We start from the raw sequence: 132,147 nt of genomic DNA on the forward strand, positions 1-132,147 counted from the left end.
TTTATTATAGCACATTTAAAACCTTCTCACAATCCCAGTAACTCTGCATACGTAACAAAACATTGAGGAAGGATAAATCCCAGCCACCTGCATCAGCCAGCTGCATCAGCCAGCTTGTATGATCTCATAGGATAAATCTTGCTGTTGCTATCAAACCTCTTATGCCTCTATAAAATTCTGTTTCAAGACACCAAGGGAACAAGAAAACTACTTACATTGCAAAGGAGAAGGGCCAACAAGCTGTTGGGTAATATTTCCCTAGTTCTTTGACCATGTGTGAACATAAACTTTGAGAAATAGGGGAATCATCATTCAACTCGTAACACAAAGTATTCCTTACCATGATTCATATATCCGGTAATGATGAAACCTCACATATTGGCTTGTCCCCACAGTCTACGGAGAGTGGGTACAATAAAAGTGCTACCTTTGATTTTGGAATAATAGTTGTTATCATTACAAATAATATGAATTTTTTTGCCAAAACTTGACTTGGATCCGAATCAGCCCTGACCCATACTCAAAGTTTTTGGATTAGGTCTAGGTTATACATGGACCTGACCTGACCCGAATGATCCATTGAGTCAAAAATTATTGTCGTGGATCTGAACCGATCTTCTATTGGGTTAGGTCGGATCCAAAATTAGATTCCAAATAAGGAACTGAGTTGGATTGGAATCACTCATGACCTACTTCGATCCGACCCATTTGCACCCCCTATAAATAATACTATTAGATAAAAATAGAATAATAATCAACATTACATAAAATTTCTCTAATTATTACTTTTTATATAATAATATTTTAATTTAAATTTTGTTGGACAATTTTGTCTCTATCTTGGTGCATTAATTTTATATTTTTATATGTGCAACAGTTTTGATTTTCATTTATGCATGCATTTTTTTTACCAATATATGGGCACTAATTTGACTGTTTAAATTATTTGACCATTCATGTTTACTGATTAAATAAAATATAAACAAATTAGTTTGAAAGTTTATAATATTATTTGTAAAAATAAAAATAAAAATTAGTTTTAAATTGTTCTTGATATTGTTATTTTTATCCTGATAAGCATGCCGAATCTCCCATTTGAAAGTTTGTCGTTCGTGGGGTAATTGGGACCCAACAGAATGTCATTAATGTGTTACCCATCAGTTATAACGGCCATTTCGTAAATTCCTGGCGACATGAGAGCTCCGGGCAGGACCGGTGACGCCGGTCATATGGGTCTCAATTCTTGGTTCCTTTTTCGGTGGACTTGGCAGCGACGCAGCTAGGTAGCCAAGAAATATAATAAGCGGCCCTCCTGGGGCAGGAGCGAGGTGGACAAACGGAGGCGGAGAAGGAAACCCAAGCCCAATTCTCTTCCCGGTCTCCGATTCCCGGCCTTGTTCATCCCCCACTCCTCGAGGAGGGCGAATCCATCTCCCTCTCGTCCTTAAACCCTAGCCCGAATCCTCTCCCCTCCCATCCCCCTCTCGAGTACCTCTATCCTCCCCTCTTCGAGCTTCGGATCTCCTCCATTGCCGCCGGATTTGGCCGCTCCGGTTGATCCGATGGCGCGGCAGGAGCAGCACTGACATGGGGCTCGAATCTTCTGGCGGGATTCGGCGACTGGATCGGACGGGGGGCATCGGTGCGGCGGCGATCGGCGGTCGGTTGCTTTGATCGGACCTCGTGGCGCGGCGATCGGATGGTGGTGGGTGGCTGATCGGGCGGCAACAGGGCGATGGAGGAGGGTGAGAGTAGCAAGGAGGATGGATCTCGTGCGGGAGAGTCGGACGGGGCCGCGTCGGCCGATTCCGGCAGCTCGTCATCGCGGATGCCGAGTGGAGAGGCTTTCCGTCCTTATGTGTCTCCGCCGCAGTCTTCTACCGGGGCATCGGTGAAACCCGGCACGCTACGGATCATCGTGAGGAAACCTGTACGTTTTCCATTCCCGTCACATTAGCCTTCCGAGCTTTGATATTTATGGAAAAAAAGAAAGAATCTGTTGTGCATCCTGCTTCATATTTGGTAATGCATTCCTGCGGATTTTCGGAATTGATCTTCATCTGCTTGTAACTGAAGACAGAATTTCGCATCGAAAATTGATTTTGGCCAGTGAAAGGTCTATTATTTTCTTGAATTGGCTAAAAAGAGAAGCGGAAGAAAAGACTTATGCATGCGTTGGCTGCAAGGTCTTTTCATATGTTTTTAGGAGTAGGAATGAACGACCCTATCATTTGACTGATGTCAATGCCAGAAGACTGTGCTAGTGATGCATTCTTGGTTTCTGGTCTGCCAGAGCGAGAGATAGTGGAGGAGGTAAGTGGCGCCCTTTGGATTTTTCGAGCTCTGTTTGATACCCTGAAAGTCTAACAGACTAGAATGATGAATTTTCCTATCACTAGAGGATTATTCAGGCTATGGGACAGATCTGTAGAATTGCTTGTAGAATACTAATGAGAACCAATAGGAACATACTTAACACTAGCTAATCACCCCTCCAACCAAAAAGAAAACACACACACAGACAAACACACGTCAAAAAAAGGTTTACCCTTCCTATAAACCGTTACAGATATAATCCTGTTCTATATTCTGCATGACTAATATGCATTGCAAGCATGATACTCGAAAGCTACAATTAATTGGTTCGTTGTGGGATCATTCTTCTCCATTCATTTCTGTGGGAGGGCAGGTCATCTATTAAAAATAAGAACTCCATATATTCTTTTGTATCATCACAAATCAAGCGATCTTAAGCCAACAACTTGTACCTTTTATTGCATCTATGTTGGCCTTTATCGAACATTTTGAATCAAGTGTTATCCACTCTTAATGCGAATTCCAAAAAGTTTCCTGGACTCCTTTTTATTAACCTCTTACTTCCGATTTCAACCACAAATCTGCCTCTGTGACCTCATCTGTACCACATTCCTCCTTTATATATGCATTTAAACTGTTAACAATTTTAAGCGTTCTATATACATACCTTGATTGTTGTCTTATATTATTTACCTGTCACTATCATGTATCTTTCTATCGCAACAATCTGTCAGGATCTTTCCAATACATCTAGCATATTTTCCGGAGAAATCTTCATCTTTTCCCTATTCTTCTGCTGTATAGAACTAAATCATAGGAAGGTCTTAAAAGTAGGCATGTTGAGATTTTGGCGCCCAACAACTATGGTTAGCTCTCTGTTCCAGTTAACTTTACTTCAGCTATGCATATATTATAATCTATTTTAATGGCCAGAACACATTTACTGTATTTAGCACCCATGGACACAAAAAGACACATGAATTGGAAAAATATTATAGATACTCTTAAGAGTGAGAGGTCATTTGGTGCAAGGCCTCCTTGATCAACCTCTTAATTAGAGGACACACTTTAGGCCTGTTAACCTATTATGGTTATTGCTTTCAATTGCTCTATAGTGACAGGTAGGTTTTCTTACCCCCCTTACTATTAGGAAGCATTGAAGCAACTTATTTGATAAATGAAACTTGAATTTGATAGCTACGTACATATATACCTGCGCTACATACACATATACTGTTGCTAAGCGGATCCTATATTGAATAGTTCTAAGTTTCTTTTTTGGCTTGTAAAGTTCTAAATAGAAGATAGAAAATACGCATCAATGAGTATGCAAGAAATGTAGAATCTCCTACACTCAATCCTAGTGATTATCATCCATATATGCAAATTTAATTAGGTTAAAACCTGCACAATCCGGGGAAACTGATTTGATTATAGTTTTAACTTAAAGTTCTTTATATCTGAAAATAAACTTATATAAAAGGAGATTAAACCACAACTAATGTCCATGAACAATATAGGGTGAATCTCCCCCTTCCCCCTTCATTGCATGGAGATTCTTCAAGTCCTGATGGACCATGTCTACGATGGAACCCTGAATTGTCTATAGGCAATACAGTTAACAACAAACCGGTTTGAGTGTGCAGAGCATTAAGATTATTCATTACTTCACTATTATGTATGATTTATGATTATATAAGACATAATTAAATATATTTAATCCAATGATGGATGCTATCTCTTTTGAATATAAAGGAGGTGCAGTTGGGAAGGATAAAGGCATGCTTTCCCTCTTAGCAATTGGAAGTAAGGTGCATGAGGAGACCTCAAGTTCATGGCACCATCGTTCACGGTTGAGATTGGGACTGAGTCATAAATTGTAGAGGTAGTTAAATCGTATAGGATTGTAAATTGGATAATAGATTGTAAGCTTTCTTCCTTTTTCCTTAATTTTTTTTTAAGATATAGAGGAATACAAAAATTGAAAAGAGAGTCAACTATGGAGTAGACAAATGGAGAATAAAAAGCCACCCACCATTAGAAATATAGTTCACACCATCTTAAGCCCATATATACATAGGCAGAGCTAGAATTTAACCCTAGGTGTGCCAAGAAAAACCTTAGATCAATGGAGGCTGTGCCACACTATACAAATCATAGATTCAAGTGCTCTAGTGCACCTAAGAACTGCCCTTATTGCTCATACAAACCTTGAAATGGTAACTAGGAAACCATTGAAGTGGTCAAAGATGAAAATAGAGGAATAGAATTGCAATTTCACATGCTTCAATGAATAGGAATTCAATGAAGAGTGAGATTTTTGGCATCGATAAAACTATGAAGGCATGCACAACAAGGGGCTCAGCGTTGTTGCCATTATTGCGCATACAATTTCAAGCATTTTAAAGTTGGTTCACCTATATAGGTAGAAAATGAAAGCTGATTTTTGGTGTCTATCATGAGATGATTGATATACACATCTATGAAATGAAAAAGGGAAAAAACTTGTTTGAAATGTGGAAGCGAAAATGAAGAAAGGTTATAAGAAAATAAATTTATGACACTTATAAGGTTGGTTGATGATACAGAATGGCTCTGGCACATCTAGACTACTTTGTCCATAGGTCATGGAGATTTAAAATCAAGAGAAAAAAGGATGATTGTGCACAGATGTTGATGAGTTAGAGAAAATGGGATCTATTGCTAGGAGCCCATTCTTCCATAGCAAATTAAGTTAAAATTTTTAATGCATGAAGAGCAATTTTGAGTTTACGGGGGCCACATTGTATGTGGACTCTCGGTTTAGGGGGGCTGTATCGAGGGAGAAAGAATTACAATGGGTTCCAAGATGGTTAAGCGAGTAGGGTTAAGAAGGAAATTTAAGCTTTAGGGGTGCCATGGCCTCTCTGAGCCTTTACTTGGCTCTACCCTTGCATATATATCTATATTGCATGCCCCCATAACTGGTTATTCAAGATTTTTATACATTGCCTCTTAACTCAATTATTTTGGATTGTTTTAGAATAAAACAAGGATACAATTTTAAAATATGGTTGTAAAAATGCAAAATGCCTCTTACTTTGAATTGCATGAACTCCAAATGATGGGCTAGTTAGTTTTATTGCTTGAGATTTATTAGTGATTGATAATTTTAAAAGCCATAGGATGAGTGAGTCTTGGAGCAACTTGTGCAAAATTAAAGTTGCTCCACAACTTGGGAGTCACGAGTTCGAAACACGGAAACAACCTTTCCATATGTGGGAGTAAGGTTGCATGCAATGGGCTGCCCTTTTTAAGTTTAAAAGCCATAGGATCAAATAATTATTGGAAAATGGACTTCTTCGTGGTTTAACTTTGACATGTACATGACATTTTCAAGTTTTGAATCTTATGATCCAATTCCCTACAAAAATCTTTTGTACCAAGGAACCATATAATTCATAATACAGTTCTAGATCTCATGGTCGTAATTGATCTCGATCCAAGGATGAGATTTGGTTCGTTTAAGGCCATTCTGATCCAGATTGTAGGATCTTTTCCATGAATTACAAGATTTTAACAACGATAGATGACACAACAATAGTGCTACCGCCTAGTGGTGATGCAATCGACACCCCTCTTTTCATCTATTTCATTGATCGTCACCAATTTGCTTGCCGTTGCCATCTAGCTGTTGCTCACTGATGAGGAGACCCTTGTTCTCTGCGTTTGTCTTCTTCCAGCCTGCTCCTGGGGCCATTGCTCACCAATAAGAAGACTACCCTCCCTTCATCCCTCCTCTCTTCCGTTTGCTCTCTTCAGCTCCTCTATCTTTCCAGTGACGCTACTATATCAGTGCCCTCCAGTGAGGAGACCGCCTCTCCCTCTTGCTTCCTCTTCCGCCTCTTCCTCTTCTTTTTTTTCCTCATTTGATTAGATCTAAGGTCTACTGAACCGGTACCGGGATCCGTGCCAGTCGGCTACTGGTTTGGTATGAGGTGAACCGTCCCATTTAATGGATCACGATTTAAGCCTTTTAAAAAGGTGGGGAGGCCTGAACCGGTTCAGGACGGGGCGAACCGAGCGGTTCAGGACGGTGCGAACCGCACGGTTCAGGGAGAATTTCGAAATTTAGGGCCGAACTGATCCGGTTCCTCATCGATTCGGTTTGGTATAGGGTGAACCGGGCGGTTCACCCCGGTTCGGCATACCTTGATCAGATCATATCAGATCAATTTGTCACATTAGACATCTGATTTTTAACAGATTGGTTCGAGTTGTTAATTAATGGATTAGATCAGGTCATATTTGTTAATTAACTGATCAGACTTTGATCAGTTCTGATTGATTTGAATCCGAGCTATTCATAGGTCTAGTTGTTATAACTGTCCCTGCATAATAATTTATCGTCGCAGAAAGGAAATATTTAATGCTGTAACCTAACTAGAAGTCTGTGAAAGGTTATAATATCAAAAATTGGGAAAATGTACAAGCTTTTATATTCAAATTGGAGGTTATGTTGCTTCTTTTATTCAGTAAAATAAATAATCAGTGAAGCCATTGAATGATTGAAGTTTACATTAACAGCTTGCTTCACTTGGAAGAAAAAAATACATGGACAGTGTCACCTATCTGTCGCTTTATTACTAAAAGTAGTGACAGAGGGGAAATTAGGTTGATTTAAGCCAAGTATAATTCCTCTTCTCCAGAACTTTTATTAACTTCTTGTATCAAGAATTGGAACAAACTGTGTCATCAATACACGAAAACATATAAAAGGGTGTTTCTAATTATAATCTAGCAATGTACTGCTGGAACAAGTGACCAGTCAGCGAGAGCCTTTTTCTTTGTTTAAGAATAAGAAAATTTTGTGTACCATGTATATAGTCTTTACCTTTGCATACGTAACTTATCTTTCTCTCTTCAATCTGCAAAGATTAAATGCTTTTCAGAAAGTACCTGCATCTGTTAAATCTGATAACAATTGATTTTCCATGTCCCCTGGAAACTAAATGCCTAAAGCAAGCTCATCTTTACATTCATCGTCCAGATGTTCTGTCCTTAGAAGTTAATTAAGGCTGTCCAAAGGTATTCTTAGATGATCCTAATGATTTTTTCCCTCCTGTGCCAAGAAAGTTTATAGTGATTTTCTATTACTTGGAATTTTTACCTTTCTCTCTACGGTTTCAGCATTACTGTCTTTTGGCTTTACATTTTATTTTCCTTTTTTACTGCTTTTTTTATAATTTAGAAAATCACTAAATAACTCAAAGTTCTCTTTTGTAGCTGCATCTCCTTTTATTGTTCTTGACAGTGATGTAGAAATTAATAAAATCAGAAAATAACAAGCGTTATAAAATTAAATGAAGCATAAGAAAGGCACTGCAGCAGGATCATATTCTATCGAATATGAAAAGTTTATTTATCCAACCACAGTTATTGTAGATTGAGGATATCTATTTCTAAATTCAATTACTAAGGATATGTTTGGCATGATCTGTGAAAGTTGTGTTTAGTAACCTCATGTGTTCTTAAAATTGTAACCTGTGATAAGTGCATGGTCATGTGAGTGCCGAGTTTCAATAAAGTTGTTTGCCTGACTATGTGGCTTTCTCATGATTGTGCACTCAGCAACTTTGCCTAAATTATTTATACATTATTCTTGTTAGATCCATCTTTTATAAAGTAGAACTGGAAGTATGGTTATCGGTTATTTGATGGAGCTCGACAAGGTTATTTTGTCTCAGATAATCTAGCTTTTCATCTTGACATGTGATGTAGCTGCGTTCAGATTAAGGCCACACAATGTAAATCTGTAGGCTTTTTTTTGTGTGGATCAGATCTGATTTGATCTGAATTCTGTATCAATCCTTGAACTTGTTTAATCAATATTGCTGCAAAAAGCTGCAAATCTTTTCACCAATCTGCTGTTTAAAGAAAGAAGCAGTTGATTCATATCGAAATTCAGTTGATTCAGATCTAAATTCAGATCTGAAACAATGGTGATCTGCTGATTAACAGCACGGAGCTTTAGTACAGAAACAGAGTAAATTAGCTAGGGAGATGACATAGGAGAAGAGAGAATAGGGGAAGAATAGAAAAAGAACAAAAAAGGGAAAAAGTGTAGCCTGCGACCTTTTCTTCAATAAACCTTTCACATAATTTTTTTTTTGAATAATCCTCTTCTCCACTGTAGACCCTTTTGTATAGATTCAAAAGACCACCTTCCCTAGCCCTACTAGGAGTTCCTAATATAGAAATAAAATTAAGACAACAGACAACCAAAACTAATTAATTAAAGACCCAAAATAACCCTCATATCCTTGGATACCGTCCATGCAATTACTGTTCATGGTATTGTAACATGCATGGTACCTTTTCTTCAATAAACTTTTCACGTAAAAAAAAAAAAAGAATAATCCTCTTCCCTGCCGTAGACTCTTTTGTGTAGTCTTAAAAACCGCCTTTCCTAAGTCCTAACCCTACTAGGACTCCCTAATGTAGAAATAAAACTAAGACAACAGCCAACCAAAACTAATTAATTAAAGATCCAAAATAACCTTCATATCCTTGGATATTGTCCATTCAATTACTGTTCATGGTACTGTGGTATGCATAGTATCTGTGAACAATACATCAATTTTTCTTAATCCAAGATCGGCAGAACTGGCCCAAACCGTACCGGCAGTGGACCGGGATGGTTTCGGCCTTCAAATTGAGAAATCGGTGAAGGAGGGGGAGAAGGAGAAGAAAAGAGAAAAATATAGAGAGAGGAGGGGGGAGGAAGAGGGAGGAAGAGAGAGGGAGGGTGGCGGACGGTCGGTGGAGAGCCGGGAAGGGGTGGAGGAGGGGCTCCGCCTCCTGGTTTTCCTATTTCTTTTGAAAAAGGGATCCTGGAGGGGGGCCTTTTTTAATTTCGATGAATTTAAGTAAAATCAGCAAGGGGGTTGCTGATGACTTAAATAATTCGAAATAAAAAAGAGGCCCCCTCTCGGACCCCTATTTTGAACGAAATAGGAGAATCGGAGGGTGGAGCCCCTCCTTTACCCCTTTGTGCCCCTCCCCGGCCCTCTGCGACCGTCCGTCTCTCTCCCTCTCTTTTTTTTCTCTCTCCAGTTCTCCCTATTCCCCGCCCCCTCTGCCGTGTCGGGCTGCACTCCGCTGACCTTCTCCCTTCTTCTCTCCCTCCCTATATCTCTTTCTTCCTCTCTCCCGTTCGCCCTCACCCCCTCTCTGCTATGATGGTATGGGCCCGACACGGCGGCGTACTGTACTGTGCCGTTGGGTAACAACCGGTACAGGCCCTGGTACTAGCACAACAATCCTTGTCTTGACCCCTAAAGAAATTAACTAAAAAATGCTGAAAACAATGACTAATGAATGGAGATAAAATAGATGTCGATGGATCATTATGGAACAATTTGAATATTATTTCCTTCCTACATTTGAACAACATAATTAGTGTTTGTTGGATTGAAATTTTCAAAGAATATGAATTTATGAACTGACTGGCAATTTTACTTTTGCAGCTGGTGGCAAGGCTAACCAAAGACATACTTGAAACTTTCCAAATATGTAACCCAAATTTTAAATATTCAGAGGCACTGAACCCAAAGCGATTCCTTACCAATCCATCGGTTGGAGTAAAGAATGATGGCCATGATAATGCAGCGTCGAATCTTATCTTATATGTGAATTTTGTGTTGGTCAATATGGTGTCAAATCAAAGGTTTGGTTCCAAAACTGAATTAACATTTTGTTACATGCTTTTACTCCTTAACTTCAGAGTTCACATGTAGAGTGCTTGCTGCTTATGCTTACATCTCATCTTCATTTTCATTTTTTTTCAATTGGAAAATTTGTTTTCTGGCTTGTACTGGAGGAAATGTTGGTGATGTCCATAGGCAAGATGATCATAGAATGCTAGTTATTGGATGTGGGTATAGAAAGGTCTAATGTTTTAAATAGTCTAAGAAACTTAAATAATGGAGTATCTTGCATAATTAAGAACAACAAGAAGGAAGAAAACAAGCTGTTAAAAGAACATTTAGGTACCATATATGATGGCTTTGGAAGAGGGAATAGGAGACATCTTATGAGTTAGGGAGAATGATGAAGGGTACTGTCACTTGTATTACAGATGAGATATTGGAGGATATTTGTGAAAATGCGGAGACTAAAACCAATAGAACTACCATCAGAATTCTGTTGAAGCATGATTTTGCTTGATTTAGGAAAAAGTCCTGCTTCATGGGGAACCGTGTTTCATGCGGATTTAGGTGTTTTCTAGTGATACAGAGATGCTAGATTCAAATGCAAAAGATTTTTTAGTGCATATCACTCAATTATTAGACAAATTAAAGCCTTAATGATGAGTTTCAGAAATTGGTTAACGATTCTGAAGGGTTATTTTATTATTACACTTTTTTCCGAGCAAAACGGCTGGAGGTAGTAAGATGAAGCATGCAAGATGGTAAATTGTGCCAAGTATTGTTCTTTGATAACTGCATAATGCTGATTTTGTTGAAATTGGTAACACACCCCTTACAAATTTTGAGTATTTGGGGTCTAACATTGTTGTGAATTTGTTGATATACGTGCTAGTAATTTGGATCAAATTTCAACTTCGCTCCTGATTTTAATGAGTATCAACTTAAAACCAAAAATGATTTTCTTAATCATACTCATATCAACAACCAGGTGTTTGTATAGTGGATATGTGACCGAACATGAGAAGCTATGGCTGACAACTGAAAACCTTCGAAAGATGCTTCCATTGCATGCATGTTTCTTAGGCTCTTGAATCTTTTTGCTAAGCCTTCTAAGGAGAATCACATTTCTTTTGTGTGTATTTGTGTGTGTCAGCTTTTTTCTTGAGAGTTCATCTAATTCATATGAACAATTCGGAAAGGCATACTTCTAATAATACTGTCACAAAGATCAGACGATTATGGAATGCAGAACCCAAATCAAAGTTCATGACTGGCAATATGTTAGTGAGCTTCTGATTTGATGTTTTATCTGCTAATATTGATATAGGTATTAGGGTCAAGGTTGGTAACTAAATTCAAGCCCGCTATTCCAGTGGATTAGAGTTTGTTGAGTTCGTTGTTGAGAAAGATTACCCTTGCCCAAGGTTCGCCATCTTGGTGCTGGATGCTATACGGGTGCCATGCTAGTATAGTGTCTGTATCCCAGTACAGGAGTTGGTTTGGCATATTGTGACTTGGTACACCCCCCGTACTGAGTCTCGGTTCGGTACAAGTATGGTACGATGCATCTAGTATAGGCGTATGCACCGGTGTAGTGAACCTTGCCCATGCTGATTGGAGTCTGCTTTTTTCTTTTATTTAAAGTGATACTAAAGAAGGTGCATTTTAAGGAAAATTGGATATGTTAGTTCTGACGTTAGATAAAGTTTAGAAAAACATGGTCATAAAAATTTGTAAATTTATAGGGGAAGTCAGTAGCAGGAATGTTAAATTCTTGAATTTGATACCTACTTTCATTCAGTTGTTTTTGCATAGAGGGTATAAACTCTTTTTTTGTAATATATATTTCTTACCCCCAAAAAATCAGACTGCATGCATCATATCCTTTTCTAATTTTGTTTTCTTGCTTGGATTTGTCTTTTCATCTCCTCTTCTTTTACTTGTTCATAAGCTATGTTCATCATGTACTATCTCTGTCTGCCACTTTTCAAGTACTTAATAGTTTATTTTTGGTACTGATATGCTGATCTTGGTACCTGCAAATTATTTATAGCATTCTCTTCTTATCTACATAGCATTTTGCCTATATTTGGTATAATTGTCTTCCTTGTTATTTCTTTTTGGAATATAGTGAGAAGTTATTGTCATTTCAGTAGTTTTCAAATGGTAACTTGTCTTTGATTTTAGTAAAATCTCAATAACTTATGTTGATGACATGAAACTCTCATGTCACATGTGCACAATCCATGTTAAGTTGCAATATCGCATTGTACATATAGAACTGTTGTGTGCTTTTGAACAGGCGATCGACAAATTGAAGTTGAAAAAACAGGCGCTATGACCTAAGTGGAATGTCACAAGGTGTATATTTAATTTTAGATTAGCTTGAACTGCACGCCCAAGGATTAAAGTGAAAATAATGTGTTATACCTGAGGTCAAGGCTTGTCCCAGAAACATACCATGATGCATAATGTTTAAACTTGAAATGGACAAATGCCAGAAGATTCACTACATTATCTACTAAAGTACTAATTTGCAACCACCAAGCAAAGATATGTTAGGAAGATATTTTTGCTTCTAGATTACTATCAACTACTTTCTTGTGGCAAGTGGACATGTTTTGGTGATTCGAATATAAATTTTTAAGTTCTCTAAAGCAATGTAGCCATCACAATTTATATTAAAGATGCAGATATGAATCAAGGTATCCTAAACATGTGCATCACACTATTTTAAGAATTCTTACTCACAAACTGACATGAATTCGCATGATACCAGGAACAAAAGGACAATAAAAAGAGGAGCTGAAATTCGAAAATAAGAAATATAAGAAACCAAATAATCAATTAGAGTTTCATATATTTTGTTTTAGAAAGAGTAATATACATGCATCGATGATATATGGGCTTTAAGTTGAAGGCATGTGTTTTGTCATGTATCAATCTGCACCACAATGCATGGCTCCAAATATTGCACTATGGCCTAATATTATGTGATACAAGGCTGTAATTACACACCCCTCGGATCATTCTGAATTTTCACCAATATGGTGACTGGTGAGAGATGCATGCTGTCATATGGGTCATGCTTTATTTCTTGGTTGTTTCTCTTCATCCTTAATTTAATGATTTATATTTCTGCCCCTTCTCTAATGAAATCTTTTTTCTTTCCTACTCACGAATAAGCAGCATTCTTATTCTAAACCTGTTTCTTTGACTATATTGATAAATACCATTTTTTAAGGAACACTTGCTAAAACAATAAAACCGATTTCATTTATGGCATATATCCAAACCTGGTTTATAAAGCTTTTATTATTTTTTCTCAAATATTACTTTATTTTTTAGTAGCCGGAATCTTCTATCTAGTTACCACCCCCACTCTGGAATCTTCCTAGAATCTTGAACTTGCACCTGCTTCTTAATGGCTTCTTTGCTATAAGTATTTCTAAAATTTTGGCTTCCCTGCACCTGCACCAGTTCCGATTTTGGCAAATAAAGGTTTTATCGATGTTCTTTCTTACTTTATAATTTGGCAGTCCATGGTAATTGGTGTAAATTTGTATCTCACCTTTACTCTTATAGATTTGTTGTTGTAATGATTCCCCAACCATTTGGCAGTCGCAGGTTTCATTGATCTTATTAGATAAGCAAGTTATCTACATACACCCAATTCCTCCCATAATTTCTTGACCTTAACTTTGTTTCATCCTGCTCTCATTCGTTTCCTTGATGTATCATTTTAAAGGCTATCTTTGCCTTATTTTCTTGAAAAACACTTGCCAACTCATCTTTTTGACCATGCTCCTTTTATATAGCTTGTACTCAACAACTTATATAAATAATACATTCATATTTTATGGATCTTATCCTCGTGCATATTTCTGTTTTATTTATGTTTTTTTTCTCCTAGTGTCTACATATAAAAGTACTAGCTTATGTTGATGGTCAGGGAGTTCCCTTGGTATGGGCAACAAACTCAAGTATCATATCCTTTTTTCCAATCAACAAACCTGTATTTATCATGCATTCTCTTATGTAGTATACTACTCCATATATGATTGTTTAAATCACCACTTCTAGGTATCCTTCGTCCCTCTTGAATTCCTTGTGCTAGCCCCTTCATCTTGGCCAGTAATTGTTTATCTATTCTTTCCTCCATTTTTTCTTGTGGTATGCGAAGCATAACTTCCTTAATATTTTCCTCCTCTAACCCACATAATGGCTGTCAGTCTTCTGGATAAGTGATAGCCTGAAATCTATCAAGTTGAGTAAAAGAGAGATCGATTTCTAAAGTATCTGACTGCATATGATTGATTTATTGTTGCAGATCTTGTTGCACATTCAGATTGCAATAGACTTGTAAGAGGTGCTTCGGTTCTTTGTTTAACAAATCAGGTTTAGTAAATGAGAGCTGATTTTACCTCTTCTACTCTTTTTGACTAAATTTTCTGGGGCATAGATTTTGGGAATGACAAAAGTAGGAGCAGCCTAGTAAAACATTTCCCCTAGTTGGCCAGGGATACGTCAGTAAAACATGTTAAAGCTGTCATAATAGTTTCTATAGTGCAAATTTAGTAGAATTTTAGTACATCTATACCAATTTCACTGTAAAGGATTGAGGATTTAGCAAAGATTGAATCTTTTTATTATTTTCAAATTTGTAGGTATATTGTCAAAGATCTCCTTGGCCAAGGCACTTTTGGACAAGTAGCGAAGTGCTGGGTTTGTCAAAACAACAGTTATGTTGCTGTTAAAATTATCAAAAACGACCCTGCTTATTATCAGCAAGCATCGGTTGAGATCTCTCTTTTGCATGTGGTAATTAACATTTGGTGCTCAGATTTGCTCGTGCAGAATATGCTCACAAAATTAGTTTTATGATGCTGATTATGTTTTGATTACCTTGCAGCTGAATCGGAAGTTCGACCCTGATGATAAACATCATATTGTCCGCATCCTTGATTATTTTGTCTATCAGCGCCATTTATGCATCACGTTTGAATTGCTTGGCCCAAACCTGTAAGCTAGCTGTCAAATGTTTTGCTTGTACTAAATAACTTTCTTCTTCATTCAATAATGAATTAAGTTTATTTTAAATAAACTCTGATTTTTATGCCTGTGTCAAAATTCTTGCTTTGTAGGTTTGAGCTAATTAAAATGAACAACTACAAAGGGTTGTCATTGAACATTGTCCAAATGTTCTCAAGACAGGTAAGACATGCATCTGGATAGCGCACAGACTTTTTCCACTGTGATGCCCATTTGGCTTGTTTTACCTGATCCTACATATTATCTGTCATGTTCCTAGATCTTGCATGCATTAATTGTCATGAAAGATGCTGGAATAATACATTGTGATTTGAAACCAGAAAATATACTCATATCTACAAGGTGAGATGCTTATTATTAGCACCTTGATTATATTTTCTGGAATTCTTTTCTTTTTTTTCTTCTGTTCATTAAACTTTACCTTGGCATCTTGAATTTCACAGTGTGAAGCCACCAGAAATAAAAATTATTGATTTTGGATCAGCATGTATGGAGGGTCAGACAATTTACTCGTACATTCAGGTCTCCGTATCCTTTCTCACATCCGTGTTTGACTTACATTTGATTAATGTGTTTTACAATATTGTTCAGTGCATGCTGTAAGTTCACATTTGTTGGTTCTTATCTTGGAAGTTTTGGTCCCTTCTTATTGCAGAGCCGTTACTACAGATCTCCAGAGGTTCTTCTTGGCTATCCGTATCCTTTTTGACATCATAGAATTTTCACTTATAGTTCTAAATTTTTTAGGGAAGTTGCTATCATACTTCTTCCATTATATGTTTATTCTTCGTGACAAAATCTGAGCCTCATTTGCTTGTTAAGATGCTGATGTCAGATCAGGGGTTTGGGCCTGACCTTATCTGCCATGTTAATTTTTGGTGCAAGTTTTTTGTTTGGGCAGTATGATTAGCTCATTCTATGCTGATTTCAGAAACATCTCTTCAATTTTAACTTTGTTCATTATGGAATATCATATAAGTACGGACTTTTGGCAGCCACATCATATGATTATCTTGTGTTTTGATGCTTAACCTTTTCATCAGATATAACACTTCTATTGATATGTGGTCTTTTGGGTGTATTGTTGCTGAGTTGTTCTTAGGGTTGCCTTTATTTCCTGCATCCTCGGAATTTGATCTTCTTAAACGAATGATCGAGACACTTGGGTATATCTTCTTCTCTGCACTTGAACTTGAGTTTCTATATATGCAAAGCAGTAGCATTTAACAGTGTTAAATGTGTGGTTCATTTCTAAACAATGATGAATTTGAACATAATGTTGAAAACCATTGTTCTTTATTGTACAGAGTATACAATGCTGATGATGGAGACTTGAGCTAACTCACTGAATTGGACATGTTTTTTCATTTTATTTGTGGCTTGTGTTTGGACAAACCATTGATGACCACTACAACTTAAATAGGCTGGGTAACAGTTGCACCTGGACAACCTAGTGGATTATTGTAGGGATTTCGGCCAAGATTGTAACTAAAACATATTAGTACCTTGAGGACAAATTTGTATTATTTCCAAAGTCTGCTAAATTTTTCTAAAGATTCTGGTTATTACAAGAATTAGACTCTAATGGTTATGCATTATCTTTAGTCCTGAGTCAAATTGGTCAGATCTGGGTTCAGGTATGAGACTCAAATAGTGATATTTTAGTTACGATGAGCAGTTATTGGGCATGCAAATTCAACAGGTTAAGTGCGTGTTACCAAAATCTGATCAACTAGGAGGTATGAGGAAATTTTAGGATGCCTTGTTCTTGTTTTTTTGGGTATGAAATCTGAATCTATTTAGTTAAGTTTAGATGGGGGCGTTTAGGTTATTTCTCATTTTCTTTTTTTCCCCTCCATATCAGAGATGAAAATTTGGGAGGTTCTTACATCTTTGTTAAAATGTGTTTATGATTAATAATTTAAATCTTTGTTAAGAAATGATTCTAGTAGGAAAGATCAATTCTTATTTTGATTGGGAGTTATATTTTTAGTAGATTTCATGTTGACTAAAAAACTGAACTTGCTTGATTATGCAAAGTCAACATTTCTATTGTTGCACTCATTCTCCTCTTTCTCCTTCACCAATTTTCAAACAACTAATTTCTTATCATTCTCTCCCTTTGCCTTTTCTAGGATATTGTCTGAGAATTTTTCCCTCCTTTTTGGCAGAAAGCTTATTTTAGGAGATTCTGAAAACCTTCTGTTTTGTTTCTTATTCTACATATTTCCGATTCTTGTGCTTTGTTCTTTATTGGATCCAAGAAACTAGGATTTAGATAACACCGAATGTCAATTTGTAGGTTGATTGTATAATACCCCATATTTATTAGGAGGGCTGCTAGACCTGCACTTGGCCAAAATTGTAGATCGCGAACAAATCCCTTCTAATGTTGGGCCAATATTTGATTCATGTGAGGCTTATGGCTTATGTAGGGGAATATTGTGGATCATTCGACATGTAGGCAATCTCCACCCATGCAGACATGTAGTTTTTTCTATTCTCAATCTTCTTGCTTTGGTTTGTGGATCTAAGATAAGCAACATTTTCCTAGAGTTTCTGTCAGCAATAAAAGCGAATTGACCTTAGGTGCAATCCTTTGTTGTTTTTCTTTTAAATCGTAATTCTCTCTACATGGTTCTTTATATGATCCAACAAAACATTTCAATTGAAACATTTTGAGTATTTCATTTGCCAAAAGCAAGCTTAAACATAGTTAAATACTTCGTTTGGCCTCATATATGCTTGTTTGAAGCAAAACCACATATCTAACTTACATGGTTATTTTTGTAAAACCAAGGTATATACTTTCAAATCCATGCTATATGACATATTGATTATAATTTGATAGGTTTCATAGTGGACATCAATGATTCCAGTTCTATTTACTAATGGATTCTTAGTATGCTACAGGTGTTCTAAATTTATGTTAGCAATCAAGATATCAATTTTGCAGTTTCATATAAATTCCTCATGGTCAATTTCTACCGTGCTAAATTATCATGATGTTAAGATTTTGGGTGTCGGCATATGTCATTTTGTGCCAATTGTTACATTTTGGCTTTGGTAGTACGCTAGCATGGCACCTGGCAATTCTTTAGTTGTAATTTTTGATTAAATCACATTTTTAATTTTTTAATTTATTTTTTAAATAATATTTTTGTTTAGCATGGCATGTGCAATGCCATGCTTTGCCACTAGCCATCATGCCTTATGTGAGTGGCACTTGAATCCTGGCAAAATATTTGCCACTATATACTTAAGGATTCGTTTGGTTTGCGGGAAGAATTTTACTTTTTTTTTTGGGTAAAAACGGCTACCCATGTCATATAACTCTAACGTGAGTACATCCTACCAAATCACGGAAAAGTAAGGAATACAAAGGATAGGGAACATCTGAAGCAAACGTCCAAAGAAAATCCCCGAAATGCCGGGCGACATAGGAGGCGACCCAGTCTGCTGCCCTGTTAGCCTCCCTAAACGTGTATGCTGTCCGAAAGCCGCTCAACATCTGAGCCATCCTACGAATCTCCCGGATAAGGGGATGACCATCACCAAATCTATCCACCCCTCGGATTCAATCAATCACCATGGAGGAGTCTCCCTCGAGGTACATCCGCTCGACACCAAGTACCAGCCTCGCATAGGATATATCCTTCCAGGCTGCCCGCAGCTCAGCCCCCACTACCGTAAGTCCAGGCGTACGCCGACCTCCTGCTGCTATCATCCTACTAAGATGGTCCCTGATCACAAAATCAACTCCAATCACACCATCCACTGACCTACTACCGTCGAAGTTAACTTTGAGATAGCCAAGGGGTGGGGGTACCCAAGAAACAAGGGCAAACCGGGGCGCTGAAACAACGTGAAGAGTATTCCAGATGTCCCTAGCCATCCTAGAAGAAAACACATCGGCAGCCACCATAACCTCCCTCGCATGTGTCACTGTTCTATCCACCACCATCCTCGGTGACATCCTCCTCCCCTCAAACAGATCGGCGTTCTTGTCCAACCAAATGTAGTAGGACAAGTATGCCATCAGAATCCTTGCCTCCGCAGACCAAGGACTCCGCATGGAATCTCTCAACATGCGAGTCAGGTCATGCACCGAAGTCACCGCGTCGGAAAGTGGGATCGGTGACTTCCTCCATATCTCTCAGGCTCTAGGGCACTGCACAAAAACATGCTCGATGGTCTCCTCAACATCTGCACAAGCCTCACAACACTGAGAGATCCGCATACCACGTCGAACTAACAAACTTCTGGTCGGAAGGCAGCCCCAAGCCACCTTCCAGATGAAGAGCGCCACACGGGGATGAATCCGCAGCCTCCATATCTAGCCACCATCAATCTGCCGATCTGGCTCCGTACTGAACAGGGCGTGAAGATCTCTCGCTCGCACCCGCGACCGTCCCGTCGGCGTCCAAACTAGCATGTCAGACTCCCCCCCGATAGGAACCGGTAGAGTCGAAACCAACTCTGCCAACTACTCCCCAAAAGTCTTCCGAATCAGCTCCTCCCTCCACCTACCCCCCTCTGAGTCCAGTAGATCGCTCACCCTACAGCCTGCTAATCTCGCCGAATCCACCATGGTGGGCATCCGACACATCGGCTGCTCGGTCACCCAACTGTCCTCCAGCACATCGATAGATCGTCCATCACCAATGGCCCATCTGATCTCCGGGAGCACCACCACAGCTCTGGCGCAGATCTTCCTCCAAACCAGAGAGTGGTGACACCCAGCTCGTACACCAGGTGCCAAGGCTCCATACTTGGCCCTCATCAACGAGGACCACATACTCTCTGGCTCCAACACAAATCTAACTGCATGTCTGGCCACTAGGGCCTTCCGTCTCGCCACCAGGGACTGCACCCCCAGCCCTCCAGACCCAGTCGACTGACACACAACCTTCCAAGCCACCAGATGGATGCCACCTCTACCACTACGCCTCCCCCAGATGAAACTCTTGAAGAGCTGCTCAAGGGACCTCAAGACCGCCACTGGGATGATGGCATTAGAGAGAAGGTAGATAGGGATCGAAGTAAGCACTGATCGAACAAGAGTAATCCTACCCATCATAGAAAGTATATGCACCTGCCATCCCTCCAATCTGCGTCTGATGCTAAGCTCGAGAGCAGTACAGTCCCTATTCCGTAGCCGCTGGCCGAAAATGGGGATCCCCAAGTATGTCATAGTACCCTCCTCTTCCATCCCCAGAATCTCCAGTATAGAGTGCCTCACCGCCAAACTGGTCCTCGGGCTGAAACTAATAGCTGACTTGGTCAAATTGATCCGCTGTCCCGACACTGCACAATAATCTTGAAGAATCCGACCTATAACCCGGGCCGCCTACCGAGATGACCTGGCTAGAAGCAAACAATCATCAGCAAAAAGCAAGTGAGAAATTGGGGGGCCTCCGCCACCGGTCTATAGGCCTCCAACTCCTGAGTGGGCATCGCCTACCTCAGGGATCTAGACAATGCATCCGCACTGGAATTTTACTTCACTGGAATGTTTTTTCTGAGAAGATGATGCCTGGGTATATGATATATGAGAAAGTAAATTTTACATGTCTGGTTGATCATGGAAAAGTAGCATAGGAAATACATTTTCCAAAGTAACTTATATTTGGTTGAGCACAAGATATGCCGTCTCGATATCGACCCCTGTATCAGTCCCTTCCTATCACTGTGTTGGTACACTTGGTACGAAAGCCGGTTCGGTGTACCGAGGGTCGGTACACGTCCCGTATCGTGCACCGATACCAAATAGAATGGTATGGTACATCCTGTACCGTCCTGTTCGGTACACTATGACGTACCATGGTTGAGCATCTATTTTTTTAGAAAAATTGTGTAAAATACATGTTATGCCCTTAATAAAGGGATTACAAGAAAAAACATCACATGCGTAATTTTTAGAATTAGATACTTGTAACACCAAGGTCTGAAGGTTTTGAAGGTTCAACACCAAAACGACCGGCATTTGTTCATAGTTTAATGGAAGAGATGTCAACAGTATCAAAAGAAGGAGAACGTTGAGACATAGATGTCTCTACCGGTGCTTCATTGCCTAGGATTTTTAGTATATTGACGGTTTAAATCCATATAAAGAAGTTGTCTAACTACTAAAATTACCGCAATTCATAATATATTTTTAATTGCTATTTTTTAATATTTAAAAATAGCTATTAAAAATATTTATTGGGTTGAGTTTTTAGAATTTTAACAATTTTTAATAGTTAGACAACTTCTTTATGTTGCGGTAATTTTTAATAGTTATTAATATAATTTTATATTAAAATTATCACAATTTCTTTATATTATGGTAATTTTTAATAGTTTAAGATTAGCGATTAAAAATACCTATAAAGATCATGATGGCTTAAGGGCATTTCTGGAAAAATAGTTTTCACAATTTTCAACCTGTGGGAAAGTGGCTTTTTCATGCTCCACATGGATTTTTCTTTCCCATAAAATATAGAAAATTTATTCCTATGGAATAGCTATTTTTCCATCTCTCTCATTTAAGGTCCGCCGTACCGGTACCGGTCGGCGTACCGGTGGCGGCCCGGACCGGTACGAAACCGGTCCCGTACCGGCCGGTACGGACCGGTACGGCAGACCATGCTCTCATTTGAAATCTCCAACTAAACATAAGACATTTCTTCATTTGCCTATTGATCACACTTTCTCCCCTCCTTTTCTGCGAACCAAACGAGTTCTAAATGGAAAGGTTACGTGCATATGTCTAACATTTATACATGATATTACCTGTATCTTTTCTTGACCTTTTTGCCTTGTTTTAGCCCCATTGAGATGAAAATGAAGCAAAATGGTCTAAATGTTTGACGTGAGACAAAATGGTCGCAGAAATCAATATGTCATACCTTGTTTCAAGTGTGATCTTGATGGAGGAAGGTCAGTGTGCTTATATTCAAAGCTTGGAAGCAAGTTCCGCCGTACTGGTATCGGTCGGCATACCGGTTGCAGCCCGAACCGGTACGTACCTGTCTCATATCGGTTCTCTAACGATAAGCTACCGGTACCGAATTCCACGTTGATCCGATACCGGTTCCCAGCCGGACCGGTACGGCAGACCATGCTTGGAAGTTTGCTTACAGGAAACTAGCTAGAAGTGCATCAAAGACGGATAAAGTAGTTAAGAAAGGATGGAGAGGGATGATTGGTGAATTAGTAAATACATTGAGCATATGGAATGTGGTGGACATCATGGCATTGTATGCATCTAGGCTCTCATATTGGATGCAATGGCAACCAATAACAATTTCTAGGTATCCTTGAGATTCTTAACCATGATCAGGCATTATCTTCCATTTTTATGGTTCCTCGTGAGCGTTATGTAAAACTCTTAAACCCCATCTTTGTTTTCTTTGCCTACTTAAGCAACCACGAAAGCATTTAGGCGTTAATAGTTTTGAATTAAATGGCCCATCCTTGATTTTGGAATTGTTAAATCTTTTACAACAAATTAATAATTCAAAACCAAAGTTGGACCACCCAAGCTGAAGATTCACATAGTTGATTTCCATATGGTCCAAAAACCAAAAATCATGTGCTTTGCTGGTCTTGAACATAGGCATCAAGGTTCGCCGTCTCAAAACTAGACCCCATACCAGTACCATCCTATCACAATATCGGTACTCGGTATGGTACGAGATGGCGTGGTATACTGAGTGTCGTACGGTAGGAGATTTCATACCAGTTCGGTATGATACGTCTGGTACAATACGATATTGATCGGTATGGCAAACCTTACTAGGCATCAATTGGGCGCAAGAATGGACAGTTTTAAAAACATCATACCATGTTTTGCTATAATCATCAAAACTTATTGTATTCTATTCTAACGATGTTTTAGGATGTGTAGATCATGATTAATGAGGTAGATTTTGAGTTTTTGTGCTCCATCATGTGTTTATGCACACTAGTGCAAATAATATTGTTCATACTTCATACTATTACCCACTTAATTCTGGGTTCGAGATGTCTGAAACTATGATTTTTGTGTTTTATTCATTTTTGATGGTGTGAATCAAAACCAATGGTGTGGATATTTTCATTTTGGATTATCCACAATTGATTTTAAAATTTTTGTTAAATCTTTTACCAATGATTTAACATTTGGTGTGTAGGGTACCCACACTCACATATATGCATATCTATATTTCATTGACATGTTATTTATGTCGATAATTTGAAAAGGAATTTTATGATATGTGACTGAAGGAAGGCCACATTGATGATTTGGGGCCTATCCCCTGAAAAATGAAACTCAATTGATAGGTATACTGACTATGCAGCAGTGGTTTACTACTTGAGCATGGGAGAATCATTTAGTCTCCCCCCCTTCCCTTCCTTCCTCTCTCTCTCTCTCACACACACACACACACACATACACATACACAAAGTTTTGGTGGTAATCATTGTAAACTACTTTATCATGTTCTGAGTTTTGTGTCAGTGTCATCATGATGATTGCTTGGTAGTGTTTCTCATACCTTCAAAACTCTGCAGTGGACAACCTCCTGATGATCTACTTAGGGATGCAAAAAACACAAGCAAGTTCTTTAAGCGTGTTGGGAGTATTCATAGGTTGGAGGATGATAAAGCCTGCAAAGGAGTTACCAGTGCTTACCGTGCTTTAACTGAAGAGGAATATGAAGCAGTGAGTTTTGAGATTGTTCTGTTAAGTATATTTTTGCAGTGCATCCCTTTATTTGTCTAATTTCAACATTTTGGTTGATGGATGTTATTCAGAGGGAATCAGAAAGACCAAAACTGGGTAAACGCTATTTTAATTGTGCAAAGCTTGAGGAGATCATTGCAAATTATCCATACAGAATGAACTCACCTGAAGAAATCAAGAAAGGTTAGTCTGCTACTTTTGTTTGATTCTGTTTATAAGCATATCATAACATATGGTACTCTGAATGTCTATTAGTATTTGCTTCACTATGCCTACTTATTATCATGATCTTTTTACAGAAAATTTGACCCGCTTAGCATTGGTTGATTTCTTGAGAGGCCTTGTTGAGTTTGATCCAGGGAAACGGTGGTCACCTGTACAGGTTGCAACACTTAAATAGTTATTTTCAGTAGCATAAAGAGTTAGATTTACATGTCTACTCTAATTTATTGAGCATTATCATAGTTTGAAATACTGTTTCTCAGGCTTCGCATCATCCGTTTCTCACTGGCAAACCCTTTACATGTCCTTATGAGCCTCCGCCAGAGACCCCGCGAATTGTAAGTGCACCCTAACAATATTTTTGGTTTTATTGTTTGCTCTTTTATCTTGCCACATTTGATGGATCAGCAATTTGTAGACTGAATATATGTAGAACACTTGATTCTGTGCATGATAATGCTATTTTATGTGCTTTCCATCGTCTCCACTTCTGTTCCCATTATCTAGTGATGCATTCAAGAAGTGTAGGTTCTTTAGCAATTAAAACACGAGCCATCGCTAGAATACTTTATTGGATAAATCAGATGCCATCGCTAAATTCACTGTATTTTCAGCCCGTCCTTCATACTGTTACCGTGGATCACAACCCAGGAGGCGGTCATTGGCTAGCTGCTGGTCTCTCTCCTCAGGTTGGTCTGCAACCTTTCTGTGATTTGTGAAGTTTTACGGAGCACCATAACCTTTAGAATATCTTTCTGCTAGAGTTCATGATCAGAATACGGGCATGTCTTTTTTATCTGTGTGTTTTTTGTTTTCTTTGCTAGCTGGGTATTTGTTGTGGGATTTAAAATTATTTGACCTTTGTAGGTTGCAAATTCAAACAGATGTCTTCTGCAGAATAGCCCTCATTTTCAGAATGTGCCTTTCTCATATGGCAGTAGTTATGGCAGCTTGGGAAGCCATGGTAGCTATAATGATAATGCTGCTGTTGGAAGTAGCTATGGAAGCTATGCTGATGTGAATAATATGCACACATATTATTCACCAGTTGGTCCATGTGGTGTCAACATACATGCACAAATCGGGGGATCATTTCTTGGATCCAGTCCAGATGCTAGGCGTATACCTCAACTGTCTCATGGAAATGGATTTGGTCCAAGTCCTGTAAGTTTGGGACCAATGTCTCTGGGAGCCAGTCCCACACAATTTACTCCTCCAAGCTCCCAAATGCAGATTTCAACTGCTTCTCCTGGAAAGTATGGTACCACTTCTCCTGCAAGAAGTGTACATATTCCTTCACGGGGCAAAGCAGCAGCTGTTGGCCATTACAACAGAAGAAGAAATTGGGGATATTCAACTGTGTGTGCGCAATCCTATGAAAGTGCATCTCAGCATGGACCAGGACATCATGGCGATGGCATCAGTTGGAGTCACCCTGATACCTATTCTGGAGGACATGGTGGATCTCCTCGAAGTGCACTTTTGGCTTCCAATCATGCTAATTGGAGGCAACAGAGGGGTGTTGGGACTGGCCTATCTTCAGGCCCCTCTTCTACCAATCACCAGCCTTCTGCAGCATCCCATGCTCATAATTCCAACACAGTCTCCTTACGTTCCTCAGAGGTTTTGTTTGATAAGCCTGAATGCAATTCATCAGTACCTGATCCTGCAGATTGGGACCCCAATTATAGGTAAAATGGGAGCCCCTTAATCTTTCTGATTCTGGCAAGTTGTACTGCAGTTTGCAATGCTACTGTCTTCTGATTTTTGTGCTAAGCCTTATGAATAGAAATTGACAAGTTATGCTTTTTTAACATTTAGAGTTTTAGACAAATTTCAGATACGTTTTTTCCTTTAGAAATTATTAGCGTGCAGTGCTGTTAATCTATTTTTTTCATTTGATCTTAAAAATGTTGATATATCTGTATCTTGCATGGTGAATAGTTCATTATTGCTTGTCTTGCATGCTTCATTGGTTTTATCATTTATAGAACTATCATATTTCTGTGGTTCTAAAATACTGTTTGGTCACTATGTCTTGATAAGGTCACATGACTACTCATTTTTTTTCAATTATTTTTTTTTGTTAATTACTTTTGAACGATAGTTTTATTGACATGCTGAATTTGAATGGCCAGAACTGTAAATGGCAGAGCTTTTTATAGTTTTAAATGAACTTGTCGGTTATCATATGTCTTAATGTTGCAAATTTAGTAATTATAGTTATCTTTTTGCGTAATTAATTTTAATTACCTTCAAAAAGTGCATTCCTGATATTACTCTAGGGAATTGGATTTTTTTTAGTATTTCTTTTTTTTATTTCAATGCTGATTAACAAATTGTTTTCTTGTTGAGATGCCCATCTATATTTACCTGGTTTTTTACAATTCATTTGGGCAGTATCATATTTGTTTTGTTGTTCATATTCTTAATCATTTCTTCTTTCAGTGATGAATCTCTTTTGCAAGAGGATAATTCAGACTCCCTAGCTTTTGAATTTAATGGTATCCACCTTAGGAATACAATGGACACCATGAATGTAACCAGTGCAGTTGGCAGATTTGGTCACAGCCGAAAGCTGGCTCATATGAATTTTATATCGACAAATCATAGGTATGTAGCATCTTAAGGACCAGCATTGAGGAAGATATGGTTTTAAAATTTATATTATGCCTTAATTGCTCTCATCTCAGTGGCTGGTAAAGAAAATTTTTGGTTGGCTGATACTTGTTCATCATTTTTCCAATTCAGGAAGTCTCAAATGCTTTTCTGCATCTTTTCTGTGCATATTTTCTGCTACAGCATGTTGAATGTTAGATTTACTTCTGGAACTGGATGGATATTCTGCATCAGATCATTTGATATTCAACTATCAATACATCATAATAAAGTAGTGCAAACTATGATTTTGGCCTGTTATTTTTAATTGTCATAAGGCCAGTGCTTGCTTGTACATCACGTAAGCATCTAATATAACTAGTTTATATGTTGTTTTAGATAATTGTTGACATTGTAAATCTATTTTCTCTCTGCATGTGGAAGTTGGTACACTGTAGAGGACATTAGTTAGAAGATGTTGTCCTAGGGCTTAACCAAATGTGAAAAAATGAGAAGGAACTAGCTAAAGACCAGTATGATGCATGGAACATGCAATAGTACATGATTAATGATATCAAAATAATAATTAGGAACTAAATTAAAAACTAGCCTGAATGATTACTATTATGATAATTTCATGCTCGATTTATATGATCACGAACTTATATTCATAAGAGCGTCTTTATATGTCTTATGCTAATCTACTATATGATAAAAATTCCCTAAGAAATGGCATGTTTTGTCATGCCCAAGATCTGAACTTTTTTGAATCTCAAGATGTGATCATCATAGCTGATAAAAATATTATTAATATCTAACATCCTTGAAAGAAACTATAAAAAATAGCAATTCTACAACTGTATTTTTATTTCAAATTTTTTAATAAAAATATATTTAAAACCTTGGCCACATAAATCCTCCATGCTCCATAGATGAAGCCATATGAAATCCTTGAGATCTATATATACTACTTGGCCAAGGGTCCACATAAATCCTCATTGATAATTCAAATGAGGCCACATATGCCACCTAGCTAGAGGCTGAAGAAATCCTCATCAGTAATTTGAATGAGGCTGATAAACCACCTTGCTAGGGATCTACATATGTCTCACTCTGGTTATATTTTCAATTTATAAAGTTCATAAATGCCTGACATAGCACTTATAAGATTTATGATGGTAATAAGTCAATGTTGGGTTCAAAACAGGCTAATATTTCATTTCATAACACGTGTTCACATTTCAAAATACCATTTCGAAATCTCATATACATTTGGAATTTCCATATTAAAACCAAAACAGAGCATACAACGAAAATAATACCAAATTTGCAGAGAAGGAATAAGCCGTAAGTGCTTCCATAACTTTTAGATTTTGAAATTCTGAAAGAACTTCAAAGTTGAAGCCAGTTGAAGAATCCAAAATATCGAAAGAAACAGTTAATATTGAAGTTTAAAACATTGAAACAATATATAAGCTTCAAATGGCACCTAGCTTACAAAACAAAAAGGGAACCCTAATCTTTGAAAACTGACTAGGTTTTTGTAGTTTTATAACATTATTTAGTTTGAAATCAATTTTTTCAATAAGGTAACCTAGGATTTGAAAACATGAAGCAAGTCATAGATTTTGGAAAAGATCATGTAGCTTAGAATTTTGAAAACCATTTACGGGTTCAGAAAATAAATCAAATCTAAGTTCAAAAGCACGGACAAAGGTACTTACCTTACGCTGCAAAACAAATATCATCCTATATCTTCTTGTTGTTACTGCTGCTGATGCTGCTGCCTTGCTACCCTTCCTTTTCTTTCCCTTTGCTTAGCTGATCCGCCTTTCCTTTATTTATAGGCAAGGTAGGTCGGCCACAAGAGAGTCCCTTAGGTTAGTTCACCTACGGAGGTTGGATGCCTGAGTAGATGGGCCCCACATCATGTCGGTAGCAAGTAGGAGAATCAAATCTTTTATTTAAGGAGGCCTGATATAGGTGACTCAGCAATCAGATTGAGATATGGATAGATAGAGACTTATTTAGATGTAATACTGTTGAAGTAAATGTGCCATTTACTTAAGATATTACATGTAAATAAGGAAGTAACCCTATTTGGATTCAGTAAGAATAAAAGTTGATTTCCAACTTTAGTTCAAGATCTCAATTTTTGTCGAGTCAAATTTTCAACTTTTGAATGCTAAGGTATTTCTCAAATTTTGATGTTTCATAAATCCCATTTTACCTAAACATTACGAAGATTGAAATGTCCAGATAGAAAAGTCTTATAAATTAGTTTCCAATGCATGTGATCTAAGAAAAATTCTTGACAGAACTTAACACATTCCAAAGACTAGTTCACTTCAAGGGTTGGATACTCATATAGATGTATATGTATAATTCTAGTTGTTGGGTCGGTTTACATGTTTAATGAATGGGGCTAAACCACAAACTTCTTTGCATAATACCCATTGACATGTAGTGCAAATACTGAATATATGACTAACAAGTAATAACCCTATGTAAAAATTTTAGATTTATATTTTAAACAATCATTTGTACTATACCTTTTATTTTTAGCGGTGATTTTGCTTCTTGTACAAAATACACCAGTTAACACAAATCTCGTTATTGTTGGAACTTGTGTATCATCATGTCCTCTTTCTAGCATGTAAAGTGCATGTTAATTTAAGCCAAACAGTAGATTTGAAACTTTAAATTATACACATATATTTCTAAAATTGTCTTTCATCCATTTGGTTCTCTTTGATTATCATTTTTCTTACATGTAGAAGAACGTATAACTGTGAAAGTAAATTAACTATCTCTCACTCTCTTAATATACAATATATAGGTTTAAAGAATTTCATAACATGCATACTTAAAGCATGTAAGTTTTTTCTAATAATAATTCAGTAATTACGACACATTCATATTTATTTTGAGAGTTAAACTTTCACATATGGGGATCCTGTCGTTGTTTTCTTGTATCTTCTTCTAGGTTTTTCCTTTCCTTTTCTTTTCTTTTTCCCCAGGGGGAGAGGGGTGTGTGGCGGTCAAATTCTCTTTTTCCAGCCCATTATGTGGGTCTTACCATTTTGTAGAATATGGACTAAATTTTCTAATTATTTTTTCTAGAAAATTGTTGTTTGCATCTCATATAGTTATTTAAGCAAGGAGTATAGAATAAACAATTACCAAAACAAGATGATTCATTATCTATAAATAACTTAATTCTTGTATGTTGACTGAAGCACATGAAAGAATCATGTAACTTAAAAGTTACACATATAATTTTTGAGAAACTCAGTGGGAATCCCACCACTTGAAGCTGAGACTGCTCACATGTAGAGGGGATGCCAAGGGGCTGAGCAAAGTCCAATTGGCCAAAAGCTACAGATATATGGCAAGCCAGAAAGTGCATCATCTCTCAAGTGCAACATCCCGATTATGGTTCCCCTGTCTGAAGCAGTCTGTAGATCGGGACTACCATAGACCCACTACTAAAAACCTATGACCTCAAAGGATGCCCTTTCGTCAACGTGAGCATTGTCTGTCTTTCCATCAGTTCCATTCCCACTACCATAATGCAATAGATTCACATAAATTATGTTGGAAAAAAAAAATCAAATGTAAGATTGAGTTTCATTTCCTCTTACATTCTTCTGAGAGAAGAAAAATAGCTGCCCATAGAAATTCAAAGAATATTGGGATATAAGTTAAAAATAGAATATCTATAAATATAATGTACATACCTTGATTTGGTGGTCTATTTTGTTTGTGTCCTGAGCTGCTCGTCTTTATTGATGCTTCCAAAGAAATCATGGATTCTGGTTATATGCTAAATGCTTATATTGTGTTTCTTAGCATGAGGCTGCCCAGTTTCAAAAGGATGGGTATAAGAGGGAAAAGGCTTGGGAACGTATCGTCCTGGAAAGATATTGTGGGGAAAGTAATAAAGAAACATTTAAGGACAAAGGATCAACTTAACCATAGAAGAGAAGACAAACCTGTGACAGCTATGTTTACATCAAGATAAATAGGAGCGAGTCCATAGTAGAGATGACCTGCAGTTTACGGGGAAAAAAATAAAAATACAGGAATGATAAAAAGAAAGAAAGAAATCCTTACTACAGGATAAAAGAAGTATATTAGGCTTGTGGACGGTGAAGAAGAGAGGGGTTGGGCTTCTGGAGATCTATATCATTTCTCAATTCTCATGCAGTGAGAGTGAGGAATCAGGAGAACTTTTTTAAAATACTTTTTGGTGGGGGTGATTAGGAAAGTTACTAAAGGAGGAGAAAGTCTCGCATGCACCAAGTTTTAATGTAGTAGTGGAGAGAGGGCAAGGAAGAGAGGGGGCTGAAATTTGGAATCCTTTTTCTTTTTCCTTACAAGAGTGGAAATGGAGTTGTTAAGAGAGGTAAAGTGTCGCATGGGCTGAACCCTTGAGTCATTACTAATGGGTTAGAATGGACCATCTTTGGTGTTGGATAAAAAATGTACTAGCTCCTCATCCATTGGACAAATATCTTTTTTTTTTTGACAGGGATCAGATGCTTACAAGACCAGAGAGAGAACCCTGATAGGACAGAGCAGTGAGGGGCCCTTTTTCAGGTCTGTGTCCAATCTCCTTATACATAGTGAAAATGGTTATTTGTCATGGGGGTTGAATGGCTGCAAGGAAATGGAGAGAATCTAGACAGGATAAGAGTAGGAGGATGCATGTGTAATGTCAAGTTAGAGTCATTGTTCATGCATGGGGAAATGGGTGGATTATAGAAGTAGAAGAGATGAATTGGGGGTGAATATAGAGAGAGTGTGAAGAGAATGGGAGGGACACTTGGGTGTTGAACAAGAGTCCTCACTCCTTGTATGTCAGAAAAAGGTGGCTCGGAGAGATGAACTAGTATCCTGGATGCCAGGAAAAGTGAAATGCAACAAGTTAAACTTTTACTGGATATACTGGAATATCTTACTTCTTTAGATGTCTCTCCCACCAAGGTAGCCTTTGTATATTTGATGATGAATCCATGATACTGAATCTGCTGACAACCATAGTAGACAGTAAACTGTTTGTCCTAAAAGGTGAAATTCAACAAAATAGACTTAACCTTCACCGGAGATGCAAGAATGTCTCTTTTATTTTCAGATGTCACCCTCGTACCAAGATGACCTTAGTATATTTGACAAAAAAAGCTTGTAATTGACTGTTCCGACAATTATAGAAGACTGTAAAATATTCATCTTTATTTCACACTAGCATATAACTGTATAATTTTTTTTCGTATGTGCATTATTATTTCATGTCGATGGAGCAAAAGTCAATACTGATTGGTTATACCCATGGTTATGATCTTGAATAATTCACCATCTCTGCTGAAGTATGGTAATTAAATTGTGTTTTATGAATTCTTGTAAAGTTAAACCGGATTGTCTTGTGTTGATGCTGTAGGCTATATTCTAATTCTAGTCTTTTTTGACTCTCAAGAAAATCTAATTCATTTTCCTTTTCCCTTTTTGCCTGTTTGATTACAGAACAGATGGACCGTTTCAGGCATATTCACTTGGTGAGAATAGTCACACTTCTACCCATGATATGCATGTTGGCTATGGCCGTTTGTCCCATTTTTCACAAAACATTCCCAGCCGCTTTGGACAGCAATCAGTTCATCAGTTCAGTCATATGAACTCTACTTTTATTCATGGTGAAAGAAATCATCAGAATGATCAGCCAACTCGTTCAAACTACAGTATGGAAGGTTCTTATTCTTCTACCAATGCTTTGTTCACCAATGGCATGCCCTGGGGTAACTTACATAGCCAAATCATTTTGCTTAATTCTCGTGACATTCTTTTAAATTAAATTTCTTATTATTATATTAGTTCCTTTAAGAAATATTTTTAGCTTTTATTATGGCGCAATTACGTGAATTTCAGTGTTGCTCTGGAGCAGTAGTGTGTTTGACCTAATCACTTAAGTGCATATATAATATCAGGCAAGGATTGCTGAACCAGTACCGGGTGTCGAACTGGTCGGTGCCCGGTCTGGTTCGGACCGAACCGAACCGGTACTGAACCGGTTGGCTTGGTTCACGCATCCACGCGCAAAAAAAAGCTACACCGCCCGCTGTGGCAAAAAAGGCCACAGCGCACGCGCCCTGTGGCTTTGGGCCAATTCCAAAGGCCCAAAATAGCCTCGACTTAGTGCGAACCAACTAGTTCGCACCGAGTCCTGGTCGAACAGGACGGAACCATCCGGTTTCATCCGGTTCCAGCCGGTGTTACTGAGGTTCCGGCTGTTTGTATAAGCAAAACGAGCCGGTCAGAGACCGGGTCGGCCCAATTTGGCCTTAACCGGATGGTACGGCCCGGTTCGGCAATTCTTGATATCAGGTCATCTACTATACAATGAAAACATAGGCTAGATCTGAACCAGACGCAGACTTTATGCACCACCTTGTCGTATAGACTTGGGTAGGAGTGTCTGGTGTGAGTATATGCCAAAGTGTCAAATCCTTTATCTTTAAGAAGTTTTTCGTGGAGTCATACCCATGTTGGTACACTGAGGTGATGGGAGGGTCGAGGTGACACAGGTGTTGCTAAACATGTAGCTGGCAACTGGTCAACCATTGCGATCTGGTTCAACTTGACGGAACTCAGAGCTACATGGCCTTGATTCCTGTTAATTTAGCCCTTCAATGTATACAAACCAAAAAATCTATCATAAAATAATAGATAAAATTCTAGCTTCCAACTTTTTCCATATAACTCTGAGGTGGAGACAGGGAGGCCAATTTAATCCCAATTTTTTGTCCTTTTTTTATTTGACTGTAAGAAGCAAAGGGCATGGTGGCTTCTGGCCATCTTATTTGGAAGCTCTCCTAGGGCATAGTGGCTTCTAGCCGTCTTATTTGGAAACTCTCCTATAAATGATATAATTGGAGCTGGGTTGTGCCTAGTGCTCATAATCATGTCAGTGTCCTCCCATCTTATCTGTATACAACAAAACAGCCATCACATGTTAGAAAAAGTTGGTGCATTTAACCCAATCTGACACCACGATCCAAAGAAAGTCAGCTTTTATCCAAGCTCGATCCATTTAATGTTCAGGTAAGAATTGTCGGCCATATTAAAACTTTAAACCATACCTAGCCTGGATTGTGATATGTTGGTTACTAGAATCACGTTAAAAAGAATTCTGCCCGTATTTTTATCATTTGGGAATGATGCAGCCAGGAAAGACCAAGTTTCTAGAGCAATGCTTCAGGACTGCACATCACATCATCTATAAGTCTCGCCCAAATACTCCTTCAAAATATTGATTCATGTTTTAGAATAGCCTAGATATAAGGTAAGGCAATCAGACTCTTAGGTAAGGTGTAAGGTGCAAACTCATTGACTTAGATTATATAATCAAATTTTCTAGGAAATAAGAAAATTAAGGTAAATAAAAATGTTGTGATCAGACTTCACTTTTTTCTCCAGAAGTTGGTAAGCATGTGATGGCACACACTGCTAATGTGCACAAATCATGAAGCAGAGATATATAAAGGACTGACCTCCTATCAACTGACTGTTCTTCATGGATATTGTCTAAACATGAGAACATACATTGTGCATATGCATTAATGCATGTTCAACCTTTTTTAATATATAACTATCATGGTCAATTGAGCCAATATTTGTATCAAATGCTGCATATAATCTGTTGTTCAGGTATGTACAGATCTTGATGGATTTGGCTTCTTATAATCTTTAAATTCTGGTTCTTTGGATAATATGGAGACATGTCATCCTCTTCAGGGTTAATAAGAAAATGAACTGAATTCTTGTATATACTTGTATACCATTATCCATGAGAACAACTTCCTATTTACCTTTCTAAGATAGTGGTTAGGCCAGAAGTGTGACAACAAAGTTGTGCGGCTGCAACACTTCAAATGCTCAACATAATTCTTCAGCATCTAAATTTGTATCGCAATAATACATGTGTATTGATGGCTAAAATTAAGGAATATATTGGAGCTAAACTGTCCAAGGCGTAGTTGAAGTACATGACATAATCTATGTGTACCATGCATGCTTCAGTGTTTAGCATTTCAAGTGGCGAAATTTGCTAAGATACTTAAGTATGCTAAATCATGCTGTATTAATGAATTTGTTGTGAAAGTTGTCATGCATGTTATTTCAATTTTTGGATCTGGGCAGACTTTTTGTACTTTCATGATGCAATATATGATGTATTTCTTTTTTTCCTCAATAATGCAAGGTTTTTTATCGTAAGTACAAGGGACATGATGTCCTTGTTTGCCAAGGGGTTTCACATATTCATCATGCCCATATGATATGGCATGTGGTAACTGCTTGATGACTAAATGCTAGGTTACCAGAGAACATACTATCCTTTTGATCCTATTTGACTACACATTGAAAACATTAGGAAAAACAGTGGGAAATGAAATTATCTGGAAGAATAAGTATCCCAGTGGTCACGTGTTTCCCTTTTATTTTCCAAGTCGGACTGTTTCCTAGATTACATGCATTTTCACATCTAATTTCCTTGCCCTGCATTTCATGTACTGCTCCTATGGTCATTTCACAATCTGGCATTTTCATTGCAATGCCACACTAGATAGTAGAATATCTTACCTTTATGGTCACAAAGTATGATCTCCTCAACATTGGGACAGGCTGATTTTTTTGTTGTAGGACGAAGGACTGGGCATTCCGTTGCAACCACTGTACCATCGTACCATGCAAGAAAGGACTATGGAAGGATCTTGTGATGTGGAAGGCCGACCAACAGGATGTCATTTATTGCAGGCACTGAAATTTGCGCTCGAAAATTCCAGTTGCCTTGCTTGTGCTGTTTCTGACAGTCTTCATTTGGGTCTTGATAAAACATTGTGCTTCACAGATAAAATGCTATAGCTATGGCAATTTCCCATTCTTTATGTTATGTGATCTTTTGATCTTTCAACTCCTAAGCCCAATAGGGGCTTCTGTGCTTTCGTTTCTGGTGGTATACTTCAGCCAACAAATATATGGCTAGATATCTCTATGGATGTTTCTAACTTCTGTTCTGAGGTGTATCCCGCAGTTAGAAAGGAAAAGGAGGGAAAGACGGTTTTCGCTTGGATCGCACAATCTGCTGGAAATATTTAAAGGTAATTACCAGCCTTTTATTCTTATAATATACTGACAGATGATTAAACAAAACATGCATGGCTTTAGCAACCATTAGATTTTTCAAGCTTCAAACTTCATCACTCAACCGTTTAAAGGCGTTGATTATAGACAGGAATTCTGATGTCTTTTTCAGACTCTGACAGGACTTATTTTTGCACCTCTGTTACCCTGATGGTTCCCCTTCCCTTCTGAGGAAACAAATGAGTGCAGGTTGCTTTTTATTAAAAATGGAGAATCTGAACTTTCAAGGTTTACTGGCTGCTTTGAAAGTAAATCTCGGTGTGTATGCACGGGCTAAGCGAACTCTGTATGGACATTTAATACTATATGGCCGATGCATGCAATTTATTTGTTCCATCTTCCAATTTTTCATCTATTTGCTCGTTGTCTCGTGCCTATTTCCAGTTTACCAATGCTGTCCATATTTTGGACCATCTTACCAGATTGTTACTTACAACTGTCATTTTTCCCTGCATGATGTGTGGGATGCCGTTTTGGGACTGTTAAAGAAAGGTTTGTATGATGTAGTATTTAGCTAAGACTTAGAATGACTAGAATGATCAATTTTTTTCTATTTCTTCTTTTGAAACCTATTATCAGGCTTTTGGTATATTAAAATTTTTATTATATTTATTCATTATTATATTTATTTATAATATAATGAATTATAATAATAAATCATTATATTTAGGGGATAAGACAAAAAAAAGAAAAAAACGAAAAGATAAATAAAACTATATATATGCAAGACTTATAATAGTATTATGACTTAACTATATTCAAATTTAAGGTTGCATCCCAAATGCCTGGATGGTCGCATCTGAATGGTTCAAACCGTCAAGAAATAAGATGATAAGCCTCAAACATCAAGCAAGTCAAAGACTCAATGTGGAAACATAAATGGTAGTTATATAACAAAACAGAAAAAGCAGGGACTATTAAACATCTATGTATGCTGTGTTTCCCAGCAAAAGGATAGGACGAGTATGCTTGGCATTGTCTTGGTCACAGCTTTTAAGCATTGTTAGCAGTTTTTACATTGCAAAAAAGGCTGCAGCTTAACATTGTCCAAGCCACTGGCTTGATTCAACTTACCATTGTCTAAGATAAGAGAGCACTATTTATGTAAGTTTATATCATCACCAGAAAAATCATTGCTCTGTTTGCGTGGACAGAATTTTAGCCTTGCTGATTGGAGGTGGGCTGTTCAGCACCTATAATGTAGGGGGCACTGCTTAATTTCCCATAATTCTGCGAGTACTGCATGCTGGAAATTTGCGTTGCTCACAACGATTTGAAAAGAATCTCACTCAGCACTACGCACGAGGAGCATGTCGAATAATTGCTGCAATTTGTAAAGGAGAGAACGTCAGATACAACCAGAAGTAATTATTTTTCTATGTACTATTCAATAATATAAAGATCTAAAATTGTTATAATTCAAACAGAGGGGAACCATCAGTTCCATTTAACTGCAATTTAAAGGCAAATACCATGTAGATACCGGGCAAGGGTTCAAAATATAAGACATTCAACGATACAACCAGAAGTAGGTAAGATTACGGTTGTTTTTTATTCTCTTTTTGAATTAATATGTGATTCCTTATCTGCCGCCAGCAGTATACCAAGTGTAGTACCCGTTCGATCCTTCCATGCTACGTGCCACCAATGCTCAATCAATACAAATGCAATTCATTTGAGGATACAGAGAATACGGTAGCCACTTAGCCAATGATAGCAGCAGATTTTCTGCTTAACCATACAAAATTTATAAAGCAACCAAACCACAAACCGTGCAGAAGCACCACCAATAGCAGGTCTTCCAAAATTTATAAAAATACTACGGAAGCCTGCGCCGACGCCTCCCTCGTCCTCGTCACCCGCGGCAACGATCGCTACGGCAAGTTCATCATCAAAAGAAGACGACGTGGGGCCTTCGATCCATCTGGTTAAGGAGGGCCAGGTGGAGGCCCAGGAGAACGTCGCGCTCGCCATCACCCATCTCGCTCGTGACTCGGAGAGTATTGAGCAGACGGTGCTCACTAGCTTCTGCTCAGTTTTCGCCAAGGTGCCACGAAAGTGCAGGCAATGGTGGCGTAGGCTGTGGCGGAGCTCGCCGCCAACCACCCCAAGTGCTAGGACATTTTTCACTCAGCACAATGTCATCCGCCTCCTCATCAGCCAACTCATCTTCTAGACCATCCACGAGCACTCCAAGTATGCCATCCCCTTCACAGGGCGTTTGGTATGGGGTGATCGTCCTAGGATCAAGGGTGATGTGGGTGGAGGTGATGAGATTACCGCGTTTGGTTGCACTACGATGATCCTACGTGGTGATCCTATTGGGGTTACCAAACGCCCCCTCAGGGGTATGTCCATCCACTCTGTCGTCACAGCCAACAATGCAGTAGGCGGATTATAATTCCATGCTGGTAGATGGCTCGGAGCAAAGCCAAATGCAACACCCCTATGGGAACCAGAGCTACAACAACAAGAACGGGATGCACAATGGGATGCGCCAACTCCAGCAAGACCCAGTCCAATGCCAACGAGACGGCTAGGGGCTCGAAGCACCAAGAGAATGCCTCACTGAACGGCACCAGTACCAAGGAGAGGGAGTTCGAGGACCCCGCCACCAAAGCCTATATGAAGCTAAGGCCCATTATGCATACGCTTTTATTACGCGTTGTGGATGAATACTGAATGGGTCTGGACTCGACCCATTCAGCATTTACTTTATAAAGTTGAATGGGTTCGGATCTAACCCGAACCGGCCTCGAATTTTTTTGAATTGGAACTAGGTTATATATGGATCCAACTCGACCTGAATAATCCATTGGATCAAAAATTATAGCCGTGGACCCAATACGATCCGATCTGATCTTTTATTAGGTTAATCTGGATCCAAAATTGAAATTTGAATAAAAAATTAGGCTGGGCCGAGATCACTCGTGACCCGGTCCGGTCTGAGCCGACCCATTTCCACCCGCTTTGGTGGTGGCTATCCACGTGGTTCCGTGTCCAAAGTTGCGTGGCGAAGGATCCCGTTTCCGAGAGTTGCATGCCGCGATTCGCGAACAGCGTTCCTCTCCTCTCCTGTCCTTATAAAAGGCCAACAAGAAGGCGGCTGAATTTTCCGCCTACGTCTGTCCCTCCGTGTCTCAAAGCAAACCCTAGAATTAAAGGAAAAAAAAAGGCCCAATCCTTCTCCTCCCCGGCCTGAATTCAGTCGTCTCTCTATGGTAAATCTCTCTATTCTCTATCTCGTTCATCTGTTACGACTTTTTGCAGATTCATTTGTACGGACTTCTTTCTTTCTTTTCGTTTCTTCTCTCTCTTTTCTTTGTGGGATTGGACGCCTTTCAAGAAATGGTTTGGGAATTAGTGGTGTATTGTGAACATTGGTTAGATCTCGGGCGGTATATTTTGGTTGATTTTCTTTAGCAACAGCGGGTACCGATTTAGTTGAAGATAAATCTGTTGCTGAGATGGGAAGAAAATTTATTAATTTATTTTTTTTCTTTTTCCAGCTAATTTTGGCAAATGATATATGGTTCAAGTAGTTTAGTTTGATTAGAGATTAAGGTGCTTCTGTTCTTTATGTTGTCTTGAATTATCAGTTATGAGAGTGTCTAGTGATAGAATTACTTGTTGCATAGTTGGTTGGGTATGAAAGCAGGCTCTTTTCTATTTCCCTGCTTTAGGTGTCAGGAAAAAGTGCTGCATTAGCAGTTTCTTGGCTTCCACAACTATCTTCTAGATTGTGTCACCAGAATCTGGGTGGTGGTTCAATAGGCCTTGGTTCTCTCTGTTCTTCAGTAGAGTAATCATCAAGAGCACCAGAATCTCCTTCATTATGTTTATATCAACTAGTCTCCTTTGTTCCACAACTGATCAGAAAAGTCTTTTTTTCTCCTCTCCAGACGAGCTTTGGTTGATGAACCTATAAAACATGTTAATGCACAGCCAAAAATGCTCCTTAATTAATCATGAGGACAGGGGTATAATGCAATAAAACATAAAATGATCTGTTTCTACAAAATACTAAATGCAACCCTGTTTTGGAAATCCAATAATTAAGTAGATTTTTCTGAAAATCCCCAGGTCTGTTTCATCTCTTATTTGTATAAGAACTAAGTACATGGCATGACATGTACCGTATTGGCTGTTGGATGGCACACCTTGTCCAATTGACTCTTAGATCTTTGGTTGAGTTATTATACTATATATGTTTGTTAAATTTGCTAGGCCTCTTATGTATCTATTACAATTCCACCTTTCATGGAAGTGGTTCATGTGAAACTCATGGCAACTGCTATAAGTGGTTGTATTATGATATTTTGTTTTATCTTTAGTTATTTTTATATGAATGTCTAGCTTTATGAGGAAATGAGACTCATGCCTATGGAAAAAATTTGGACACCCTTTCTTCTCATATTAGTAAGATAACTTGAAAATCTTTACTGCATAATTCGACAAAACTTCATCTTTATGATTTTTTTTTAACTTAAGGGAAAGTTAGGGAAACCCACTCAATTTATTACTGAAATGAAGATGTATCATTATGATATTTAATAATGCTGTGTTGCTTGAATTATTTAATAAGAGAGAGCGGGAGAGAGAGGGAGAACAAGCGGTAGCGGACGCCGGCGGAGGGCTGTGTGGGGCCGACAGAGGCCGCAGGGGGCGGCGGAGGCCGAAGTTGCGGCCTCTGTCACCCCCCCCCCCCCCGCAGCCTTCCGCCGCCGTCCGTCGCCCCTCGTTCACCCTCCCCCGCTCGCTCTCTCTTTCTCTTCTCCTTCTCCGGCTTCAGCAGCGAGCCGTTTTCAATGGTTGAATTGTACTGGTGGGCCTGGTACGGCTCGGATGGGCAAAATCAGCCGATTCGGCTCGGTTCCACATTCTTTGTTCCAACTTATTTCTTCCTTGTGACTTTAGGGGCCTTGCTCTATGGGCCATGGTTTGCTGATATGAATGTGGGATCAGTGACCGAGTAAATTGGTGGGATGAGGGTCTTCCAAGTTGCAGGATGCAGCGACTCATGTTTTGTCAAATCGACATGCAATTTGATTCCACTTAGCACGAAACTACGGGAAGGACTTGTTATCATTGGGCCATCTCATTAGGGATTTCAAGGTGGTGGTTGAGCAGGTTGCTAGAAGATGCCTCATAAAGAGGCCAAGTGCGACATCAAGGGATGAGGGCATGTGCCAACGAGGTAGCAAAGGTGAGCATCGATGAGAGATCTTAGTTTTGGGGCTACTCAAGAGGTGATCTCATCTAGAGTGTAAGCCATGGAGGCGGGATTGTTTGTTATGGGCTCCCCTAGCCATGTAGGTGGCAGTAAACATAAGTGGAAGAGAAGATGTGGTGGGGCACAACATTTGTCACCTGACTGTAGACCTCGTAGTTCAACCGATGGAAAGGATGACAGTCAAGAGGCTTCTAGGGAACCACTCATGCCACATCGGTGGTGGCTAGAGGCAAAGTAGTTGTAGTTGTGGACTCTAGGGCATGTTTAGGAGATTAGGCCCCCTTAATGGACAATGTGGCTTCAACCGGGAAGGGGGCTTTTGTGTTCGAAAAATCGGGTCTCCTCATATGGTAGCAGTTGGTTGCGCAGACTTGATAGACTAGCCATGCACTCAAGGGCACTACTAGTGCTGGATATGCAAGATGCCTTCCACCGAATCTGTAGATGCTTGGACAACCACAGATTGCCTAGGATCTCATTGCCTTTTTTAGGCGAGTGAATCTATAGTCATTCGGGGCCATTGGGTTTGGCCACCGGATTGCCTGGATGGTCGAACCCACTCTGATGTGCTTCACGAGGCATAGTGGTGGGTGACCATGTCGGAGAGCAATGTCTCCACCCATCTCCGCACTACAACAGGTATAAAGGGTGTTGCGGTGGTGCATGACTTGCTAGAGGATTCTCACACCACTGCCATGCTGGTGGAGGTACCTTCAATTCCCACTCTGACCTAATGGCTTATGGCTGTCGAGGTGTTAGGGGATGGCAATCTCCTTCTAACTAGTTGTGCATGGGCATCAGTTAATGTCTGTTGATCATCGTAACACCACTTCATGTACTCGAATGCACTAGTATAACCTAACCCCTTTGTGGACTTCTTTGACCCCGTCCTAGTTGATTGTCCTCTCGCATGATAGACTGTAGATGAGTTTGATGCGTCGCCTTGATATCAATAGTGCAATGCATATGCTGTTTGTCGGACTTCACCGACCAATGAGTTGGGTGGGAGCATTTGCTTTGGTCCCTCGCGGTGGTAGTGATGATGATGCAGTGCTTGCATGAGATTTTGTACTGGCTTTGTATGGGTTGCTTTCTTTGGTATGTTGTTGCATGTGGTCTCAAGTGCATGGTTTGTATGGTTTCCTATGGACATAGCATGGGCATGCATGATGTAGTGCTTTATGTCCATCAATAGCTTTTCTTGGCCATGCTACAATATAACTACTTACCCAAAAAAGCTATATCTAGTTCAATTTTTAACTTTGTTTTTTTTTCCTTGAAGCCATTAAATGTTATTTTGTTTTACTTGTATATTCCCCTTTGTTATATATCTGTGAAAAAATGGCTGTGCTATTTTGCTGTTTTTTCTTATATTCATATGTTTTTCAGGGGTAAGAAGTAACAAACGATATTACTTACAATTATGAATAAAGTCCAGTCAAGATTCGCCCGTCCAAAGGGGATGGATCATGAGTCAAGCTCTAACTTATATGTTGCCAATTGTGGGCCAGCTGTGGGCATATCTTTTGATAATATTGAATCAGTTTTTGGCACCTTTGGGAAGGTTATAGGAATCTATGCTGCTGATGAAACTGGTACTCGTGTGATTGTTTGCTTTCATGAAGTAAGTGCTGCTCAAGCTGCCTTTAAAGCTTTAAATGGCTCGTCTTGCTCCGATCTTGGTGGGCGAACCCTGCATATACGTTATTCAATATCGCAGCCACCTCAGAAGGTTTTCATTGTAAACTGAGTGTCAGCATGTGCTTTAAAAGATAATTTCTTTCTATTAATCTGCCACACCTACATGCTGAATCTAGATGTTTGAATGTAATTTTTATCTCTCTTTCACCCAGTATTTACTTGTCAAAAAATGACTACAAGGTGTATGTGTATGTTCATCTATCATAAAGAATGTGGAATGTGCCATTGAGATATCTATTTTGTCCTGTACAAAACTAACTTATCCCTATTGCCATGAAATGATAAGTGATGGCATGTTGTTTTTAGTGGTTGAGATTTATTATTCTATATGTATTTCTATATGGTGTGTTATGGATAGTTTTCTGTAGAACAATGCCATACATGAAGTTTTCTTTAGTTAGTTACTATTGCATATGCATTTTATCTCCATCTATTCTTTATTAGAATACTGATTTAAGAAAATGTGTAGGCTAACGCTATACATTATCTGTATGTATGAAAGTCAGGATTCCAATCCATTTTGAACTTGCATATTGGATTTGTTTTCCCCGCCAATGTCATAGTGTCTTTACGCCACACTCCTCGATCTCAATATTTGTGTTGTTTTAGGCTTTTAGTTTCTGGGCTCCTTTCCAAGACTACACCACAAAGATGCTAATTGTAAATTTGAAGAACAACATGAAAAACTAATAACTTAAAAGGAATTGAAATATAGAAAATTAAATGGTTCCTGACTAATTGATCATTGCAACTTATAAGATCATTGAGTTTCCCTTCTAAAAAAATTTTATGCCACTTATTGGAATGTAACTTTTGTGGTAACCCTGGACTCTTCATGAATTTGACTAATTTGACCTACCTCGCGTACAAAAGTTGATCTCGTTGGACTAGGTCCATGCCAGAATTCTTAACTGCTATTTTGACTAATATCAAATCTGGTGTTGTAAGGCTGAATTTAAGAAAGACTTAGCCTATCAAATTCTTATGATTTCCCCCCTCCTTAGTGGATGTCTTCCTTTGTATAGAAGATTCCATACTTTAGTACCCGGGAAAAATTTCTACTTAGGTTGGGAAACCTGCTTCGGGAACTCATGCACATGCGCGCCCCCTGTGAGTTTTCCTTGTTCTACCTTTTTCTCTGGGAGGCCCTCCTCCTATACCCGCACACAAGTCCACTCTGACACCACTCCTGCTTCTGGCAACTAGGATCCATATGTTTATTACTTTAAAAGACAAATAGATATAAATGTGGTAATTGTTGAAACTTCTTTTGATGTGCTAGATGCATGTTTGCATAGTTAATGACATACACACTTTGTTTTTTTAAGGTATTCTTATACAATAGAAGCAGAACTATGATGCCATAATATTGGAATATATGGATTGAAGATGTAAAATATATGCTGGATATCTATTCTTGATGAAAATCATTGTGAGATTGAGTTGTTTGCTGAGGTTGTCCTCTAATAGAGGATGCTTAGTTTAGTCTTCATGGTTTCATATGCCAATACAGAATGTGAGAGACTAGAGGATTATTCATTTCAGTTTTGAGCTGTTTTGCAGATGTAGGATGATGTTTATTTTACAGAATCTGTAAGAGCTTTTGATACCACATAGGGTCCAATAATCCTCTTAAGTTTGCCTCCATTAATGAGATTTCCACTTTTGAACATCAGAAGGAAAAGCTGTTTTCGTTCCTCGTCTATCTATCCAATGGATGGAGTAGTAATTTGGTGACTTTTACATAGATGGCCTTCTAATTAGAAGGCTATGGATTTAATCTATGGCAACATTTTGTGAGGTGTGAGACCCTATGGTTCAGTTGAAAGCATTCTCTTTCACTGCATTGAAGATATTTAAAAGGGAGGGGTTTTCAAGGCTTTGGTCTTTCGTTGTTATGTAAGGAACTAGCAAAATAAGATAGTGACGAGTATTTTGTAAAGATCTCTCTTTCTGTCAACATAATTCTTGATGAATAGAAATTCTGTTTCAAGGTTAAGAGCATCGTATATCCAATAAATCTTGATTACAATACCATAACATATGGAAAATTGACAAGCCGTAGCTCCTAGATGATGTGTGTTGACGGATTCTGATATTGTTTTCATCGCTGACCTATTCTTCCTTAGTCAAGGATTTGTGAACATTTATGAGAATATTTGGATCCTATCTATCTTTAAATTTTAGGATGTTTAAAATTTATGGATGAGACATGATATTTATATGCAAGATTTGGACCATTTGGTCCGGTGTAAGTTATTTCACGGACATCTCACTAGGGACAGCTGAATAACCATTCAATGGAAAACTTAAAAAAACTAATCAGCCAACTAATGATAATAAGTCCATATTAACTTTAGAGAATCAGGAGAATCTTATTAAGATAGAGGATGTTGTAGCATTAAGGGTGAACAAATTTTCAAAAAACAAACCTGAGCACTTTGATGATGAAACCGAATATTATGAGAATAAACCTGATGCTTTTGTGGTTGATTTCAGACATCCTTTAAGTAACATCTGAATGTAAATGATCCATAAAGATAGATGTTTTCTTCAATAAGTTGTCTGAAAGTCTTAAAATCACATGAAGAGATGCTATATCTTTTATCTAGATATTAACAATGCCTTATCAACTGACAGTAACATGGTTGTTAGTACCTATAACAAATTTATTTCCAATATGATTAGGTTTTAATTGAAAGTCGTGACCTGAATTCTAGTCCAAACTAATGCCTAACTATGGGCCAATTGCCTGGACTATGTATAAATGTTATTTTTTTCTTTTTCTTTTTTATTTTTTGTTAAGTTTTAGCAAGGTAATGATTTACATGTAGTCCAAGCATTTGGATTACATACTAAAACAATTGTTTTCTTGAAAATTAAAAGAAGTTTGTCGAAGCTATAATGATACACAGAGATGGAAAGTTTTTCACATTATCCAAGCTTAAAAATCCACAATGATCCATTAGGTTGTGCACACTTTAGGAATGCTATTGTTCTTATAATAGGTTTCTATAATGCTTATAGATTCTTGTATTTAGAATGGGCTGGTGCTAGTCTGTCACGAAAATATGATACAAAATAACTACCTAGTGTGGAACTTTCCTATTGCTCCCATTGGATTGACATTGATCACACTGCAAAGCAAAGTAGTAGGAAAGTTCCATGTCAGCTGTGTAACTTCTGTGTCAAATCTGTCTGACAAAGTCATTTTTATTTCAAATGTAAACTCTGTTGTCATTTTCCTTGCTAGTAACACTAGTGATTTTAGAATCGCATAAATGAAAACTAGGTAGGATATTGTGAGCAATGTAAACTATATTTATGAACAAGTCATGAACAAATAGACAGCTTAATTTTATAAGTAATGCTAAATAAACCAACTCAACCCGACACCCCATCACTAAGACTTCTTTTTTTAGAAAAGGATGGGAAACCTGTCAAATTCATTAAGTGCATGAACCACTGATTGAGGACCCGATCATATGGCGGTACTATATTGGACTAGAGAGAGACTGGGTCCTAGGATGAATTTGGGACCTTGGTTCTCTATAGAATGAGATGGACTGGGATGGTTGTGTCCCGACACTTGGGCAACACTTAGTCCTCCCGCCTCTATTAGCATCTGTGCACACACCATATATTTAAAATAGGGCCTGATTGGGCACCTTGGGGTTAATTCTTGTGTTAAACCGTATGGACGGGTGTCTTGAGAAGTGGGCATATTTAGTATTTTTCTGTTTAATGTAGACTTAATGCACGTTTGAAGACATCCCAACATGCTACGCCATACCATACCTAACGAGACGGTATGGAGTATATACCATACCATACCGATTTAATACCAGTATACGATACGGGGGGCGGCACTTAGTACGCCGAATCAGCCTCTATACCGGATGTACCAACATAGTGACAGGGTGGCACCGGAACGTAGGGCAACACTTAGTACGCTTAATCAGCCTCCATATCGGACGTACCAACACAGTGACAGGGTGGCACCGGTACGGGGCTCGGTACTGAGACGACATACCTTGCATCCCAATACCCCATTGCGTATTCTTTCATTGACACGGGAGCAGAGGCCCCACTCAGTGTGGTCGTCACATGTCATTGAAGGTGTGGATTTGTGTGCTCTATGGATCCCTAAAATGTTATTGTTCATGTAGTTTTTGCATAATTTGGTTTAATAAACAATCATTTATACAAAAAAATCTAAGAATACTGAGTGGCAATTTTGAGAATTGTTTATTTGAACATGACACTAGAAACATTCTGCAAACTGTTGAGACTCGATGTCATCTCTCTTGCCATGGACTAGTGCCCAAAAGTGAAAACATAATTCATTTCTAATATCTTTATTTATGTTGTACAAGTATTTCTTTGGAAACATTCTTTTATTTTGCTAATACTTGTGTATTTGTAGATGTAAAATACTACTGGTTAATTAGACAAGCATGTGTATAAATTTGGCCATGATTGTACTCCCTTTAGTGCCTCATGTTCCCAACATACAATGCCATATTTATGTTGTGTTTATAGTTGATAGAGCTTTCCTTGGCATCTTCTATAATGTTTCTTTTTAAATAGGTACCACTCTTTTTTTAATCCTTTGTATGCTTCTGTTCTTTCGCCATAATAAAGTCTCATCTATTTCTAGGTTTTGGGCGATGATTCACTTCCAGTATCTTTATTGGCATCAGAGCTGGCAATTCCAGGAATTTATCTGGAGCATGAATTCATCACTCTTAAGGAGGAGCAGGTTAGGGAGCCTCAAGCCTCATATGTTTCTTGTTCTTCATTTTTTTTAAAACATGCAGGAGGCTGTGTCCATATGTGGTGTGAAGTTTCTAAAATTTCTGCATGTGCAAGTTTATTTTGTGTTTTGTATTCTCAGGAACTTCTTGCAGAAGTGGATACTAGGCCATGGAAAAGACTGTCAAAACGCAGAGTTCAGCATTATGGTTATGAGTTTTTATATGCAGTAAGTTGCTTCTAGGAAATATCTGCTACAGAAGAATTCTTTCATCTTGACATGCTATAATCTTCCACTTGATTATGGAATTCCATGAATTTGATACTTCATTCATGTTCATTGACCCAGGGATCAATCATTCTTGTAACAGAGTTATTTAAACATCACTACCAAGCTCCTTTGATCTCTTAGCGGGTGCATTTTGAAATCTGCTTCCCATTTGTTTCTACTGATGGAATATCAACCATCAAGGGGAATTATCTCTACTTAATAATGATAATTTCATGTTCCATAGGTCATTTATTATAAGACCCTTAATTTCAAATCCATGCATTTCCCTTTATGGGACCGAAAATTGATTTGGTGAAAGGTTGACATCACATGATTAATAAGGTTTTATGATTCTCGCTCTCAACCTCCTATATTCTACTCAAGTATAGATTGTTTCAGAGCAGGTTGATTTGGAGAGAATGACATGATTGATAATGGTGTTTATGGTTCTGTCACATTACTTCTAATTTACGTGGGCAGACATTCTCAAAAATATAAATTGGCACTATGAGGTTATCTTCTACATCTCTATTGGAACTTTTACCATATCTTTTGAAGCTCCATGACTCCCATAGTTCTTAAATATCATGCAACAAAACAACATGGTTCTGTTGACACCATAATCTTTTATATATTCATCACTGCTATGCTTACAGTTCTGGCATTAACAAAATTGCATAGGCGACTGATTAATGGGTTTCCATCCCTAATTGCTTTAAAGATGAAATTTTTCATTGTTTTGCATTATGACTTATGAGTTTGTCTTATGTTGCATGAGGAGATCACTATGTTATGTGCTCTAATAGGTGAATTACAGTGGTGTTTTCAGTTACACCTGCATTCTCGGTGGTATATCATTGTTTGGCACAGCAAGTTGATTTCATAAGCAATAATATGATTGATGTGTTTCATGATCTTTCACTAACATGATGTGTTTTGTTAAATATAGAAGTCCTCTAAGGTGCGTATGTGCTTTAGTCCTTAAAATGTCAAATCATAGGTTATTTTTCCATTTTCATCTGTACATATAATTTAGTTAATTCATAGATAATTCAGACTCCAAAATCAGGAGATGTTTATTGGGAAGCATGAATGAGAAACCATTTCAATTTGGTTGCCCTCACTGGGAAGCATGAATGGGAAACCATTTCAATTTGGTTGCCCTCAAAGTTTTGAAATCTTTCAGAAACATATGAAGACTTGGGCAACCAGTATTTAAACATGTTTGGCACTTTGAAAATATAAATTTTTAGGTATTTTCCAGGTTTCCATTTCTTTTGATAGAATTATGCATGTCCGACTTATCTAGAAGTGATAAAGTCCTGCTTCTGTTTTCCATCTTGCTTCCTACATTCGCTTTTCATTATGATGACTGTGATAATGGTAGCTTAGGTATTGCACTGGGGAAAAGTGCTATTACCACTATAAGCAGATGTCTTTATGAGGAGAGGACAATGTGTAACTTCTTAATTATTATGAATGCAATGACAATTCTTATATTCCTCGTTTCTTTATACTTGTTATCTCAATAGTCCAAGTTATTACAAGTTTTGTCTTCATTAACATAGTGCTTCTGGATATCATCTCTTGATGCTGATTGGGATCTCTCCATTATTTGCACAGACCAAAAATGTTGATTCGAAGCAGTTTCTAGGTGAACTTCCATCCTTTGTTTCTCACATAGTCAAGAAGATCATGTTATTTCCTGGCCTTGATGACGATAGAAGTAAACAAGTGGATCAACTGACGGTATGTAACTAACTTGTTTGGTTGAAACTTACATCTTTTGCCAGAATTTTTTTCTTATATTTTTGTGGTCTCATTGGTGCTTGACCTGGGCATTTATCGTGCTAGGTTGTGTTGTAACCCATAAGAAATAGCCAAATAGTTGGCTTGACCCTAGCATTTTACTTTCATCTTGAACCCAACCCAGCTCTTAAAACCTAGACTGGGTATAGGCTTGGCCCTCCACAAACCAACACAATGTAGGTTATCGGGTCAATCTGTGGCTGCCATGGGAAGTGGGAGGAGCTGGTTCTAGGAGTTGGTGGAGTTATTAGTAGTGATGGCGAGGATTGGCTTGAGATTGGACGATCGTGGTGAGGGCACCCAATGTTGTAGACCTGTGCTCAGTGAGGGAGTGTTGCCACCTACCTGTAGCACTACTTGTGAGCTTCTTTTGATTTTTAACGAGTTCCCATCCAAGTTCTGACTGCTTGGAGAGTAACTTGTTAAAAATCAAGAGAAACTAACAAGTAATGCACCATGTTGGTGCTCTAGGAAGGAGGAAGAAGAGGGAGAGAGTAGTCATGACTAATTAAAATTCAAAAGAAACTAGCAAGTAATCTATCATGTGGCTGGCTATAGGGAAGTGGTAGATGGGTGAGTGAGAAAGGGGCCCGATACCTTTGGGAGCACTGGTAGTAGAGTAGCATGTTCTGGCAGTAAGAGGGGAGAGAGAGGAAAGGGGATGGGGCAGAGGAAGAAGATGGGAAGTGGGCAGTGGTGAGGGGAAGCAGGGTAGCAGCAATGGAGGGGGTTATTATGGATTCACGGGGCAAATATAGATATTATATGTCATACAATACTAATATTATATTATTTTGATATCTTAGGTTAGTTTCTAGCTGGTCAGGGTAATTTTTATGCAGCCCCAACCCAGCCCTAATCTCAATCAAGCCTCAAAATCTCAGCCTAGTTCAACCATTGGGCCAGAATTCCCAAGGCTTGCTACAACCTGGACCTGGCAAATTGGCCCAAAAATGCCCAAGCTAATTGGCACTTGGCTCTTTCCTATTGTTAGGTGCAGCACACCAATGGTACATGTATTTCTCTAGCTTTTGATCAGAATGTCCTAATGTTTGTGCTGCTCCTTCCCCAATATCAGCCTTCTTCCTTTCCTTGCTTCAGTGCATTTTAAGTGTCCACTAACCAAATTCTCATTGAGGAGTACCAATGTTATAGTATTGTTTGTTAGTGCGTAGACTTTAGACTTATATCATTGCCTTATGCCTGAAATATGGTTGACCAGTGAACTTTAGGGTTCAAGCTTGTTGTCCTTCATGATTTTTTTTGCATATAATAGTAGTCATATCATGTAGTACGATGAGAAGTGCACCAGAGAAAAGTTGCTGAATGAAATATTCTTTTGCCTACTAATTCCTTCGTCAGCAACAGTGCTGTCTCTACTGCACTGCCAACTGATCTCACCCTCCTTTATACTTTCCTCTGTTATTCACTGTGCATGAGAGAACTGCTAGCTGAACACGTCAGAAGTATGTCACATTACAAGAAAAGGCTTCTGTGCACCCCCTTCCCCCCACCTTCTTCCATGTCACATTTTATGTGTTGCATGTCTGATAAAAGACATTTTTGACATAATGTTAATTGATTTTTTAAGTTTTTTTCTGTTATTTTATATAGTATATTACATGATTCATTTTAAGGTTCAAGAACCATCGATTACGTTGGTGCCTGTCCCCCACCTCCACAACCCCCCTCCTGCATATTCTGGCCACCATCATAAAAATCCTAGCTCCACCCCTTGGGTGATATGTACGGACATCCAAGATATGTACGAACATCGAATAAATCTGTTTATGAGTCCAACTAACCTGCTGGACTTGTTACAGGTTAATGAATATCCTTCTGGCGTGGGTTTATCTCCACATATAGACACTCATTCAGCATTTGATGAATTGATCTTCAGTCTTTCATTGGCGGGTCCATGCATTATGGAATTCAGGAGATATCCTCAAGGCACTTGGCATGCTCCAGCTGCCGCTATTGGGAATAACCCTCAACAATTCTCAAATTTTACAAGGAAAGCTATTTTCCTTCCTCCTCGATCCATGCTTTTGATGTCTGGAGAAGGGCGATATGCTTGGCATCACTATATTCCACATCATAAGGTATGCTATCGATGTAGTTGTTGACATAATAAATACACTTTTATAGTAAGAAACATTCTACCCGAAGGTCAATAAAGGGAATAAATAAAAGAAAGCAGAGGGATTTCGTGAAGGGATCCTTGCTTTCTTTTGAGCAATGCAAATTATTTCATTTGCTTTTTGGGCTTGTTTGATAAATTATCGTGTGAACAAAGTATTAGAGCTCCGTAAACTTTTGGTTGGAATTTTTTAAAGAGGTAATAAGAATTAACTGAAAAACATATATAGAGTATGAATTATTTATTCAAACAGCATCTCTGAATCACAGGTTGATACAGTTGGGGGACATGTTATCAAAAGAAGCTCGAGGAGGGTTTCTTTTACTTTTCGCAAGGTTTGTAAATATATCTAATGGTTTTTAGTGGCTTTTTATTATACATTCCATCTTCACCTGCTTTGACGTAGAAATACTGTATCATATTTTGGTGTATCTGGAAGTTTACCTTGAACACAATGTATTGCAAAAAAAATTTCATTAGTAGATAATTTTGTATGTGATCACCTTATACTTTCGACATGATTATTGCAAATGAAGTACCTATTTATAAAGGTTTCTTATAATTATTTTTCAACTTCTATGGTTATTGGTGTATGCTAATGTATTAAGATCAAGATTTCAGTAAAATAAATTAAATATAACATACATGATCCCATATTAGCTTTACATCTTGGAAACCAATGTTTTTACTTGGGAAGCTGTCTTTAATATGAAAAATGAATCTTCTATATGTATTTGTATTGCTTATGCTCATGTCTGTGGAAAGTGCTGATGAGATTCAGACTCTAGGTAGAGCAAGTGCGAGAGGGAGGGGAGGGGCATGATCTTTTGCATGTTAGACATTCATATATGGATTTCTATTTTCGCTCTGGCAGAGGCACATTTCTTCACTGTCATTTTTTTCCCTAGTTTATTTTTTTACTGTATAGTTAAAGGAGCACTTAGAGTTAAAAGTTAATGATGTATGCACAAAAAATGATCAACAGTGGAAGCACAGAATACAAAATGACTTTGCTTTAGGCGATGGCATAGGATAAATCAAGGTCCGCCGTACCGGTACCGGTCGGCGTACCGGTCCGGGACCGGTCCGAACCGGTCCGGGACCGGTCCGAACCGGTCTCGTACCGGTTCTTCAACAATAAAGTATCGGTACCGGATTCCACGCTGATCCGGTATTGGTCTGCCGGACCAGTACGGACCGGTACAGTAGACCATGAGATAAATACATCAGAGGATTTTGAAAGTATGATTAAAAGGCTCAGAAAGATTCTTGGAGGCAACATGTGTTTTTTGTGCGCGTATTCTGCAGGTTTTGATTTTTACATCACTTCAAAGCTTAAATTTGTGGGAAAGATGTTTATAAGGTTGCAAAGGAGTGGAGATGCTTGATATGAAGTTAAATCAAATTGAGCAGAATCTTTGGAGTGTTGTAGAATGACTAAATGTCGTCCAGACCTTGTGGAAAGTCAAACATGTTACCATTGTTGTGGGGTGAGAATTTAGAGCTGTGAAGAGGGGAATATGACAGAAGATCTGAATATAAAAGATGAAGTGTGCAGGTGGATGTCTGATACTACCAAAGGGGACAGTTAGAAATGGATGCAAAAGAGGAGCTTTGAGAAGCAGCAATAGGTGACCAAGTGAAGAATCATGATATGACTTAGTTTTTCTACACATATTCTGGAGAAGTTGATGGATTCTTGGGTTACCGAAAATGATAGGTAACTAAAGAAGATTTAAGTATTTTATTAATGAGATTTTCATTTCAGATTGGATAGGGATCAATGACATCACAGGTTCTTAGTCTGTGAAACCAATCCTTAATAAAAGGGACTGAGCTTTATTCCTTCACGTTTGTTTATTTCTATGAAAATTGAATAAATCAATAATTAGCAATGTACACCTTTTGCATCTTCATTTGTATGCTGTACAAAACCAAACCACCAGCGCAAACCCCCAATCCCACCCACTTTCTTTTTTGTTCTCTATGCTCTTTATTGCAGCACCTTGAAACTATTTTATCTTATTTATCTGTGTGACATGACTTGTTATTAGAGCTCACAAAGAGAGCAGTCTCAACCTGTTCTGCAGTAAATCATTGTAACCGCCTAATCTACAACTAGGCTGCGATTAGGCTGCGACTTTTGTGCATCTCCTTCAGGCTGGTAAACTGCTTATGCTCTTTTTTGATTCTTTCGGATGTAAAGGTGCTTAGAGCATGGATTTTGTTTAATGTCCGTTCCTTTGGACTAGTTTGTGCTCCGTCTATGCTATTAACCAGTGAGGCAAACTGTATTCGGATGAATGTGCACATATGCATCTCACTGTAGTAAGGTGCTTATTGAATTCTTGCTGGTCTTATCATGTCCAATACCATGTGCAGCCTTTAGTGTCACTCTAAGGTCTAATTCCTTTAGTGCCCCCTGGGCCAGTACCACCACCACCACCACCACCACCTTGATCCGAGCATTTGAGAATGATTTCTGGATTTTTCCCCCATTTGATGAGCCCCTAAGTTAGATCGAGCTACCTTATTTTTGTACATTGATTGGGAAGCTTGGGTATGGCTGTCCAAACTTCTAGTAGAAAGAAGAAAATGGTTTCTTGGGTACATCAAGATATGAAGTTCTGTGCTTGTAAGGAAATCTATCTTTTTAGGACTATATTGTCATTCATGGTATGTGGGAAGAGTTAGACTGCTACCATACTATTGAGCTTGCTTGTAATGAGAATATGGACATGTGGGAATATGTTGAAACTTGAAAGAGAATTTTATTTTCAAATCTCTGGCTACAGATTTAGAGTTTCGAGCTTGATTGGATGCAGTATCTGGGACGATATTGTTACTTAAGTCCAACTGACAGAGTACATAAATGCTTGCTTATAGAGGGGATCAAGATGTTTCTCTGAAATCAGGTGACTCTAGAGTCTAGACTGGTACTTGGTTACCAGAAGTGGGTGCCGAGAAGTTGGCCTCTTAACAATTATTTTGATAAAGAAGTGGCTACAGGGATGAGTTTCCAGGGAGATTCCAAAGCGGTTTGGTACTCTTAAGTGGTGATTCTTGCTACTATGGACTGGTTCAAAAAAGGGAAAAAGAGATCTAATCCAGTTAGCAGGTGTGACAACCTGTTCATCATCTAGATATGTTGCATCGGCCAGGACCCGCAGTTGCTAATACAATTGCTAATTGTTGATGATTATCTTGCTGGTTGACCTCTCCTAACTGACAGCATTTAGTCTGTCAAGCTGTTTATTGCTCATTTCAAAAAAGGAAGAGATCAAAGCCTCTTATAATCTTACTGTTTAGTTGGACTTACATTTGTTCCTTGTATTTTTATTACTTGTGATGATTGTATGTTCTTGTTGTAGTTGATTGAAATGTGATTCCAAAAATATGAAATTGTGTTCCATCGCAAATTTAAGGCATATCCTGTCCAGTGACTGACCTTTCCAAAACCAGCAACAGATCTTCCATGTAGAACCTCTCAGGTTCAAGAAATGCAGACAACATGGTGGAATTAGATAGTAAAGATTGTAGGGATGAGATGGGAGAGAGACAACACAGCACACAAAATATATTATTTTATTAATAACTTCGTTCTACCTGGTTACAATTAGAACTAACCATATAGAGGCTTTTATGTCCAGAACTCAAAGCTAGAGCTGGACTCCCATGCAACCACCACTAGGTTAGAAACTCCATTCCCTTATCTTCATGTACCCTACTCCACTCATTCAAAGCTACACCACCCACATATATCCTGACTTTTCTACTTGAACTCTAAGAATACTCACCATGCACTTCCAACTATCTCATGTTGGAAGCAGCAAAATACGAACTCTGTCATCCTCCACTATCATCAAATTCATGTTGATCCTTTGACTTTCCTAAATAGGAGCAAATGGTGGTTGGATTTCTGTTCTTCCATACATCTTGGCCCCTAAGAGGATGACCCATAGCTGATCATACAAGGTTTTAAAGAATGAGGTTTACTTTTATTCTCTTGTTGCTTTCCAATGATGTGACATACAATTAGTTAGTTTTGATGCTTTTTTCTTCTTTTTTTTTTTTGCGCGCGCGTTAGTAGGGGGGACAACTGTAGATGCACTCAATGACCAAGCTTGGGCGTAATTTCTCCCTTGGAAGTATTTTCATGGTAGAATGTTACACACACTGGCAAAAGTTAAAATTAGTACCTTCAACACCACCTATTGACAACAAAGATTCCTGTGTATTGGTATATTCCTGGTAGCACTTGATTATCTGGTAAATCTTACAATCTGAGAGAGTGCTGTTTGTGGATGTTATTGTGTCATTGCCATCAGAAAGCATGTTGGAATTGGATATACCCCTACAGATGGGTAACTTCATGGCTGCATTATTTTTTTTGGAAAACTACATCCTTCAGCTTAAAGTTCTGTATGGCGCAAGCAATTAACAGTTAAAGCTTTCAGTTTTCTTTTATATTTACCTTTAAATTTAACTGTGAACAGTGATATGATAGTTTGACTATTTTGGTCATTACAGGTGAGGAAAGGGCCTTGCTGCTGTGAATATAGGCAATATTGTGATTCTCAGAAAAGTTAAAATGCAGTTTGAGCAATGTTAGCTACTGAAAACATTAAGCAACACTGATCCGGTCATGTCATCACTTCTAACAGGTGACAAGCAGTTTGCTGACAGATACTGATGTGTAGCACTGACAAAGTCAGTTGATGTTGCTTTGAATAGGCGGCAGAAACTGATGTGTAGCAGTTGATAGAAACTCATGTCATCACTTCTAGCAGGTGACAAGTTATTTAGGCTAAATCTCACCAAAAGTTAGGAGTCCCAGAATAGAAGTCAATTTTGTGGATACATGTCGCGGCTAATTTGACAATATTGCTTTTGGTAGCATGAGAGTTTTTGTCAATTTGTGGTTAAGTTAGTCATAATCTTGGTGAGAGATGCAAGATCAGAACAAACCAATATGCTGAATTATTGCAGCATTTTGATAGACGGCTTATTTTTCTGCACTCCTGATTCTGGTCGTTGGGTACATGCCCGAACAAAGCCTGCATCATCATCAAATCTTACTTTGTTTATGGTGCCATGGAGAACAAATTCGTAATTGCAATTAGTTATATTTCTTGAAGTCCTGCAGTACTTCTACAGAGTATTGTATTAGATCCACTTATTTTCTTTATGGCTGGCTTATTGTCTGATCAGACGCTGCCTGTAGTCTGGTCCACTTGAACATGGTCTCCTTTGGCTGGTAGTTTAGAGCCTGCATCATGCACGAACAGATATATAGTCTATTGGGCATAAAGATCCATCTAAGGGCTGTTTGGATTGCCTGGTTAAAGACATCATAATGCATCCTTTTTGATCTTATGGGCTGCATGTACACTCATTGTGTGTGAGCTGCCATTGTACCAAAAAAGACATCATAATGCAAATTAGCCTAAGTTTTCATGGTCCTTTAGCCTTTAGCAGCAAGTAATATGATTTTGTTTTAAAAAATTTAAACTACTTTTCTGTATAATTTTCAGGCAATATATTTTTCTTTCGAAACTGATTTTATAAACATTGGTCATGAAACTCTTACCACCTATGTGTGCCACAATCTTTAATAGAAAAATACACCTATAAGTTTGCTTTTGCTTAAGAGAGATGACAACTACAACAAAAAACCACAATCTTTCATAAAAAAAAGCACCCATGTTAGTTTTGCTTTTGCTTAAGCACGATGACATGATCCTTGAACCTTTATTGATCATGAAATTCTTACCACCTGTGTGCCACAATTTTTAATACACAAGCACACCCCTATAAGTTTTGCTTTCGCTTAGGAGAAAATGATGAAGAACAACGAGAAGGAGAAGAACCCACAATTTTCCTCCTCGCGTTGTTGTTGTTGTTGTCATCGTCATTGTCTAATGTTAGAGTGCATAGGCTAAATGTAAGCGTATTTGTCTCATGAATATCGTGGCTTTCAATCTTCCATCTTATATACGATATGGAGCACTCCATGCTTTCTCTCATGTGAGTCATGCATGCCCCAACCCCTGCTCAGAATAAAATGGTCTTCGCCCAGGTGATATGGTATCAAAAAAAAAAAAAAAAAAAATGACACCGTGGTACACCAATAAGAGGGTTTATGTTCATGTAACATGAATAAAAGTAAATAATCCAACTTCGAATGCCAACCCAATTAATCCACTGGCAATACACTGTGAGCTTTCAAGGCCACCCCAGGGAAACTTTAAATAAAATGAGAGCACATGAATTGAACCTTATGTTCCACAGCCCCACTAGCAAACATATAAACCTATGTGTAAGTTTCTCATAGTATTTATCCAAGGCACATAAAAAATGGATAATGTAGTACTAATAAAAAGTTGGTTGAATGGCCTTTTAGATCATTCAAGGTCATTTTAGAAACAGGCTTGTGGGAATCAACCAGGAGTTGGAGGAACAATTCCAAAGAGAGGCCATTGTATCTTCCTTCTCCGACATACTAGAGACTAGAGAGGATGGTCTCGAAGCCAAATATCAGTCCAAAATTTGATGTTTGCTGTACATGAACAATCTTTGGCAGCCTCCAAATAAGGAAAGAAATCTATTTGTTTGCTTTTTATCTAAACAAAGGATAAGGTTAATGTGGGGGAAAAGGGTAGTAGCCAAAAAAAGCAGGGTGAGCAATTAGGGAAGAAATCAGTAACCAGATCACAATATAGAGAAATTTTCGCTGAAAGATATTAATCAAATTCCCCTGTTTCAAATAATCTCAGAATCTCCTGGTCTCCCTTTGCGTTGCAAAGCTTTTAAATTGGGACAGTGGCCATTCATAAAATTAAGAATTGAATGATTACATGAGGAAAGGCCATGGGGACCCAAAGCTAAGGGTTGCAGTCTAATAACACAGTGCAACCTGCTTTGGTTTCTTGAAGGAGGCAGAAAAATCCACCAGTCCCATGAATGCATGGAGCAGAGCGGAACTGTTCAGTGCAGGAGATTTCACAGATCTGCTTCAACAAAGCTTCTCTGTGCTTGATGCATCCAATCTGCAAACGTTCCCACGACAAAGTGGACAAACCCTACAGCAACAACAAAACAAATCTTCACATTGAGCAAATACGCTTGCATGTAAAGGTTCTTAGGGCTAGAGAAGAAAAAATCAAAAGGAAAAAAAAAACGTGTAGGAGATATTTCTTCCATTCTTGTGTAAGGATTTATAACATCATGATCACAAAAAACTTATAATATAATGGGTTTCTCAACTTCGCTAGTTAGCCATAAAGCTAACTAGGCATAATAATTGTGATTATAAATGCACAGCAGATTAAATATTAGATCCAATGAAAACAACCACAAACACATAAATATATCAAGTGCTGTTAATTGGCACCCAACAGATAAAACCACAGCACAGCTCAAACAGCCAGAGCCAGCTAATTAGCAACTAAGAAGATATGGTGGTTTATAAAACTGAAATAAGCATAATATACTATGGAACAAAGTTGGAAACATACAAAAGGAGATGCTTGAGCCATTCTTTTAAATTGATAATAATTGGGTTACTCTGGAACTTCTCATAATTCATGAGTAATTGACAGTGTGTTTGAGATATGCAGATCAAGAATACCTTTTGCATTTAGCAAATTTACCATGGCCGTAAGAAATAAACTTAAAAACAAAAATAACAAAGCTATGGATGAGTGGTTAAACTAAAGGATGAAAAGAATCTAATGAGGTTCAACAAGCACTAAAAGGAATCAACCAGGAAGAGAACTAGAACAGAATCAGCTAAAAAGAATCATACGAAAGAATTACAAAGAAATTGGAGTATCCTCAAGTTATAAACAATAAATTATCTAAATCCAGTTTAAGAGGTTCTGACATTAATCATACAACAATAGCAGAAGTAACTGTGAAAACAATAAGTATCAGACCATGTAATTGCAGGATGAACAGTGGATCGGATTAAAAAATACCTGTGAATCTCTTTCAACCACTTATCTATACATGTTTGGTGAAATTCATGATTGCAAGGCAGTATTCGGATGCAATCTCCTTCTTCATACTCCACAAGGCAAATATAACACCTGTCAACCAAACGAAACCCAAGGTCAATGCCTACTAAGTTTAGAGAAGCAAATACAGAAAATCCAACAATAACAAATTATGAGCGAAAAGACTTCTAAGCTGCATGAAGAGAAGGAAAAATTGCAATTAGAATCTAGCACATTCTACCAGAAGGATAAAACCAATCATTAAAAGAAAATGCAAGTCATATCACAAGCACATGGTACATAAAGGAAAACTAGCTTGTTAACTGCATTTTCTATTCCTAAAAAAAATTCATATAGATTAAACTTTTTTAGACATATGATCATAGAACCTTCCAATCTTATCACTTAAACCAAATTAAGCCTGATTCAGATGTGGTGCTCTATAAGCAGGAGTTGATGCTTTAACACCAGTCAATCTGATCTTTGTAGATCAGGACCGCTTTAGAGGGCATCACTGATTTAGATTCCACACCTGGTCTTAATGGAAAGCAAATTGTAGAGATATTTTCCATAACTATAAGTTAAAGAGGGGAAATGAACACAAAAGAGATAAAATTCAAGTCAAGAGAGGGAGGAGACATGAGAGCGTCACCGTCGCAAATGAATAGATATCATTTTCAAGGATGCTGGCTGACCAAGCTGGCCAGCTTTCTTCTGGCCTGGCCATGCATGCCTTTCTAACCTTCCTCGAGATGCATTGGCCGCCTTTGGATGCAGCTGGCTGCATTCTGTCTCAAGGTGGGTATGTAGTATCTGCAGCTACCAGAAACTTGCATTCTCTCTGGCCAGCAGAACCATCCTGTTTTCTCTCTTCTAATCTTCAGTAACAAGTCCTTATCAACACCAGACTTGAATAATGACAATTGACAATCTAAGAAAACTAGTTTCAATTGACGAACCCAGGCACTAATGGTGACTGGCCTCAAGAGAAATTAAAGAGAAGAGAAGAATGTTCTTGATAACATTTGGCTAATATGTGGGCCTAACAACTAATATTCCCTACCAATAAACTAACTTCTCATCTTCTTCATAAATAAACTCTATATACTGAAACAGCAAAGGAAAATATAGAAAAAAGATCCAAAACCGCAGCCTATTCCCATAGAATAACAAAAAAATCAGACTGCTTATAGAATAACATAAAAATCAGACTCCCTACCAATAAACTAACTTCTCATTTTCTTCATAGATAGACTCTATATACCGAAACAACAAAGGAAAACATTGACAAAGGATTCAAAACAGCAACCTATTCTCATAGAATAACATAAAAATAAGACTGGTCATGCTATGGATTTTGATGAAGAATCATGGATGCTCCAAGTCAGTTATTAATCCATAGTGACATTACCAAACTGAGTGGAGTAACTATAACCACAAGCACCATATAAAACATATTGTATCAGGTGATATGTAACTTAAAGATTAATTAACTGATACAGTATTTAATATCATAAAAAAAGGGCAGCTCAATGCACAAGACTCCCATCATTACGAGGCTTGGGGAGGGTTGGATGTGTGCAGCTTTACCCCGCATGCGGAGAGGCTATTTCTATATTTCTAATATGTGACCTCCATGTCACAATAGAGCAACTTTATCTTTGTGCCAAGGCTCATCGTCTGAAATATTTAATATCATAAAGTTCCAAATTTTGTTGTATAGCAGCAGCATCTAGAATTTTTAATGAAAATATAACAACACTATCTTATTAAAGCAAATTACAAAATCTCATTAATTTATAACAAACAATTTAACTGAATTATGTTCACTAAATGCTATGTTTAAAAGATGACCTTTGAGTTGATCTTAGAAATAGTGATGAAGGACGGCAAGGGCTATAGGTTCTGAAATTTTGATTTATATGTATGATAGTACCATTTGATTATGTTGGTCTAGTATGTCTTACTGATAATTTCCGACAATCATGACTCCCATAACATCCATTGCAACTCAATTATATCCTAGCATTGCTCCTGGTTTCTAAAATTTTACAAGTTATTTAGTTAAATAGCAAACTGACATGCGTACGCATAGATGAACGAACACAATGGTAAATCCCATAAGTATATACAATTTTCTTATTAGATAAGTAAAATTGTGTAAACATTTCTAAATCATTTGTATATTTTATTTAAAACATAGAAAAAATATAACGGCAATTTGATAAATGTGAATTATGAGTGATGATTTGTAACCACTATTCTTGTCAAATGTATGCATACTTTACCGATGAATAATACATTTCAGTTATGTATTTGCAAGATAGAGAGGTTATCATCTAAACAAGTTCCATTAATGCAAGAGCAAATGTTAAATCAAGGCCTTCTAACTCAGTAGAAAAAATGACAGCTTGAGGGGAAAGAGAAAGTAAGTTTTAAGGCAAAGGACTACTAACTGTGCAGCCCCGTCAATTTGGTGTTCATGTGGTTTCATGTATACTTTTATTGGCATACATTCTACTACCTCCTTTGGAGCAGGAACAGATCCAATAGAGGAAAAAGATGGCCGAGATGAGAGAACTACAGACTGCTGATGAATTTCATCCAAAACCTAAGTAAAATGGTTAAAAAAGTAAATTACCCTTGACCAAGCTGTAAAGCATGACCAAGAAACATTATACAAGAAATTCTCATAAGAATTTCATTATACCTCAAAAAGTGCTTCTGCTAACATAACAATTCTTGATATGCTAGCTCTAGCACTTGTGTCATCATCAGGATTAGCAGCTCGATTGTTTGTTCTGCATGTGCTACAACCAGTTCGATGTTGCCCAGATAATATACATGATCTGTCATGACCTGATAAACTCTCAAACCTGCTACCCAATCGCTGAAGGGCCCGCACCTGCTAAAAGAATTAATTATTCATGAATATGTTACATATACATGAAAGTAGAAAGCAAACCCCATTAACTTTACCTGAGATCTTATTCTCCTTCTCCTTTCAAGGAATGCAGACCTGTGTTCCAGTAAATCATGATTACTGGTTTCTCTTGGCTGCGGAGTTTCTGAGTCATGATCAGCATTCATGCCCGAAGTGCCAGCTATTGGGTAAGGGTGAGTACTAGACGGATCTTGCAGCACATCATCGTTCCTGTTGGAAAAGGATTGTGATCTTCTTGTACCACCCAAGAGTCGTCTCCCGTTAACCTGCCCCGTAGACCCAGCAGACCTATCCTCTAGATGGACAGGACCAAATACTCCCTCAGATAATGAAGTCCTTCGAAGAACTCTATCACGAAGCCGTCCAACGCTAAGTGCTCGGCTAAACTGCAAACTGCTTTCTAAAGGTTCTTGTGGTCCAAGCCGTCTATTAGAATACCTCAATTCAGCATTTTCAGATTCTAGATGATTGGTATGAGAATATCGACCAAATGTAGCCTCAACCCTTTCATTATTTCTGACCACATCTTGGGGAGAATTATTTTCCACAATGACACTCTCATGAGTATCGTTCACATTATTTAGAGAACTATCAACATCAACAATAGCATGATCACCTGCATCATTGTTTGGAAAGGAGAGACCAGCTGAGAAGAGAGAGTCGGCCCTTGATGACCCCAAACTGACGGCTCTGTTTAACCTAAAATTAATTCCATCTGAGAAAAAACCAAAATGAGAGAACCTGCCTGAAGTGTTTGATGATCGGCTAACAGCAGCTGTTGCAGAAGAGCTGCTGCTGGCACCTAAACCAATTTGCAGTGCCCCATCTTGATCTTCTCCACTTCGTTCATCATCAAAAGAAGTCAACGAGGGCATTTTACTAGGTTGGGCAATGCTAAGCTTCCCGCAGCCTTCATGATTCCTTCCAAAGGCTTTACTCTCCACTTCACCCCCACAAATATTGCTTCTACATCTTCCATTCTCTTCTTTCTTCTGAAAATGAAATCAAAGCCCATGCTAGTTTCAATTCTCGAAGCTCTTAAAACTGATCCTTCCAATAAGAATGCATAACTTAGGATGCAAAACCAACATAATCCAATCTTTGGAATGACAATGACAAGTGCAGAAATTGTCAGACAAGACATAAGGTTGATAAGCAAGCCAACTCAATTGCCTTTACATGCAGTTTATCTTTTATCAAACTTTCCTAGGTTGATACAATCCATGAGTCAATTCACTTGCAAGAAATTGAATTAAGAGAAAAAAATGAATAGAATAATGAATAAAACTATATCTTTCTAGGGAAAACAAAATGAAAATTGGAAAGCCATTATCTGCGCTGCCGCCCAATTCTTGGTCAATCATACGTTATCCTAGAAACCAAATGTAAATGTGCCATCTAGTTGGAATTAGTCGAGCAGATTTAGACTCGTTACACACACACCAAAAAAAAAAAGAAAAAAGAACTCAATACCTTTGAGAGTTTCAAAAATATAACAATTACCACTCCAGACAGCTTGCAACTTTGTTCAGCAGAGAAATCAATAACTTGAGAATCCAGACTACTAAACATATCACCAGTCAGCAAAAAGACTCAAGACCAATCATCTCATAAATAGAAGTTCGTTACCTCCCTTCGGGGAGATGATCCCAGTAATTGAAGATTGTTGTAAAACTAAACAAAGCTTTCAGTATCTTCCAATTTTTACACTCATAATGACAAAATTCAGCATTCTAAAAACAAAATCACGAACCAACTTCGGAATATTTCAGAAACCATCAATTTGAAGCGCAAAGGTCCCAACTTTCTTAAATGAGAAGCTTCTCATCTTTGTTCAAAAAGAGAAGCCTCTCATCAGCCCAGATTGCCATAAAACTAGACTGAGCTTCCAGCTTCTTCCAAATTTTTCGATTCTATCAGCGAGATAAGGACGACGCATGATCCAGCAACTCAAAAGCCAAATCAGAATGGGATTTTTTTTTTAAAAAAAAAGAAGGTCAAAACATAAAACAACTCACCCGATCATCCCAGATAGCTGATGAGAGGCCAAAGCAAGAAGAGTTGAGAACCCTAGCCCCTCCGGATCTCGCCTTCCGTAGTCCTCCACCAGACGACGAGGCCGCCGCCGCCCCGGCGTCCTTGCTGCTCCCCGATCCCATCTCCTCCACCCACCAATTGAAATGCAACCTAATGCCGTCCCGATCCCGCGATGCCGAACCCTGGAAAGATTTAGAAAGCGATCGGAGACCAAGGTAAAGAAGAAGAGAGCCGAGATCGATCAATCATTCTTTTGTTATATTTTAAATGTTTGTCTTTCTCTTCTTCGCCGAGTTCTACGCCGAAGCATGAGCGCGATACAATCTCCGCGGGTGGGCTTAGCTTTTCAATCACCAACGCTTCTATCTTTCGGCTTTATTGGGGTAAATCATAAATTTAGAGAGAGCGAATGTCGGGTTTTTTTTTATTTATTTATAGCAACGGCACAGCTCTTGCATAATTACATCCAATATTGAAAACAACAAAAGAAAAAAAAAAAGAAAAAAAGACAACTCTATAATTTTTCTAAAGGGCTTTTTTCAGTTCGTGGTCCAGACATTCAATACACATAAATAGTTAAAAAAATCATAATTTTTCACCAATTTAAAAATATCACAATAAATATGGATACGGCCAATAAAATTAAAAAATAAAAAATTATATAAAAATTAAGGCACAAATTTACCATCCATCCAAATAAAATTTTTAAAAATAATAAATTAAAAATAATAATAATCCGACCAGCAGCACTATTTGTCCCTATATAAACATACATAATTCGGTAAAAATTGTACTCTCCCTGCGAGTTTTTTTAAGGCAAATAGCACGAAGAATACGCCTGGTGTAGGCGATTCCCGGTGTCCACCCGAATGCCAGTGAATGTAGCTTTGAATGCAAAATTTATTGGTCCCCAGGTAGTTCGCCAGAAATTTAAAACCCATTGAGGGTAAAAGCGGAATCTGGATCTCACGGAAATAAATGCCAACGCTCCGAAAGGTTTTGGACTTTCGGAGGAATTGAACCGTGCAGTGTCGCAGTATAGTTTTTGCCCTTTATGGGGCAACAAAGCAGGGGCGTAGCTCTTCGCCGCGGCGATTCTTTGGGTTCCCCCAAAGTGGCATTTTGAATGATTGGAAGGCGATCCGCTCACTAGCTGGTTTATAATGTCACGGGATAGCCACCAAGGTGGTAGCCTGATGGTAAAAAAACGATAATTCAATTAAGTTGTCCGAGTTCGAAATGCGCAGGCGATGATTAAATTAGAGGACCGGATGCTCCATGCCTGGATGGTTCATTGGCGGATGTGCTTTCCTTTCATCTGTACCGAGGTAGCGCTGTAGTGACGTACCCACACCGTGAGGCGGTGAGCGCAGTGAGGTGAGCCCACGGGTCAGAGAAGGTACGCAAAAACTTGCAACTTGTATCGAATATTTTCTGATGAAAGGAGGGCCCAGTGGAGGCTGATCCCTCCCTTCCTCCTATTGTTGTACCAAAAAAAATATCACAGGGTACATGTCGGCCATTTGAGTAGATTTGGAGTTTTCTCCGAATGTAATTCCGTTGTAATAGCTGCCATATAACAAAAGAAATAATCATTGTTAATATTTTAATATTTATATGAATGAAATAAACTTTTTAAAATTCAAATCTCCATTCGGCTGAAAAATAAACCACCATATATTAACATGATAATTTATTGTTTTTGAGTACCCATTAATTTCGCTATTAGAAATGAAGAAGGAGAGGTCTCTTTCAAAGAAGCGAGGAAGCTAAATTCTACATTCTTTCCTTTTCTTGCATTCAACAAAGACTTTTTTAGCAATTTATTATAATAATTTTATTTTATTTTAAATAAATCTATTTAAAATTTAAGAATAAAAAAGCATCAATGATTGCTATTTTTATTGTAATAGAAAATAAAAATAGGCCACCTTATCTCTTGCTTTGAATTTTTTAAACTTTTTTTTTATAAAAATAGATTCAGCTAATCAATAACTTTATCTTCTTCTACAAACAGCTCAAAGAAAGATTAAAATTTTAAAACACTAGCTAAGAATTAGAGAAATTATACTCTACACTGCATGTAATATATAGCCATGCATGCAGCCAAGCACAACTACTCATTTTTTTAGACCTCATTCATAAGCACTTATCTCGACACACCCTTACATCGGCTATAATTGGCTATGTGGTCGGCTGTATAGTGCATGCAGCATAGGTTATAATTTCTTCATAAATTGTGGCCAGTGGATTTTCTATTTATTATTGCTGAGTATTCATTAATTTCACTATTAGTAATGAAGAAGGAGAGGTCTTCTCTAGAGAAGCAAAATAGCCTAGATTCCATTGATGATTCAACCTTCATCAAAAATTCCACCTCCTTTCATTCCTCTGCATTCAACAAAGCTTTTTAGTTAGAAAAAATTAGGCTTAGCAATTTATTATAATAATTTATTTTATTTTAAAAAAATCTATTTAAAAGTTAAGATCAACAAAGGCATCAGTGATTGCTATTTTTATTGCAATAGAAGATATAGAAAATAATGGAATGTGACGTGGGACAGCCACCTTATCTCTTGCCTTGATTTTTTTTTTCCATAAAAATAGGTTGAGCTAAACAAATAGTTTTATCCTCTTCATAAAATCCGGTCAAGAGTTGAAGAAATTATACCCTACACCATATGTACCATATGGCCATGCATGCAGCTAATCACAACCACTCTTTTTTTTTAGACCTCATTCATAAGCGCCCATCTCGGTGCACCCCTGTAGCAGTAGTGGATTTTTTTTTTTTTTTTTGGTTGTTGTTGTTATTGAAAGGTAATGATAAACCTTAAATTTATTATTTTCTCTTAACTAGATGCACCCCTGTCAGTTTGCATTCGCAACACAAAATAGATCAAAAACAAAGAAGTTAAACCATTGACCCCTTGTCCAGCCAACCAGTCAGCTGGTTGCTTCCCTTCACTACAGAAGTGAGATGCATGCAAGGCAATGTGTCTGTAATTTTCCATATAGTCCTTAGGAAGGGCAGTCCATTAATCCATGATATTGGAGTGTTTGAATCTCCTTTCCATATAAATCTTAGAGGGATCGATCATCTTCATAGTAGTTATTAACCGTGTAATGGTCTTCTTGCTTAGAAACTACAAGCAAAGGTAAGGAGGGGGTGCCTGGTAACCTAAGGAAGAAATCATAATTTGTGGTAGCTCTTTTGTGCTCCATTGCCATCTGAATTACGTTTTCTGATATATTTGTGTTGGCATATTGTTACCTTTGAAAAGCCTTTCATTTTGCACCAATCAAATTAACCAACTAGAACAACATAAGACTCTCTTGTTTTCTGGCATTTTTTTCCTGAATTTTGGAGAGGGTTAGAACTTTCCCTTTTCTTTTTGTTTAATAGCTTTAGAGATTTGGGGAAAACACAACAAATCTCTTACCAGTTACAATTTACAAAGGCTGCTACACTATCTAATAAACCCTATTCCCCTCCATCCATTTCTTATATCGTTTAGGTTTTGAGGGGTTTTTTTGAAAAAATGGATAAAAAACACCCTTAAGACAATCTTAGTGAAATTGTACACAATAAAATCTCATATAATAATAGAGCCAACTTCGCATGCATAGTAGTACTTGTGGGATATCATAATTAAAATCTCTACTTGCCAGCTAATCTGCAGGAGAATTAGCTTTCTAAAAATATAACTAGCAGCAAAAAAATTCAAAGATGTAGAGAGATAAAAAATATCGACAAGAAGAGGATTAATGACTACGCTAGAGCCTTGAAGAAGATTTCCCATAGATCCTAGAGTCGCCTTCAACTAAGCATCTTCTACATTTTAAAGTGAAGACCACAACTATAATTCCTCTTTAGGCCACTCTTAGCTCGGTCATAGAAATAGGTATAGTTGGGAAGTCCTATTACCAACATAGAGAAGTCAACCAATATAGAGAAGTCAACCATGGTGGTCTCTAGCAGAAACCTAGCGGCATCTTGATTATCTCTAAGGAACCATCAAAGTTGATCTTCCAAATCCTAATGGAGAGTATCCATTGAACCACGTAGGATCACCCCATGCCTTTCATCTTAGGTTAGGTGTTTGGTATAGGGTGCTAACCCCAAAATCAAGGTTGATGTCAGTGAAGATAATGAGATCATTGTCTACAGTTACATCCTAGTGATCCTAAATCATCCCACTCTTTAAATTACCATCCAACTTGATGATGAAAAACCCATTTTAAAGGATGGGTATCCAAAATCACCCAAAGATAGTGTTATTGGGCTAATATTTTTGGACAAAGTTGCCCTTCAATTTGGAGGAAAAAATTGCTCAAACTTCGTCTAATTTTTTATTAGAAGTAGTTTTGGTATTATATGGCGAGTGATTTTAGATCTTTATACTATACAAAATAAGTTAATTGCGAATATCCAGAAATTTTTAATTACCAGAATATAGTGCATTAAATATGATTATTTTAGATCTAACCTGATTATTCTGAAGTGAAGATCACTTGTAATCGCTAAAGCGACCTCACACGGGCCACCTAAAGGAGAGAAAAGAGGAGCTACTAGCGATGGAGATTCGTGCTGTCAACTGTTTTCGGTAGCTCTAATAATAGCGAACTAGTGATGATGAAGTAGGAGCCATCCACGTGGAAGGCCCCCCTCCCTTTAAATAGAAAGAAGCACTCATCCTTTTTTAATTGCAAAACCAAAAAAAATTTCGAAGGAGAGAGATGGCATCGGGCGACATCCAGGGCTTCTACCGGCAAAGGAAGAAGGGCGGCGCCGCCTCCTCCTCCTCCGCCAAGAAGAAATCCGGCAAGCCCCCGGACGGTGGCGCCACCTTGGGAGCTGACGCGGCCCAGAACCCTTTCCTCATCTCCCACGGCTCCCCCGATCTCCAAGGTCCGTCCCGTCTTTCCTCCTTCCAAAATCCTAACCCTAACCCTAGTCGATTTTTTCTTCGGTAATTTCAGTCGATCGATCTTATATTATGTCTTTTCTCTCATTAGATGATTATGGGCCAGAGGAGGAGAAGCTTCGGCAGTTCGATATGGACATGAGGTACGGGCCCTGCCTCGGCCTCACTCGTCTCCAGCGCTGGGAGCGCGCCGCCGCCATGGGTCTCCACCCGCCACCGGATCTCGGCGAACTCCTCCGCCACGTGTGGCAGGACGAGCTCCGCCGCCGCTCGGCGGAGCCAAAGACTAAGCCAAACCCCGCGCTGGAGTGCCTCTGGGAGGGCCGAGTCTAGAAGAAACAAATCACCCAATCTTTATTCTACGACCAAGAAAAGGTACTCTTTTGAGCTTAGTTATCGGAGGCAAACAAAAATTTGGTGGTGAAAAAGATAGTTACAGCCTCCTGCTTGTTTTTTTTTTTTTTTTTGTGTATAAAAGGTTTTCGACTACTAGTTATGACGTTTCGTTGATTTCAAGTGTCGAAATTTATGGTTTTTCCTATATTGTGGTATGCTCCTGTTGTTTGTGAATTAAGGTTATCAGTTATAACGAATACTTTTTCTTATATATGGTATCAGAGTACGGTAATGCTATGCTAATTATCAGGAGGGATGAAATTTGGAATTAGCTAATAACAGAGATGGGATCTCCTTGGAATGATACAGGGTCTGAAAAAAAATTCAAGCGATTCTGATATTTTGCTGGCAGTAAAGTACCAGGATTAATAAATTCTTGAGTCATAGGACGAGTGAAGACTAGTTTCTGTCACCTTCTTCCATAGAGATAAGAAGAAACAGAGAAAGAAACAAAAGGAAAAGATGGAGGTGACTGAATGCTTAAACATTCATGCATGTCCTTGGTGTATCTTTGTTCAGATATCTCAAGTATTCTGTTCTGGACCTGATTGATAGATACCCTTGTTAGCTTGTGGTTGTGCCTAAAATATTGGCTTGAATGATGGAGGTTTCTCTCTGAAAGAAAAAGGCTTTAGTCCATAGTATTTAGTTGTTTTATCAAGTTTTTGATATTGAAATCCTGATTAGCAGTGGATAATTGGATTTTAATAGTTTTCTTGCGTATTAAAAGAGGAAATTACATGGCTACATTCTTTTTCTTTATTTTTTAAAGATCAAATTTGGTAGGATACTGAATTTTCTACTTCACGTCCATGCTCAGCAAAATGTACCACAAAACATAACCAGTGGGTCATGTTGTATGCATTTTCAGACAGATTCTTGTACACCAATTATTTCCACTACACTTGCTGTTGATTGAAGCTTTTCCAAATCCTTGTATCTGTACAAAAAAGTTCATGATTGAAAATATTTAAGAGCTATAAGTTCAACTAAAATTCTGGAACAGCGGATTGCTATCACTTCTTTTTTTTCATTATTTGATTTATGAAAGCAATTTTCAGTATCATGTAATTCTTTTACCAAAAAAATCTCTTTGAGATATTTCTATATAGGAAACCATGAACAAATATCGGAAATGAGAAACTTAATGAAATGGTGGCTAGAATGCGCCATGGCAGCACTATTTGTTAACTTTTCTTTTCCCAGTGAAGGTGAGTGAATAAATTATTTTGCACGCTGTTCAACACAGACAATACAAGTTAATATAATGTCTCTACACAAATATAGACTTACATAAGTAAAACACATGAAGAGAGTAATAGTTGCAGAGGGAGACAGAGTATAAATATAATTGAAAGAACCACAGAAAATGAAGCAGTAATTCTGAGAGTGGATCAAGAAGTACATGTTATTGGAAATACACTTTTGTTATTTTGCTATGCTGAATGGTAAGTTAATGAAACAATGGATAAGTTTTTGGAATTGCGAAATTGGAAGCAAAAGATTTTATTGCACGTTTATAAGAGTAAGCATTGAAATAAAGTTTGAGTTATTATGAGAGTAGAATTTGGTGCATCAAAGTGAATAACACTGTACGCTTCTGACTTCTTGCGGAACAAGAAGAGAGCAGAAGAATCTGTTCCAATTTCTGTTCCAATCCTGCATTATATTTATAATTCCGATTCCAGCTGATGTGTATCAGAGTATATATGTTTGATGTTTAACTAATTATCAGCCACGAAGCTGATTTGAGTTCGCATGCCAAAATGTCTCTTGCCTACTGGTTATATGATACGCAATCTTGTGCAATCAGTGACCGTAATGGAGGTACCTGTTCATTTTAGTTCTGAAATGATAATCTATCAGCATTGACACTGTCTGTTAGTGTGGTATCATGGTATCAATTGGCAGCACAACATTGCACAAAAAATAGTACTATCATGATGTGTATCATACCAAGTCAAAATGCTAGTTATTGCCTGTTCTTTAGTTGCCTCCACTTTTACATTTTATTCATGTCTTCCAAGATGAGTAGCTGCCAGAAAACATCATGTTTAATGATTTAATTCATTCTCTAGGGTTCTTTGACTCTACCATTGTTGGAAAAAGAAGAATAAGGAAAGAGAATTATATTTCTACCCGTCTTTACAATGTACATGAGCAACCTTTATATAGTACTAGAAAGCTGACGAAGTTTGGTAAGGCCGACTAAGTTTGATACAAGTAATCACAAATCAATCAAGGTGAAGTTTGGTACAGCCGACTAAGTTTGGCACAATCAATAAATCAATGGTCCTACAATGATTTTAATATTTTTCCTCAAACTCAAGATGGTACTATACATGCCAACTTGAGTTTGAAAATTGGATCACGAATGGATCGAAAAACTGACTTACTAGATGAAGAGCTGGAGTAGTAGCTCAAAAGTTGATGTAGCAAATTAGGAGCTGAGAGAGAAGGCAACTGAAGCTCGACAATACTTGTAGACAAAAGCACCATAGAAGAAGAGCAAGGGATGATGGAGTCGGAGGCAGTAAATAAAATCGGAGATTGAGGACTGGGGTGGCGCCATGCAGATGTACGTCTTCATGATCGAGAGCGGGACCACGCCTGCTGAGTTTATCTTCGACAAGCTTCTGACGAGATGATGCGACGTGCTGCTGGGGTTTGGAGCAGGACCGCACCTGCTAAGTTTATCTTCGCCAAGCTTCTGACGAAACGGTATGGCGCACTGTTGCTGGGATTTGGGGTGAGACCGCGCCTATCGAGTTTACCTTCGCCAAGCTTCTAACGAGACCATATGGTGTGTGACGGCGACTGTGGATGTGCTTGCGATCCTCCTCTCCGCCAGATCGAGTAGTGGTCGGCGGCGGCGGCGCAGGCGCGAACGATGGATGCGGGCGGGTCTTCGCCGGTTCCATCTTAGGGGTTTTCCCCTTCTTTGGGAGCCTCTGCGAACAACCAGCACGCGGAAATAGGGAGGGCACGACAAGAAAAAGAGTTTTTTTTTTGTATGTGTTATTCTCGGCTTGGGAACAACCCTCCCCCACGTGAAGCAAACCGAGAGAGAGAGAACACTGAGCCCCCATAGCATCCAAGTGGGCCGACGTCACTTTTCGATCGGAAATCAAATAAAAAATAATGAAAAAAAAAGAAAGAAAAAAGAAAAAAAGAAGGCTAGGGTTTTATCACGATTTCGATGAGAAGAAGGGGGCTTTGAAAGTAGCCGAGGTCGGAGCCCTAGCTACCCTCTCAAATGAGGTAGGAGAAACAGAGGATCTGTGAGCCACAATATGGCAGAAAAGATGATGGCACATATTACATGATGGGTGACTCTGATACCATATTGAACAAAGAAGAATAAGAGCAGAGATTTATATTTCTATCTGTCAATTATAATGTACAGGAGCAGCCTTTATATAGTACTAAGAATCTGACGAAGTTTGGTAAGGCCGACTAAATTTAGCACAATCAATCAATCGATGGTCCTATAATGATTCTAACAACTATAATAATAAAACAATAGTAGAAAAGGAACAACACCTCTAATATTGCTCCTTTTTGTGAAGCCTCCGTTTGCGAGCTTAATGAATTTATCGAAAAAGCCATCAATTTTGAGCTTCTTCACAGTACAAATTGCTGGTGAGTTCATCTGAGTAGAAATTTGTGTTAGGGGAGCCTCGAACAGGCATGTCTTCCCATGCGAAAGACGAGAGAAGCTTTCCATTGCTTGGAGATGCTTATCGACATAACCTTATGCTCACAGTTCCATATTCATGTCTTATGATTTATGCCTGCAACTAACTCAATCCAGGCATGGTTCACACATCATAAAAGTTGTGGGGTTCTCAATAAATCTCAAGAATCTATGAGTCACCAGTGCCATGTTAGATAGGCAATCTTAAGGGCGGATTTAATTTCACCATCACATAGAATGCGACGTGGGCATATCCACAGAATCTAATCTTTAAGTTTGTTAACATTGTGTGGTATATTGAAAGAGAAATGCTGAGTTATGTGATTCTGACTAAGGAACCGAGGCATTTGAAAGGGAGGGAGATGACTAGCTAAATTAATTAGCAATACTTGCTTAAAAAAAGGGGGTAATTCGTGCATTTTTACTCAAGTGTTCGATCAAGTCGGTCTAAATTTACTTCTTTTTTTTTGTTAAGCGTACAATGTTATCTCCGTGTGTAGCTTTCAATCCTTCACACGTTTCGGGTTTTTTATTATTATTATTTTTGTACTAAAAACGGAAGTATTATATATAAGATGTATGGATATAGACAACAAAATAAAAAGTAATATATCTCGGAGAGTACGGGGTAATTCCGTCTCTTTCACTCAGAGGTGGTTCTCCGAATGGTCTAAATTCACACGTTTCTGTTTATCCATTCATGTTGCAACACATGATTGGAAAATATTTTCTGAACCTCAAAATTCAGGAAAGATGGGCTGCCATGCTCTGCACTTAGAAAGCTAGTGTGAAAAAGATGGAATTCAATTGAGTATTACTTCATGCATACATATATTTCGTGAGACTAATAAGATAGCTAATTAGATTGCTTCGTGCGAGCATACTATATTAAAGTTGTGGAATTCATTTTTTATTTATCATGATATTTTGATAATATTCGAGTGATTAATACAAGTGGATATATTCAGGCCTTGTTTGGAAAAACTTTTGAAGGACCGAAAATCACTTTCTGATTCTCTAAAAGCACTTTTGAATAAAAAAAAGGGTGTTTGGTAAAAATTTCAGAAAATTGTTTTAGCTTTTCTAGAAAACTAAAACAGTTTTTTGAAAGAAATTCCATTTTGAAGCTTTTCCAAAAAGCTGTTTTGAGCTTTGTCGGGAAGCTTTTTTTTTGATCAAAATATTCCCATTTAAAAGTCCCTTTTTTTCTCCCAAAATCTTCTATCTGCCTCTTCCTTTCTCACCCATCCCCTCCCTCTCCCTCTCTATCTTCTTCTTCCTCTCAACGTGGCTGCCCATTTCTTTTTTTTTTGTTTTTGTTTTGGGAGGCAACCCGTGGCTGCCCACGGTGGAAGCCATCACGCCGGCCACCACCCGTGGTCGGCGATCCCTTTACAGGTCGTCGCGACGCCACTTGTGGCATGCGGCCAGCTCGTGGAGCGGCCAGGCTCGGCCGTGGGGTGGCCGGGCCTCCGCTAGCCGCAGGACCATGGCATCCCAGTCGTGGGACCGCGGAGGCGAGCCGTAGCGAAGCCCCCATGGCGGCCCCCTCTTAGGCCCCTCCCGCAGCTAGCCGCGGCCGCCCCCTCCCGCAGCTAGCCGCGGCCGCCCCCTCCCGCGGCTAGCCTTGGCTGCCGCCTCTCAGGCCTAGAGTTGGGCACTGGGCCGGGCCGCCCACGGCCCGGCACGGCCCGGCACGAAGCGGGCCGTGCCTGGCACGGCCCGCTAGCTACAGTACCGGGCCGTGCCTGGCACGGCCCATTTAAGGGGGCCGTACTGGGTCACGGGTTTCTGGCCCGCGGGCCGAGCCCGGCACGGCCCGCTCTTGGCCCGCGGGCCAAGCACGGCACGGCCCGCGGGCTAGCCCGGCACGGCCCGTCTCCATAAAAATTAATGCTTCATAAATTTTTTAATAAATTAATACATATTGAAAACTAAGGATTTATTAATATAAAGCCACCTTAATGGTGGGGGGTTTGGCATAGACCCCTACCAGTTTATTAATTTAAATCAAAATGGTACATGAAGGGAGGTTTGGACCTTAGTCTGACCTCCAGAATACAATAAGAAAGGGCCGAGGTTTGGACCTTGGTCTGACCTCCAGAATACAATAAAAATGTACAATTATAAAAAATTAAGAAATCTTACTAATCATCAGTGATTCATTGAATCAGTATTCACTCTTCAGTAGTGCCTCAGCATCCAACCAATCTTTGAAGCAGAGAAGCATCTCCACCGTTTCGCCCGTCATCCTACTTCTCTTTTCGTCAAGAACACGCCGACCTGCACTAAAAGCGGATTCCAATGCTACCGTGGACATCGGCACAGCTAAAATATCGCGTGCAATTGCAGACATAACAGGATATTGATTTCTAACACTCTTCCACCAAGATAATACATCTAGATTCTCTATTTGATTTTCATCATATGCAGACTGAAGATCATTTCGTAAATAAAATTCTAGTTCACTATTTAAAGATGAAGAAGATGAAGATAAACTTGAAGCATGTGTGTGTTTTCTCTGTGCAATGAATGAAAAAATAGATGACGAACGAGAACTACTAGAATAAGAAATAGAGGTTTGTACGGAAAATCTAGATCCACGAATTTTTTCATCATATATAGCATAAATATCATAAAGAAGTTGTTTTACCTCATTTTTAGCAGGTTCAGGATCTTGATTCATATTTTCACAGTATGCATCAAGTAAAATTAGCACGCCATTTAATTTAACTCTAGGATCAAATACAGCAGCTAAGTTATGCATAGGACATATCTTGTCCCAATACTCATTCCATTTAGATTCCATTAGGTCAATAATAGGCATTAAAACATCATCATATCTATGTTCTGCAAATTTTTGACTAATTATATATGCTTGTTGTAAAAATGAACATGAAGTTGGATAATAAATACCAGAAAGAACATTGGTAGCATTATAAAAACTAAGCAAAAAATCTTTCAAAATTTTTCCTTTATTCCAATCAGTTCAATCAATGTAAAGCCTAATCCACGATCATTAATATATGCACTTAATAAGTTTTTATATGGGTATGCATCATGTATCATGCTATATGTTGAGTTCCAACGAGTAATTACATCAAGTTTAAATTTTTTAAAACGTTTACCATGATTTATACATAGTTCCTTAAATTCTTGAAGTCTTGATCTTGAAGCATGAATAAAAGAAACTGCATTTCTAATTTTTGAAATCACATCTTGAATCATGCCCATGCCAGCTTGAACAGAAAGATTTAAGATATGACATGCACATCTAATATGCAATAAATTTCCATCTAACATGAGATGCAATGAGTCTTTTAATAATGCAACAGCAGAATTATTATTAGATGCATTATCAAAAGTAATAGACATAATTTTATCATTAATATTATATGAACATGCAGTTTGATAAATGACATTTGAAATTTGTTGCCCAGAATGTGGAAAATCAAGAGCACGAAAAGCAAGAATACGTTTATTTAATTGCCAATCATTATCAATATAATGAGCAGTAATGACAATAAAACAATTACTACCTACAGATGCTAACCAAATATCAGAAGTTAATGAAATTTTTACATTTAAAGTAGAAAGTGTTTCAATTAAACTTTGTTTCATTGCTAAAAAGTTAGTCATAGCTACTCTTCTAAATGTATGCCTACTAGTTCTTTTGTAAGCAGGTTGTAGGTTTAATTGAACATATTCTTCAAAATTAACAGATTCACATAAACTAAAAGGTAATTCATCCTTAACTATCCATTTTACAAGTGCTTTTCTTTGATTTTCATGATTATATGCAAAATTACCTACAAGTAATCCCCCTTGTATATTAAGGGTACTTTGAGTTTGAGCATGAGAATCATGCATCCTATGACTCTCTTGATGTCTTTTTAAATGCCCTGTTCCCCCACTACTACTACAACTATAAAGTTTGACACATTTTTTACATTTAGCTTTCCAGACTCCATCAAACATAACTCTATCAAATTCATTCCATACAGCACTAGTCCTCTTACGAGAAGAGGTTTGATCTTCACTCGGTTCACTAGTTCTAGAGGAACTAGGAACATGGGGTTGGGGATTAGTTTCTTCTCCCTCAGAAACAGGAGGAATGCCAAACTGACTTTCCTCAAAAGATGACATATCTAAATTGATGAATTCAAAAAATAAAAACTAACCACAAGGAGGAATTGAGTAGAGGGTCGGAGGGCAGAGGCAGAGCCGAGATTCTGAGCTTCCTCTTGTGCTCTCAACAGGAGTGATCTTCTCTTCTCAACAGGAACCTCCTCTTGTGTAGCACTTGAACACTTGCTAAATGCAAACTAAAAATTAAATTGCTAGAAGAGCACTTTAGAAGAGAGAAATAATAGTAGTAGAGAAGGAGAGAATAGTTGATTTGGTGTGGTGAGAATGAGGGAGGAAAGGGCTATTTATAGAAGCCCAAAATTTTTTTTCCCAAAATACCCCTCAATTTAGCTGTTTTTGGACTGTTGGGAGGGGCAAAATTGGAATTTTTCCAAAATAGCTGTTGGAAACGGCTATTTTTCTCCCCCCCTCTCCAGACGGGCCTGGGGCCGGGCCGGGCTACTGTTCTGTGCTGAACGGGCCGTGCCTGGCCCGGCCCGCTTCATAAGCGGGCCGGGCCAGGCACGGCCCGTTTAGACCTCGGGCCCGGTGGGCCTGGGCCAGGCCGGCCCGGCACGGCCCGATGCCCAACTCTACTCGGGCCCCCTTCCGTGGCCGCTGTGGCCCGGCTCCCTTCCAACGCCGTCGGCCTTGCAGGAGGAGCAGAAAGGAGAAGAAGGGGAGGGAGGAAGGAAAAAAAAGAAAAGAAAAAAAGAAAAGAAAAGAAAAAGAAGAAAAAGGAAAGAAAAGAAGAAAAGAAAAGAAAAAGAAGAGAAGAAAAAAAGAAAAGAAAAGAAAAAGAAAATAAATAAAAAAATAAATAAATGCATAAATAAATATGTATATAAATAAATGAATAAATAAAATAAATAAATAAGATAATAAAATAAATATATTTCAATGAAATAAAATAATAAATAAATAACTAAATAAAATCAATAAATAAATAAAAAGAAAAATAATGAATGAGTGGCAAATAATTTGATCTAAATAAATAAATAAATATAATATAATATTTTACTCTAATAATTATAATATTTTGTATCTTTATTACTGTATTATACTATAAATATAATATAATATTATATTATATCATAATACATTGATATATTATGTTAAATAATTTAATATTATATTAAATTATCATGCTATAGTATAGAATGTTATATTACTATATTATAATAATATTATATTACATTATAGTAATATTATACTATATTATATATTTATATATTAATATATGTTATATTTTATTATGTTCTGTTGTATAATCTATGCAATGTCCTTTTTGGCAATTTTGTTGTACAAAAATACTTTCTCAACTTGTAAGTGCCACAATACCTTATAAATATAGTTACCAAACAGTAAACAACTTTTTATAAAAGCTCTACTTTAGAAAGCTCTATTTCCAATAGCTCTACTTTCAAAAGCTTTATTACCAACAACTTTTCTAAACAGGGCCTTACTCAATTACTCGGTGAAGTTGCCAATTAATTAAAAAAAAAGAAGAAGAAAGAGAGATGAAGCCGGTGGATGTATTTGCGCTAAGAATTTTGTGAAGTAGCCTATCAATTAAGAGAGAGAGAGAGAGAGAGAGAGAGATGCCTCGATCGAAAGTAGCACCAAGAAAGACCAAAGAATACATTACTCGAATGGCTTCAAATGGCGTGCCCTGCCCTCGCATCTCCCCAGACTAGAAAGGAATTAAGCTACTCCACTAGAGCACCATAAGCCGTGATACTTCGCACCAGACGCTCATTTCACTGGTTCATCACTGCTGGGGAATTTTCGCCCGATCCTTTTGGAAGGTCAAGATTGGTGGAGCACTTTAGAACAAGATCCTCCCCCCGAGAATAAAATGGACCAACGAAAGACATGGGCAGACAGCAATCCACTAGGGGCTCGTTTGGTTCGCGGGAAGCATTTTTCTTCCTAGGAATATGATTTCTGGAAAACAAATTCCTAGAAAGAGGATGCCTAGGAAAGTACTTTTGGCATGTTTGGTTGACCAGGAAAAAGTGACAAATTTCCAAGATGCTTATGTTTGGTTGGCCATCCACTTTCCTAGGAAAGTTATATATAATTCCTATTATGCCCTTAATAAAATTTAGGTTTTTAATGCCTCTTTAATGCTTCTTTAATGCTGAAGGGACTTTTTGGAAAAAAGTAAAAATGGAGCGATTCCCGCCTCATGGGAAAGACTTTCCCATGAAATGTGGGAATCACATTCCCATGGGAATACAACTTTCCCTTCTCTCTCCTTTGAAAACTCCAACCAAACAAGAGGCATTTCATTACTTTCCCGTTGACCACACTTTTCCTCATTCTTTTCCCGCAAACCAAACGAGCCCTAGAAGATCACTAAGGGCCCGGTATTGCTTTAACCTTCGTGCAGACCCCCCCCCCCCCCCCCCCCACCAAACTCAGTGAGTGTTACTTGTCCTTTTGTGTTCAATAATACATACATACATACATATATGCTTTCCAGCTTGTATCAACTGTTCCTTGATTGTTCCTGTCCAGTTTCTCTCCTCTTATACTCTCTAACAGGATAAGGCTGTAGCCAAAAAAAAAAAAAACAAAAACAAGAGGTCATCCATAGATCAGTTTTCTAGATGATAGCTAGCTTACTAATAAAATCTCTTGATAGTTATATTAAATATATAAAATTAATCTGTCCTTTTTGTAATTTAGGAATACTTGAAGATGGATACTAATGGGATTTAGTTCATTAAAATTAATGGCTTTGTTGTCTAAGCTCAATAGCTCAATTCTTTGTGTTCATGTGACACAAAGAAGTTGGACAATGATGTGCATATTGGCATCATATCAGCATGGAGGAAACTAAGGTAAGATAGGAATGGAGTGTCTACATTTTTTTAAAAAAATTTTATAATGAATTTCAACTTTTTCGATTAGTATATGAAAAGTTTTTGTTTTTTTGAGCAAAATGATGGCAAGCCATAACTTATTTCATTGATTAAAAAAAAAGGTTGGAGGGAAGCAAAAGCAAACTTAACGCTCAAAGAGGGAAAAAAGAATAAACCAAAAGGGAAAAAGAAGACTTCGATGCTCAAATATGTAGATACTAGTCATCTCCACTACTCTTTTATACATACAAAATGGATCAAAATTAGATATCATGCGAAAAGTCTGCCCCAAACTAAAGCAAGAACAAGATGATATCTGAGAAATTAAATAAATAATTAGCGTGGAGGTGAATCAAAACGCATGAATCTAGTAAACCTGAACTTTAAAATCGTGTTATCAGTTGATCTTAAAAATTTATAGTAACAGGAAAAAAGATAAATATCTACCTATTTAACAACCAGAAATTCTGAGTTCAAATATTTGAGTCTATACATATGTACGTAACTCTAGTGCAAGAGGAACTCACTCTCTTTCTCTCACAAATGATAGGAAAAAGGTCAGTAATATATAATAGATTTTTAAGTTGTTGAATGGAACAACAACAATCAATCAAAGTAGAGTCAATTCTTGTTGATCCTTGTGAAAAATAACTAAATAATTAAATTCAAGGAAGGTTTTGGTCAATTTGTGAGGTAGAAGTTCAGTGTCTTCATCAATGCTGTGGGGCAATTTATTGAATATAGCGATGCCAACCCATTACATAACGTGCTAATTCCATATTTTTTTAAAAACTGAAATTCCATCTTTCTAAGAGATGGTGATATTAGAAATTTTTCTCTTTTCTCGACTCTACATATAAAAGTAAAACAGGCCGATCAGTTTAATCAAACTACGCATTTTCAGCTAACAAAAGATCAAAGAGATGCTCGCAAAGAGTATAAAAATGGTGACACTTGATTTTATTTCTTAGGCATGGTTTGCATGAATGGCGAACAACATCAGTGACAGGCTAGCATAAGTTTGATGCACTTGTTCAATTCTTATTTTTTGGATCCAAGGTGGCTGATATTAATCAATTTCACGGTTGTGACATGTCGGGTTGCATGGATAGGGGCAGTCGATCTTCTGAACGGCACTCCGGCCATAAAACCAGTCTCCAACTGCTTTTGCAATTGACTGCAAAAAAGAGAAAAATAAGAAGATAAGACAGACTATAAAAGATATATACTGGGAATAATCATAAATTCCATTTTGTAAGCATAATATTAAGTAATCTCCATTTAGATACAAAATCCTCGGTTCGAAGGCAACATAACAGCCTACAACATGCAACAATATAATACATCTATAACAAGAGTGAAAAGTTACAAAGAAAATAAATAAATGCATCAGTAGCCTGCAACTGCATTATAATTCTAATCATCCCATTTCGGGCGCAGAAGTTATGACAGAATACAGAATTCCTCAAGAAAAAAAGAAATTAGTGATTGACACATGAAAACTGCCACCTCTGTATATTTGTAATTAAGTGGGAGATGGTTTAGCTTACCATCCTATCTATAGCAGGAGAATTACTGCTTAACCATGTTTCCTGAGCCCCTGATTGGCAGTGGGAATAACATGAGTCTATAAACATGCCTACTGATGGAGAATTCCTGGGCAGTGCACGTAGAAACTCTGATCTGAAACCTGTCATAACATCAAAAAATATGTTAATCTCATATTCTTCAAACACAACAGAACTGTTCAACTGACCTGGAGAAACCATAATCTCCAATTAAATTAAACCTGTAATAATTCATGACTCCCAATTATTAAATGATGATGTACATGTTGCTGCTTCTAAGTCATAACTAGGCAATAAGGAAGAATTTGTAATTGGGCATACTATATATGGATCTTGATACAATATCTGTTTTAAATAATAATGAACGCATGACTTGCTAATAGAATTTCTGTTTATAGAATTTCAGTGTTGGAAACTCTGAAAATCCAAGCCAGACCGGCGACTTGCCATACAAAAGAAACTTTCAGTGATCGGTATCAACTTAAAAGTGCTGACCTTGCAGGGCCTGAAGTTGGCTTGAAGAACACTTCTTTATATCAAGCTTGCATTCACTCCAAATTTTACGGGGATCAGAAGGACTTGGTGCAAAAATGTTCTTGATCTGCAATTTGAGACAATTTATTCACTGCTCAGATGTTTTGTGAAACAAGCAATGATCTTTCAGTATATCTTTGGTCAAAAAAGGTTCATTCAGCATATAAGACGTTTCTAAGAACTGCAGAAAGGTTCAAGTCTGTTCTTCCATGGTAAAAGTCGGTGGGTCATCATCTTGGAATATTAAAAGAGCATATGTGATATACTAAAGCAAAGATCTTTTACTATATCTTGGGTGCATTAAAGGAAAACCATGGTATAACAGGGGCTTGAAGTATAGAATATAACCTCATTTACAGGGGCTTGATAAGAATATTTAGTTAGCTGAAGAAAGATATTGCGGCTATTGTTTCAAAAATAATTCAGCAGAAAAACTCTTTGGGTTCATTAAGCGTGATAAGTCAAAAGCAGCAAAATATATTTGAGGAAATTGTTACCTGCCATGCATCATATGCTGCATTTAATATGAAAAGTGGCGTGCGCATATTCTGCACCACATACTGTGGGAAAAAGCACTGCATATACATTTAAACCATGTTGGTAGGATGGTATTCTAAGGTTCATAATACCACAATTTTTTTTTCTGGTAATGCCTTAATACCACAATTGAGAAAAATATTACTTACCAGGCTTGGCGGAAACCTTGAAGTGCATGAGGACGGCAAATTCTTTGCTGATCCCTAGAAGAAATACAAGTTCCAACTTAGCATGCATTATTAAATATTACTATTAAGACTAGATGATATTACATAATTTTAAGCATGTCAGAAATGATATTATTATTTAAGAAGTAATTACACTGGTCATAAGTTTATCTCGAGTTAGAATCTTCTATTTCCTTCTAAAACCATCTCATGGGCAGGGGCTTGTCACTGACCCAAACAGTACCATGAATACAATAGTTGGGTTTATATATAGTCAATAAAAAAGAACTAAGTAAACTTACATGGGTGGTCACAACTTGATTATAGAAGTCTTTGATCGTCTCTTTTCCAGAAACATCCTTCCTGTCATAATATTGCCAAAGAATGTCATGCTCGGATTTTTTTTTTTTTATTAGCAAAGTTCGATAACCGGGAGTAGTTCTCTGGTATAATGAGCAAATTCTAACATGGAAGCACAGAATATGAGCGTACGCATCGATAAAATAACCAGCATCTGAGAAGCATTTAACTCTTGCACCAGCTGGTAGAAGATCATGAAAGCTGTCACAGTGTAGTATGGATGCCAAACCACCAGCTGAACAGCCAGAAAGAAGAGCCTGCAACCATTCTTCATACTATGAGGACACCATATAATACAAATAAAACATTTGGCTACTTTACAGGAACCCACATTTTGTGCTTTGTTCATCCCCTTTGCCAATAGTTCGTCCATAATAGCACGCCAAACCCTAGCTCCTCTAAAGTGAAGATTTGTTGCCTAATTAGATGATGACATAGAGTCCAACATTATATTCACAAATTCCCGATTTGTAAATAAAAGAGAAAAATATATTAACCAAATAGCAAGTATAGCACATTTTGCATAAATGCAATGCAGAACAGACTTACAGGATTTACTGCCTCTATATCACCGGTAAATGATGAACCGTCACAGTATCGAATCTTTACCTTGTTCCAGTTATAGAAGTCTACATGTATCCCCAGAAACATTAAAAATGCAAGGAAATTAATTAAATGCAGCAACAGTGGATTGCTAAAAATGAATGTAAAACTTAATCTCAGTGACCAATTTTATAAAATATAGGTAAATATGTGATCACTTAGTTGTGATATATCAAAGAGAACCATTTACAAATGGCAGGTGACTACAGTAACAAACTAGCCCTTTGGAGGGCAAAGGTTAATAGTTAAGAAGAATAATTAGGTGTCCTCTAGCAAGGACTTGCATTTGGAGTCCAAAGAGCAAATAATACTATTAATGAAGTGGTTGACACTGCATACATAACCAGGACTTTTCAAAAACAATTGTACTACTTGCAGAACAAGCCATCCCACCATATGTGTGAGGAGATGATAGACTCATAGTACTAAACCATGGAGCCCCTAGTTTCCATTAAGCAATGTAAGGCCCTTCTTTGTATAAAGTGACATACCGGATATACCTGAGAGAAACATTCCTTGGTTTTGTTGTCTCATGGATTTTTTGCATATGAAATAAACGGAGTAATGGGTAGTTTTCATTAATTCACATGATTTGCATGCAACTTTCCTATCTGCCAGTCGATTCATCCAGAAGCCCATAAAAATATTTATGCTTTATTTTTTTTTTTCATCATTCAGGATTCTCTAGACCTTGGAAATTAGTTCACCTAACTTCATTCAGCTGTGGGATATTGGAAATTGGATAATGCGGCTTAGCCGAGAATCAGCTATCCCTGACCTAAGAAAACCTGAAGTACACTTATCCAGCCTTCATGACAGCATAGCTTCATCTAGGTTTGGTCAGGTAAGTTGGTATGAAGTTGATTATTTCGCAATGTTTTAGATGTTCCTTTCGCCTCCGGTTCAAACTGGGTTGCAAAAGGGTCATTTGGAAGAAACATCTGGAATAATGGGAGAATTCAGCCGCTTATCTATACAAGGCCTAGAGAATTTATTAAAAGCTCTCCTTTTCCATCTTTTTTTTTTGCATTCATTAAAAGAATAAATCTCTAGAAAACCTTCATATACTCATTATACCCAACTGCAACATAAAATTCAGATTAATTTCATTCACTAGTGGTATTGACAATATCCATCAAAGGAGATAATTGTTGAATGCTATACCAGGATTTAAATTTTGCTGGTTGCCTAAAATTCCAGAGAAGGAAAGCTGCTTCATATACTTAGAGGAGCCTCTGAAGTTCCCTGTGCGTTCTTTACACTCTTCAACATTACTGCACCATCCTCCTCCCTGAGAAAGATCAGTTAAAAAAGAAAAAAAAGACATGAGTCCATCTCATAAAAGGTGGAACCCCGGGGAACTTGCGACATCCAACAGACTTAAATTTTTCCTTTGCTGGCAAAGAATTCGTCTTTGACTTTTAGCAACTCATCACGAGGGTTGTATATTTCTCGTTCCTCTGCACTCTGCAACAAGTATCATGGTAGATTATTTGTGTTGCAATAAGTATCTATATCCTAGACATTAAAAACTATGTAGAATATCCATGAACGATTCTTGAAGTTGTTGCATTCCTTGTGGATCTTCAGCTCATCTACAACAATCATTTCTGGACTGGCAATGGTGATATATGCCAATGTTGGATCTCTTTATACCTCAGACTCAGCAACCAAAGATACCGATTCAGTCAAAATATAAGAACCTATCGTCACTTGAATATGAGCATCACAGAAGATTGAATATGAGACTCCATACCAATGGATTAACAGAAGAAAGCATATTGTTTCTCGTCCTTATGAAATGAAACTGGGTGGATCTTCCATTTTTTTTGCTCAATTAAAAAAAAGAAAGAAGAAAGTATTTTAGTTCTAATATTCCAACAACAACGAGAAGATCTAACCAACCTCCATGTGAACCAACCAGTTGTTCACCCCTGAGCCAAAACCCGGTGCAAAATGATAAGCTGGGGGACTTCCATCCAAACAGACTGCATATTAATTCAGAAACCATAGAGCCAAAGACATGGTTAGATTCAAGAAGAGGAAACGGGGTGTAGTTTCTGAACAAACAGAAAGTCCTAGTAAAAAGAAATCATGTTAGTCTGATAAAGTGAGAGCAACATTGCAGGTGGTAATGATAAAATTATCCAACCTGCTCCTTTGGCCACAGCAGCTTGCACAAGAGTGAGAGGAACATCGAAACCTTCCACTTTCAGCGAGATTAGTAGATTTAGTAAGATTAAAAGATAAATCCATGCTCCTGGTTTACCACCAATCATTCTGCAGGATCAATGTGAGCACATTAAAACAGAGCAAGCACCATAGCATCACTACTATAAACAACACATCTGTTAATAATAGCTGCAGCCATGAGGCTCCCTGGAATTTTCAGCCTTTCGTAAGAAAAACTCGAAGAGTGCGTCAAGAATCTGTCCAATGTTAATGGTTCCAAAATTTAAAATTAATAAAGCAAATTCCTTTATGCCTAAGTAAATATTGGTGGACGATTAGGTTTTGAATATATGATCGGCAACTGGCTAACAATTAGCACTAACTATAACTCTATAAGTACTTTTTCCTTTTTTTTCTGTTTCTTTACTAAATGATGAACAAACGTTTATTGGATCAATAAACATCAATTTCTTAACATCTGGAGGAGGAGCTGGAGAAGTCTTGGCAACAAATTTGTTTCCTTTATTCCTGATTTGATCAAGTGAGCTCTCATCATCCTATTAAGGCAAACAAAACCTAATTTTCTTTACTATAACATCAATATAGCAGTTTGACATGCAGAATTTTAAGCAGACAACGATAACAACGTTTATATATATGAAGGAACAAGTATGGACTATAACTTATTGATAAATGCTGATTAACAGAAAATTTCAATAGGATCCAATATGAGCACAGAATTGGCGACAGCAGTTATGAGCTTCTCATGAAACTGATTTGTTGATTATATTGAAAAGTTCGAAAAGAAAACTGCAATATTTCACAGCCTGGAAATCCAGATTCCAAACCCGATCACCAAAACTTCCCTTTTATTCCTTTCAAAAGCTGATGCTATCCACTTTTTAAGATTCCAGAAGACAGTGATGCCCACTCAACTATTTCCCAGATACCCTTCACTGAACTAATTAAAAAAAGATCCAGTTCTTATATTTTTATTCAGGAATCCACTGCCTTCCCCTGCATCTACCAAACCACCACTAAAAATTTCAGAAAAAAAAGAATTTTCAGCTAAAAAAAATAAAAACAAAAACAAGACTCCATGACGGGAGCAAAGAAGAAAGGAAAAATAAAAAGCAAATCACATCAATAACACCTCACTTAGTCTACTGGGAACTGTTCAGAGGAGCACGGTTTTTTTGCAGAGATATATAAAACAAATGCACAGCCTCTCCAAGACCAAGAATAGAGAAACTTCAAACCAAATGAAATGCATACAGCTCACCTGAAATATCTGGAGATGGCCCAAACTCCACCATTTAAGATCTCTTTCTACATATATTTATACCACCACAAGTTACCACAAAGCCATCTCTCTGTCTCTCTCTAAGGGCTTTCACGTGAAGAAAGACCAAGAGAGGGAGCGGCGATTCCTTTCCTCGTTGCTTCGGGGGCTATACCACGACCATCTTCGGGACGAGGCCCACTGTAACTGCGGTTTAGATTTTGCCAAACGGATCTCGGGCTGATGAGGTCCGGCCAGAACAGCAGTGTTGGATTCGGCGCCATTAAATGTGGGCTGGTTCGAGCGCGTGTCGAGTATTTTACGCCGTCCAGCTGCAATCTAACGTAATCTATTGACAGTGTGTTCTTGTCGGCGGCTCATCCGGAATGGCGCCAAATGTCGGGTGGAGCATCCCCGTCGGTACGCGGACCAGAAACCGGTTTCCAGCTGGTGGTTTATTAATCTTGCCCTATCTATTGTTCACGTGCATGCAGCTCTGATCTTGTCCTATTTATTATTCCCAGTAAGGATAAAAATAAATTAATATATATATATATATATATTATTTAAATTTATTAACATATAAATGAAAATTTAAATATCTGACTAATATTTATATCTGTATTTATATCCGTTAAAAAAAAATCTAAATATTTAAATAGGCAGCCGTCCAAGCTGTATATGAATATCTAATTCCAATTATAACGTTATTTAATTTTATATAGCACCTTAAAATTTTTAAAAAATAAATATCTATGTTAGCATACTATTAGCTTACTTTATCATTTGCTTAGTAATATTTTTTATTCTATAGTCATAAAATTTAATTATTTAATTTATATTTATATTTTTAGTATCTGATTTGTATCCATATCTATTTAAAATAAATATGAATATTAATTTGTACATCTGATTAATATTCATATTCGTATCTATATTTATCAAATAAAACAAATATGAATATATATATAAATATATACTAGATCTGATTTAGCTCCCGTTACTAGCTACACAGAAAAAACCTTGAGAAACACCTTAGTTGTCTCTCTCCTGTCATACAATGAAGACTTGGGAATAACCTACAGACTTCAAGCTTATGTCCACTGGTTGAGCTACTCTTTATCTTTAATCTGGTTGGTAGGCTGTCGTCCTATGGTGAGAAGGAAATGGACTCCAATCATTGCTCATCTCCTTTGCATTGGGATAGCAACATCAAACTGCCATTCCTCTTGATTAGCGATCATTTTTTGCGTCAAAATGCTTCAGAATATAAGAAATGTCTACATTTTCCGGCATATACTCAATCGGCAGGAATTTAATACAAATAACGGTATGTATGATTGCTGCTTAGGTAGCATGAAACATGTTCTCCATCTTGTTTTGCTTCACACATATTTACAAATTCTTGTTGCTTTTCTATTTTTAAAGTCAATAATTACCTAACCATTTATTTCATTCAGAAAGTACATGAATGAAATAAATATTCCATGGCTTCCTTTTGTGCGGTCCATGAGTTGGGAGGTCCACATGACATGCCACATTGCAGCCAAACAAGACCTGCCCTTATTAAACAAGTCCTGATTGGAATCCCTTATATTCAGACAATTATAGCCCAAAGCCATCTCATGGGCTGTTCGGCCCAGGGATCAATTGGACTCAAATTGGGCCTTCATGCCTTTTGGGACTGCTTGGCCCGTTAATTCAGTGGAGCCCGCTGCTCCAATTCAATCATGCAACGGAGCGCCGCCATCGTTATAACCGACCTCAGAGCGGAAAACGGCCATATCTCCTCTGCACGAGCCAATCTAAAGAGAGAGGGGATGCTGAGAGGGTTTCCTCTTCTTCTGCGGCCTCCCGTCTCCGCGCCAGAGCGCTGGTACGAACTAATCTCCAAGAGGACTCTAAGAAACTTATAGCTGTTATGATTTAGGGTTCCAGAATTCCAATCTCTATGCACGCAAGATCGCTCTTCTTCTCTTGGGCAAACCATTAGATTGGAGTTTCTGGATTCCTTTGTTTTTACCTTTTTTGGCCTTGAGCTGAATTCCGTTTAAAGGTTAAGTTCGAGTTGGGTATATATGTTTCGTATCCAAAATTTTGATTAAATAGAGTTATTTGGGTTTCTTTTTATTATCATGCATAATTTCTGATGAAGATTGCGAGATCGGTTTCTATTGTAAAATAACTTTAAATTAGTATTGATTTCGATGTCAATACTAGTGAAGGTCATTTGATGAAGTCTTTCTTTATAAAAATGAGATCTTGATCAGTTTCTTTGTACTCTCTTGGTATAGAGGTGTTGAGAATAATTTTTTTTCCTCCCTTTCCTTTATCTGTATATATTCTCTGTTTTACATGTTATGATGTTTGACTAGTTACTGTTGATGACTTGCTCCCGTTCTTTCTTTTGCTCTTTCCTTCTTTCTTTTGATTAATATAGTGGAAAGACACCTCCTTGTTTCAACAAAAATGAAATAAGAGAGAATCAGGGGGGGCTAAATCCTCAAAAAGAAGAAAGACAAGCGATAGAACTCTCTCCCACCACCTTAAAAATAAAAAAAATGGACGAAGAGCAATCAAGCAATAGGACTTTCTCACCATCCCAAGCAAGAAGCAGTGATAGAATTCTCTTCAACCACTCCTAGCATGAAGCAGTGACAGAACTCTTTCCCTCTATCCTTAGCAAGCAGTGATAGAACTCTTTTTCAAGCCCCATAGTTCACAAAACCTGCATAGAAACTCATTTCCAAACTACAAAACAGGACATCTGCTCATGGCTATCAGATAACGACATTGTGGAGACCTTGTTGTCTAATCATGTGCCTATATCATCCCTGTCATTGTCCCTTGGCCTTTGTTGCTTTGAATGTCTTGTGTTTGAAGCACAACTTCTTCAGTCAAGTCAACCTCAAACTCAAATAGTTAAGTCCTTGAACTGAGACACACCTTCGCCATTTTCCTTAGACAGCACCCCTGCTCTTCCCTTCCTTTCGAAGCCCAAGAGTCACTGATGGATATCGAGGTGTCAGGAGTATGACATCCATGCGACTCACTTCTGTCTTGCATCTTTCCAGTAGCCAAAACACCTCCAAGGCCATAGACATGGAGCCAATGAAGCATAAAATAATCAAGCACATATTTGGATGGAACAACATGCAAAGGAGAAAATAAATGTCCTTGGCAGCCAATAAACACTTTTGAAGCTTGATGGGAGATGGTCCATGGGGAGATCTAGCATCCTACTTGGTTGAAAGCCCAAGCACATGAGCTGGTCTCTCCATGCCTCACTTAGTTGCAAATTCTTTAGATGAAGACCTCAAGCACAAGCTCTCCATGCAATGCATCCTCTCGTGCCTCACTCCCTAATGTAGGGGAAGGATCAGTCACAACTGCTTTCACGTTGATTGGCAAGTAGTGGGTTGCCAATATATGCAGAAGTGGCCCTTGCACTGGACATAGAATCTCCACCTGCGAACCTTAAATTGTTTTCCACAAACTACCCAACATCCTATTGTCTGCCAAAGCAACCTTCCTTGGCATAGTGAGCTTATTAGCTCAACCCCTTTATCCTTCCCTTTCTCCATTCCAGAAGAACAAGCATCAACTGTCCCCTGTATTACATGAATAGTCTCATCTAGCTTATAGAATCCATGTTGGATGCATATCTGAATTGGATACATGCTAGAAACTTGGATGCTTATCATTTCTTTTTTCTATTGTAGCTATTACAAATTTGTAAAGAGATGGAGTTGTTCGAAAATGAACTCAACTTTTTACTATAATAATGTTACAAGTGACATATTATTCTTTTTAGAGATGGGTCAAGAATGTGGTCATTTAGGTACTTTAATGGCATTGCAAAATGTCATTTCTCTAAAAACCCTAAGCTTTTTGGGAAGTTTCAATAAGAGATATGTATATCACATGACCTTAACAATTGATTTGATTTAATTTTTTATAATATTTAAGTATATAATACTTTAATCTAAATTATTTCTGTATACATCCCTATATCTTCTTTTTCTCCTCTTGTTGAGGCACACATATTGGAGACATTATTGGATCCAGTTCTTGTGACTGTGTTCATGGAACACTAGCTACCCACCCCATCTAGCAATTACTAAGGACTCAACTTGACGGTGAAGTGGTTCATCTTGAGAACTATCCTTGCATCCCATCTTTTCCCGTGTCCCTCGTCTAGAATTGCTAAAATCACCATTGATCAAAGATGGGAAAGAAGCCTTACTCTCCTTCAATCTACATTCTACAGCGAAGAGAAAATTAGATGTTAGAGCATATTGGAACTCAATGCATACTAGGTGCTTGGTTGGAGTGATAGAGCATGTCGATGATGTTAAACTAGTCCTTTTGGCTCAGCTGAGGGCAAGAGGACTGTAGATGCCCACAAGCATCATAGTGGAAGCAATTGTTTTGTCACTCACAAGCAAAGTACTCCTTCTGGTCACAAGGATAGCAACCGAAACCAGGGTGCTTCAGGGTTCTTTTCTCCTTTTCTATGCTTTCTATCTCACTAGTTGGAAATCTCCATTGGTTCCTTTTCATCTTCTCCTAACCATCCTGGAAAGAGTAGGAGTGGAGCATTGCCTCCTCTTGCTCCTCAATACTCTATGCCTCGACCCTTGAGGGCTCCCTTAGATGACAGCTTTTCAACTCTCCAAAGTGTCACTTCATAATGGGAGAGATCGAATTCCAAATATGTAGATGAAAGTCTGTGTAGGTATCCTCCTTGGACAATTGTTGAATACTTCTTGAGCTGATGACCTTAGGCTGAGTGAGGGAGGTGGTTTTAGAGAGGGAGGCTATAGTCAGTCTATTGAACGGGAAGTAGTAGAAAAAGAGTGTGAGGGGAAGAGAAGGGGGCTAGTTGTTGCTCTTACATGTGGCAATAATAGGATACAGATGGGATGAGTATATACATGATTTTTGATTGGGAGTGATCTTTTGAGATAGGCATTATGACCAATAGTAGGATATCAATGGGATAGTGATATAGGTAGAGGTGCCCTGCTCTAGAAGCACTAGCAACATCTTATTTCTGTTAGGGAAAGGCCACTCGGTAAGAAGACTGTATATTGGAATGAAAATTGTGTGGGTGCATCACAAGGCAAAGTGGGACATCTGATTAATAATATTTGTCCGTGTCAATTTAATCATAGTTTATTGGTTAGTTCCCTTTCTGTTTTTAATGTAACACAGAGACCTTGTATGTTGCATTAGTGGAAAATTACAATTATAATGAGAGTTAGTTTGAAGTCCTAGTCTAGTGTTAAAAGTTTGATGATTGTTCTAGATGGTTTAGGGTAAAAAACAGCCCAAAGTTTGAACAATTAGTGAAAAACTTTGGGCAAGACTGGACACTTCATAAACTTTTCACTGGCTTAAGACTTGTGTGAACTGGAAACAATGCCATGTTACAGAAAGATTGTCAGAGCTGTTGAAAATTATGGTCTGCCATTCTTTTCATGTAGATGATGATTATTGATGAATCAGTCGTTTTCTGTCTTTTTTAATTTACTTATGAATTCTCAAGGTCTCCAAGAGTCCTAGGTCATTAAGGAGGCCTAGAGTCTATAAATATCTATTGTACCACACTATTCACACATGGTTAATAAATTTCAGGTTTGTGAGGCTTTTTTAAACACTTATTCCTTACGTGGTGCTGAATCCATGCAAAATACCACAATGCTCACTATGGTTCGCAAGTGGAGGCCTTGGTACTGACTCCAAGGACCAGAACAAACAACCCTCATGGAACATCAGTGTTGATTTAGTTTCTCCTCTTTTATATTGCTTCTGCTATTGCTGCTTTGCTAAAAATTGTATGCCATCTCTGCATGTTCCTGTACCAATTAGTATTAGATCAATCAGCTTACTCCTGCTTTTATCTTCTCTTTACTTTTGTGATAGCTTCTCTGAGTTCTTTGTGGTTTATTCTCCCAAAGTGGCCAGCACAATTGCGCCAGCTATTTGAAGGTTGAGCATATCCAACATATTGGTAAGGCTGGCCTATTTACATCAACTTAGGATTTGATAGACCTCGAAGCTGGCCACGTCACTAGCTAGTAAGATCCTGCATCAGATTACTCTTGAACATGAAATTCGTAAGGCAGAAAAGTTGAAAGTATCCTCAAAAGGAAGAGCAGAAAATTATTCTTACGAATAATTAAAATAAATTAAATTATAATATTCTTGTAAAACTATGTAGATTGTATCTTGTGCTTGGTTTCATGTTTATGTATTTGATTGTGCCTTTGTTTTGAAATGGATTTCTTGCAGTGACAAGATTCATTGTTGGACATTCTATGCTTACTTAGTTACTCCATATGCCCTGTCATATATCATGGACAATGCTGCAATCCATTCCGATGTGACCAGAAAATGATAGAGAACAGTTTGAATTTCTAGTGGGGGTTTTGTCACGCGGGGTTGGGGCGTGACAGGTTTTCATAGATCAAAGCCAAATTTTATGGTTTAGATGTTGGATTTGAAAATGAGTTATACAGAGGAAGTTGGAAAAGCAACTTTCACATATCTGTTCAGTAGACTGGGGTTGTTAATATCAAGAGAAAAAGTCTAGGGGTTAAGGTATTAGGGGGTCAAAGGAAATGGATAGGCCTCCATAGGAAAACAGTTATGGAGATTGAAAAACTGGGATGGAGTAGAATCACAACAATAGGAATGGATCAAGGTTGCCAACATGCAGGCCCAGTGGGTTTTGGAAAGGAATTGAAAAAGACTGTTTGCTTGGAGTTGGCAATAGCAATGGTTTGGGGAAAGGTGTCAGGGCGAGTTTTTGGTTAGATAGGATATGGAATTTATGGAGGTGACTTTGTTAAAATATTTTTCATTGAAGGTGTCCCATCATGGCTACTTGCATTGACTTTGCCCTCATTTGAAGAGAATTGGGAGAATTATGGCTTATGCACTATGTTCGAAGAAAAGAGACGAGAATTTTTCAAAAGTGTAAGTAATTAGATGGTATGTGGTAGGATGCACCTTCTTGCAATTATCATGAGACTGGGGAAGATATACTATTTTTTTGCAGCGAAAACTAAATTTTTCCTCTCTTTTGGCATTCTCTATTTATTTTGCATTCTTCCCCATTTTGCTGTTAATATGCTTCATCATTTAGTTGAGGATGAGACTTTTGCTGAATTATTTTCTTAAAAAATAGGATCCTTATGTGAAAACAAATATTTCTGAAAATTCCACTTAATCTAAACATTTTATATTTCAGAAACTGACAGTTATACAGTTTTAGAAATTTGTCAGTTTTTCCTATTAGATAGCTTAATCTTGGGTTGCCATCATAAATATTAATGACTGCTTTTTAAAATTGATGTTGTTTCTGCTTTAATACTGGGAGCTGTTACAATGCATTGCACACCGGTGTCATCCTTTCTGCAATCTTTATCATTATTGAAGATGTTAAAATTTTCAGTTAGACAAATGAAAATAAAATTGCAAGATGCTTCCTTCCAATAGACTGTTGACAGTCAATTGTTCAGGAGGATTTGCAAGAGCAAGATGAGTGGAATGCCAAAGCCTATCTGTCTGAAGTTTATTTCTTTGGAAGATGGAGAATTTACAACAAAAAATACTTCGAGTGGTATGTTTATTCATTTGCTCTTTTGACAGTTAATTGTTAGAGATAACATATAGTCATTCGAATCTTAACAATTGTTGTTGTTTTTGGCCACTTTATTTTTTTATTTTTCTATGATTTAAGGGGTCATCCTTTGACAATGATGTGAGTGAAAGTATCACTTAAGCTAGACATAATCAAAATTCTCAAAAGTGTTACAGTATTCTCTAGATATGGGCTGGTAGTCTGCTTGGCTTTTCTGAAATATTCTCGTTGGAGGATTTGTTTTCTTTTGCTGTTTTCTTCTTGGCATGCTATTTATGCCTTCTAACATGAACTTGCTTTGAGAAATTGGGGTGTGATGATTTTGTTTCTGCAGTTCAGAAGTAAGGATTTTGTGTATTTCTCTGTGATTAAAATTTTTAGGTTGTGAACTCACATTTTTTCACATGAGAAGACAAAATATTAGAAATATCAACGCTCACGCAGATGTATTTTGTTACCAGTAAATTCTCTATCAAAGTTAGGGTCGTATGGTTGTGTCACATTATAATGTTGTAGAATTGTTAGGTTGTGAGGCCGGCTTTCTTACATTGAAGCTACTAAACCCTTTCATTTGCTATTAATAATTATTTAGTTCTGTTGTTGGAAGAATGCTAACTTCTTTGGTTCTTTAATTTCCTTCATTGTCCAAAAAAGACCACATACACCAATTCTGTTAGCAATCCCCTCCTTCCCACCCACTAAATGGTGTTATCATGGTACAAAAATGAATGGAGTTCTCAATGAGGCATTTAAGAGCTCTAGGGTTCATCTAGATCCCACATTTACATGAACAGCCATCACCACAATCCACCACCTCCTTTTGGTTGTGTGGTTTGATCTAGATGAGATGGCCCTTAGGCTTTTTATGGAACTCCATATCTGACGTGTGTTGTTTTGGTAAGAACAAGGTCTCAAGTACTGCTGCCTCCGGCATAGCAAATATGGTGCTTTGCCATGCCAATGCATTTGCTAGGCCAAAAAAAAAAAGATGATTTACTAGGTGCCATGCCAACCCTATGCCAATGCCAGAATTGGCTTGAAACAGCACAAGAAATGTGGTGCCTTGCTGTGCCAATGCATTTTCCGGGCCATGTCAAGAAAAGAACTCAGAAATTTCAAAAGCCTTCTATAAAAAAAATTAAAAGATGATTTACTAGGTTCCATCCAACACTGTGCCAATGCCAGTAATGGCTTGAAACGCTACGCACTGGGTGGCATGGGCTGGCACTTGGTACCTTGGGTGACGCTGCAAGAGATGGTAGATGATGCGTCGTACCCAAGGTTTTTAATTGTAGCATAGTAATATAATCTTCTATTGAAAAGACCAAAGGAGCAAATTTTCTCCCACTGAAAAAGGTCTTGCAACTGTATCAATTTTCCATAAAAATCCAATTAATTATTGATTTTGCAAGAAAGATCATTTTTTTTCACAAAATGATACACGTTTTAGGGTCGTTGTATGATTTTACCCCTGGATTTAAGTACAAGGCATGGGATACACGTTTTAGACTACTGCTCACCTTGTACTTATCTTCAGTGACAAAATCTTTGAAGGCATCCTTCTGCCAAAAAAGAAAATCTGACCTTTTCTTGCAAACTCAATAATTAAGTGGATTTTTTATTCAACATCCACTTCAACTATTTATAACCAGTGGAAGGTTAAGGTAGGCATGGTTGTAAAGAATTTATTATGATGCTGTACTATCTTATGCTTTTGGGTTAGAACTATGAAAAATACACAAGGAATGGTTGTAAAGAATTTGTTGTGATGCTGCACTATCTTATGATTTTGTGTTAGAACTATGCAAAATACACATGCATTTCTACCACTGGTGAAATTCACCTTTGATTCCTTTATATTGATGCTGCACATTGGATGAGCTAGAAGGATCTGAGATGAAGAATATTGCTACTTATGCCCTCTCTATTGTTAGACTCACTTGTTCTGTCACTTTCTAGAATGTGTCTAGAGAACTCGAGTGGAGTGAGTCGACCAACAGGATGTATTCATTTAAGTTATCAGAATGTAAAGTTAGGGAAAGAACACTCATCACACTGTTGGGGGCCCCACTGTTATCTTATCATTTCTAGGGAATTTTTGGGCCCTTATTTTATGCCATCACAAAAAGTGGTTCACCAGTGAACTGTTTAAGAAATTTTTCCACAAGATCAAGAGCCTCTTGAGTAATCACAAGATTTCATCTAGTCTTATTTTTTGTAATATCATATATATCACTAATCTTAATCTGTCATACATGCATTACATGTGCTCAAATATGGTGCACCCATATTTAAGTACATTCATACAAACATAGCATTAAGAAGAAACTGTATTTCATCTCATCAGGGTCTACATTTTGGATCCTATTTCATTGTTTGTTCCTATCTAGGTCAATTGAAAATTTTAATGTTGTAAGAGCTGCGCACATATTAATGTCTAGTTAGTAGAATTTGTAGGATAGTTACTTTTTTTTTTTTGTTGCTAGAATGTCAAAATTGATGCATCCTACATGTACTTTTTTAGGATGGTCTTTGAGAAGCAAAGTTGGGTTTTGGAGAGTGCACACTTTGTACCAAAGCAGCCAGTTTATGAGGCGTAAACATTAATATATGTAGGATAACTTTACAGACCATGATAAGCATGATTTTTTCCCCAAGTGCTTTAACTCACACAGTATTCTTGTTTATCAATTCATTAAATTTTAAGAAACAGATCAATATATTGCCAAATCTGCCTCATCCTTCTTTAGCTGATAAGATGATAGTTTCATGCAGCCTTCCATACTCACAAAATTTAATCTTCTTAGAAGATTTTAGGGCAAGTTGATCCATTGATAACCATGGAGAGAGTAATTTTGGTGAAGTTTTCTTAAGAATAACTACATCAATCAATCATCATTTGGCATGGCTAGCATGTGCAAAATCACTGGAGGTATAAAAAATCATTTATCATTTGGCATGTTTTACAATGAACTCAATATAATTTAATGGGTCCCTTGCAGTAGGTATAAAAGAATCCCTTGATGACAGCATTAAATTTCTACCAACACAAAATGCATGCTAAACATGGTCTATAAAAAAAATAGATATCACAAAATGTAGGGCATTGAGATGAAATTGTGACATCATTATATGTTTCAATCAAGTGTATAGGAATGTAAAAAGTATATAGAAAACAACTAATTTCAAACATAAAAGATATTTGATATCAGACTTAAAATTGTCTCGTGTTTCCATTGATAAAAAAATTGTCTCATGTTTCCACACCAAATTAAGAATAATGTAGGATCAATTAAACATGACTTCTTGCTTTTTATTTTGTGGTCTCATGATGAGTAGGATAAGTGGTAAAGGCTTCTAAGTGAGCTTTTAAATGCTCCGCATTCAACAAATTATGAAGAAGAAGATCACCATGCAACTAGTGAAACTAATTTTGAGTTATTTAACTCTTTTATGATGTTTCCACGGGATGTTAGCTTAAATTTTTTCCATGGGAACAAAAATTTATGATGTTTCCTTTATCAATTCATTGCTAACAACTCATAGGCACTTTGAATTTCAGAAATTCCCCATGCTGTAAATGTTTGAGTTCCATTTTAACACTACAAGTTACCATAATAATAACATTGCCATACCTATGCTTGTTAAAAATTTGCACATTATTTTTGTTTAATGAACAAACAGTTTTTCTGGCCCTTCTTCGTGATTGCACTTAGTTTCTAATTGACATGCCAAAATTTTTTTCCAGGTTTCAAATTCCGCCTTGTATCATATAATATTTTAGCCCAGGTATGCGACCTGTTCTAAGAGTATTTTACTTCCAAAAACAATGTTTTCATAACATTTGTTACTTGATGTTTTTGTTATGATTTTGTCTTGGTAATTGAAGGACCAAGTGAAATAGAAGTGACCTTTTAATGTATAGCTGTTCACATATTCATTTTAATTGTAATACAGATACTTTTGGAAAATAAAAGAATTATAAGTTGAATTATTGTGTATGTCTATCCTGCTCATGTTTAATGTGATTCTTTTTGTATCTGCATGATATCATGATCTACTATAGGCTTGAATAATTTGTAGTAGTTCTACCATCTTTCTGTACATCTATATACAAGAGGTCACATCTTTTTATTACATCTCTCATCTACAAGTTTATTCATAATGAAGGAAGCTAAAACAGCATGCCAAACCATGACAAAACTTGGTACACAGTCAGACAAGAAGAGATGCTAGTTTAATTAATCCTGAATATTTTATGCTGATTGTTATTTAACATTTGCATTTCTCAGTTTGAAGTAACTTGTCATTTAAATTAACGTTACACAGCTATCTATATAAATACTAACAACACAAACAAGCTCGAAATAAAACTACAAAAGGATATAAGACTGTTCACACATTAACAAAATGTAGGTCTTGTCACATTTTGCCAGTAGTACAGGAAACAGCTCAATGCTCCCATGCTATGATTCACCTTCATTGTAACCTTTGGTTCGATTGGATGTCTCTCTATATACAGATATACACGCACATATATATCTATATATATACATATACACACACACACACACACATATATACACACACACACACATATACATATATCTATATATAGAGAGATGTATAAATATCTATTAGATGTATATATATCTATATATATCTATATCTATCGATATATATATATATATATATATATATATATATATATATATATATATATATATATATATATATATATATATATATATATATATATTGGGTACTGTGGAGAGTTAGACTACTAGTGAGGGGTTAAACCCCAAGAGGAAAAAAAAAAAGATTAACAAGAACGAACATAGCAGCAATCCATAAACTCATTGAAATAGCAAACCAAGCTCAGAATGAAGAGTGGAACTAGCAGGTACATCTATATCCATATGCCTTCCAGCTAGCCGTTCTGCAGCATAATTAGCTTCCTGAAGTTTATGGTGGGCCCTGAAAAACTGGAGAATGGATATAGCTTGATGAGTATCTCTGAGTAGAGGATGAGTACCATGTGTAAGAGGCACTATTGATCCAATTTACTGTAGTGATTGAATCACCATAACTTTGCTACATCTTAGAGTATAAATGGCTACCATCAGTGCCTCCAAAGCAGCTCGTAGTTCAGAGATTGGCATAGAAGATGCATGAAAAGGTCTTGAACCTGCTAATAGGACCTGACCAAAGTGATTTCTAACAATGAGTCCAGCTCCAGCTTGTCCATCTTTAAATAAGCCATCAAAATTTACTTTCCCTATCCCATGGGGAGGGGTACCCAACAGACCATAGTTGAAGGGGAAGGGAGTGAGCTCCTGGAGCTGTAGGTATCCCAATGTCATAGGTCACTATTCAAGTTAGAAGATTGTGCCTCATAAAATTCATATGCAAGTCGGATGGCCAGGTTGGCAATTGGGTGTGGGATGGAAGCCCTGTTATGTGAAAGCTTTTCATTCCTGGAACTCTATAAAAGCCAATCACAGTGTGAAGCGATAGATTGTTGATGACCAGAACTCCCATCAGAAATGCAGCTTTGCAAAGATTTAATGGAGTCAAAATTATAAGAAGCAGAAAGCTTTGATCTAATATGGATCCAAGTGGCTCTAGCTGCACGACAATTTACAGAGATATGTTTGATGACCTCAATTCCACTGATGTCACAATGGACTGATTGATGATTAATCTAGCCTCTTTGTGTCATGAGAGTTTTAGAGGGGAGCTGATGCCCAGCAATTTTCCGCCAAAATGTTTGAACCCTTGGAGCAGCTAAATTATTCCAAAACAAAGAAAAGGTAGTGTATGCGAATCAGAATTATACCTCAGAGCTTTATAGACATCCAGAGCCTTCATATACTTAGAGGCAGTTTTGCACCAGACCAGTCTATTATCACATTGAAATCTTGGTATAGCCAAGCCAAAGAAGTGATTTCAGCAACAAGTTCTGATTGAAAGATCTCCTGTGATAGCTGCGAATTCCAGGTGTGGTAGTTAGTAACTTAGCACGCCTTGGCAAACAATAGCAGATCATCAGCAACCAACAAGTATGATATTCAAGGACCGCCATGCCCTGGCTGAAACACTTTGAATGTACCCCTATTTACAGCATTATTTGAGGTTCTAGAGAGCTTATCTGAACAAGGTATAAACAGAAGAGGAGAAAAGGGCCAAGCTTGTCGCATACCCAAGATTGAAGAGAAGCACGATTAAGGAGCACCATTTATAAACGAACGTGATTACAAACACATTCAAGTGTTGAAGCACTCAGCAAAATAGTTCCATTTAACCCTATCATTGGTTCTCTCCGTGTCAGTCTTGATCACCATCAATGAATTTCTCTTTGAAGCTTCTTCCATTGAGTGCATAATTTCTTGGGCAATCATCACATTGTTAGTAATACCTCAATTCTGAATGAAAGCCCCTGCTCTTCAGAGATTAGGAGAAACATAAGCTCTCTAATTCTATTTACCAAAATGTGCCCCCTATGCTAGAGAAAAATTTATCTTGATCGTTTCAGGAATGATTTCTGTAATTCTGGTAGTGACTTGAATAATAAAATTAGTCATGCAATTATTAGAATGTCCAAAAACTCAACACTAGCCTACTGTCGGACTATTTATTCTAACATGTTAAAGAATAAAGATATTCGTAGGCACAGATGAAGCTGGGTGCTGAGCTTGTATGGCTGTCATCATGTACAGTTGTCTAGGCATACTAGAGTGGTTCAACCTGACACATGGGTTTGTTCTCCTTTGATGATCAATACTATGCAGCTATACCAATAAAATCATATTTTTGGAAAAGATACATAAATTCCATTTGCTTGGTGGTCCTCATACTTGTGGGGCTAATTGTTCACTATCATTCATTGTTCACATTGGAATGGATCACAGCTGATCCATGATATATGACAAGTAGATATAGAATGTTCAAAAGTGAATTTTGTCACTGCAATTAATCCATTTTGCAACAAATGCGTGATCAGGTACATATTCATGAATCGAAGCACTTGAGATGGTTTGCAGAATCTTACAACTACACTATAGTAGGATAGTGTATTTTAAGTATTCCTAAGAAGGATTTCCTGTTCTTCTTTTAAGAAATTCACATTCTAGAGTAATCTAACTTAGGAACTTATTGTCTAGCAAACTAAATAGGCCAACTTCAAGATCTACCAAATCCTAAGTTTATGCAAGTAAGACAGCCTTACAAACAAGATTTCGAATGTCATTATTGGACCTTGTACAGTTTTTTTTTTTTTTTTTTTGGGGGGGGGGGGGGATTGTATGGTACCGGGTACCAACACACAGTTATAAGACTGCATCTCATGCCAATACACTGTAGCGATTCCGAAAACTTGCTGGAACAGTATAGTGCCATTTGTGCTGTCCCGTTCTGGTGGTATTCGAAATCTTGCTTACAAATTTCTTGGACATGCTCAACCTTCAGATAGCTGGTGTGATTGTGCTTGGTTGCTTGTCACTTTGGGAGCACGAACCTTCAAATGCCGAGATGTGGTTAGAGGGTTTCTTGTTCATCTTGACATAGAATCGCAAGCATCAATTCCCATTTACTTTCTGAATTCTAAGATTCCTCACTGATCTTCCTTTCTCTTGTTTGATTTTTTGGTGCGTTATCACAGCTGTCCAACCACATTCCTTTGTGAAATCACTATCAGCCAATTCCCTGCTTGCCCTGTTTAAAAGTTCCATCTTTTGAAAACAAGAAGGTTAGACTAGAGATCATGATTCCAAGACCTCTCAAAAAGCTAAGAGAAACAGCCCATATATATAAAAAGTTGAGATCGACTTTGGGGATTAAACTTATTTGGCTTAAAATTTCTAGGAATTAGTGGAAGCTCTTGGAATAGGGAAAGTTAATATCTTGGTTAAATGGAATTCTAATTTTGGTAGATTTATGCCAAATGGGTTCTAACTTGTGAAGTTATGGCTTTTTTAAGATTGTCTTTTGCTGTAATTTGGATACACCTCTATGTAAGGCTTGTTGGATCCGCATATTGTAATGTCTAAATGTACTTCTTAATGAGATGGAATATTTCATGTGGTGATTCCCCAGAACTCCCTTCTTTCTCTTATTTTCGTCTTCTCCACTCCATCTTCTTTCTTAATCAAAATGTTGTAATTCTATCACCAGCATTACATAAGAAATTCATAAGTTTTGAAGTCTACTCATATCTATAATTGATTGCAGAATCCTTTCATAATTCTTGCGACATGTTGCCAATCATATTCTGTCATATCATTAAACGCCACTAGTTGGTAAAAATATAGGTGCAATAACAGTGATCCTCATTGTTGGCCTATAATTTTGCAATGGCTGGACTTGACATAATTGCAGTGCAAAATTTCTCCCTGCAAATATTTACCACATTTATCCAATAGATTATCAATTCATGTCTTGCATGTGATGTATAGATCATGTAGAAAGATCTTATTCTATGAATCTAGAATGGCTAATTTTAAGTCTTTAACTCCATCTTGCTATGCAGGTTTATGTGAAGAGTTCCTATTTTCCACACACTCCATCTTCTTGTCTCAAGTAATTTTTTTTAAATCTCCATATTTATATGTGCAATCAACATGAGTCATACTTATATATATATATAAAGACTGGATTTATGGATTAAATTATTAACTTGTGTAAGTTGTAATCCAAAAGGAAAGGACTGAAACACTCTTTTATTGGTGCCTTCAATTCATGACCTATGTTTTTCACTCTTATAGCGTTACCTAAATTCGGAAAATTACCAAGCAAGAATTTGGATCTTGGTGTGTCCTGGTGGACGTAATACCATTCCAATGAGAGAACAGTACCTAGGATGCACTTGGGACACTGGTTCACCCATGGACTGAGATGTCTTGATTGTCCTGGTTGGTGCACCAGGATGCTTGTGACTTGACACTTGGGAGTTGGGATGACCTAGCATCCTGGGACATCTTTTTTTATGTTTTCCCTCTACATTCTTGTTCTTAATGGTTGTTCCATGTCATCCATATCCATCCAAATATTGTACCGACATAGGACCAAACCAGGATGGGTACCAGTACGACATCCTTTTTTATGTTTTCCCTCTACATTCTTGTTCTTAATGGTTGTTCCACTTCATCCATATCCATCCAAATATTGTACTGACATAGGACCAAACCAGGATGGGTACCAGTACCAGGATTTTAATCCTTGTTACTAAGTTTCTAGTTGTCTTCAAGTTTCCAACACTTTAACATCCCAAAAAATCCTGATAAGTACCATAAATGTTTGAAAAATATTAAACATGTAAAGATAAGCTCAGGGCTAGAGTAAGTTCACCAATCAATGGTACTTTTGTTAGAGATAACTTGCATGCATGCCTTGTTATTTTAAAGTAACAAACAAAATAGGTGTGATCACTAGAAGAATTTGAACCATGGTTTGCCGCATCAATATCGTACTGTACCGGTACATGGTACAGAGGATGTACCAACATAGTAATAGGATGATAGTGGTATAGGGTCTGGTATCGAGACAATGAACCTTGATTTGAACACTCGAGAGTCGAGACTGATATTATGTAGCAATAAATAGAGGGGATTTCGAGTATTATGAAGTGCAACAAGGTGTTTTTTGATGCACTCTAGAAACCTGTCCCAATTGATGACATTTCCAGTTAACATAAGCTAGATGTTCCAATACTTGAGTGCCATGGAGTGTTGTCTGATGTCTGGTAACATGTTACATCCGATTTTAAAGGAGTGTCAATGCTAAAATCCCCAAACACTTATTGGTCTTAGCATGTTCTACAGAGTGCATTACTGCATTAGATAAATGATCTTGTGCCCAATTGATATTGTGCATTCCCTTCAACACTTCTTGAGTAAGAAACCTCCTAACTCTTGCATGTGCCTGATACTTATTCACTGCTTGCCATCTATCATTACTTTAACATGTTTATATACATTGGTATTTTATAATTTTAACATGTTTATATATATTGACATTTGCCTACTATTTGGTGTCGTAGGTGGAAAGCTCGTTCACAAGCTATTTTGATGGAACTCAAGAACCTCAGTGCTGACTTCCTCTGCATACAGGTGCAAATTCAGCTAGTGGTTTACATATATTTGCTCTTCAAAAAACTCGAATGGCAGCTTATGAATTTGCTGGTTTTGTGCTTATGACTTAACCATGCAGATGCTTTTCTTATTCATCTTTTAATCCTCTCTGTGCTGTAAATCATAGCAACCATTTTAATAAGCTACTCTTCTGGAATGATTCAATTGACGCATTAAAGTATGTTGCATTGGAAACAGTCCTCCATTTCATCTAAGGTTTATGAGCATTATGCAACTATATTTTGAAAGGTGCATCACATGAAATTGAGGCCTATAATATTTCTGCATATGATTAGAACATCTGCATTTTCTGGGAAAGGAGCAAATAATGGGAGGATATTTTAGCCATTTCTGTGTGTGCAGATCAGATTAATTCAATTATTCAACCATTTACAATTGCAAACTGCATGTAAATGCATATGTGGAGTTGATGTTCCATTTCTTTCTAGTTCATTTAATCTTCTTAATGCTTAAAGACATAGTATGTTAACTCATAATGTTATGGGTGGTTGTTTTGATGGTACTTGTGCCATTCTCTCCAGTTTCGGGATTAGTGTTTTTCAAATGGCGATTGTCTAGTTTATGTGGGACTTTGGCTGCACTGCTTAGGCCCTACCATTTAGGCAGCCCTTATGTGTGGACTGGCCGCCTAATGGTCCCCTAAGCAATCTTTATTTTATAGTTTATTTTGAAACACCAGTTATTTTTTACTTATGAATAACCATAACTATAACCATCAAGTCTTGTCCCAACTCTCTGGGGTTGGCTTTATGAATCCTCACTTGCCATGGGTTCGCATTTAGCAATGATTTTGGTGTTATTTTGAGCTTTGTCATTTTCTTTTTTCACAATATACTATGCTTGTTATCGAGGTGTTTCCCCTATCTTCAGTTCTTCCTACATTATTTAACAATTAAGAAAGTTTCCTCCTTTTTGTGTTCTCCACTTCTCTTCAGTTTTCTTTGCATGTGCTTATACCCGCTCAGTCAATTCTTCATCACTTAGCTCTTAATTTGTGCAGCTCCTATAACACACTATGTTACAATTACGTCAAACTAAGTTACAGATCTATTCTCCTTTTTATAAGGCAACTGTTGTCCTGCTGGTGTGTTGAAATTGTTGTGATATTGAAAATTATTTAAGATCGAAGTTTCACTTGCCACCCTTAATATGCAATAGTTTCGTCCTCTCATGTGATGGTTACTGACTTGAGGTTCTGTCTTGTCTTTTTTTATCTGGATTTTTTCCTATAAAGAGGAGTTTGCTTGCTTCCTTTTCCTGCTTATAGGAAATATAATTTACCATTTCAGGAGTTAGATGAATATAACAGCTTTTACAAAAGCAACATGGAGAACCTTGGATATTCAAGTATTTACATTCAAAGAACTGGGCAAAAAAAAGACGGGTGTGGGATTCTTTACAGGCCTAGCAGGTATAAGAACTGTGTATCTTTCTGTAGATGCAAAATAGTGCAGCAAATCTACTCATGTACATCTTTGAGATCCTAAAGGTAATGTCTCAGAAGACAGTTTCTGTACATCATCTACAGTGTTCTTAAGGTGTTAGTGTTTAGCTTCATTTCTTGTGAACATCTCTGAATTATGTATCTGTAATTTTAAATACTGCTACTTTGGGTTCCCCCTACTTCTGTTTGGCATGTCTTCATGTCTGAGTAACAGCAAATTTTAAGTTCGTGCTTCAAATCATTCATTGAAGATAAAAATGGATCATCCCAAGAAATTTTTGGTGACCTAAAATCACCGCACATTTTTTTTTTTTTTTTTTTTTTGCATGTAAAATAGAGATTCTCAAGATAGAATCCAGAGTTATTTCTTTTTTCCTGAAGTAACCAGATATACGAGGTGACAAGCAACTAGGAGTTGACCACAAAATATTTGAGGATTTTGATTTAATGACTGATCTTATTATTCACTAGAACTCAGTGATGTAGGAAGATTTTGTCACTGATCTTTTACATGGCTTATTCCTTGCATCAAAGAGTCAAAAGTTGGAAGGTTATTACCCTAGAAGCAGAGGGTGACGCCTTTCGTCTTGTCTAAAATTTGGATTGAATCACTAATTATTCTGCATAACTTCCAGCTATTTAAGGTCGAATGTCAACACCTTTGGGAGTTATTGTAGGATTCTGACTCCTCTAAATGAAACTTCTTATTTTTTAAGTATTCTTACGAATCAAATGTCATATTTTGATTCCTTATTTGTTCTTTCACTGCCGTATAGATTACTATGACTTTTAGAAAAACACCTTGCATGTTAATTTGAGACATATGCGACATTTATGAGGAGTATATATGGATTTCTAGTGTGACATTCTTTTTTAAATGTTTAACAATGTCATGTTACTTAATCTTATATTGAGTGGTTAGAAAGTTGTTGCTCTACTAGCCTGCAACACAGTATATTAAAGCAAGATATATTTTTGAGAAATAGGACTTGGGATTAAACTCAGAGTTTAAGAAATTTGAGAAAGCTTTGCATTTCAAGGAAACTGAAAAATTCTTTACAGAATTTAAGCATTGTGATTATATATCTTTCTAATCAAGATTCGATGAACCGATATTGAGGGACGTACTGATTGGCGACAGGTACGGTATAGTATGGTATGTACGATAGTGAGCCGAGGTATACCAGAACCAGAAGGATGGAGAGGGAGCGGGGGGAGAAGGCGAGGGAGAGGGAGGGAGGGGGAGAGAGAGGCCTACCTCATCGTTGTGGAACCTTAACCCTAGTTGCTGTCGTCGTCATGGAGCTGTTGTAGTTGCAAAGTTGTTAGTGGCGGCGAAGCATTAAGAGATAGGGACAAGGGGAGAGGAAACTCCCGACAGTAGAATCAAGAGAGGGAGAGAGAGAGAGAGGCATAACTCGGAGCCATCATCGTCGTGAAGTCGTTGGCAGTGGAGGAGCATTGAGAGAGAGGGGGGAGGGGAGAGGAAGCTCCCGAGAGTAAATTGAGAGAGGGAGAGGGAGAGGATCAAAGGGCAGAGGGGTTTTATATAAAAAAGGGGAACCCGATTACCAGTCGAACTGTCCCGGTAACTCTTCGATCCGATTTAGTATGTCCAAAACTCCCAATTCAGGACACTTTGGCAGTCCTTGTTTCTAACTCTTGAATTATGCTCTTAAGGATTGTAGAGGTTTCTTCTTAGTCTTCTTTGAGAAGTATAAATATTAATTATTAGAATTTGGCATGTGCATTTGCACATGATATTTAGGTATGGATTTTTTAATCAGATTCACTATCATGAAATATCATAGAGGAATGGCATTTTCAAAGGGTATATGCTCAGAAGACATTTTTAAAGGGAAGTGCTTTTTTAGTAGATATACTTTTTGTAGCAGTGCCTTTTGGACAATATATATGTCTGAGAGGGAGAAGGAAACAGAAGGAATCCAGCTCATATAATGCAAGTGCTCTTATCAATTCCCAGATTGTCTCCAAAGGCAAACTTGGAAAGTAGGAAGAGAGCTGTGACTCCCTAATGGCTTTGCAGTTTCGGGAGTCAATTGGAGTTTGAATTAACTAATAGTATAGGTATTTAACTATTGTTTCTGTTAATTTCTTATTTCATATATTCATTATCCAACTGGTTGGAATAGCTTACGAGCTGATGTGCAGAACTGCAATTTTGTTGAATGATTCAATCGCATTTCCTCTATTTATTTATTTATTAAGTTCAACCACAGAATGTATTGCTTCTTAATGTACATTTTGTTCAACTTCTTGTCAATTATTGCAGTGCAGAGTTGGTCCTAAAGGAAGAAATACATTACAATGATCTTGTGAACGGTATTGATTATGGGAATGTTTCAACTGAAATTGAAAGTAATGGCATGCTTGATATTGATAGAAAAGAGGAAGCATCAGGAAAAGGTATACAATTCCTTTATAAGCATTATTTTTGTTATACTTCATGCATGTTAGCAATAGTTGTACCAGTGCACCTTGAGCTCTTTATCCTAAGGGTGTTGATTTTTGGAGGACTTGATGCATAGGAATGAAGGCAGCATTTTACACCTTTTAGATTGCATCCACTGATATATATTTTATTTTGCAACTCCGATCATTGAATTTGGCAGTGGATATAACTGCATTCTATGTGTATTATAGCCACACAAATGCATAGACACACTATTATGGAAACATGTACACTTCCTCTGATTTAATTGACCATGTGTTCTTTGTAAACTTTTCAAGGATCCCTTGTAATTTGGCATCTTCATATTTTGGCCGTTTGTTCTAGTTTAATGAAATTGACTACCTTAATCTATTGTCAGTAGTTGTCATTGAAATAACCATCATTATCTTGCTTCAAATTTCTAATGTCCTTACATTTAGTCATATTGTTTTGGTATCAAGTTATTAATGTTCTTGGATATAAGCTCTTTTCAGATTCGATGAAAGAGAACAGTCATGGCGATCATGGAGATCCTAGTGATCCACGTGTCAGATTGAAACGTGATTGTGTTGGCTTATTGGCAGCTTTTAAGCTTAGAGATGCTTCTAATCACCTGATTATTGTGGCAAATACACACATTTACTGGTAAATGTGATCATTTTCAATCTTTGCAGCTTTCATCACTAGCAATGACATTATGATCCACCTAATTCTCAATTTCGTATGAAATTTTCAAGTCTTGATCTATTGCTTTGTTTTGACTTGTTATTGAGCTATTGTATTAATGGATAATTTTTGGACATGAAGGCAGCAGTAGTTTTTTTTTTCCTTTTTTTAATTATGTCCCTTTTTGAAAATGCTGATTCATATTGTGCTTATTAGTTTCTTTATTGAATATTTAATTATTTAACTTGAAGTCTTGGTGTTGTAGGGATCCAGACTGGGCTGATGTAAAGCTTGCACAAGTAAAATATCTTCTAACACGAGTTTCACAATTCAAAGAAGTTGTTTCAAATAAATTTTGCTCCATACCTTCAGTGATTGTAGCTGGTGATTTCAATTCTACTCCTGGAGATGAGGTTAGTTTCCATTTTACCTTCTAACTAACTATCCTCTCTCTCTCTCTCTTATATGTGAATAGCTTCCTATAGCCTTCATATGGTCATACCTTGTCCTACAGTTTTTTTCTTATGAAGGAGGGTCCAAACCCATCCAAATTTATTGGGAAATAAGAGAAAGAAACCAGTACAAATTACAGAGTTACAAATATTAGAGCTGGGGGGGGGAAGCCTTGGTACAAGAAGTAAGAAAGAAATCAAGTTTAATTATGAACACAGGGAATAAACAAGGCGACACTTCTAAGGGTTTTCCTAATACCCAAGCTTGACCATGAGTGATATAGATCTTCTCAATCTCTTATTGTATTAAGAATTCACAGTCACCTCTTTTGTGTAAGCTCGTTCCATATATCCTTGGGAATTCATACATCAAAGCCCCGTATTCTGTGTAAACATCCTTCCAAAATTTTGTGTCTTTACCATCCCCAATTTCAAATCTGTCTGTTCCACAAAGCTGGTAATGTTTTCATCATGTCTTACCAAATATGGGAAATTGATATGCTTCATCTTTCCTTAAGTGGTCTCAACTTCACTTTCCTATGATAATTCCAAGCTACCTTTCTCTTCATAGGTTCATATCATATCCCAGAAACCTCCATCCCCACTTTGTAAGGAGAGCAAGATTCATGTTGGATAGGTTTCTAATTCCATGCTGCCTTCTTTCTTGTCCTTGCATATTGGTGTCCAATTTGCCAAATAGGAAAATCTTTTCGCATTTATAGCTTCCTTCTAGAAGAAGCCTATCCTCATGCTGTCATTCCATGACTCAAAGGCATAAGCTGAATGCATGGCAGATGGCTGCACATCTGTAGGATTTAATCTCCACAGGACATGCCTTTTTTATATATAAATATTAACTCAAAATCTAGGCAGTGGTATTATTATAGCAACAATGCTTATAGCATAATAAATTTAAAATGGCTGTCCTAACAATCTTATGAAACAAAGTAAACACATACAACTGTCTTATCTATTCATTAACTTAAGAAAGGTACATATAAAGTCAACTAAACCCTAATTTCCTTTCTGCTCAGCCCATAGTCCCCGTCCATTATACTTTTCGGCATTTGAAAAATAAAGAAAGAAATGAGTGAGATAAAGGACAATAAGTTATGTTTACCTCTAGTTGGATCAAGCATATTTTGCATTAAATAACAATTTTCATAATATAAGCTTTTCAATTATAAATTAAAGCATTTTGATAAATACTTGACACAAAATATGTTTATTAATATAAATTTCAAAATATTTAAGGCATCTAGAAACATAAATTTTCAAAATATTTAATGCATCTGATCAAGAAATAAATTTCCAAATTAAGGTATATGAACTATCAATTCTTTCTTAGCCTTTGCGACTTTAGCCATGATCAGTCTATGACAAGGTTCGAAAGAGATTAGCTCCTAAATACAGAACACGTTGTCCATCAACATATGCTAGCAATCGGTCTTGATTAGCTAGGCTCGAAAGGAATTAGCTCTGGTTTACACAGCCACAATTCGTCCCATGATAAGGCAAAGAGACTAGCTCTTGAGTATAGAACATGTTGTCTATCAGCATATGCCAGCGGTCAATGCTAATTAGCTCGGCTTGAAGGGTACTAGCTTTGCCAGCGATCAACCCTGACTAGCTAGGTCTGAAAGGAACTAGCTCTGCCAGTGATTAGCTCTGACTAGCTAGGCTTGGAAGAAGCTAATTTCTACATGTGAATGTGTGGCCGACGATCAGTCCCATATTTATTTCTGTATTTGAACTAAAGTTGGCAAACTCTTCTGACTTCCTCTCGGTAAAGTTAAGTCAGCAAACAATCTGCTAACTTTGGCTTGGGTAATTCATTAATCCCCTTGCCAACCTTGGTTTGGCCCAGATAGAGTTGGTCCAGCTAGACTGGCTCTCACACATGCTGTCTATCTATTTTATGACCTACTTTTACAGCAGAAAGATGGGCATATATTAAGTAAATAGAGAACTTACTGAATTAAGCATTGTCAATCTTCCACCAAGGGAGCGAGATCTGCCATTCCATAATTCTAATCTGCTACCAATTTTTTTCGATGAGAATTCTCCATTTTGTTTTGTTTTTGACTTCTTGTCGACCAAGGGTAGACCTAGCTAAGTGTTGGGAGATTTACAACTAAACAGGCAAGAATTTGAGCTGTTGCTTGCAAATGGTCCCTACCAATACCAAGAATCACAACACTTTTTGATAGGTTGATGGTCAGGGCTTTATTTATCAAGAAACTAATTGTAACAGACTATAATTTTCTGTCAAAAATATAGGAATGAGTATTTTGGATATGGTAGAATATTTGAGAAATTGAGGGTTTGTTTGGAAAATCCAGTAAGATTGGGTTGGATTTCCTATTGGATTCATGGAGTGGTTAATCTATTTGAGCAGGTCCATATCAACCCAATATCCCCACAACCCAAATCCTGTGGGAGGAAAAAAAGACCGTTATGGGTCATTTTTTCTTTCTGCAGACCAATAGGCCCATTGATAGGATTTAGGCTGAAACTAGGACCGGCCTTTAGAAGAATATGGGGTGAGTAGGCCAACAAGCTTGATTCCTGCAGAAAATCCAACCGAATTCCGCTGGATTTTCCAAACAAGCCCTGATAGTCATAAAATACCCATGCCATTCCAAGGGATTGATCTTAGTGTGATTGCAACAATGGAATAGTTGCCGAGATTGTATTGTTGACATTAAATGGTTGTTTGTATAGTTTTCCAAAATTTGATAATTGACAAAGTATTTCCCAGAAATGTCGAACCGTATAGTTCCTATTTTCATTCATGTTAAGAGTCAACCGCTTTAGTCATTTGTGCAGACTTGTGTATTTTTTGGGCAAGGCTAGATCAAGTTCGATATCAACAAAAAAATGGTCAATTTGAGCCTAACTCGATCTGTCCTTAGGCTTGAAATTTGTAACACAAGCCCAGTCTAGAGAGAGAAAAAGAGAGGGTCGGGGCTTGATTTGAGTTGTCCTTGACAACTCTGCCTTAGCTCGATTTGTTGCACGTTTGCTTGGCCCGATCCAAGCAGCTTTGGCAGCATGGTTGGGGGGGGTGAGAGGGGGGAAGGAAAGGATCAGAGTGAGAGAGGTGACTTGTCGAGTGTTGTTGGTGCCAGAAGGAGTGGCAAAGAGAGAGGAAGAGGGAGGGATGAGATGGAAGAGAGAGTAGTTTTGGCATTGCGTTGGGGGTTGAAGGGATAGGATAGGGGCAGGGAGGAGGGATTAGGGGTGGGTGGGTCCGGAGAGGCTACAATGCTCGGAGGGAGGGGGAGAGGGAGAGGAAGGGATTAGAGGGCAGGTGAGGGAGCAAGCCGGAGCTTGTTCAAGGAGGGGGGATGTTAGTGTGGGAGGTGGCAGCTAGAGAGGAAGGTAGAAAATAAGAGGGGCTCTAGATTAGGGTTAGACTTCTTATTCTTTAAATATATTATATAAAAATAACTATATAATATTAGAAATTGTGCTTGACTAGATGGGACTAAAATTTAGCAAGCTTGAGCATGGGCTGATTTTCTTTCGGGTTTCAAAATCTAGGTCTTGCCTGACCCATCGAGCTGAAAAACTTTGCCCAAGATTGTCAAGAAATGGGCCAGGTTGGACCATTTTTTCATAGGTCTATTTGTGAAGCTTACAGTCTAGTTCAACCACATTAGTAGTTTTAGCTGTTCCATACTATATGCTTTCGTTAGCTAAATACTCTTAGTTCTAATAGGTGCTCTCCTTTCTTTCTTTGTCTATTTCAAAGTCACTTGATAATGTGAACCAATATGTATTCTTTAATATGCCTTTGGCTTAAAATGTCTTCTTTTATCATTGCCTCTTTCACGTTTAATTATTTGTTTTTTTCCAGGTCTACAAATATCTTCTAGGGGCAAACTCTGATTCAGAAGCACCGGCGATCCAATTGTGCAGTCTTTATGCAACAAATGGAGGAGAGCCGCCATTCACAAACTGCACTCCTGATTTCACTGGAACACTTGATTACATATTCTTGTCAGATGCTGGCTACCTGAAACCAGTTAGTTTACTTGAAGTTCCAGGGCCTGAGTCAGCTGATATTATTGGTGGGCTACCTAACCACTATCACCCCAGTGATCATTTACCAATTGGTGCTGATTTTGTGGTTCTTGGATCTTCAAACTCTTCGATAGTTCCCAAACTGCACGATGTTGAAGACGGTCTTGTTAAGTTTAAAATTGAGGAAGACAAGAAAGATCAAAATAACTGATAACATGCTCGTTACCTAAAATGAGTTTTATTTCATCATTCAGTCAAGTCAAAAAATCACTTTTACATAATGGATGCTATCAACTCATCTTGATTGGGGTTAGTCACATTCGTGAATTCTTTGGCAAAATCCAGAACTGTTCGTGGACAATCTTGTGTGGATTCTTTTTCACAACAACATTATCCTTTAGGGGATGAGGTTTTAGATGAAAGATTTAAAGTGCAATGTGCATCCAATACCATGTAGCCTTATTAATGCCAACTTCTTATTGCAGATCTGTGCATCTCTAGATTATGAATGAATACCCGAAGGCCTGGGATTAAGAGACTTCATTATGTCGTGGATATATTTATGTACCACAGAAGGCGATGATACACTTGACCGGGTGCTACTTAGCTAAGTCGCCATTTGGGGACAAAATTTTGGTTTTATCCTTCCCTTTACTCCTTTTCTGTGACTGGACATGCAAAAAAAAATGTTAATGTATGTGAAAGATTTGCTTTTGGGGGTCCCTCAAAGCCCCTATTCCTTGAATGTGAGATCATGCAAAGAAGACTGATTTTACAAGATATATGTTTTTGGCATTTACTAGATTTAGATTAAATTTTACACTATCATAATTCATAAATGGATGCAAATGACATGTTAAAGGTAAAAGTTTTTGACATATTATATGGAGTATAGGTTAGTAATTAGTGGGTTAACATTGGTTAGCAGGTAAATTTGTCACTTTTGTTTTTGATAAGGCGGATGGATTATAGAAGCCTAGTATGAGTACATTCAAGAAGATCAGAACGGAAGGGAGGGATGGTATTATATTGATCCTCGAAATACTGCCAGAATGTTGTGCTATTCAGCTGTCCTGTTTGTCGCTTGATACACGCGAGTAACAAGTGATGCAATCCTTTATCAGTTTGTGGATATTTTGTAGTAGTGGATGTCTATCACCAGTTAGACTGGGTCCAAATCCATCTGATCACCATAGTTGATTTCGCTTCAGGGTGAATGAGATTTGCTCTTAGGATGGGCCATGCATTAAGTTTTTATGCCCTTCCAGGCTGCCCTCAGGTCAACTTCAGGGCTCGTTTGGTTCACGGAAAGCATTTTTCCTCTTAGGAATATGATTTCTGAAAACAAAGTTCTAAGAAGAGGATGCCTAGGAAAGTACTTTTGGCATGTTTGGTTGACCATAGGAAAGTGACAAATTTCTAAAGTGCTGATGTTTGGTTGGCCATCCACTTTTCTGGGAAAGTTATATATAATTTCTATTATGCCTTTAATAAAAATTAGGTCTTTAATGCCTCTTTAATGCTTCTTTAATGTTGAAGGGTCTTTTGGGAAAAAGTAAAAATAGAGTGATTCCCGCCTCATGGAAAAGTAACTTTCTCATACTTCTCATGGGAAAGACTTTCCCATGAAATGTGGGAATCATATTCCCATGGGAATACAACTTTTCCGTCTCTCTCCTTTGAAAACTCCAATCAAACAAGAGGCATCTCATTACTTTTCCGTTGACCACACTTTTTCCTTTTCTTTTCTCGCGAACCAAACGAGCCCTCAGGGATAGAGACATCGACTGCCATTCGCCGCTGCAAGTTTGGAGTCAAGGCCTTTGATCACAAACCTTGCTCCTTTACTCCCCCCATCGCGAGTCACACTGCCATCAAAGTTTATCTTGAGAAAGCTCGAAGATGGAGGTTTCCAAGAAATGAAGATCGTTCGAGTCACTACAAAAGCCAAACAGGAGTCCCAGGTGTCCCTTGCTATCATAAGTTCTCCAATGGAGGGAGACTAAATAATCTCTGTCGGTTGAAGCGAGGCCCTATCCACAAAAAGTCTCGGATGCTACTTTCTGTTCTCAAATATTTGGGCATTCCTATCAAGCCAGATATGATATGGTAGGCGACATCTGCATTCTTAATGCCTTGTGGGATGGTAGACGATCTCCTCATGGTTCTTTTGAGAAAGGCAAGAAAAATTTCAATAGGAGCCATAAACTGAAGAAAGCTCAAGGTGATCCCGGCAAACCTCCACACCTGAGCCGCCCTTGGACAGCAAAATAAGATGTGTCATGGACTCTTCATCAGGATAGCCATCACAAGCAAGAGGGAGCCTCAACCCTCTTCTATACAAAATGCCCTTAGTTGAGAGACATCCCCATGTAATCTTCCATAGAAAAAGGGCAATACGGGGGTGAACACGGAGCTTCCAGATACAAGTGCTGAACCAATGAATGAAGAGGGCAGAATTTAAAAGGCAGAAATATAAAGAGACAAGCACACACAAACATAGAGAATTTATAGTGGTTCGGTGTAACTCACACCTACATCCACTCCTCAAGACTCTTGGAAATTTCACTATAACCTCCTTGATTTCAGTGTGGTTGTTTTTCGAGGTCATAACCTAACTCGTTGTTTTTCCGAGATCACAATGAACCCAGTCGGTTTTTATTGGATCACCAATCAAAATCTTTACCCATTTGTTTTTCGGGATTACAAACAATCCAGTCGGTTTTCACCGGATCACCAACCAAAATCTTTTTTTATTTATTTTTCGGGATTACAAACAACCCAGTCGATTTTCACCGGATCACCAACTAAAAACCTTTACCCTTGTTGAATCTCCTGATTCAACAACTTCCAATTCAGGTTTGAAAGAGTCTTTATCAGTTTCAGAACAAATAAAAATTGTTGCAGCGAAGTCAAAGCTAAGTAATAAATGCTGTAACAAAGTAAACAAAGCTTCCAAATAAATGAAACAATAAATGTGGATGTGAAGCTTTGAAGATGGTTGTTGGCTGCAGTTGAATGTCTTGATTGTACAGCAGCAACTCTTGTTGAATATCTCCAACGAATTTTCTCACAAAATGGTTTTTCTCTTTGAAAGCTTTCTTGTGAGGATTTGATCTTTGGAAGCTTGGATTTTGATTTTTGGATTTTCTCTTTTGTTTCTCTCTTCTCTTCTTTTGGCGCTCCTTTGAATTTATAGGCTTCATGCTGTCCGGAAAGCACCAACTAGCTGTTAGACCAAAAAACTAGCCGTTGAGACCCAAGAAAATCCCGTCGAAAGTAGCCGTTGGAACAGTCAGGATAACAGGGGTCGTCCCTCCAAATTCAGGGGTCGTCCCATGTACTGAAGGGGATGACTCACTAAGCACAAGGGTCGGCTCATTTCTTCAGTCCATAGAAAATTTCTGTGTTGGCCTCAAAGGGTCGACTCTTCAATATCGGAGGTCGACTCATGTAGATAATGGGTCGACTTTTCGAGCACAAGGGTCGGCTTATTCCTTCAATTCATACAAAATTTTTGCGCTGGCCTCAAAGAGTCGACTCTTCAATATCGGGGGTCGACTCATGTAGATAATAGGTCGACTCTTTAAGCACAAGGGTCGGCTCATCTAATTTGTCTCAGGCGGCGATTCTTCTTTGTGTTTCTTGGAGTGCACAGGGGTCGACTCATTTTATATAGGGGTCGACTCATTCAGATAATGGGTTGACTCTTTAAACATAAGGGTCGGCTCATCTAACTTGTCTCAGGCGACGATTCTTCTCTATCTTTCTTGAACTGCACAGGGGTCGACTCATTTTCTGCCGGGGTCGACTCATTCAGATAACAAACAGAATTTTTAGGGACCTTTGATTTTGTTTTTCTTAATTTTTTGGAGGTTGTAAGTGCTTTTTTCTTCTTGAAATTTAAACCTTCACACTTAAGCCAATACCATTAGAGTACACATTTAACTCAATTGTTTTGTGACCATCAAAATTCATCCTTTAGGGTTAACACCATCAATCAGCCATGTGGGCTCAACTCTATACAAGTCGCAAAGGTTCTTGTCTTTCGCCTTCGACCTGCATGTCAACCTCCAGACCTATCTGTCAAAAACCTCATGCATGGGGATTGACATAGAAAGAAACCCTCTTAGCTAGCTGCTCTCCAAAGGTACGCAAAATAGCAGCAACATTCCATCTTCTCTCTTCCGAAAGAAATATATCATAGACCTTTAGGCCATCAGCACTCTCCAAGTTGACCATAGTAGGCCACAACCTCTACGACAGCTTAGATACCAAGATATCATCCATCACATTCATTGATTACTCATCCCAATAGACCATCTGATATTGGACAATACTACCGAAGCATGGGTGCGTATCTCTCTCCAAATAAAAAAGCATCGCTAGCCGGCTTGGAAGTCTGTACTTATGGTCTACAGACCATACTTAGTTCTCATCACAAAGCTCTAAAGGCTATCTACCTCCAGCAAGTACCTGGCAGCATGCCTGGCCACCATAGTCTCTCTCCTCATCAGCAACGAGTGGATAGTGGAAGGATCCGTTGGTAGTTTGCTCTCTTGCTAGAGTAGGTATACGCGGATTCGGACCCAAGCTACATCCTAGGCTACTAGGTGCACTATTTTTGTACTATTCTGCGTGCCCTGTACAAAATTTCTAAATATTTGCTCCAACATCATCAATGGGGCCTTTAGCAAAATGGTGTTGGTCAAAAGGTAGATCGAAACAGAACTGAGGATAGATCCCACAAAATTGACTGCCTATCATAGATAGTGATCTCCACTACCACCCCTTAAGCCATTGACGAATACTTTGCTTAATAGTGATGTAGGCCATCCTTCGTCCCCACAAATAGGCACACTGAGATACCTCTAGAACCCATTCTGCTCTCGACTCCTAGGGCTTCCTTGATGGTGTTATGAGCTAATTTATTTTTGGGCTAAAGTGGACAATAGATTTGGACAGATTCATTTTCTTTCCCAATGCAGCATAGTAGGCCTCCATAATCCTCCGGACAGCCAATGCATTCTATCTCATGGACCGAACAATGAATATGCAACCATCAGCTAAAAGGAGGTGTGAGATCAGATAAGAGGTAGGAGTTGGCCTGCAGGCCTCGAGGACCTATGTCAGAAAAGCAGCCTGGAGGGCTGTGGACAGGGCGTCAGCACAAATAAATGATGAGATAAAGTGAGAGGGGCAACCTTGTCGAGCCCAACTGTGGAGTTAAAGAAGTCCATCAGCGTGCCATTTATCAAGATAGCAAGGGAGGGAGTCTGCACACAACCAAGAATCCATCTGATCCACACCTTATGAAACCCAAAACTCTCTAAGGAATGAATTAGAAAAATACCAGCTCATATGGTCATAGGCTCTCTCTATGTCGAGCTTAATTGCCATTAGGCTAAGGCAACATGAGGCCCTCTAAAAAAGATCATGCATGAACTTCTGAGTAATAAGAACATTGTGAGAGGTGCTATAGCCACCAACGAATGCCCCCTGCTCAGGGCTAATAAGGCAAGGTAGGATCATCTTCAATTTGGTCACCATGATCTTCGCTATGACCTTGGTATACTAATGGGTCTGTAATGGCTGGTCTTAGAGGCATCCTGTCTTTTTGGAATCAGAGTGATAAAGATCTTCTTCCAAGCTCTAGGCATCAAGGCCGTGTGAAAGAACTACTGGATAGGTGCTACTACCTCATGGTGGATGATAATTCAATACCTTTTGAAGAAAAAGGGGGGAAGCCATTTGAACCTGGAACTTTATCTTTCCTAATAGAACAAATAGTATTCGAACTTTCTTGACTGAAACCAGACTAGTAAGAGCACTGTTCTCAGACTTCGAGACCCTCTCAGTAGGCATCAGTGCATATGAAGCCCACTTTCCCCCAAGCTGTGCAGTCCACCTCTATCGAAAGAACTGCAAAATCTCCCGATCGATAGCATCAACATTATCAATCATTTGAATCACTACTATCCCTTAGGCTTCGGATTCTATTTCTCTGCATCTTGATAGTCGTCGACTGTTGAAAAAAATCTGATATTCTAGTCCCCCTTCTTAATCCATTGCCCCCCTAGACTTTTGCCATCATAGAACCTCCTATTTGATGCATTAAAGAATGGTGCATGGATTGCTTCATTCTAAGCCCAAACAACTCCTCAAGGAATAGCCTACCACATAGCTCCTCCTTGGACCGGAGATAGGCAATAGAAGCTTCAACCTCCTCCAATCTTCTGAATATATTACCCACCTTCTTTGTTCCACCTTCGAATCCAACATTTGGTTAACTCCAGTTTGCGCGTGACACGATACATAGCATCACCCTGCACCGCAGTCCTCCAAGCACCTCGCACAATATCTTTAGATTCTGGATTAAACTAGCAAATCTTCTCAAAATAGAAAGGACAGTGGTACAAAATGAAGAATATGTACTGACTAGGATTAAGCGATGATTGATGGAATGCAGGGCAAATGGTGCACATGATAATCCAAAAAGCATTGGATTCACCTTACATGGTGAAGGCCATGTCAATCCTTTTTTCAAACTCTTGTTTGTCCCAAACAGTTGTTGCACAAGTGAATCTAGGCCCCGTAAAACTGAGATCAATAAGCCCATTTGCCAAAATAAACTTATGAAACTTTCTAACCTCAATCTTGCTTGAAAAGATTTTTCCCCATGTCTTTTCTTGAGGCCCAAGGATATAGTTGAAATCACCTACCACCAGAGAATGAATTACCCTATTGAATCAGACTAGTTACCTCACTCCACAAAGTGCGATGCTCCTTGTAGTCCATGCATGCATACACTGCAGACAAAAGCCAAAGGTCTCCATTGCATTCAGAAATCACCATAACATCTTGTTGATTATAGAAAGACATCAAAGGTAGCAAAGCCCAATCTCCACACTACTAATATCTCCCCGATAGACCTCAGGACTCTATAGCATAAAATCTCCTCAATGATGGAAATCGTCGATAGACACACTAAAGATTCCTGCCAGATAGATGTGTCTCTATAAGACACACGTTCGGGTTGTATAACTGTAATTACCTCCGAAGGAGCCCATGAAAGAGGGCTTTCCAGCTTCATAATATTCCAAAATATGAACGTCACGTGCACCACCAACATCAGCGACCAGCCTCCAACAATCGTTCGCTTAAGGAAAAATTTTCTGTGGGTTCCTCCCCGAACATCTAGATACACAGATCCTCTGACAGGCCAATTTGATCCTTTGAAGTCATTGATTCATGGTCACCCCCTCCATTGCCAATCAACTGGAAGCACCGCCTCCCTCCTTGCAGCCCCACCAACATTAGTCAGTACCGCCAATCTACTTGCCCCAAACTTCGATAGTGGCTGCGTCCGAGTAGTGCCCTCCTTCAGCAACCAAACCCCCATCACATCATGGCTAGGAGCGAATCAACCACCACCACCTTGATCGAGCTCTGCATTTCACGAGGACCCAACCACCATGGGATCCACCTCTAAGGTCAGGGTTCGAGGGGCTTGTCTGTGAGGGGCTCCATCCTCCTTCAGCCCATCCATGTCGCCCATCCCACCCGCCTGGCTCACTTTGCCACTATCTTGGGCTCTGCCTGCTTCACGCTGTGGTTTGGGGTTCGACTTAGTTCCTATGCCGAGTTGCCCTGCCCTCATCACCTTTCTGCTAAGAGTCATCAACCATATAGGCCTTCTCTGGGATCGACGGTTGCATGACCTTGGCTGGCTTCTGCCAACCATCCAAATCTGATGGAGGACCCTAACAAACTTGGCTGGTCCAAGGTGAACTCGGGCTAGACTAGGATGAACCTGGCCCTGAGGTTGACTCGTCTCCTTCCTCAGTCGCAACCCCCCTTTTGAAACCCTAGATTGCCGGATTTTTCTCGTGGCAATCCAGGGGCCAAACACTGTCCATCGCTCAAGAGCCTTGATGCTCCACCTCTAGTGGAAGGGGGGGATTCATTGCCAATGCCAGTCTCCACCACCATAGGAGTTGGTGAATCCTTCCCCCATTCTGCTATTTACTGTTTTCCGACGGGGCATAGGGAACTTGCACTCTTCATCCTTGTGACCTTATTCAGCCGTACTAGTAATAGAAGACTGGAGTGTTTTCATACAAGATCGTTTGCCAAAACACCCTAGAGCATCTCATGATGAGGATCCCCAACTTGAGTGCTTCTAGGCAATCGATTTCCACCTTAACACAAGCATAGCCCAGCTTCTGCAGTTGATCCTTAAACAGTGAAGGCCAGGGGCTGAACACCTGACAAAGCTATTTCCAAAGATCGATTCCTTCTCCCAGTACTCCAGAGGAAGCCACAGTAACCTAATCCACACCACCATGGTCTTAACCACATCCATGCTAGTAACGAAATGAGGCCTATGGTTCCATTACCAATAGCTAACTTGCCACCAGCCATGGGATGCCAGACAAGGGCCGCATTCTAGTCCTCCTCATTTTTTAAGTAGAAAATACAGTGGTCCTTCACTACGGAGAAGGATTCCACATCATACTTGAGCTTTCCCCTTGATTTTGAGATCTCGAGCGACCCAATCGGCTGATACTTCTCCGGCCAGGCTTCAAGGCATCACAACAGTCGACTCCCACTCTTGCCTCGATGCTTCATCTCTTCTTCGATAGCTTTAGGACCTCCGTAAAATAACATTAAAGGTTCTCAGCTCCTCATCAGAGATCCCTATGGCTAGTCCAGTGATCTGCCTTGGTGGCTCCGCACCACATTCGACCATGATGGGCTCTCCTCTACCCCACGTAGGAGATGACCGATCCTCACTGCCGGAGGATTTGCTTGCCATTTTTCTAGCTGCGGTTAGCTATTGCTCGCCCCACCACAACTATTCAACAAAATAATGTAGAGCCACATAAAATTAAAACACCTGTTGCCAGAGAACATTTTCTCTAACTTTTTCTTTTTTGTCACTTCTAAGTTCATCCTATTACATTGGTTTCTATTGCATTAAGCTGGGTTTAAAGGTAAACTATGTCCAACTTGAGTCCATCTAAATCAACCTTTTCATTAAACATGTTATACATATTGAGTTGCACTATTTATTCATAAATAAGTTATATTTGGCTTCAAGTCTTAAACTTGCATATTAAATGAATTAAGGGACCAAAATATTTGTCTCATATAAATGCAATCTTGACATAATTCAATAAATCACTACCCTCCACAAGAATGTTTGTTTCTATTTTTTTTAATAGTGTAAATCATTTATAATGGATTATATTTTGACGGATGATAGTTTATCAATATTAACTTTTTTTTTGCTATGCTAGACTTTACAGCAATTAATGTGTGCAACAAAATAAATCAATGCGTAGATGCTTTATTTTTTTATTATTATTTGCTTAGTTTGGTGTTTCACACTACTCTAGCATGAATACATCCAAAAAAATAAAAAATATGTCCCTGAAGTCCTTTGGCATTTGTGCCTCAAAAGAGGCCATCCAATCTGTAACCACATTTGCCTCCTGGTATATATGCCTCTCCCTAAAGGAGAAGCATTCTCTCTCCAAACTTCTGATATTCTGAACCAGGGGATGCACGCCCACCTTCCTTGCTAGCTCCATCGGGTTTTTTAACTCTAGTTTTACACTGTTGGCTAAGTCAAAAGGTGGTCAATGTTGAAATTTGAAGGCATTGGAGAGCCAACCAAGAAGAAATAAATGGGTGCATGAGGGCTTTTAGTGCAATGGAGAGAAGAAGCTTTTAGTGTTAAATGGTTATAGCAGAAACAATGAAGAAAGAAAATAAAGCGACTTTGAGGCGCATCTAAGACGCTTTCTTTAAGGTGATATTTGCTCCCACTCAAAAGAGTTTGCTACTGGGTTATTGGCAAATCATCTCCACGATACAACAAAGTCACAAATTTGCAGATAATAATTCTGAAAATTTTCTGTAGATCTCTCACCAAGCCATATATTAAAATTGAGAGGCTTAAAAGACAATAAAATACATATATATTTCCTTAAAGCCTGTACTCCTATTTATAAAGTTTGAATGATTGTATATAACTAACTACCTTTTCTAACTGTAATGTTTCTAAAGAGGTGTTTGATTTAAATTCAAATAGGTGGTTATCTATCTGCAGTTGTAACCATATAAAATTATAACTGCTTTGAGAACTTTTATAATCTAATACAACTTACTCACTATATTATTGTACACCTAACCATTCAAACCTATAAATTAAATTACCATCATATTACAATCTATATAATATTTCTAACAATCCCCCACTTAGATTGTAATATAGAGGCTCTCAATTTGAATATTGATATAATTATGCATAGAAGGAAGGTATCTTTTGATTTAAAACTTCAATTAGTGTAAATAATCAAAGTTCTAATTAAGTCAATGGTGGCCTAAAGCTTAAACCAAGACTTATTCATATTAGAGCCGAAAAATATTCCACACATAATTCTATCCAGTTTATGATAAGTAGTTCACCAATTATGATATACCAATTCGCCATAAACTCCATCATGGACTTCATGAACATTTCAAAAGAAAACCCAAACTTTTGTTTGAAGCGGCTCTACTTTCTTATGTTCATATAGGTGAGATTCCATTGGTGTCTTGTTACTTAGACACTTTGAAAAAGTTCTTGAATCTCATTAAGAGTTTTAAAACTCATCCTAAACTAGCGTAACAGGAAACACTAAACATCTTAGAATGGGTTTCAGTAAAGATAAAATTCTTCAGTGCTATATCCATCACTTATCAGTAATTTGTTATTACCCTTTAAACCTTAGATTTTGCTTTAGGTTGGGTTCCCATTACTGGTGATTTATTTTTTAAATGAAAAAAGGGGTTTCAAACTATTGCCCAGAGATGATCACCCAAGAGGGGGGTGAATTGGGTGTTTTAAAACTTTTTGACTAATTAAAAAATAAAACACGCAAATGTAAGAACTAAAGTAAAGATAGAGGGATGAGAACAGTCAATCGCAAACACAAGGTTTTATAGTGGTTCGGAGCTTCCACTGCTCCTACATCCACTCCCCAAAGCACCTTTGGGAATTTTCACTATAATCCAAGATTACAGTCCGGTAGTTTTGCGAGTGCATTACCCAACTCGTTGTTTTACACCGGGCTAACAATAAACCCTATAACCCTCAATTTCACCTAGGCTTGGGACGCCTTTTCCTTGTTCCAAGTCCCTTGACTGGAACAAGCACAATATTGAAAGAGTTTACAAACGATTGGAAAGCTCTAAATAAGCAAATATAACAATGATAAACTATAAAACCCGGAAGAATCCTTTTGCCGTTGGAAGCGTGGGAAATGATGATTCTTCCGATGTGGATCGCGTAGGCTTGAGTGTGAGCTTTGAATGCCGAGCGGAAGAGAGTAGTTGAGCTTTGAAATCAGTTGGAAAACTTGAAAGCACTTGATTTCTTCACTTGAATGCACTAACTCCCTTGAACCTCTTTTTCTTTCTTCTCTCTTGAATGATCTTGCTTTGGGTTGGTGAGAAGTAGTTGAGAAGCACTTAGGAGCTCCCTTTTATAGCCCAAAAGCAAATATAGCCGTTAGAGATAAAGTAAAAGAGATTTGAAATTCAAACCAAACCTGCAAAAGTTGTCAGTCCGCGTTCCAGGCGCTCCGGAGACGTCTCGGCTGTATAAATTTACTTTTCACTTTGTTTGGGGTCGACTCGGCACTTTACGGGGACGACTCCGATGAATGAACGGTTTGAATCCTTGTTTTTCTGTTTTTCTGAGAGGGTCGTCTCGGCACTTTACAGGGACGTCTCGGCTTGTTTGCACTTTTTGCATGGGGACGACTCCGCTGCCTTGGGGACGACTCCGTCGTTATAACTCCGAAAAACATGTCTTCTGGAATTCTCTGAGAGAGTCGACTCCGCTCTTTCAGGGGACGTCTCCGCTGCTTTAACTCCGAAAAAGACATCCTCTGGAAAACCCTGAGAGAGCCGACTCCGCTACACTGGGGACGACTCGGAAACTCACCTTTTTAACTTGCGGGGACGACTCCGCGTACTGTGGGGACGGCTCGCGCGTATCACTTGAAATCTGCCTTTCTGCCGCCACTGAGAGAGTCGACTCCGCTACTGAGAGAGTCGACTCCGACCCTGCGAGACGCCTCGCCAGGTGCCGGGACGTCTCCAAGTGTGCCAGTTCTTCCAGTTTTGTGCCAGAGACGTCTCTGAGACTATCCGAAGACGTCTCGGCTGTCCCTGATCTGTTTTCTTCATCTCAAAAATTCTTCAATAAATCCTTAAAAATTATGGGAACTTACCTAGACATTTCTTAACAATATTCTTAATAAAACACAGGAATTCCTCAATTAAATTGTCAAGATAAATGGAATTATACTCTAGTGTTTTGTATTCATCAAACTCATTAGGGGGTCAACAATCTCCCCCTTTTTGATGATGACAAAACACTGAGTATATACAAAATTCGAATTTTAAACATATACACAGTATTTGATCAGATGTACAAGTCTAATGTTTTGATTAGAGCTAGATACAATGTGCATAATTTAAAATAGTCAATTTTCAGTTCTATCCTTATGCATAAAATTAATCTTAATAGCTCTTGAGCAATTTTAGCATATCAACTGAATTTGAATCAAGTTAAAATGAAATATTGATGCTAAAAATAATTAAAAGCTAAGTTCTTTTTGACTCCCCCTTTCTTTTTCAGAAGGGCAATTATCTTAAAGCCAATATTCTTCAATTTTATCTTTTCTAATTTAACTTTGGAGTATGAATTTCGTATTTTGCATTCCAATGTATCCAATATCCATATTGGTTTCTACTCCCCCTTTTTGCATTTCATAATTAAGTTCTACTCCATATACTCCATATATATATATATATCTATATCTACTTTATTTGCCCATAAATTTTGCATTCCAATGTATCTAATATCCATATTGGGTCTACTCAATATATAAGTTCTATTATATCTACTCCCCCTTTTTGTCATCAACAATGAAGGGGACAAATTATCCTTAGGTGCTTAAAGCATACTTCCTAGTAAAATTCAGCATATTTCCATGAACCACTCAAGGATATTCAAGTTGTGCTCCCCTTGTCCAAGTTATTTCTATGAATGAATTTAGTCATTCATATCACTCCCCCTTTGTTTTGGTATTCATTTCAGACTCCTCTTTTTGTTAATCATAGTTATCACAAGATGTGCTCCCCCTGTGTCATATGCATTGATAAGTTGTGTTAAATTTTACCACTTAAGGCATGCTATGAGATTTTTATGGCACATCACAATCACAGAATCACATACACAGAGTTAGCAATGTACACAAAGTTTCAAAAGAAATTGTATTCATGTATCATTGTAAACCTTTGAAGTCAGTATAAAGTTAAGAGAAGAAATCATTACAAGTATTGATTTTTAATACAAAAAGTGTTTCAAAATAGCCTAGGGTTTACAAAAAGAAGATCCCTAGATGTCTACAAAATGTCCCTCATCGGCGACGTTGCTCATAAGCCCTAGCAGCTGCATCTATGAAAGCATTGATGGAATCTAGCAGTGTTCTGAATTGATCTCCCTGTGACTGATGGAAGGCTGCCACTAGTGCTTCAAATTCTATGGTTGCCCTTTCAATTCTTCCTCTAAGTTGGGCAACCAAGGTGCCCACATTTCCTCCAGGGCTTGTCAACTCTTGAAGGCTATTTGAGATGCTCCTCAAGTCATCCTTTAGCTCGATGGATCTGAAGGTTTGGGTGGCACTCACACCAACTAGTTCTTGCGCTGTAGCTTCTATTTGAGCTCTAATTTCCTTCAGCTCTTGTAGAATCCCTTCATGTGAAGCTCTGACGGGGGCCAACTCAGTAGAGATCATCGATCTCATTTCCTCCCTCATTTGCTGGCATATCACAGATGCTAAAGTGCGCATCTGGTCTTCGGATAGGGAGAAGGGCCCACTGACTGGAGGAGGTGGTGGCATGGATGTGGAAGGTCCAGCTGAGCTGGAGGGTACATCAGGATAGTCCATGTGGCTATGTGGAGGAGAGTGATGGTCAGGCTCCTGAAGTGGGAGCTCAGGCTCTAGGGTTTTGAGCTTTTCTCTTTGGTACCTTGACCCATGACCCATCTACCTTGTGAAACTCCATTCTACGCATTGTGCTCTCATTATAATAGTCGGTGTTTCTCAAGGATTTTGCAGGCTCATTTTCTGGAATGGGTACTTTGAAATGTTTGAAGAGTAGGGTAAGGATCATCCCATAAGGTATGCTAAACCTAGAATACCTATGACATGTAGCAATGTAGTTCAACATGAGTCTAGGGAGGTTTAGAGGAATCCCTAGTAGGATATGGTGCATGATAACTAAATCTCGCTTCGAAATAAAATCGAAGCGACCGGTTTTAGGAAACAAGACCCGGTTGACAATACTTAGAAGTAGTCTCATTTCGGCATTTAGGTCTTGGGAGTTGACTACATCAAGAGGGCCGCAGTCCTCTCTTCCTAGAAGCAAGTTTAGGGCTATTTTTCTTTGGGGATGTGAGGTCGGAGTCTCACCATCTTTAGAAATTTGCAGAACAGTGGATAGAATATCCTCATTAATTTCTACCAATGTCCCCCGGACATATGCAGTGTACCCTAAGTCCCCTAAGGCCATATTGCTAAATAGTTCTCTAACTAGGCCGGGGTAGGTCGAGGTATTGAGGGTACAAAGGTATTCCCACCCTTGGGCACGGAGTCTCTCTCCAATAGAGAACCCCTCACTATCTAGAAATGCAAAGTCTATGTACCTACCGGTCGTCACTGTGCGATTTGCACAGGAAATGGTCGTGGTTGGTGGAGCAACCGGAGGAGACGGCGCGGAAGGTTCTTCCCTCCGTTCCTCACCGTCGGCCGCTGCCCTAGGACGCCTCCCACCAGTCCTCCTAGCTCTTTTAGGTGCCATTGAATGGAAAACCTAGGGAAATGGGGAGAAAGAGGCTAGGGTTTGTGTTGGAGAGAAAATGGAGGCTAGGGTTTTTGTTTTGTCGGGGATGAAAGGGATAGCTCGGGTCGGCTCGAGCTGTTTCGACCTATTTTAAAAAACCCTCGTTCGGTCCCCGAGACGTCTCTGCGACTAAGGCGAGACGTCTCGCCGGGGGGGGACGTCTCTGCGATTTGCCAGAGACGTCTCCGGCACTGAAAAATTTCAGACTGATTGTTATCTTTTCCCAATTTGTTTCATTTAATCACACTAATTATGATTTCTTTAGGTGAATACAGAATGAGTTTGTTTGTGATCCTCCCCCTTAATAATACATCCTATAGAGGTTTGATAATGATTTTTGAATTATTAATGTTGAAATGAGGAATGTTTGACCAAATTTCGAATACCTATGAAATAGGCTCTGAAAATATCTCTATGAAGAGTCCAAGGGAGGGTAACCATCCTCCGGAAAGTCAAACAGTTCGTCATTTAGCTTAGATGGATTCATGCTTTCACTTATGTTGACCTTGAGGTGGATTACTAGTTTTTTTGAGTAGCAAGGCATTGCAATACAAGTTGAATTTATTTGCTAGGGTCATACAAGCTCAAAGCATTTCTTAAGAAGTTGAACCTATCTTTACAAAGGGGCTTTGTAAAGATATCGGCCAATTGATTTTCAGTACATACATATTCAATCATCACATCATTTTTCAGCACATGATCCCTAATAAAATGATGTCTAATCTCTATATGCTTTGATTTAGAGTGTTGGACAGGATTTTTTGTTAAATTAATTGCACTTGTATTATCACATTTAATTGGTATGTTGTCCATTTTGATGCCGAAGTCTTCAAGTTGTTGCTTAATCCAAAGAACTTGGGCACAACAGCTTCCAGCTGCAATGTACTCAGCCTCAGCTGTGGACATGGCAACTGAATTCTGTTTCTTGCTAAACCAAGAAACCAAATTAGCACCCAAGAATTGACATGTGCCACTTGTGCTTTTTCTGTCGAGTTTGCACCCGGCAAAATCAGCATCGGAATAAGCAATTAAATTTATGTCAGATTGTTTAGAATACCATAAGCCTACATTAGATGTCCTTACTAGATATCTAAAAATTCTTTTAACAGCTTGCAAGTGTGATTCCTTAGGACATGCTTGGTATCTAGCATACATACAAACACTGAATAATATATCTGGTCTACTAGCAGTAAGGTAAAGTAAAGAGCCTATCATACCTCTGTACAATTTACAGTCTATACTTTTACCTTTTTTATCTTTGTCAAGCTTGCAACTTGAGCCCATGGGTGTGCTGATTTCCTTTGCATCCTTCATCTTGAATTTTTCCAACATTTTCTTGATATATTTGGATTGACTGATGAAGATGCCTTCCTCTGATTGTTTTATTTGTAGCCCAAGGAAGAAGTTGAGCTCACCCATCATGCTCATTTCAAATTCTCCCTGTATAAGCTTGGCAAACTCTTGACAAAGACTATCATTAGTAGCACCAAAAATTATATCATCCACATAAATTTGTACAAGCAATAAGTCATTTCCTTTTCTTTTAATGAATAGGGTTTTGTCTACATTTCCTCTCTTAAATTTATTTTCAATTAGGAAATTACTTAATCTTTCATACCATGCCCTAGGGGCTTGCTTAAGTCCATACAATGCTTTATGCAATTTATACACATAATCTGGATGTAAGTGATTTTCAAAACCTGGAGGTTGTCCTACATAAACTTCCTCCATTATATAACCATTTAAAAAAGTACTTTTTACATCCATTTGATAGAGTTTAAAATCCATGAAGCATGCATATGCCAAAAGTAGTCTAATAGCTTCTAATCTAGCAACGGGAGCAAAAGTTTCATCAAAGTCTATTCCTTCCTCCTGATTATAACCTTTGGCAACTAGTCTAGCTTTGTTTCTTATGACTATTCCATCTTCATCTAGTTTATTTCTATACACCCACTTGGTGCCTATGATTGAGACATTAGGGGGTCTTTTCATTAGGGTCCAAACTTCATTTCTTTCAAATTGGTTTAATTCCTCTTGCATAGCATTCATCCAATTGTCATCTTTTTCAGCTTCTTCTAGTGATTTAGGCTCGATTTGTGAAACGAATGCAAGATAATTACTAGTGTTTCTTAAAGAGGATCTGGTTCTTATTCCTTGTGCAGGATCACCAAGGATTAGATCCTTTGGATGACCATGTGCATACCTCCATTCCTTAGGAAGATCTTGATTTCCTGATGGAGGTTGATCTTCTTCATCTTGCTGAATTGTATCTTCTTTGATCTCATCCTCATGTTGTTTGTCTTGTATGGAGAATTCCTTCATTCGGTCTTCAAGTATACCTGCATCACTATCTTCTTCTTTTCTAGAAGAATCTCCATTAGCTTCATCAAAAACAACATGAATGGATTCTTCAACAACGAGA

At 38.1% G+C, this 132,147-nt stretch overlaps 6 protein-coding genes across 22 annotated transcripts; 4 read left to right on the forward strand and 2 right to left on the reverse strand.

Moving 5' to 3' along the window:
• Positions 1–1,316: 1,316 nt before the first annotated feature.
• On the forward strand, positions 1,317–36,140 carry LOC103713009 (dual specificity protein kinase YAK1 homolog). 6 transcript variants are annotated; one of them, XR_003386790.2, is made up of 19 exons: positions 1,317–1,930; positions 9,825–10,024; positions 14,675–14,828; positions 14,920–15,029; positions 15,152–15,221; positions 15,319–15,401; positions 15,503–15,581; positions 15,715–15,755; positions 16,103–16,225; positions 23,598–23,748; positions 23,841–23,952; positions 24,069–24,151; positions 24,255–24,329; positions 24,606–24,680; positions 24,859–25,682; positions 26,440–26,604; positions 32,113–32,336; positions 35,287–35,744; positions 35,900–36,140. XR_003386790.2 is itself a non-coding variant. In XM_026806904.2 (18 exons), the coding sequence occupies exons 1-18, from the start codon at positions 1,736–1,738 to the stop codon at positions 35,270–35,272; spliced, it is 2,817 nt and encodes a 938-aa protein (XP_026662705.1). In that variant the 5' UTR covers positions 1,317–1,735; the 3' UTR covers positions 35,273–35,638. The 6 variants fall into 6 exon arrangements, 2 of the variants coding, with proteins under 2 accessions (XP_026662705.1, XP_026662706.1); XR_003386787.2 differs by having other exon boundaries at positions 1,318–1,930; positions 32,113–32,384; XR_003386788.2 differs by having other exon boundaries at positions 1,318–1,930; positions 32,113–32,384; positions 35,910–36,140.
• Positions 36,141–38,887: 2,747 nt separating this feature from the next.
• LOC103713010 (alkylated DNA repair protein ALKBH8 homolog) lies at positions 38,888–56,868 on the forward strand. The gene is made up of 8 exons (XM_008799760.4): positions 38,888–39,008; positions 42,410–42,752; positions 47,382–47,483; positions 47,619–47,705; positions 49,371–49,496; positions 51,380–51,658; positions 51,966–52,031; positions 56,227–56,868. The coding sequence occupies exons 2-8, from the start codon at positions 42,444–42,446 to the stop codon at positions 56,284–56,286; spliced, it is 1,029 nt and encodes a 342-aa protein (XP_008797982.1). The 5' UTR covers positions 38,888–39,008; positions 42,410–42,443; the 3' UTR covers positions 56,287–56,868.
• A 1,536-nt stretch (positions 56,869–58,404) lies between these two features.
• On the reverse strand, positions 58,405–65,090 carry LOC103713011 (uncharacterized RING finger protein C4G3.12c). Of its 4 annotated transcripts, XM_026806907.2 has the most exons (7): positions 64,656–65,088; positions 63,383–63,629; positions 62,673–63,253; positions 62,404–62,598; positions 62,150–62,304; positions 59,634–59,786; positions 58,405–58,778 (listed from the first exon to the last, which is right to left on the reverse strand). In XM_026806907.2, exons 1-7 carry the CDS (start codon positions 64,794–64,796, stop codon positions 58,712–58,714), a joined length of 1,539 nt encoding a protein of 512 aa, XP_026662708.2. In that variant the 5' UTR covers positions 64,797–65,088; the 3' UTR covers positions 58,405–58,711. The 4 variants fall into 4 exon arrangements, 3 of the variants coding, with proteins under 3 accessions (XP_026662708.2, XP_026662707.2, XP_008797985.2); XM_026806906.2 differs by having other exon boundaries at positions 62,673–63,629; positions 64,656–65,090; XM_008799763.4 differs by having other exon boundaries at positions 59,676–59,786; positions 62,673–63,629; positions 64,656–65,087.
• A 4,295-nt stretch (positions 65,091–69,385) lies between these two features.
• Positions 69,386–70,209, forward strand: LOC103713022 (DNA polymerase delta subunit 4-like). Its single transcript, XM_017844254.2, has 2 exons — positions 69,386–69,586; positions 69,694–70,209. Exons 1-2 carry the CDS (start codon positions 69,415–69,417, stop codon positions 69,933–69,935), a joined length of 414 nt encoding a protein of 137 aa, XP_017699743.2. The 5' UTR covers positions 69,386–69,414; the 3' UTR covers positions 69,936–70,209.
• An 11,419-nt stretch (positions 70,210–81,628) lies between these two features.
• On the reverse strand, positions 81,629–88,162 carry LOC103713012 (pectin acetylesterase 7-like). Of its 4 annotated transcripts, XM_008799765.4 has the most exons (13): positions 87,917–88,156; positions 86,615–86,742; positions 86,368–86,450; positions 85,627–85,753; positions 84,409–84,488; positions 84,191–84,277; positions 83,992–84,116; positions 83,802–83,862; positions 83,482–83,535; positions 83,293–83,370; positions 82,757–82,862; positions 82,244–82,383; positions 81,629–81,870 (listed from the first exon to the last, which is right to left on the reverse strand). In XM_008799765.4, the coding sequence occupies exons 2-13, from the start codon at positions 86,739–86,741 to the stop codon at positions 81,763–81,765; spliced, it is 1,176 nt and encodes a 391-aa protein (XP_008797987.1). In that variant the 5' UTR covers position 86,742; positions 87,917–88,156; the 3' UTR covers positions 81,629–81,762. The 4 variants fall into 4 exon arrangements, with proteins under 4 accessions (XP_008797987.1, XP_038982865.1, XP_038982867.1 ...); XM_039126937.1 differs by having other exon boundaries at positions 83,802–84,116; positions 87,917–88,162; XM_039126939.1 differs by having other exon boundaries at positions 83,802–84,116; positions 85,627–85,929.
• A 1,503-nt stretch (positions 88,163–89,665) lies between these two features.
• Positions 89,666–115,536, forward strand: LOC103713014 (carbon catabolite repressor protein 4 homolog 4). Of its 6 annotated transcripts, none has more exons than XM_008799768.4 (11): positions 89,666–89,792; positions 93,557–93,651; positions 95,446–95,546; positions 99,316–99,356; positions 104,095–104,144; positions 105,604–105,673; positions 107,005–107,126; positions 109,453–109,586; positions 110,106–110,256; positions 110,543–110,690; positions 114,592–115,536. In XM_008799768.4, the coding sequence occupies exons 2-11, from the start codon at positions 93,605–93,607 to the stop codon at positions 114,967–114,969; spliced, it is 1,242 nt and encodes a 413-aa protein (XP_008797990.2). In that variant the 5' UTR covers positions 89,666–89,792; positions 93,557–93,604; the 3' UTR covers positions 114,970–115,536. The 6 variants fall into 6 exon arrangements, with proteins under 6 accessions (XP_008797990.2, XP_008797989.1, XP_026662710.1 ...); XM_039126940.1 differs by lacking the exon at positions 93,557–93,651 and adding an exon at positions 93,845–93,999 and having other exon boundaries at positions 89,704–89,792; XM_008799767.4 differs by lacking the exon at positions 93,557–93,651 and having other exon boundaries at positions 89,672–89,792.
• Positions 115,537–132,147: the final 16,611 nt, after the last annotated feature.

This window comes from Phoenix dactylifera, chromosome 5 (genome assembly GCF_009389715.1).
Source record: "Phoenix dactylifera cultivar Barhee BC4 chromosome 5, palm_55x_up_171113_PBpolish2nd_filt_p, whole genome shotgun sequence".
NCBI lineage: Eukaryota > Viridiplantae > Streptophyta > Magnoliopsida > Arecales > Arecaceae > Phoenix > Phoenix dactylifera.

Excerpts from the sequence above, each read along its gene's own strand:
- LOC103713009 (XM_026806904.2), top strand. The coding sequence starts at position 1,736 with ATGGAGGAGGGTGAGAGTAGCAAGGAGGATGGATCTCGTGCGGGAGAG. Across the intron at positions 15,756-16,102 it reads GAGGTTCTTCTTGGCTATCC|ATATAACACTTCTATTGATA; the intron begins GTATCCTTTTTG and ends CCTTTTCATCAG. Across the intron at positions 24,330-24,605 it reads CGCCAGAGACCCCGCGAATT|CCCGTCCTTCATACTGTTAC; the intron begins GTAAGTGCACCC and ends CTGTATTTTCAG.
- LOC103713010 (XM_008799760.4), top strand. The coding sequence starts at position 42,444 with ATGAATAAAGTCCAGTCAAGATTCGCCCGTCCAAAGGGGATGGATCAT. Across the intron at positions 47,484-47,618 it reads TCACTCTTAAGGAGGAGCAG|GAACTTCTTGCAGAAGTGGA; the intron begins GTTAGGGAGCCT and ends TTGTATTCTCAG. Across the intron at positions 49,497-51,379 it reads AACAAGTGGATCAACTGACG|GTTAATGAATATCCTTCTGG; the intron begins GTATGTAACTAA and ends GACTTGTTACAG.
- LOC103713011 (XM_026806906.2), bottom strand. The coding sequence starts at position 64,796 with ATGGGATCGGGGAGCAGCAAGGACGCCGGGGCGGCGGCGGCCTCGTCG. Across the intron at positions 62,305-62,403 it reads TAGCAGAAGCACTTTTTGAG|GTTTTGGATGAAATTCATCA; the intron begins GTATAATGAAAT and ends CATTTTACTTAG. Across the intron at positions 58,779-59,633 it reads GTTCATCCTGCAATTACATG|GGTTTGTCCACTTTGTCGTG; the intron begins GTCTGATACTTA and ends TTGTTGCTGTAG.
- LOC103713022 (XM_017844254.2), top strand. The coding sequence starts at position 69,415 with ATGGCATCGGGCGACATCCAGGGCTTCTACCGGCAAAGGAAGAAGGGC. Across the intron at positions 69,587-69,693 it reads CGGCTCCCCCGATCTCCAAG|ATGATTATGGGCCAGAGGAG; the intron begins GTCCGTCCCGTC and ends TTCTCTCATTAG.
- LOC103713012 (XM_039126937.1), bottom strand. The coding sequence starts at position 86,741 with ATGATTGGTGGTAAACCAGGAGCATGGATTTATCTTTTAATCTTACTA. Across the intron at positions 84,489-85,626 it reads CCAGCAAAATTTAAATCCTG|ACTTCTATAACTGGAACAAG; the intron begins GTATAGCATTCA and ends GGATACATGTAG. Across the intron at positions 84,278-84,408 it reads ATATAGAGGCAGTAAATCCT|GCAACAAATCTTCACTTTAG; the intron begins GTAAGTCTGTTC and ends TCATCTAATTAG.
- LOC103713014 (XM_026806909.2), top strand. The coding sequence starts at position 89,737 with ATGCTGAGAGGGTTTCCTCTTCTTCTGCGGCCTCCCGTCTCCGCGCCA. Across the intron at positions 95,547-99,315 it reads AACAAAAAATACTTCGAGTG|GTTTCAAATTCCGCCTTGTA; the intron begins GTATGTTTATTC and ends ATTTTTTTCCAG. Across the intron at positions 110,257-110,542 it reads GCAAATACACACATTTACTG|GGATCCAGACTGGGCTGATG; the intron begins GTAAATGTGATC and ends TTGGTGTTGTAG.